The sequence below is a fragment of the Papio anubis genome, chromosome 2 (assembly GCF_008728515.1).
Source record: "Papio anubis isolate 15944 chromosome 2, Panubis1.0, whole genome shotgun sequence".
Taxonomy (NCBI): Eukaryota; Metazoa; Chordata; class Mammalia; order Primates; family Cercopithecidae; genus Papio; species Papio anubis.
In genome coordinates, this window is record NC_044977.1 from 171,808,814 (window position 1) to 171,952,992 (window position 144,179).

A 144,179-nucleotide genomic window follows, 5' to 3' on the forward strand; every position below is an offset into this window, starting at 1 on the left:
AATCCTTAAAAGATTTTAAAGATAATTCCCACCATCAAACATACAAAAGAGGTCCCTGCATCTTTCATCTATTACATCATCTATCTCTACTGATTCCAGTTCAGCAGGGAATAGCTTGTTCAGTAACTATTGTTGGGTCTTTGCACATTCTGCTACAGGTGTTGTCTTGACTTAAGAATGAGTAACTTCTTCTAGTATTATCACACGGGCTGGAGGCAAAACTCTTAAGAAACATGAAGTAGAACTTGGCTTGAAGCCTTTTGAAAATATAATTACTCTCTAAATTTCCAATCTACACAATAGCATTTTACAGTAGCAACATCATTCCAGCACAGTGAGAGAAATGTTAAACTTAGCTTATTGGTAAAAATAGTCTACATAGCTTTAAAAAAATGCATATTTTAAATAAGTTTGAAACATAAGCTAACTTCCCACATTTCTTCCCAGCCTTTGGAATATGGGCAATTTGACACTCAGCCTACAATTAGAAAATATAGAGTGTGCAATCAGAAAAGCTAAAAAAGCTTCTAACTATGAATCAAAGAAATATGCATATTACACTCAATTATTCAGAAGTTAATTATCCAAAACCATCCAATATTAGCCAGAACCATTCAAATCTTCTTCATTTCCCTCATTTTCAGTCACTGCTCAGCAAGCTGTGCACATCTTCCAGGAGTACTTACAAAAATTAAGCTAAGAGACAAGGAGACTCTCTTATTAGCTAATATTTAGGGTCCTAAAACCTAGGTAAAGAAATAACAGCAATGGTTATCAACTGGGGTAATTGAGAGGATGTGATACATCAGAGCACCCTAGGAATTGTCTCTACCAATTTATTTGTTTTGTTCAATTTGTAAATTTGATTATGTGAATCATTTTAATCTTGGCTATACAATTATTCTAAAGCAGATATTAAGTCTTGCTTAAATTTAATCACAATTTTTGGAAATCCTAAATAGGGCAGTGGGGAAGAGGAGAAAATGCTTTCAGTTCAAATGCAAACATTTAACATTTCATTTACATTTTCTCTTCAATATAAAGTGATTAAACTGTATGCTCAATGTATTCACCTGATTTACAAACATTTATGCTGTAGCCAAAAACCCTACGTTACAATCCTGTTTAGTAATGGTCTTGTCCGTGAGCAGCCCACAGACAGATGATTGGCAGGTCTGCTGGGTCTAAAAATAAAACAATGAGAAGAAGAGTTGAGTATCCACAGGGAAGTAGAAAAATAATAAGACTGATTTTCCAGTGAGGGTTATGGAAATCAGTACCTTCAACTTAAAGACACACATTGTGAATGATTTAAGTTTTAATGAGGTGCAAGTTAGATTGTGACTGTGAATTACTTCATAAGACGGAAGTGTAGTTAAAGCTTTAATCACCTTAGTTTATTTCACGGTCAACAATCATTTTACAATGCCACAGTGCATTTAATAGTGGAAATGAAAACAACCCAGAAGAAATACAGTACCAGAGGGATAAGTTCAAACTTAATGACTCACATGAGTGAGCTAAAAGAAAACCAAAATGTCATACTTTGAAAACCAATCAGTGAGTTAGCCCATCAGGCACTCAACATTTCTGGAAACCTACTATGTGGTAAGAATTGAACCAAGATTTTTCTTGTGGAGAATGAAGGGGGAGTTTGAACTGAGGATGGATCTGATTAAATAAATATTTCTAGAAGATCACAGGCCACTTTGCAGTAACATGTAGAATATATTGGAAGAAGGAGATACTAGAGCACAGAAGCCAATTAGGAAGGGATGAGGGCTTGGGCCATGTTATGGGGTTAGAAAGGAATGAGTGGAAGATAGAAATATTTTAAAAGAAGAATCAACAAGATGGACCTCATAAGATTTCATGATGTAAGTTGGCATTATTGATAGAAATAGGAAAGATGGGAAAGGGAATCTCTTGCAGTTGAGCAGGTAAATTTTGTGTTGGTGTGGAATATCTTCAATTTAAGAAGATGGTAGTTCATCTAAATGGTTGCTGGATCAATTTAATTTACCATAAGAACCCAAAGTATATGTGATTTCTTCATAATGTCACCTACTATAATTTTATGCAGTGATGAAGCTGAGTTTGAAAAGATGCAATTTATTAATTATATTTTTACACATTTACCTTCTGTTAATTAATACTAGTCAGATATAATACTTATTGCAGAAAGCTGAGATTTAATTGTATCTTTGAAACCTACTTTCTTATACAATGAATGTTGTCTACATCTTATCAATATATGAACTGTAAACAGATTCAAACTTTGCCTATGTTGAATCTGTTTGTCAGGAGATTGGAGTCTAAAACTATCTTGCACGATATTGAGTTAATCACAGCATGCCACAATCTTTGAAACAGCTCACAGAGGCTAGTGTGTTCAGCGCAACGTGGATCTCTAAATTCTATGCTTTCATGTAAACAAGCTGTAGTCCAGAACCACCAGACCTGCACTTAGCCATCGGGCTCTATTTTAATCTCACTTCTCTTTCAAAATTACTGTCTTCCTGAAATGCCAAACATATCTGTCACAAATTACAGAAGTTCTTTCCAATTCTCCTGATATTACTTTATTTTCATGGTACATGAGATTAAGCAATAGATTACTTTTTGTTTTTTAAGCACAGGACAAGTAGGAAACAAGGAGATAAGGAAATGGTATATTTGATGCTCTATATGTTTAGACTAGTTAACAAAATTGAGATTCAAATATAAAGAACATCTTGGCCTGGTGTGGTGGCTCACGCCTGTAATCCCAGCACTTTGGGAGGCTGAGGCGAGAGGATCACCTGAGGTTATGAGTCCAAGACCCAGCCTGGTCAACATGGTGAAACTCTGTCTCTACTGAAAATACAAAGTTAGCCGGGTGTGGTGGTGCGTGCCTGTAGTTCCAGCTACTCGGGAGGCTGAGGCAGGAGACTCACTTGAACCAAGGAGGTGGAGGTTGCAGTGAGCTGAGATCGCGCCATTGCTCTCTAGCCTGGGCGACAGAGCAAGACTCCGTCTCAAAAAACAAAAAACAAACAAACAAAACATTTCTGTACTAATCATACACAAACCATGAAATCCGGCCAATTTAATTTATAGTAGTGTAATGATGTTTAAAAACCCTTGCTTAATTATTTCACACCCTAAAAGTATTAATCCTATACCAACAAGTAGAGTAGTTCCTTGAATGCTGGGGTTGTATCCTCAGTTTCCACTACAGTATTTGAAGTATAGGAGGTATCCAGTAATAAAAGAAGCAGGGAGGGAAGCGTATTGTGCCTTGGTGACAGTCACAACAAACTGATGAATCTCTAAGATGTTATTAATGAATGGAAAACTGAACTGTAGTTATATCATCACAGGACATGTTCTGGGTATTTTGACTTTTTAAAAAAATTGCAAATAGCTGATTATCTTGCCATTTATTGTTTCTCTTAAAAAAAAGCTTACTTTCTCTTAAAAAAAACCATGTAAAAACAAAACCACAAAGTAATAAAACCACTAAAAATCCAGCAGGCAATTGGTTTGCTTCCAATTATAATGCATCTAGATAGTTGATTACTATGCAGTCATAAAAAATAATGAAAACCACATTATAATTCACATTTAAATTACAGAACATTATGTATAGTGCAATTTTATTTTTATTTTAAAAAAGTTATATTATTTTAAAAATTGTTCCTAAGATAAATATGTATTTTGGTAAAGATACATACCAGAATCCAATCAGTGATTATCTCTGAGCAATGGGATTACAAGTGATTTTTTAAGTTTTGCTTCTCTGTAGGTTATTTTTTTCTATAGTGAACATGTATTATAAGAAAGATAATTATAAGAAAAAATAAAAATAATTAAATTGTTTTAAAATTTATAAACCCCAGAGTCACAGCTGCATAAAAATAAATTTTAATTGCTTTTAAGTTAATATTTACTGCATGTTATTTAGGACTAACAATTTCTTCAGAATCTGATTTTCTTGTTACATCTTTGGAGATAACTGCAAATTAACGAAGAGATGTTATGGTTGAAGCAAGTATGAATGAGAAGAAAGGCATCTACACAGGAGCAGCCAAGGCTGAATTTTGAGAAGGCGAGGTTTAACCAGGTCTGGCCCTCCAGGAAGAGAGAAGGTCAGTCACAATAACCACTACCATTCATTGAATCTTACTGTATCCAAGCATCATGCTAATGCTTTACTTAAAATATCTCTAATCCTCACTACATTCTTGAAAAGTTGGAGTTATTATCTCATGTATCATATAATGAAACAGACTCAGAGAAGGAAATTACTTAAATCGATACAACTATTTAACAAGGCAGCTCCACTAGACTGACGGGACATTAGTGAGACCAAAGCAAGAAGGCAAATTGGTCCAGGTAGAGATGGAAAGACGCTGCTAAGCCCTGAGTTTCACATCAACATTCCTCTTAATCAATGTCTAGTACAACACTACTAGGCCAATGGTTGGTCCTTCAATAACCTCCAACAACAGTTAGGGCCACAGTTACCATCACTGACACAACACATGGAGAGCAAAGGATTTCATATGAAGAAAAGGTGCATTGGGTTTATCCTGATGACACAATGGTGGGAGGGCAACCAGTGAGGGAGAAAGGGGGATGCTTGCAGCTAGCTCAAGGAAGTGTGCAAAATGCACAGCCTATCTAAATTATTTAATACTCACAGTGAAATATGGTAATGAATGGTAATGTGTCCTCCTTGTAACCAACATCTGGCAGGTAGAGGTGAGTGTAGACAATAAAGCCACACCAAATTGTCAGTCATTTCGCTGTTACTCTCTTTGGAATTTATCACTATCTAAACATCTAGCTATCACTATCTAAATATGTGTATATTTTGTTTAAAACTCATCTCTCTCTCTAAAATATAAATTCTATGAGAACAGGGTTTTTTTGTCTATTTTATTCATCGCTATATTCCTAGTACTTAGTTCCTGACACAGATTAGACTGTCAATAATAACTGAATGATTGAATCAACTATATTATGAATATCGAGCTGACTCCTACACAGTCATTAACAAGAAGCCTGTCATACGAAAGACTGGACTGTGTTTGAGAACGGCAGTGGAATATCTGCACAGAAATGGAACCCAGGTGGCCAAAGATGTGAAACTCAGACATCACTGAGATATCTGCCTGCCTGAAGTTGAACAATGGGAGTTCTCTACATCTAGGTTGATCAGTAAAACTATGAGATATATTCAATTCTATAAAAGGCATAGTGAAATTAGAACGAAGACTCAAAATTGAGCTTTGGTAAAATACCTCAGTTAGGCAGGAAGAACTGAAAGACAGATAAGAATTGACCATGAAAAAAAAAGTTTTAAGAAAGTTGTGGTATGTGCACTGCTGTCAGGCTATCCCTGTGATGATTTTAACCATAAATTTTAATGTAAATAACATACATGGCAATTTCAATATAAGATGATCACTTGTTCAACTGATTAGGGTACCAGAAAGCCAAGCTGAATTATGCTGATAGATTCAATCAGAAAAGGAACCAGAATGCAAGTTGAGAGAGATCTAGTCCCCCTGACTGAGGGAGAATGAAGAAATATTCATGTATCTGAGACTACTACTTGAAGGCTAACATAAAGAGCTCAAAAGTGGATATTCAATAACATTTCACATATTTGTACAATCATCTACAGCACAGTGGATGCAAAATTTTTAGAATTTGTTCTGGAGCAAAACTACTGAATATACCCCAAAGGAGTCACAATTTCCTGGAGAGGCAGGGAATCCACTTTGGATTCTTTTAATTCTGTACTTTATCTGCTTACTGTTTGCTGCCTCTTACTATGTCCCTCTTGAGTGCTGTGCTTAGTATAGTAGGGGCAACAAAAAAGAACAGAACACAGTCCCTAACAGCCTTGCCATCTTGTGTTTCAGCAGAGTGAATGGGTAAAAGACAAACTGCAGTGGGTTCAAGGTGAAATATGATGCAAAGAAATGGGCACAGTTAATCTAAGACACCATTTTTCTTTCTCCCTCCTTTCTTTTCTCCTCTTCTCCCTTTGGAGGTAACTCTCTGTTCTAAATGAGTTGAGAGAAGAGAACCAGAAAAAGCTGAAGCTACTCCTTTTTCAAGTTAAAAAAGCAGCCAGCACATAATGACTCAAGGGAAATTACAATAAAACACAAAAAAAACCCACGTTAGTAAAATATTGGTAAAAATGAGAATGAGACAGGTTAGCAATTAGAGACTCTTCCAAATATTAAACACTGGTCAAGGAATTACTAACTTGTGTAACCTGGGCCAATGTCTTAACTCTCTGACCTTCAATTTCCTCATTATAAAAATGTAAGCATTAGGTTAGAACAGTAGTTCTCAAATGTTTATCCATTTAAGAATCAGGGACTTGTTAATAAACTAAATTCCCTAGCCTCAGCCAAGGATTCTGACTTGAAATCTCCTACATGAGACCCAGAAGTCTGCATTTTAAACACACTCCTCATATGGTGTGATGCATAGTCCTTGCTCTGAAGAACACTGAGAGGTCATGCGCTGTGCAAGGCTTGATTACAAAAAGAAAATAGCAGAAATATTAACTACACATCTTGTTAATTTCTTTTCTTCCTCTTTCTATTCATGTATTACCATTGTAATACATTCACAAATAGTTTACAAGAGGAATTATTTTGTAAATAGAAGTATAATTTAATCTGTATGCAATTCCTTCTGCAGTGAAATAAAAGTCATACTTTTATCAGAAAATGAGGCTTAAACCCAACACTGCATCCAAACTAAGAAAAATAATTAACTCGCACTCACAAAGCAAAATGAAGTTTCCAAAAGATTTCATGAGTTACGGTTTATGATGTGGAGAGAAGAGTATGAGGTATCAAATGGAAAATGTTTTCATTCTCCCACTGAAAATATGTTCTAGGAGTCATGGTTATTTCATATGCATGTATTAGGCATTCATGCAGCTCCTGTATGCATCCAGGGACTGGCATGGCAGTTTTCTACAGAGAAGTGGAAGGAGAGCAGGAAGTGAAGCATCCTGGTCCTCAGGAAGCTTGTGACTGCTTCAATGTAGACATATACTCCCATACATGAAAAAAGTGGTACTTGAGTTTGTGCCTTATCCTTTGGGTAACTCCTCTGCCACCTGGCATTTTCGGGCTAATAGTATTTTATTTTGAAAAATACCATAATTTTTTCCCTTAGTGGCAAAGATACACAGCTTGAATGCATGACCATTCAGTGCTAACACTCCTCATACAGTCAGATTATTTGGATCCAAATGAAATTACCATCCTCATTTCCTCAACCATGAATTTTTTGAAATTCAGTTACTTCATGATCCATTTCAAAAAGCTCTCCGGCTATCATTCCCCCTCAGCATTTAATCTGTTTCAAATTTAAGTTTACAAGGAGTTCAAGAGCTTTTGATGGCTCCATATTTATTAAGTGAAGATCAAAGACTCTTTTTGCTTTTTTAAGTTTTTTTTGCATCTGAAAGGGATGACATAACATTTCAGATGATAGTCTTTCTGACCAAGGAATTCAGCATGAAAATGTCTTCCTTTTCAAGCACTTACTTCTCTCTAAGCCTAAACATTCTCTCAATTATAAGCACATTGCCATCGAACATAAAATTTTATTCAGTGTTGGATTTCAAGGACTCCAGGAATTTAGCACACCTGTTTTGTTTTGTTTTGTTTCCTACTGGAAACCACTGTCCCTTTTCTTCCCACAAAGCCCTTTTTCTAGTTAGATTGGCTTCAGTGCTTATAAAGAGGTATAAGTCAAAGGTTATCTTTCTAAACAGATCTTGTAGAGAATATGGCTTTGTTGTGTTGTTTCTAACAAAAAATAATCAATGAATTTAAAAGATGGATCATATATGGAGAAAATATTACAGAAATATATAACAGACAAAAGATTACTGTCCAGAATACATAAGGACCTTCTAAAAACCAGCAAGAAGGAAAGGACAAACAAGAGAAAAGAAAAGAAAGCAAAATATTTGGTCACAGAACAGAAAGCCCAAATGATCAATAAATGTGAAAAGATACTCAAACTCACTCATAATCAGAAAAAAAAGAAAAACCACAAAGTAAGAAAATACGATTTTACGTAGATCATACTGGCAAAGATTATAACGTTTAACAATACTGCATATAGGCTAGGATGTAGAGAAGCAGGACATGAGTAAGTTAGCATTAAACATCTTATAGAACAACTGGCAATACATTTGAAAATACACATATTCTATGACCCATCAGTTCCATTTCTAGGAATATATCCTAGTTCACACTTATCTACAAGGAGATAAAGCATTAGCTGTGATACTAACAACTGCTTGTAATAAACACTAAGAATATCTTAAATGTCCATCAAGTAGATAAGGGAGAAATAAATTGGGGTACTGTTAAATGATGGGAGTCTATGCAGCACTTAAGAGGAGTTATCAAGACCTATATGTATCAACATGGACATAGAAAATGAATAAAAAAGCAAGTTGCAGAACCTTATGTACTATATATACTATTTATGTAGACTTAAAACCATATGAATCAACATTGTATATTGTTAATATATGTATATAGCAAAAGATCATAGAATAAACAGAATTACTGATTACAGGTGCCTCTGTGGAAGGTAGGAGAAATGGGACTGAAAGACGGTCCGGCTGGGTGCAGTGGCTCATGTCTGTAATCATAGCACTTTGGGGAGGTTCAAGACCAGCCTGGGCAACATGGTGAAACCTTATCTCTACAGAAAAATACAAAAATTTGCTGAGCATTGTGGCACGTGCCTGTAGTCCCAGCTGCCTGGGGGGCTGAGGCAGGTGGATGGCTTGAACCCAGGAGGAGGTTGAGGCTGCAGTGAGCCGAGATTGTGCCACTGCTCTCCAGCCTGGGTGACAAACTGAGACCCTGCCTTAAAAAAAAAAAGAAGAAGAAGAAGAGGGTTGATATGGTTAAGCTTTGTTCCCCCACCCAAATCTCATCTTGAATTGTAATCCTCAGGTGTTGAGTGAGAGAACTGGTGGGAGGTGATTGGATCATGGGTGCAGTTTCCCCATGTTGTTCTTGTGATAGTGTGGGAATTCTCACGAGATCTGATGGTTTTATAAATGGTAGTTTCCATTGGGCTTTCTCTTTTTTTTGAGACGGTCTCACTATGTCACCCAGGCTGGAGTGCAGTGGCGCCATTTTGACTCACTGTAACCTCTGCCTCCTGGGTTCGAGATTACTGTACTCAGCCTCTGGAGTACAGGCACACACCACCCTGCCCGGCTAATTTTTGTGATTTTAGTAGAGATGGGGTTGACCAGGCTGGTCTCAAACTCCTGGCCTCAGGTGATCCGCCCGCCTCGGCCTCCCAAAGTGCTGGGATTACAGGCGTGAGCCACCGCGCCCAGCCTCCCTTGGGCTTTTTACACTCTCGACTGCCGCCACGTAAGGTATGCCTGGTTCCCCTTTCGCCATGATTGTAAGTTTCCTGAGGCCTCCCAAGCCATACAGAACTGTGAGTCAATGAAACCTCTTTTCCTTATAAATCACCCAGTCTCAGGTAATATCTTTATAGCAGTGTGAGAACGGACTAATACAAAGTTCCATAGGAGATTTCATCTTTATACGTGCTGTGTTTCGTTTTTCATTAGAAGGTAAAGCAAATAAAACAATGCTAATATATATTACTTGAGTGGACAGTGCACTGGTTTATGTCATATTATTCTTTGTACTTCTTTGAATTTTAGTTATTAAAACTAAAATAAATAATAGCAGGAAATAACTAGGGGAAAAACAAAAATACTAATGACAATTCTTTTAAACTATAAGAGTGTTATGGTGGAGCTAGCCAGCTCTGCAGAGCTAGTTTCACAAAAATGCAGTGGTGATATTTACAAAGCATTCGAGAATTACTCATTGCAAGAATCCAAAGACAACTACAAAGACTGGGAATATTTGCTTCACAGAAAATTGAAAGTTGAGAAAAGGTACAAGTTACAGAAATTAAGACATACAAATTGGTAAGTCTCCTATATTTTGTATTTGATAAGAGTAATGATTACTACAATCTATGTAGCTTATTGATGGAGTCTAAGTTTCTACCAATTCAAAGACAACCTCCCTAATCAACATGTCAAATCATCTTAAGCATTTGTAATATAAAACAATTATGTTAAACTTGACTAAAATATATACAACACAGTACCTTCTTTTAGAGGCAGTCACAAACTCTAACATGTACAGGCAGGTAACTTTCATGAGTAAAGTGATTACAGGTGAAAATGAATGAATCAATGTGTAAATAAATCATTCAACCAATTTAGTCCATCTTGGATTTTATAACCTTGGTAGACAAAGGAATAGAGGAGTATTTCTCTAGGAACACTGGTGTAAGTCTTGGGGTAAATGGTGACTGACACTAGGCTTCAGCACAGGAGCCAGAGACAGGGATGTGAGGTTTATGGTGAACAGGAAGTACAGGTCCTATGCTGGTCCTGTCTTAAAGGGGGCATGGGTATAGTCAGGCTAAGCCAACTGCTTCCATACAGGAATTATAAACCACAGTGTTGTTACATGATCCAATTTTTCACTATTAGCCAAAAAAATCCAGATTTTATGTTAATCTACTAACTTTTAAATGTTAAAAAACCTGGAGATAAGTCAAAATGTGAATTATCATATATTGAAAGAAATATTACACAGCTGTACAAAGAATGAGGAAGCTCTTAAAATACTGAGGTAGCATGATTTCCATGAAATACTAAGTAAAAAAAGGCAAAGTGCAAAACAGTGTCTGAGTATAGAATAGTGTCTACAGTGATGGAAAGGAAAAGAAATGCTTTTTGCTTTTATTTTCAAAATGGGAAAGATGGAAGAATAAATCCAAGCTAATAAATGTGGTTACCCATGAGGGTGGGGTGGATGGAAGAAGGAAACACAGAAGAAAACAGAGTTGGAAACAAAACTTCTGCACTTTGATATACAGTTTTGACTTTGGAATTGTGTGTATGCTTTATATAAGAAAGAAATAAAAAAAGAAAATCACCAAAACAAATGAACCTAAGTACTGAGCAGGGAGTGAGGGTCTGAAGGTCTGCGTACCTGATGCCCAGGAACTCCATGGTAAAGCTCATGGTTGGCATGCCACGCTCAACACTTACACTGTCCCGCTGTCAGCCTTCCCACCCAAGGGAAGGGTCTGGCAAAAAAATACGTCATCAGTGAGAAAACCCAGGCCAGTTCCCTGTTATTATCAGTTTAGTCCTTAATTATAAATATAGTGGATCAAACATTTAAGGAAAACATAAAAGATAACCAAGGTGAACAATGTGATACAATTCAAGAGAAAATAGAAATATTTCAGTAACAAGAGACTTCTAGAGTAGTTCTAATTAGTAATCTCAAGAGATAGAGAAGATAATACAATCATCAAGTGCAAGCTGATGTGAAGAAACAATCATAAAGAGTTGGATATTGGCTGGGCGTGGTGACTCGAGCCTGCAATTCCAGCACTTTGGGAGGCCGAGGTGGGCGGATCACGAGGTCAGGAGATTGAGACCATCCTGGCTAATACGGTGAAACCCCGTCTCTATTAAAAATACAAAAAAAAGAAAAAAAAAATTAGCCAGGCGAGGTGGCGGGTGCTATAGTCCCAGCTGCTCGGGAGGCCGAGGCAGGAGAATGGTGTGAACCCAGGAGGCGGAGCTTGCAGTGAGCCGAGATGGCGCCACTGCACTCCAGGCTGGGAGACACAGCGAGACTCCGTCTCAAAAAAAGAAAAAAAAAAAAAAAGAGTTGGATATTAAATATGACTATCAAAACAAAGAACCCATCCAATAGAAAAAGGTATGAATTGCTTATATACTCAATTTTACATATTGTAAGCATATTAACATATAATACATATACATAGAAAATTTAAATACAAAACAAAAATGGCCAATGAGTATTTAAAAACTGTTTAACCTCACAAGTAAACAGGGAAATATAAGTTAAAACTAGGTACTTTTCACAGTTCAGAATGGCAAAAGTAACATTGCTATTTTGGTAATCTAATGATGTATAAACAAATCACTCAGAAACAATGTCTTAAAAAATCATTTATTCTCTCTCATGGTTTCTGTGCATGCATAAGGAATTTACTAGCGGTTTGGCTGGGCAGTTGTGACTTGGGGTGTCTCATTCCCATTAAGTTAGTTTTTAAAGGCTTGACTGGGGTGGGAGAAACCACTTCCGTGACTGGCAAGTTGGTGCTTGCGAATGGAGGCAGGCCTCGGTTCCGCTCCACAGGATCTTCTGGAGCGTCCTAGTGGCATGGCAGCTAGCTTCTTCTGAGAGACCAGTTCAAGAAAGCCAAGGCTTTTATGTCCTAGCCTCGGAAATACCACATGATTACTCACTATATTCTACTGGACACATGGGCTAGCTCTAATTTAGTATAAAAGGGACAACCCAAAGCGTATGGAAGCTAAGAGGCGGGGATCTCTGGTGGATGGCCAGCACAACTGCAATATTCAGTTTCGGTAAGAATGGAAGGAAATCCGTGTCCTCAACCACTACTGCTGGATGTGTAAATTATCTTTAGAGGGCAATTTGACAGTAGCTAGTCAGATTTAAAATGCACATATCTTTGCAATGTATTTTATGTAAAAGAAATATGTACAAAGATGCTCATTGTAGCAGGGATTTTAATAACCAAAAAAAAAAAAAAAAAAAAAAAAAGGGTGGGGAATCTAGATATCTGTAAATAATAGAATGGATAAATTATGGAATACTGTGAAGCAGTTAAAAATAAATGTAGCAGATCCATGACTGACCAAGGAATGATTTCTAAGACACATTGTTAAAAAACAAGCTGGAAAAGGATATACTTCCATTTACATAAAAAACAAACACATGAACACTGTATGTATATGTTTGTGTGTATACATATATAGACATGAAAATCCACATGTAAAATTTTTGGCAGTTAACTTGCAAAATAATACAGAGCATGGGAAGTGGAGGCAGCACTTTTACTTTATAATATTTTGTTATATCGTTATAAAACAATTTTGTTATTCCCAGAGCAAGTCTTCAGAAAACTAAGGAGAGAGCAAGGTCTCAACTTCTGAGTCTGCTTTCACTGTGGCTTAAGAAATAGGAAAGGGATGTTGGACACACAGCCATCAAAATACTGGCTCCCACTTAATTCTTTAGTTTCATCATCTATAAAATGGTGATAAGATACAGTATCTACTGTACAATGCCATCATGATCAAATGAGACAATGAAAGTCACTGGCACTTATGAAAAACTCAAAAAGTGGTGACTGTTGTTTTAGGTCTATTCTAAATCTCTTATCAGAAATAAAACAGTGTTTTGGTCAATACACAGAGTGTAACTGAATATATGCTAAGAGAAATAAAACCAATCATGACCTGTATTGGTTTCTTCTTCTTCTCCCAAAAGTATTTAAGGAAGGCGTGCTACCTGGATCTGCTATTAGTTTATGAAGAGTGTATCTGCTGGTACTATAAAATCAAAATACAATTTATTGTTGTAGAGGAAAAAAAGTCTTTAGAAAAGCTTAACTATGGTTAGAAAAATCAATTTCAATTATAACACCTTCTCAACTTAAACATTTCTATTAAAGTTTCTATATTTCAATATTAATACCTTCTAATTTCAACTGTAATACCTTCTCAACTTGAACATTTCTATTAAAGTATAACAACACCTATTAAAACAGCGACCCACTTACAGGCCTCTGATTCTATAACCTTGCAACTAGATGTAGAAATGAATCTTGCCTATACCACTGATTCACTGAATTGTCAGGACAGGTCATTTACCTTCTCTGGGCTTGAGTTTTCCTCATTGAAAAGTAAGAAATCTGGGTTAAATTATCTCTAACAACACTTTCTATCCCAAAAGTGTTCTATGACAAAGTGTTCTCTGGCCCTCCTTTAATCAGAAGCACTATTTTCCTTGTAAATCGATCAAAGCATCAGATGTACTTCTTGTTCACCATGAGAATGTGGTTTCCAGCAAAGGACTTTCTTAAAACACTGCAATAACAAGCAGTGTCTGTGGAATTCATCATGATGGGATCTGACCTGAAACCAGGGTATAGATTCTTTTTAATATGCAATGGCAGTGGAAAACTTACTAATCATAAGATCCTAAATAAAATGTACCTTAATATTGGTCACTCACTGAGGGGTTTGTCCTATCTGACATTCTTTGCCGAAGTTACTTTTGCCTTACCAGTTTACTGTCACTCAACTTTTCACATTATCAAGAACTGTGTTGTCCCATACCTTCTATCAAGAACTGTGTTGTCCCATACCTTCTGTACCATTTTCAAACTTTTCTGTATAATAAAATATCTATTAACACATATTGGGTAGGCTCTGGGTTGAAAATCTCATGAAATACATTTAAGAAAAGTGTTTTACATTTAGGTCTTTAATCCATCTTGAGTTAATTTTTGTAGAAGGTATAAGGAAGGGGACCAGTTTCAGTTTTCTGCATATGGCTAGCCAGTTTTCCCAGGACCATTTATGAAATACAGAATCCTTTCCCCATTGTTTTTGTCAGGTTTGTCGCAATGGTTGTAGATGTGTTATTTTTCTGAGGTCTCTGTTCTGTTCCATTGGTCTATTTGTGTTTTAGTACCAGTACTATGCTGTTTTGATTACTCTAGCCTTGTAGTATGGTTTGAAGTCGGGTAACGTGATGCTTCCAGCTTTGTTCTCTTTGCTTAGGTTTGTCATGGCTATATGGGCTCTTTTGTAGTTCCATATGAAATTTAATTTTTTCTAATTCTGTGAAGAATGTTAATGGTAGTTTGATGGGACTAGCATTGAATCTATAAATTACTTTGGGCAGTATGTTCATTTTCATATTAATTCTTCCTATCCATGAGGATGTTAGGTTTTTCCATTTGTTTGTGTCCTCTCTTATTTCCTTGAGCAGTGGTTTGTAGTTCTCCTTGAAGCGATTCTTCACCACCCTTGTTAGCTGTATTCCTAGGTATTTTATTCTCTTTGTAGTAATTACAAATGTGAGTTCATTCATGATCTGGCTCTCTGCTTGTCTTTCGTTGGTGTATAGGAATGCTTGTGATTTTTGCATACTGATTAAACCTAGGCAATACCATTTAGGACACAGGCATGGGCAAAGACTTCATGACGAATATGCCAAAAGCAATTGCAATAAAAGCAAAAATTGACAAATAAGATCTAATTAAAGAGTTTCTGCACAACAAAAGAAATTACCAACAGAGTGAACAGGCAACCTACAGAATGGGAGAAAATTTTTGCAATCTATCCATCTGACAAAGATCTAATATCCAGAATCTACAAGGAACTTAAACAAATTTACAAGAAGAAAACAAACAACCCCATCAAAAAGTGGGCAAAGGATATGGTCAGACACTTCTCAAAAGAAGACATTTATGCGGCCAATAAACATGAAAAAAGGCTCAACATCACTGATCATTTGAGAAATGCAAATCAAAACCACAATGAGATACCACCTCATGCCAGTCAGAATGGTATTATTAAAAAGTCAAGAAACAACAGATGCTGGTGAGGCTGTGGAGAAACAGGAATGCTTTTACACTGTTGGTGCAATGTAAATTAATTCAACCACTGTGGAAGACGGTGTGGCGATTTCTTAAGGATCTAGAACCAGAAATACCATTTGACCCAGCAATCCCATTATTGGGTATATACCCAAAGGAATATATATCAGTCTACTATTAAGGCACATGCGCATATATGTTTACTGAAGCATTATTTATAATAGCAAACACATGGAACCAGCCCAAATGCCCATCAATGACCCACTGGATAAAGAAAATGTGGTACATATGCACCATGGAATACTATGCAGCCATAGAAAGGAATGAAATCATGTCCTTTGCAGACACATGGATGAAGCTGGAAACCATCATCCTTAGCAAACACAGGAACAGAAAACCAAACACTGCATGTTCTCACTCATAAGTGGGAGTTGAACAGTGAGAACACATGGACACAGGGAAGGGACAACACACACCGGGGCCAATTGGGAGGTGGGGTACAAGGGGAGGGAGAGCATTGGGACAAACAGCTAATGCATGCACGGCTTAAAACCTAGATGATGAGTTGATAGGTACAGCAAATCATGATGGCACACATATACCTACGTAACAAACCTATACGTTCTGCACTTGTATCCCAGAACTTAAAGTAAAATGAAAAATATGTACATATATTGAAAAGTATTTAAAAAAAAAAGTGTGCAACTACCTTTTCTCTTCGACAGTTCAACTCTGTAACAACATAAACCATCTGAACTCGAATCATTTTTTCTATTTAAAGCCACAGTAAAAGTTAGAATACATCCAGTCAGTTGAGTTCCTACATTCTATTACCATCTTTATAAAACTGCTTGAACAGTTCTAGGTTTTTTCATGCTGGTTAACAGGATCAGCCCATATGATCATGAAAATACTCACTGTGCCAACAGCAGACACCACAAGACAGGTAAGTGTCAAGTCCTTCCGATCTTAAGTACTTGGCCACTATAGGTTAAAATTTCGAGACTGAGAGTTCCAGAAAACTTTCTTATATTCAAGATATATTAATAATTTCAGATGCATAAACTACTTCTCCTGAAATATAACTTTTTAGCAAAAAAAGATTCTCAGCAGAGTTTTACTGCAATTGTAAAGCAAATATAAGCTGGGAGCAATGGCACATGCCTATAGCCCCAGGTACTTGGAAGGCTGAGGTGACAGAATCGCTTAAGCCCAGGAGTTCCAAGCAGCTTAGGCAACATAGCAAGATCTCATCTCTAAAAAGAAAAAAAGAATAAATATAAGACCTTTGTTTCAGGATCTTATTATGTATTTTACAATACATGTCACGTTCTATTGAGTGGCACAGGGTGAGACTCTGAGTATGTCTTTTTCTTGTATAAATAGTTGAGAACTCACTTTGCAGAACAGCACAAAGGAATCTGGAGGCTTGGGGCTATGTTTTTCACCACTGCTTCTTCCACAGTGCTATCACAATGCTTTGTACATAAATGCTTAATAAATGTTCACTAAACTTAATTTGAGAGGTTATAGAGAACATACACAAAAACTCTTGATACAATATATAGATACTGTAAAATATAGTTACGTATTTTCAAAATCAAGAATATTTTATTCAATGAGGTAGATAAAAATATAACTCAAAGGTAAGGCATTTTCAAAATGTCCACGTATTATGGAATTTAAAATGTATCCTAATTTATGTTGTCAATGTTAAATGTTTTCATAACTCGTATCTATTCAAGTATTTTTCAATGTTTAGAAAAAAGATTTTTGTTAGCCAAAATAAAAACTAAAAAGATGTAAGGCAAAATAATTCATTTTATTTCTTAAATGCCTGCATATTTATAATCATATAAATTTTCATGCATTATATAATGTATGAGATACTGTACTTTCACATTAATTAAAAATTAAAAATATTAGGAGACTAATTCAACCACTTCTGAAGAAATGAATGGCTGATCAGAAAATGTCAAATTACTATCACAAGCCCAAGATTTTATCATAATCATGAATAGCATTTAATCATGAATATCATTATTTAACTTTTAAAACTATACTTACAGTTTTTAGATTAAAATCCCATATTGGGTCAATGAGACTTTACTCCAAATTATAGTCACATATGGAAGAAAGTTTTTAATTCAATATTTTATTATAGTCCACAGTATAAAGATAATTTTCATGAGGGTTACATGATGGATAGCTAGCAAAAGAAATACGCTAGCACAGGGTGGTAACTGCCAACTAAGCATGCACTGAACCAACAGACTACTTTAGTAAGTCCTTGATTATTGCTAGCTTTTCTATAATGTTCAGGATCTCAAAGGTCACTAAATTTTATAATTATCTCCAAACAATTTTCTTCATGGTCATTTAAGCTTTGTCTAAACAGCTGGGTGTGTTGCCAAGCGACATCACCATCTCCTCTGCTTAATTCTGCTTCCAAAATAACTTCAGTGGCACCAGAAAAATCAGCATAGGAGTGAAGATTGTTATCTGTTAGAGGGGAAAAAAATTAACATTTTGCTTTTGGTAATTTAAAGAGCACAGATCATTTTGAAATGCATTTTATATAGGCTGATGTATAAGTTAAAATAAACCCTTAAAAATAAATACAAATTATTCTTTATGGAAGAAATGCATCCTTTGAAACAAAGAAATGATTTTTTTCCTTGCGTTTGTATTTCACAACAGAAAACATCGGCCTTTCTGTTACAATGGGATCACACAGGTTTTATTTAAATTTTTTTTTTTTTTTTTTTTTAACTGAAATAGTATCAATAACTCTTGGGTACAAAAAAGAACTACATCTCAAATAAGTACAAGTGGTCTTCAGAGTGGTAAATATATATTTCATGATTAATTCTCCAGTCAAATGCTTACCGCCTGTCAGTTCTACTCGTGCTGTATCAGATCGCAATTTCCATTCTATTGTTCCAGTTTGAAAAGTTTGACTAGTTGTTCTAATAGAAATGCTATCGATTTTTAGGCCAACCGACCCACACTCAAACTTCCAGGAAATATAAGCAAAAGATGATCCTTCCTTTCGGGCCAAATATACCTATAAGGAGTAGGGATGGGGAGAAAGGAACTGTCAGAAATAATGAAATAATAGAGAAAACAAACTTAGTGAAGAATATTACTGTCACAGGGTAGTATGTACAAGTCGTTATTTAAAAACCAACTTTCCCCTGTTGAAAAGGTTTTTAACTGCTAACATTTTTCTTTTTTTTTGGCAATTTTTCCCGTGGCATCTTTGAATGCAGATGTCCCCAATAAGTGCAATTCTAAAGGACTGCATACTAACCAAATTTTGGTAAATCATATTCTTTTATATTAAGACAACTTTTTAAAATGAGTTTTATGATTAATCCTGCTGAAAATGAAGAATCCTTTTAAATGCAACTACTCCTTAATTTTTATTTCTTTTCTAAGTCTGGATTTTCATATACGCTTTCCTAGCGTGACGTGATATGCTGTAGCCTCTAAATCGAGAAAATACCTCAGCCATTGCTAACTAACGGTTTAAAAGGTGATATCCGTGCTCACTTCTCTAAATGGCATGCTCCCTGTTCCTTCATCAATACCCTTTAGCACATTAAATGTATACTATTGAAGGCATCTAAGCCTACTGGCTGCTTCCAGCTCATTCCCTCTCATACTTCTATCTACACTCCTCAAAACATTGCCATGAAAACTGACATCCATAGCCTTGGTCTTTCACAGGTCACTCTATTCAACCATGCTCAAACTCTTAAGACTCTGACTCTTCAGTTGTTCATCCCTTATATCTGAATTCCCACAAAATTCTATGTATTTGTTTGAAATAATTCCTGGAAAGAAACCCCTTCTTCACTAATAGTGCACTTACTACTACAGTTTGGACTTTACACTCATCTTGCTGCAATGGACTACTGCTGTGCAATTCCAATTGCTCTGATCATATTTTTATTTTCAAGTGTATTATTTTAGACACAGGGTCTCAGTCTGTCACCCAGGCTGGAATGCAGTGGTGCGGTCATAACTCACGGCAGCCTCGAACTCCTGGGTTCAAATGACTCTGTTGTCTCAGCCTCCAACTACCATGCCTGGCTAATTAAAAAAATTTTTTAGAGGCAGGGTCTCACTTGCACGCCTGCCTCAGTCTCCTGAGTTGCTGAGATTACAGGTGTGAGCTACCGTGCCTGGCTCTGATCAGGTTAATGTTTTAAAATCCCACTCTCTTTATGTCATCTGCCTGGTCTGAAAGGTACAGCAAGTACTTGGTTCTTACATTAAGTCTAATCTATTAGCTTTAAAAATCCTCCACAATTAGGCCGGGCATGGTGGCTCATGCCTGTAATCCCAGGACTTTGGGAGGCTGAGGCGGGCGGATCCACGAGGTCAGGAGATCGAGACCATCCTAACACAGTGAAACCCTGTGTCTACTAAAAATACAAACTATTAGCCGGGCATGGTGGCGGGCGCCTGCAGTCCCAGCTACTCGGGAGGCTGAGGCAGAAGAATGGTGTGAACCTGGGAGGCAGAGCTTGCAGTAAGCCGAGATTGCACCACTGCACTCCAGCCTGGGCGACAGAACAAGACTCCATCTCAAAAAAAAAAAGAAAAGAAAAGAAAAGAAAATACTCCACAATTTCATCCCACCTTGAATTGCCAATGCTCCTTTATATTTTTGTATACTATACTCCTTGATACTGCCCATATTCTGACCTACCTTCATCAAATCATAAGCTCTCTGGGGGGCACAGTTTCTGGATTCATAAAAGCATTTAGGGCCAGGTGCGGTCACTCACACCGGTAATCCTGGCACTTTGGGAGGCTGAGGCAGTCAGATCACTTGAGATAAGGAGTTCAAGACCAGCCTGGCCAACGTGGTGGAACCCCGTCTCTATTAAAAATACAAAAATTAGCCAGGCATGTTGGTGCACCCCTGTAATCCCAGCTACTCGGGAGGCTGATACATGAATACTGCTTGAACTAGGGAGGCGGAGGTTGCAGTGAGTGAGATTGTGCCACTGCACTCCAGCCCGAGTGACAGAGCGAGACTCTGTCTAAAAAAAAAAAAAAAAAAAAAAAACATTTAGTAAATATTAAGTATTAAAGATCTGTATACAAATATATATATATATGTGTGTGTATATATATTCATGTTAGACTTGATCTTTTTAGGAACATCTAACTCATACTGTAGCTCAGGGGAAAATAGTTGAAAGTACCATATAAAACACATCTGCCATGGAATATCCTATTACATGTACTATTCTGTATTCTGGTCTTTACCCATCAAGTAAAAACATCAATCACCAATAGTATTCTTGACAACCAACCTACAGCTATTTTTCTTCCAGGTGTGCCCGTTAATCTGAAAAATTTTAGAATCAGTGAGTTAGAGATTATGTAACAACTGAGCAATCACTCTCCAAAGAAAATGATCTGAAACTACTACTTAAACTAGGTATGTATAGCCAACTGTTGTTTGTTGTTGACAAACCTAGACGTGGAACTGTCAATTGCTCCATTTAAGTTTGGACAACGTCACTATAACATCCTCTAGTGTTCATATATGTTCCTACTGCATGCTCCTCCTAAAGCCGTTTGTAAGGAGGACGTGGGACTCAGGACTCCACCGGTGTTCCCTGGGAGTCATTAGTTTCACCCATCCTAAACTATTAGACATCTGAGTTACACACAGGTTAATCGCTCCTTTAAAGGAATGGCTACCAAAGGGGGATATCTGGGAAAGAAGAGCCAAACAGAGAGGTTACTGGAAGAAAAGGTGAATTAAAAGAACTAAAAGACTTGAGGAAAGTAATCTTAAGACATAAAAATTTATATCTCAATATGCATTTCTGTATCTTGTGTATTTTCAGAGCTCACTAGATTCAAATGTCCCTCAAAAGTAAATAGGTTGAATTAGGTTAACTTCAAATCTAGCTTACTCCAATAACTGCCTTAATTATACTGTGTGGGTCTGGGTCAGAACTGTGGTTTTAACTGTAAGAGAAGGTTTATAGTAGCTGTTGAACATGCCTGACAGCATTTATTAAAGACTTAAAATTTTCAGTCCTAAAGGCATCATCAGCTTTTAAGACTAGAAAGTTAAAGAATAAGATAGAGGTCATGATTTAATACTTACATGTTTAAACATTCAAACATACTATGAGCAAAATAAAAAATGTCTCATGTTAAAGAAACAGTATATGGAGATCAAACACCCTATTTATACAGAAAATTCCTATCATCTTTTTTGCACAATATATTCTGTCAAAGACTCATTTTTAGAGGTGGTAGAAAGTTACCAAGAATACGTATACTCAGTTTGGTAAATTAAAATGTGCCAAAACAATGGAATTTATAAAAAACCTCCAAATCTGGTCCTGTCTATGTATAATACCAACACAATCAGTAACTATACCTTTATTTAAAAGGGGGAAAAAAGGCAAACCTTCACTTGTTTAGTGTAGAGAAAAAACATTTTTTTACAACTGCTGATTATTCCTAACATCATGAGTTATTTGATAGACACATTTTTGCCTGTTGGCTTAAAAATTTTTTTTTAAATTTATTGTGTACATTCTATAAGCTCGGTTTTGTAATTTGTAGGTCTCTAAAAGGTGAGTGTTGCTATCCTACTTTAGCAGGAGTGCTAGTAAAGTCAGAAATCATGGAGGTTTTCTCCCGTATTCTATATATACCACCCCAACCCTCCTCCAACCAGTGACCCATCCTTGCTCCTTTTTGATGTCTGTAAGCACATATGGGCATATACAACCTTTGGGTGAGAACAAGACCTGTGTGTCTAGGGTTTAGGCATAAGCCATACTATTCACAATGTATACAAATAGAACTTGTCCTTCGGGTTGTGGCTGTAACCACTATTTTCAGGACTAAACAATTTGCATGTTGGCTTCTTCATGTAATTAATATTCTATAGAAGATCTTTGCTCAAAGATTTTTTGATTACTACATGTCAGGCTGCTATGGCTCCCTAGAGGTTCAGTTTGTACTATATTGTTTGAAGCTCTTCTTTAATACATTCTTAAAATTATTGTTCTACTTAGGCTGCTAAGATTCACTCAAATTAAGTTCACCATACAGCAGGCACCCTGAAGGTCGTCATTCCTACAGATATAGAGCAAAACAGTTGTATTTCAAGGGATCTTAAATTGTTGCTGGTAAACTGGTACTTGCAATGAGTCTTATTTTTGGTTATTCCATTTTATCTTGAAAATCAAACATGAATCCACTCCTAGTTCCCACTGTATTTAAATATTTCTGTGTATACTTCCAATTTATTCCATTTGGAGAATCTGGTTAGAATTTTTAAGATTTCCATGTATACTTCCAATTTACTCCATGTGAAATAGGAAACTTTCATGGTTTCCTGTTACATAATTGCAAGGTAATCAAAGTCCCTGGGACCTGACAATTATTTACCTCTCTAGTCTCATTTCTCACTATTCTCCTTCATACTCTCTACTTTTCACTCTTTCCTGAATACACCAGATGTCTCTCACCTCAGTGCTTTCAAACCCACTATTTCTCAGGTCCCCAACCTCCTCTTCCATATCCTATCCTCATACTAAGAAACTCTCCCTCTTCCTCCTCTCCAAAAGCCAACTCAGATATTACTTCTTCTCAAAGGCCTTCCCTGACTCAGTGTGATACTATGATATGTGTGTGTGTGTATATATATCTCTCCAGATTTTCATTCACGGTTCCTGGCTCATAACTCCCATAGCCTTTGTTATTTCTAAGGCAGGCCATGGAAACTAAAAATATACTCTAATCTCCCCACAACTTTCTGTCTTGGAGCTGACCATAAAGAATTTATCTGACCTACCTTGTCTGATTGTGGGTCATAACACCCCTATTTCAGAAAGTGTCCTGTTCCATACCCTGGAGGTGGAAATGCTGCACAGAGACCAAGAAGAATCTGAACAGATAGGCTTTGCTGGGGTTTGTCAGGCTATTAGTATCAGATCACACCCTTTTTGTCCAAATATATTTCTACACTGTTGTCATGGTTATGAAAATCCAATGAAGTCTCCACAAAAGGCCTATGAGAACAGCGTTTGGAGAACTTCTGGAGAGCTAATCACATGGAGGTTCCTAGAGGGTGGCGCACCTGGGGATGGCAGAGGGGCTCCATGTGCCTTCCTATACCTTGTCCTCTGCATCTCTTCATCTGCATCCTTTGTAATATCCTTTATAATAAACCACTAAATGTGTTTCCCTGAGTTCTGTGAGTCACTCTAGCAAATTAATTGACTCCAAGGAGAGAGTGATAGGAACCTGATTTACAGTCAGTTGGTAAGAAGCACAGGTAAAACAAACTGGAGCTTGTGACTGGCATCTGAAGTGGGGAGGGGACAGTCTTGGGGACTAAGCCCTCAACATTTGGGATCTAATGTTATCTCCATGAAGATTATGTTAGAATTGATTGCATTAGAGGTCACTCAGCTGGTTCTGCTACAGAATTGCTTGCTTGCTTATTTGGGGGAACCCACCCCCCACATATTTGGTCACAGAGGTCTGAGTTGATTGTTGTAGAGAGAACAGAAAAACAAAACAAAAAACGTGTAGAGTGAACAAAAAACAAAACAAAACAAAATACTTGGAGTATGAGGTTTTTTTCACTCAGATTCAGGGTGTTAGTGGCTCTTGTTTCTGTCTTCTTTCTCTCAGTATCATAAACAAACACATACTCTTCTACCATTTACCCCATTAATCTAAACGGTTGGCCCACACATGTCTTTCATTTACCAGCTGATATGCACCTTGAGGCTTGCCTCTTAATTCACCATTACATCTGACTGCCAAGCACAATATTTGACAATGTGCATATTCGCTAAGTGCTGAATGAATTCTTGACATAATGCCATGCACCCGCCCCCTCCATCAAAATGCTAAAATGACTGTAGTGACAAAGAGAGAGATAAAACTGATCAAAACCAAAAAGTATCTAAGACCATCTAAAGGACACTCAACAAAGTGAAGTTTTTACAGTGCTCTACATAGTCCTAGGGGTGATGCAGAATTTATGCCACATGCATTCTTACATTCACCAATCTTTACTAAACACTTACTATGTATCGGGTACTATGCCAGATGTATGAATACTGAGAGTACAAAAGTGAGTAGAAAAAGACAAGGTCTCCCCCTGAGAATTGTTTACAATCTAATGTAAACATTGTTACAGAAAGAGACAAATAATTTATTCTCATACCTATTTGTTGAATACATGCCATGAAAGAGAGGTACATGGTACAAATGAACCTATAAAGAGGGAAATGGATTCAGTTTGCTGGGACCTGAGGGAGTGAGGCTTGGACCAAGTGGCAAAGTTAAGAATACATTAATCAAAAAAGAGAAGTATAGGAGGTTCTGTGAAGAAGGGAGAAGGGGCAATATATCTGCAATGCAGAGAGCAAGGGGTAGCATAGTGCAAGGCAAAGCCAGAGAAGAAGGCAAGGAGCAGATTTGGAAAAGACTTGGAGCTCTGTCTTACTCTAAGAGCACTCAGTTAAGGATTAAGTTTTTGTAAATGTTTCTTTAGCGATAGCATGGATCACAGGTTTGAAAGGATTAGGGCAGATGGAGATTAGCAAGGAAGCTATTAATACTACTTTTATCAAGGTGTTATCACTTGCCTCCCAAAAAGCATACTGGTTTTCTTGATTTAGTTTTTATATTCTTTTCAATTCAGATATTATTGAACAATGTTATTTGCTAAATAGCAAATTTTAATCTTTGTGCTCCTGGGAGGATACCTCTTTGAGAGGTAAAGAATCTGTTCTAAAACTCTGAAAGCAGGCTGCATGTGATCTGTCATGACACCTGGTTGGAGATTACCAAGAAAAAGTGTGGTGAAAAATACATTTACTCTTCAACAGAGCTAGAAAATCCCTAATTGGGGGCGTGCTAGTACAGAACCAGAAATACTGATTTAGATGGAATACCCAAATTATAATGACAATTGTTACTTCCGAGTTATCACTGTCTACAAGTAAAGATTCTAGTATTTTTCTTCATTTGATACTAAATATATGTAGCTAGAAAGAAACTCATTCAACTTAAAAAAAATGGTACCCTTCATAAAAGTATATCAAGGCATAAGCTTTACTTGAATAGGGGTGTGTTTTCTATTTAATGGCCTTTGTCTATCATTTACATTATTTAAATCTTTCTCATACAATAGCCCCTCTGTGGCTAAAATGTTCTATTTGGAGATGCTGAAACATGCCACGTACTCCATGCCTTGTTTTGGTTTCCTTGCCTGATGAACACCTACTCAACCTTCAGGGTCCAGCTCAAATGTCGTCTGCTCAGTGGAGCTTTGCCCAACTCCCACAGCCAGAGCTAATCACTCCCACCTCGCTGTTTCCATAGCAATGTGCTGATATCCTTATTATAGCACTCTGCATCATGGTTAAGATGGTGATTTATGCTTTGGCTTCCCCTTTTAGATCGTGAGGTCAGGAATCATCTTTTTGTCCATGTAGCTGAGAATAATGCCTGGCACAACAGTACAAGTTTGCTGATGAACAAATGAGTGTATAAGACAAAGAAGGAATACTCCATAGAGTAGTTCTGTTTCTTGGCATATCACATCTTCTGTAACATATCACTATTTTCCCCATCATTACTACTTTACTAATTTTGCTGGTTAGGCAGAAACACATGATTTTTCTCCATTTCAGCAAGTATAGTCACTGGATAAATAACACTTTTATTCTATCTTGCTTTCTGTTCAGAGAAATTCTTAGGCTAAGGATAGTCTTCTAGAAGATGTTCATCCTCTCTCATCAACTACACAACTAATTACAGATATCTTGAAATTTTAAATTTTATCTCTATTTTTATGCATTTCTTTAGCTAAAGAAGAAAATTCCAAAATTTAGAATAATTCTATAAGTTATTAATACAAAAATGCCTCAACTTTTTTAGTATTAGACAATGTGATATAAACGGAGTATTTCTATGTTTAAGCAGCAAGGTAAGTTTTTGAACAAAAACTTACGGTTGCAAAAGAGAAAAGCAGAGACCTTATCACTGTATAGACGTCTTTGGTAATTTGACTAATGCCTAGTACAGTGACAGAATATAATAGATGCTCATAAACACTAGCAGCTGTTTATATGTGTCTCAATTTTTAAATCTATCCAATATATTTTACAAGTGAACAACTTCCCACTCAAGTATCTTGGTAAATTAACTTTAAAAGCTTCCTATAAGTTAATTAATTCCTATGAAACTCTATCAATAATAAGATCAGATCTACTGAGGTCATGTGAATAGCTTTAAGTTTATTTTGGTGTATTTCTAAGGAGCAGGCAGTTTTAAAGCAAAGCCTCTTATTTGTTACTGAGAGCATGTGATGATAACATGCAACTTGGTATAAATGCACTGCTATAGTCCTAACCTCTACTTACTTATTTTTTTAAGATACAGAGAAGAAATAACCAATATTGCTGCTCAATCATCCATTCTTTGAAGTGACTGCCTATTAGATGTTTAGCTTTCTGAAATTTTGAACTAAATCTATTATACTCCCTAAATAGCCTGTATTTAATGGGTAATCAATACACATCTGTGAAGGAATTAATTCACTCTCTCTCTATATATATATATATTTATAGTATTGAATAGAATATATATATATAGTATTGAATAGAATATATATATTTTCATGCAAAAATCAGTCACATGACTTCATCATACATTTGATTATTTTTCCCCATGAAAGAATTAAATTCATCCTCTTAGATGAAAACAGATACTTCCTTGATAAAAATGCAAGAATTTCTAGTGGACTTTTGATTACACACTGGGGACACAATTTTCTTTTCCAGGTTAAAGGATTACTAAAAATAAGTATGATATATCAGTTTTCATATTTTGCACAACTGAAAAATGAAGCCAATCTATATTTGCTTAAACAATGACAAAAGTTTTAAACGGTTTTATGTATTAAGTTACCATGTGCCAGTCTGTTTCAACTTTTCTGAATATAGATTCCATTTTCCACACACCATTCTCCCATCCAGAAATGGTTTGATTGTTATTTGAAACTCGAACATAACGATCTTTCACAATATTATAACAAAGGTGGAGCTGTTTAGAAATCTTCTCATTTTCAGAGGGAATAAACGAGGTTTCTTTTCTCTTAAAAAGAAAGCAGAATTAGTTTTTCCACATTATGAAAGATGTAAAAAAGAAAAAAGAGAAATTACTAAGCAGAGTGGTAAGAGAATCCTTCAAAATTGAAAAGAAAAAATTGGTGCCATTGGAAAATTTGGAAATTATTTTATAAATTAAATATAATCAGTATGATGTTATTATAGCTCTAAACATTACTAGAGAGAAAAACAAGAAGTATGAGCTCTGACTTATATTTTTGTGATTTTGCATTCAATGAATTCATTAATTTTTATTCTTTTCTACCACCACCACTATCCCCTACTTGGACTTCTACAACTGTCTCCTGAAGCTGACTCCCAGCTTTCAACTCTTACCTCTCCTATCCATGCTCCACATAGCAATCAAATTGATTTTTGAAAAAATGTAAACTAGGATATGTCATTTTCCTGCTTAACTCACTTCAGTGACTTAAACTCCAAGCTCTTTACCAAGGCTACCAGGGCCTTATGATGGTTCACCCTGTTTGCTTCTCCAACCAGATGTCCTGTTACTCTTCCCTTTCATTTCTACACTCACATCATATTACTTTTCCTTTAGTTCCTCAAAAAGGTCCAGCTCATTTTGCCTCACGGCCTTGAGACATGCTGCTTCTTTCATCTAGAATGCTGTTCTTTCTACTCTCCACATACTTGATTCTTTCTCATCCTCAGTCCTCAACCATTTCTTCAGTGTCCTTTCCTAATTCCCTAAGGTAGGAGAGCAGCTGAGAGGTATAGCATGAAACAGTCTTTTGCATGTGTAAAATTATTACAAAAGCTCACATTTTAACCTTAAAATCCCAGGCAATCTTTGCATTCTAGTCCAAAATAATATTAATATTTTATAATATTAATATTTTATAAATATTAATATTTTTATAAATAATAAAATATTTATAAAATATTTTCTTTTTTTTTTTGAGACGGAGTCTTGCTCTGTCGCCCAGGCTGGAGAGCAGTGGCCAGATCTCAGCACACTGCAAGCTCCGCCTCCCGGGTTTGCGCCATTCTCCTGCCTCAGCCTCCTGAGTAGCTGGGACTACAGGCGCCCGCCACCTCGCCCTGCTAGTTTTTGGTTTTTTTTAGTAGAGACGGGGTTTCACCGTGTTAGCCAGGATGGTCTCGATCTCCTGACCTCGTGATCCGCCCGTCTCGGCCTCCCAAAGTGCTGGGATTACAGGCTTGAGCCACCGCGCCCGGCCAAAATATTTTCATTCTAAGATTAAAATAAAACTTTTCTTTCAGGAAATGATATCACCAATGTTCCTTCTGTTTCCAACTGATTGCAAGATTAATTCCAAAAGTATTTAGGATCAATGTTTCTCTATTTACTTTTAAAACAAACATCTATTTCTAAAGGAAAAAATGATTTCTTTTTAAATCCATGGCCCTAAAATGGTCTCCAGCAATTAAGAAACTTTAAAAAAAAAATTCAAAAGAGAAAACAATGTGGTATGCAACCCAATTCATATTTTTAAAGTTAATCAACTTCCATGCCATGCAAGAGGTAGCACACCCATGCATAAAAAGAAATGAAGACCTAAATAATATCCATGTTTTAAATTGAACACAGCTGTGAATTAAATTAGCTCTTTTTAACTGGCTGTATTTAGATTTATACTTGTAACACACTGCATTGGCAGTGATTTGAATTATTTGTTGAATTTGGATCTTGTAATCCTATGGCTGAACCAACACTTTTAACTGCCTGCTACAGACGATAGGACAAATTAAAAAGCAAACATAAAATTTATTAGGGATAATTCACTCCTTTAAAACATACTCTGTTACTAGAGAAATGAGCTGCAACAATGGCAAATTTAGAAAAAGTAGATAAATAAAACTCTGGAACTGCTTGATATTGATATTGTGATGAGTTATTTTCCTTTCAAGCATTTTTCATTGCAAATTTCCTAAACATTATATTAAATGCTCTCCAGTGACTCAACTTTAGCTCCCTAAAGGCGAAGGAAAGGCTATTATACTGTCCTAATGCCCGTTACAAAGCCTAGCACACTGATTTTTACCTAGTCACTTAACTTTAGGACCTAACTATGGAAATTATATTTCTATTGTTATTTACTTTTGGGAGATTAATCATGTGATATCTTAAAAAATAAGTTTTAATATAACAGTAATTATACCACCAACAATAATTTCTAGCCAATATCAGATATATGCAAGCATATACCAAGAAATAAACACTTTCATCTGCTGAATTCCCCAAATTCTGTATTTTCCCCACTCCATAAAGTTTTCATCTGGAGAGGATAAAAGTGAAACAGCAGTCTTCTAAATGCATTAGAATCTCATTTTAAAAGACCTAAATAAGCACTTCACAAAAGAGAATGAGGACATCCAAAAGTTTAAAGAACAGGTATTCAACATAATTAGTCATCACCAAAATGCAAATTAAAATCACGATGCTACTATATGCCACCAGAACTGCTAAAATGGAAAAGATAGACAATACCAAGTGTACACAAAGATGTCAAAAAATTTCATATACTGCTGTGAGAGTATAAGCTGGCATAACCATTTTGAAAAATTGTTTGGCAATATCTACTAAAGCTGAATATATACTCATACTCTATTACCTAGCAATTCCATTCCTAGGTATACATCCAGCAAAATGCCTAAACATATTCACTGAAAACATGAATATAAATGTTCAGAGCAGCACCATTTATATCAGCCAAAACTAGAAATAACCCAAATAGCCATCAACAGTGAAAAATTACATTCATACAATGAATTATACAGCAATGAGACTAAACATACCATACATATTGCAACATGCAACTCACTGACACAAAGTTGCACAAAATAAGTTATATACAAAACAGTACGTGCTATATGATTCCATTTATATAAAGCACAATAACAGGCAAAATTAATATATGATGTTAGAAGCCAGAATAACGATTACTTTCAAGAGTGTAAGACAGTGTGGAAAGAAACTCACGCTTGTTTCTACGGTTCCAGTGATCTATTTCTTATTCTGGTTGGTGATTATATGGGTGTTAAATTTGTAAACATTCATTAAGCTGTACATTTGTAATTTGTGCATTTTCCTGTATATTCTTCAGTAAAAGTTATACTACACTAAAAATTTACATAAGGTAAAAAAAATTTTAAGTCCCATTTTAAAAATGCTTTGCTAACTCTTACACATGATTATGCTATGTCAATCAATTACTGGTTCTCTTCAAATGTTTGCATTTTAAAATAATTACTCTCAAGTTAACTGAAAGGTCATAGTCAATGCAGTTGGAGCATAGTACAGGAAAAGCATAGTATAGGAAGCAGGAAAGTAAAATGATCATCATGCTAGAATGAATTAAATACCTGTAGACCCATTTCACCTCGGGCTACTCTCCAAGCCACTGACCCAGATATTCTTCCCCCAAGTTCTCCAGGTTTAGGGGTTTTGGGAGATATAAATTCAACAAGCTCCACAATTATCCTCTGGAGAAGTTCTTTCCTTCTGTTTTCTGACAAAAACAGTTGCCTCTGTAATTCATGTTTTTTAAAAAAGTTGTTAAGATTAGGGGAATGTATAGGTCCATCTCTAAGCAAGAATATACTTAAAACACTTGCATTTTAAGAGGTCTTGAAACAAGTATTGAATTTTATTTTCAAACATATATTAATTCAGAAAATAAAAAGGACACTGTGGAAAAGTTAAATAATTTTATAAATTTTACATTGGGAAATCATTTAACACCTATTTCCAACTCTCCATGAGCTCTACTATCCTAGATTTATTTATAATGAAGGTAGCAACTTCTGTTTCTGGATATGATAGACTGGCTTGTGTCAGAATGTCTTGCTGAGAAAAGCTAGAAAAGCTAGTAGAAACACACACACAGAACACTCACATATAAACACCTGTTGAATGCAACAGAAAGCTGCAAAGGCAGCCAGAACTTGAGAAGTTAAGACTCCAAGAGAAGAAAAGAATTCAGGTGAAGGGCACATACTGCACCCTTTTCCCTTCCAGTCATTTGTCAATTATTAAGTGGCATGAGAACAGTCTGAGAAGCCAAGGACAAAATAGTGACTAAAGTGCTGGAAATCAAACCAGAATTTTTAGCAGAATCACAGTGCTGGGGTAAAAATAAACTGAGGGTCAGAGTCTTCTACAGCAAGGGGGTCTAGCAAATACTCCAGGTTTTCAGGTAGAGATCTCTGAAGGGCTACACATTAGGAGTAAGTGCAGATTCAAAATAGACTGAAACCTCACCTGGAATCATAATCACTGATTGGATTAATGTGCTCTGCTCTGTTCTGACTGCCTGCTACAGCAAAATTCATTGCTTATTTTTTACTTTATGAAAAAAACCCACATGTATAGAGTTAAATTTTTCAACACTATCCATGGGGTATAAAATAAAAATTGAACCTTTCATCTTGGAACCCCAGTTCCTCTCCTCGGAAGTAGTCATGGTTAATAATTTCCTGTGCCTTGCTTCAGACATGTCCTCACATGGACGTGTGTGTGTGTGTGTTTGTGCGTGTGTGTGTATGTACACACATACTACATAAATATGAGTCTGTGTCATATCCAAAGCACAGTTACATTGATAAATAAGACAACACACTTTTTGTCAGGTACTACCAACACTGAAATTTTGTTTCATAGAACTTTGAGATGAGACAGTTTAATCCAAAACTCGTAATATTTAAAATGAGTCCTCAAAATTTTCAATGAACAGAAAGACAGAACATATTAAAATATTCTTGCTTATGAAACAATGCTACTACTTTAAGAATTTCAACAGGCTAATAAATGGCTATTCTCGATTACATAAAAAATGTCAACTGTTCTTTCAAAAAAGATAGCCACCACATACCTGCTTATTAAGCCCATTAATAGTTTCTCGAAGTAATGCTTCTTTAACCTTAGTTCTTCTGGCAATCACCTCTTCATGTTTACAGGAATATCGCCAAGTAACATCAACTACCTGAAACAAATAACAGACTACAAATAATTAACAAGATTACAACCATCAACCTTTATTTACTAGATACCTAAAATGTATGTAATTTTTAAATGCTTTTTTTTTTTTTTTTTTTTTTTCTAGAGATGAAGTCTCGCTCTGTTGTCCAGGCTAGAGTGCAGTGGCGTGATCTCAGCTCACTGTAGTCTCACTTCCCAGGGTCAAGTGATTCTCGTATCTCAGCCTCCCGAGTAGCTGGGACTACAGGCATGCACTATCACGCCCAGCTAATTTTTGTATTGTTTTAAGTAGAGACAGGGTTTCACCATGTTGGCCAGGCTGGTCTCAAACTCCTGACCTCAGGTGATCCACCTACCTTGGCCTCCCAAAGTGCTGGGATTATAGGCATGAGCCACCATGCCCAGCCTTAAATGCAATTTTTAGAATACTATCCTTTGTTTAAAATTTAAAAGCCATGGGGCCAGGTGCAGTAATCTCAGCACTTTGGGAGGCTGCAGTGAGCAGATCACTTGAGGTCAGGAGTTTGAGACCAGCCTGGCCAACATGGTGAAAACACATCTCTACTAAAAAAAAATACAAAAAATATTAGCCAAGTATGGTGGCACGTGCTTGTAATCCCAGTTACTCAGGAGGCTGAGGCAGGAGAATCGCTTGAACCTGGGAGGCAGAGGTTGCAGTGAGCCGGGATCATGTAAGTGCACTCCAGTCTGGGCAAAAGGGTAAGACTCTGTCTCGAAAAATTAAAATAAAATAAAATAAAACTTTAAAAGTCTGTAAAATAAACTGAATTCGTCACTTATTCATTCCTAAACAGTTGATAGTTTAACCAGAAATGCTATGATAAAAAAGTGAAAATTTCAAAACATTACCTTTTTAAAATGTATCTGCAAGGCTGATTCCACAAAATTCAATAAATAAAAATTTTATCCATTTTTATTATATTAAATTTATATTATAGAACTGATTTTTAATACAAGTGGAAAGACAATTCAATGGAGAAAAAATAATCTTTTCAGTAAATGGTGCTAGAACAATTCATTATCCATATGTAAAAAAAACCCTTCATACCTTAGATCCTATAAAAAAATTAACTCAAAATGGATCACAGATCTAAGTGTAAAACTAAAAATATAAAACTTCTAAGACATAACATAGGAGAAAATCATTGTGACCAACGGCTAGGCAAAATTTCTTAAATATAACATCAAAAGGCGCAATCCATAAAACAACAAATTAGTAAACTGAACACCAGTTTCTTCTCTTCAAAAGTTATTAAGAGTATGAAAAGACAAACTACAGATAGGGAGAAAAATCTTTGCAAAGCACATATCTGATAATGGACTTATATAAGATTATATAAAGAACTCTCAAAACCCAACAGTAAGAAAAAACAATACCCAATTAAAAAAAAAATAAGGGGACATATGGATGGTAAGCAAACACGTAAAAAGATGCTCAATATTATTCGTCGTTAGGGAAGTACAAATAAAAACCATAATGAAATGCCACTACACACCTATTAAAGGGGATAAAATTAAAAAGTCAGATCATACTAAATGTTAGCAAGGACATGGAGGAACCGGAAACCCTCACATACTGCTGTGGATGGCACAATCACGTTGGAAAACAGTTTAGTGGTTTCTTAAAAAGTTATATGTATATCTACCATATAATGCAGCCATTCTACTCGTAGGCATTAAGCAAAGAGAAAAGGCAGCATATGCCCGTATAAAGACTTGTGTGCCTGACTGTTCATGGCAGCTTAGTTTGAAATTGTGAAAAAAACTGGGAACTACCCAAATAGCCATCAACAGGTTAAATGGTAAACTATGGCACATCCATACAATGAATACTGATTTACAGTGGTGATTTCAGTGTATACAAATAAAACTTATCAAACTGTACAATTTAAATATATGCAGGTTATCGTATGTTAATTTTACATTCATAAAACTGTCAAAAAAGAAAAAACTATATTTTATTTTTGGAAAAAAGTTTTTTTCTTTTATGCCCTACCTCATCTTTTGAAAATGCTATGACGTAGGAAAGCTTCTTGCCCCATCCTATTTCATAAAGAAGTGGCTTGTCACAGACATCTTCACATGCATCACAGTGCAGCCACCGCTGCTGAGAAGGAGAATAGACTTCTGTCCAGACATGGTCTACTCAAGTAAGAGAAAAGAGAACAATGGAAAAAAGACAATGAAATCAGAATGACTTCTAATAACTATACAGAAACTCCTAAGAATCATAAAGTAATGCATAATATTCTGAATTTTAGTTAATAAGTGCATTTTGTGGCACACAGGATTTTAGAATACCTGTATTAATTTCTGTCTCTTTGAAATCTTAAAAATATTTTTCCAATCTCCTTTAATGTGGTCAGTTTTAGGCTTACTGCACGCTTTATCTCTTAAGAAGGTAGACATATTAAACAGCAGCATAAAAAGTATCATTCCGATTTTACCATCATGAAGGAGTTAATGCCACTTTTGAAACTACAGTCTCTCTCTCTGGACTTTAAGACCCAGAACCAGCAGGAAGTCTAATAGAATCTCTGGTCAATATATGCTTTATATTTGATTTTAAGAGAACACTAACTATTAACGGAAGGTTTCATTTAATTCTTTACAAAATGGAAACACAAGGAAAACAACTTTTTAACATGTAGACCACCAAGTCATTTCTAAATAGGGACAACACAAATATCACATGACTTTTATTTTATTATTTCTGTATACTGCAATTTAAGTTTACAGTTTACTAAATCTTTTATAGTAATCCCTATAGCAATGAAGATTTCTATGGCACATTATTAAATGTTTTTATCCATATATAAATAGCATCACTATAAATGCCATGCTAAATTGCTAATAAAAGAAATAATACCTAGTGTTTGATAGATCAATAGGGTGGTTATAGTTTACAATAGTCTACTGCATATTTCATATGAGAGGAGAGAGTAATTCAAATGTTTCCAGCATAAAGACAAATATTTAAGATCACAGATATCCCAATAATACTGATTTGCTCTGTGGAATTTATATAAATGCATTAAATTATTACAAGTATTCCCCAAATATGTATATCCATTATGCATCAATAAAAATAAAATAAAGGGGAAAAAAAGAATATTTATAGTGCAAAGCACCAGGCACAACGCTAGGTGTTTTACAAAACTCTTGTGATCCCTTCAAAAAACCTGGAAGGTTGGTATTATTACTGTTTTACACAAGGCAAATGGAAGGTCAGACTGACAAGGCCAAAAAGTAACAGAGAATGCTGGGCTCAGAATGTAAACCCAAACCTGTAAGCCTGCAAAGCCCTACTACCCTCTGCTCATTCCACATTCTGTACCTGTGTAATCCCAAACATAGCGAGCTTCAAATCCTAAAGCTCGACAGCACAGTGTAAAACAATTGGCCCACTCGCCACACCGTCCACATCTTGTTTCCAAAAGTTTCTCAGGGTTATTATATCTGGTTTAAAAAGAAAAAAAAACTTTGATTATCAAAATCAAGATTTTAAAGATAATTTACATTACCTCTATGCTAAACAGAAACGTTTCTTAATTTTTTTTTGTTTTTTTTGAGATGGAGTCTCACTCTGTCATCCAGGTTGGAGTGTAGTGGCGTGATCTCAGCTCACTGCAACCTCTGCCTCCCGGGTTCAAGTGATTCTCCTGCCTCAGCCTCCACAGTACCTGGGACTATAGGCGCGTGCCACCAGGTCTGGCTAATTTTGTTTGTATTTTTAATAGAGACAGGGTTTCAACGTGTTAGCCAGGATGGTCTCGATCTCCTGACCTCATGATCCACCCCGCCTGCCTCAGTCTCCCAAAGTGCTGAGATTATAGGCGTGAGCCACTGTGCCCAGTCTTTAATTTGTTTTTAAATATTGCTTTAGGAATCTAGGATATACGAGGCACAATGTTAGAATCTTTGGTGAAAAATAAACAGTAGTACTGCTTTCAAGGTGTTTACAATCCTGAGGAAAGGAATGAACACAAATAATTTTAATATATGGCAGAATGTGATCAAACAATACAACAGGTCAGGTTAGTGATCAAAAAATACAACAAGTCAGAAAGTGGCTGGGGAGGAGAGCTTTTATTTGACCTGTGTTTTGAATAACGTAAGATTTGGACAAGCAAACTGGTATAACTAGCTCACTATATTTAAAAGGTAAACAACTTTAACAAATTACTCAACAAAAATTTTAGCTTAAATTCAATTTTATCTAAAATATTATCTTTCTTTCTAATAATCATTTTGATTAAAATTTTACTCTTTTGAAGTATTTAAAGGTGCCTGCTAATTTAGAAGTTGTTTTTTGGGATCTATTTGTAACATTCTTTTCAGAAGTTACTCCAATTATAAAATTACCAGACAATTAGAGAACACTAAATTTTGCATTTTGTGTTGAGATGGGTTTTGAACTGATCGAGCTGACCAGGAAAAGTGCTGCAGCTAAGCAGCGAGGTCAGCGATGTGCTTTGGAAGGAAAGGAAACAGTGGCATAAATGAATGGGCTCTGCGATGACAAGTCTGTTAAGCAAATGCTTAATGAAACATTTCTTAAGCTAAATAAATGAATTCAGAACTTAGGTAATTAAATAACTTTTTTCTTTTTCTTTTTTTTTTTTTTTTTGATGAAGTCTCACTCTTTTGCCCAGACTGGAGCGCAGTGGCACAATCTTGGATCACTGCAACCTCTGCCTCCCAGGTTCAAGCAATCCTCCTGCCTCAGCCTACCCATATAGAGAACAGCTAGAGATTAAAACGAGCACATGATTAGAAACTATGTCCTGAGCTAAAAAAATTAGATATTTTTAAGACGTGGTATGTTTTCTTGACTGATAATACAACCAAACTTTATAAGCATCGCCAATTCAGAAAATCTGAAAACAGGCTTATAAATGAAAGAATGCAAATTTAAAATTTAAAATGTCCTTAGTTTAAAATTAAGAGATATGAGGAGTAGATTAGGTTGGGCAGGGGAAGCACCTAACTAAAACAAACTTCTGCTAATAATACTGATAATAATAATAATGCTGATAATTGTGAGAGTAAATACAATTATGTGTTTAAAATAATCATCCGATGATAATATGGAAGGTTAAAGTATACTTCAGTATTATTATTATCAGTATTGTTAGTTACCAGACAGTTAAAAATTAGGAATCAAAAAAGTAATACAAGATATATAGCACTAAACATGACTATACTCAAGTTATACTTTAGGACAAGAGTCAACTAATTTCCTATATATTTCAGACTTTGTGGGTCATATCATTTCTGTCACCATTATTCAACTCTGCTGTTCCAGCATAAAAACAGACCACAAGTATATGAATCAGCATGGTTATCTTCTAATATAACTTTACTGACAAAAACAGGATGTCGGCTGGATTTAGCCTGCCAGCCAGTTTGCTCACCTGTGTTTCAGAGGAATACGTTTCTGATAATTAAAATAAATATTAAAAAGTTCATTTAGTAAAAACTCTCTTCTAACTATTTAAGAGATTATTCTGACTTTACTGTCCTGGGCACCCACCTTGGGAATCGATTGCTGAACTGGCAGGCATCACAGTAATGATCTTCCACTTTCTTTGCGCCCCACTTCAGCTCATCGTCATTGGGTAGTAATGATCTATCTCTAGACCTAGTCTGTCCACCACATTTGCTGCACAAAATGTTATTCACCCAGTGAAAAAATTCTTCCTTAAACCAGTGCAAAAGCTCCAGCAAAAGAAAATCCTCATCACTTACATTAGTACCTGAGAAATTAAGGGAGAACCAAGTAAGAGCTAAAGCTGGCAAAATTTAAAATATCCACACATATTTATTCTCAAATATGAACCTGAAAAATATGAAAACGTAAGATGATTTTAAAGGTTTTCACTAATAAGAGACAAGAAGAAACTGTCATTTATTATGCACTAGGCTGAAATACAATGACATGTATAACTGCACATTAAAAACAGTAGAACATTTACCATTTTATATCCTCTAACTGACATTATGCATTAGCAAGTGAGCTAAACACAATGACCTCTTAGGGAACTACAGTCAGTTAGGAATTGATCCTGAAGTACAAGGGAGGTAGAAAAATAAATTTGATTTTTAAAAACATTTAAAAATGGGATACATTAAATTTGTTGTCAGGTATATACACAAGTAAACATTAAACAATCACAAAAGGCAGAAATCACAGAATTCCAGACATTTAAAAAATCATCCTAATTATTAGCCTATCTATTAGGGCTTCAACTGTACAATATAATCCATCTATGGATACTCATCCCCAAACACATAAAAATACAACCATATCTCTAGTATATATAACAATCCTAATATTATGACAGATAATATTATACCCACTTTTCCATAAACAGATCTCTCTTGATCATATTCAAGACCATGGTAACTCTGGCAAGAAGGGAAGGAGAGGGAAAATCAATCTTAAAAACATATATGGGGGTTATCATCTCTATCTTTAATGTTTTATGATTAAGATAGAGTGATAAAACATAAATATGAAGGATATATATAGCATAAAAATCTAATAAAGCTTGATGTTGGTCATAGGTGTATGATACATTATACTTTGTTCTTGTATTTAAGTTTGATGTGTTTCAAAATAAAAAACTACAGAAAAAAAAAAAAACTACAGAGAATGTAAAAAGGTCAGAAATATTAATGTTCCTGGAGGGAAAACTCAATATTTCTAAAGTTGTTAACTTTCCACAAATTAATCTATAATTTAATACAATCCCAAATAAAATTATACAATATTTTTTCATAAAATTTGACAAGCTAGCCAGGCATGGTGGCTCAAACCTCTAATCCCAGCACTTTGGAAGGCCAAAACAGGCGGATCATCTGAGATCAGGAGTTCGAGACTAGCCTGGCCAGCAAGGTGAAACTTTTGTCTCTGCTAAAAACTACAAAAATTTTCTGGGTGTGGTGAAGGCGCCTGTAATCCCAGCTACTCGGGAGGCTGAGGCAGGAGAATCACCTGAACCTGGGATGCAGAGGTTGCAGTGAGCCAAGATTGTGCCACTGCACTCCAGCCTGAGTGACAGAGCGAAACTCTGTCTCATTTAAAAAAAAAAAAAAAAAATTGACAAGCTAACTACAAAATCTCATGTGAAAGAGAAAATGCACAAAAAAACCCACACAACTTTGAATAAGAATCATAAGGTAAATCTGCCTACAGTGTATCAAGACATATTATAAAACTCTAATAATTGAAACATTGTGATATTAGTGAGGAATAAACAAACAGATCAATGAAACAAGAGTCCTGAAAGACAGATTTCTAAGCAAATGCACAGTATTTAATAAAGTTAGCATTTTAAAGCAGCTTTAACAGGATGGACTGTTTCAATAAATGATATTTGGACAAAAGCTATCTAAGTATCAGATCCCTACTATAGTTCATTTAAAAAAAAAAAAAAAAAAAAAACTCCTTCTCCAGAATACTATAAAAGTAATAATAGAAGTTTATAGGTGAATGTGTTTATGTTTATGACTTTGGGTTAGGGAAGGTCTTAAGCAAGATACAAACCGTTAAATCAATAATAAAAAAATTTTTTTCTTATGTTAAAAATAAAAACTTTTGAATTTCAAAAGCTATACTAAAGAACCCTGGGAGAAAAAATTATAACATGTCTAACAAAGAAAATATAAATTTCTGGCCGGGCACGGTGGCTTGTGCCTGTAATCCCAGCACTTTGGGAGGCTGAGGCAGGCAGATCACCTGAAGTCAGGAGTTGGAGAACAGCCTGCCCAACGTGGTGAAACCCCACCTCTACTAAAAACACACACACACACACAAAAGCTGGTCGTGGTGGCAGGTGCCTGTACTCCCAGCTACTCAGGAGGCTGAGGCAGGAGAATCACTTGAACCTGGGAGGCAGAGGCTGCAGTGAGCCGAGATCACGCCACTGCACTCCAACCTGGGTGATATCTCAAAAAAAAAAAAGATTTCTAAATACATAAAAAACTTCTATAAATCAGTAAGAACATTAAGAAACCCATTAGAAAAATTCACAAAGTCCATAAAAGAAATTCAATACTTTCATTAAGTGGAAACAAATATTCTTAGACACTTCTAGTATAAATTGGAAGGCGATTTGGCAGGATCCATTATAGTATAAAAGTATTACACGCACTTGACATTTCAGTATCCATCCAAGAGAAACACTTGTGCATGTGTGTCAAAAGATATTTTACAAGACTCTCCACTGTGGTGGCATTTAGAACAGAGAAAATGGAAACAACCTCTATGTCCATCAATAGGGAATTGTATAAATAATAGTATATGTACGATCAAACACTATGGAGTGAAAAGGCTGCCCAATACATATTTGTAAATGAAAAACACCAAGGAGCTGAATAGATGAGATGATAAATTTTACATAAACCCCACACAACTTAAACTATTTTTATAGATAATTATTTACAGGTATAAATATCCAGGACAAGACATGAAAAGGAACAGAACTGAATGGCAGGGAGAGTTTGGAGTTTCCCATATAATATGAAAGCTTTCCAACAGGAAGATATTCATGAATTAGTTACATTAAAAACAAAGTTTTAGAAACAGAGGACTGTCATTCTCCTTCTCGGTCTAGTGCCTACCATGCAGCAGCGAGGGTCATCTTTTTAAAAGTACAGGCCAGATTATATGACTTAAAAAACCCTCCAATGGGTTTCCATCTCATTCAGAATAAAATTCAAAGTCCCAACTCTTGTTCTTTCAGCTGGCCCCCTGTAGTAGGCTAAAAAATGGCCCTCAGAGGATATCCATGTCCTAATCACTGTAGCCTATGAATGTAGTTACCTTATGTGGCAAAAAAAGAGAAAGGTCTTTGCAGATGTTATAAAGTTAAGGATCTTTAGATGGGGAGATTATCCTGGAATATGTGGATAAATCCAATCACAAGTAACCTCATAAGAAGCAAGTAAACGGAGATTTTACACACAGAGAAGGCAATGTGAAGATGGGACAGAGAGAGATTTGAAGATGCTGGCCTTAAGACCGGATTGTTGCAGCCACAAACCAAGGACTGCCAGCAGCAACCAAAAGCTGAAAGAAGCAAAGAACAGATTCTCCCCTCCAAAAGGAGCATGGCTCTGGGGATACTTTGATTTCTCTCTGTGACAATGATTTTGGATTTCTGCCTTCTGGAACTGTAAGAATGCGTTTCTTTTTATTTCACCAAGTTTGTGGTAATTTGTTATAGTAGCCCCAGGAAATGTAAATACCCTCTTACCTCTCTGACCTCAAACCCTATCTCCTCCTGTCTTGTTCACTGGCTATAGCCACCATGCTCTCCCTGCCATCTCTTAAACTTGCCAACCTCACTCCCACCTCAGGAGGCCTTTGCAGTTGCTCATGCCTTCTACCTAAAAGGGAAATCATTGCTTTTTAGAGAAGCCATCCCTGAAAATCTTGTATCAAACAGCATCTTACTAATCATCACTCACTCTCTGTTCTCCCGCTGGTCTTCCTAGCACTTTTCACTAGTGTGTGTGTGTGTGTGTGTGTGTGTGTTGTGTTCCCATAATGGTAGGTACTTAGTTTTGTTCACTGCTATATCTCCAACACTTAGTGTTCTGCTTGCTATACAATAGATGCTTAATAAATACTTGAATGATGAAGGGACTGAACAAACATGCCTCAAAATATTACTTAGAATTGCAATTGTTCACTAGTCATTATCAAGACCAAGAAGGAAAGGATAACAGCGTATTTGTACTTCTGTTACATACTCCAGGTATAAATCAGCACGTTTCCAGCTGAAAGTACGACTATCAAACAGTAACACCCAATTAAGGGTCCATGTTCCTCATTTAAGCAATATCCTTAACTAGGGGCTCAGAGAAATAAAAGTAGATTCCTGTATGATGAAAGCTCAGAAATTTCAGAGATAAGGGAAGCCTGATTTAGATGCTAAATTCTGTGAAGACAATATTGGGTTTACTTCAAAAATTAAGACTTCAAATTTCTAAAGTTACCATCTTCAAAAATACCATATAAATGTAGATTTCTAGTAACTTATCAGTGACAAAATAAAATCAACAAGTTTAGGCCCCAACTCCATTCTCTGAAAACCCCTTCAATGTACAAGAGAATGAGAAAATGGGTAAAAACATCAGTAGAGGTAGCCTCATCCATGTTCTCCATGTCATATCTTCATATGCAATTTAGTAGGCCAAGACACATTTTGTTACCACTTTTCAAAACTAGGTTCCTCCTCCAGAAAGGTGTTTTACCTGTATCTGAAACATGCAATCATGACAAACCTTCAGTCTACCAGGCCAGAGCTATCAAACCATGCTTCTCTATCTCATTTGGCAGTGTCACAAGGTCCCCACTTCTGCATCAAACCAAAACACTTTCCCCAGTCCATAGACCCAGAATATGATTTTGTCTGGAAAGGAAAAAACAGTCCACTGCACTAATGAAAGAAAATCACCAACTTGGCCAGCGGGGGCTTCGTCATCATCAAAGTGCCATTCACTCACTGGGGCAGAGACTGATGGTGGCCATATAATATTCACTTGCCACTTCGTCCTCATTTGTAGAATTTCAATTTTGGAGGGATGACAATGCACCAGCTAAAAAACTACAGATCCCAACTTCCCTTGCGGCTAAATGTGGCTAAATGACTAAACTTCACGTGACTCCAAGAAGACAACTTCAAGAGAAGGAGCTCAAATTAGAGATAAAACCTTTACGCTTTTTCTCCGTTTCTTCTTCCTGATGTTTGGTCTGGAAATGTAATGGCTGGAGCTGCCGCAGCCATTTTGGACTACAAGGTGATGTGAAGGATGGAAAACATGTACATCTGAGCTGAAAGACAGAAGGCACCTAGGTCTTTGATGATAGCTCACCATTAGCACCAGACTACCTCCATAATTTCTTACATGAGAAAATAATATCTAAGCCACCAGTCATTTTACTCATAGCAGAACCTAATCCTAATTGATATACTCATTGTGCCTGCCGTACCACTTATTTCACTGTATGTTTAAGTTTCCTTCACTTGTTACTCTTCCTCTTCCTATATCCTGTTGTGTTTCTAAACTATCGCCATCCAATAGAATTTTCAGCAATAATGGAAATAATTCCTATTCCTACTGTCTAGTAAGGTTGTCATTAACCACTTGAGGTTATTGAGTAGCTGAAATGTGCTGAATGTGACTGAAGAACTTGATTTTTCATCTCAATTTAATTTAAATGTAAATATCCACATGTGGCTAGTGCTACACTGTTTTCTAGAACCTCTGTAATCCTACCTCTCCACCCTGTCCTCTCAATTTTAGCAATCTCATTTACCTGCATGGCTTTACCTATCATCCTAAAGTGTATTTCAAGGCTTGACTTCTTATTGAATTTCCAGGCCTATGTTTTCAGTGACAGTCCAGATAGCAGGCACCTCAACTCGCTCTTCCTTTCCCTTCAAAACCTGTTTCTACTAACTCCTTTAATTTCCTAGTTGCCTAGATTCAAAGTTACCCAGTCATCTTTGACATCTTCCTTATATATACATGATGCCTTATCCTATCGACTGCCAATTACACATATTCTATAACCCCAACAACTTTCACATCCATCTTCTCCCTTGTAATCTCAACCCTTTGTTCACCCTCTTACCCCTCTTATGTAAATTAGATTACTATTGTGTTTTAATTTTTCTCTCTTTGTACTCTTTTGATTTTAATTCATTCCACAAGTTATTACTAATCTTCCTTAAATACAGTCTGATGTCACTCACTCAAAGTGTCAGTAGTCAATCCTGCTGAATTACCTATTCAAGAACACCTGAAATATCATTTTCTGCTTTCTGATGAAAAAGGTTATGTAACATTTCTGCTATATGTTCAATTACAGTCACAATATAACATTAGTCTTTTTGCCAAGACTTGTGTTTCCTTTGAATTTCTTTGGTCTTTACAATTTCAAACCTTATTAGAAATATGCTTTGTTTCATTTTACTGCTAATTCTTTTTGAAAACATTAAAAATGAACTCGGTATACACTGCTCTGTCTGAAATTCAATGTCAACCAAAATACGGTTTCAGCCTACTTGATCTTCCACTGCTTTATATACACCCTACCCTACACACAGTCTAACTGTATTATTCATTGTTCCCAAATAGAGCCTGTCCTTCTCTGCCTCTATGCATGTTGACCACTACACTTGGAAGAAAATCCCCAATCTCTTAGTATGTACTTTGACATATTTTATAAATCCCACTCATCCTTCACGCCCTTAAAAAAAAAAAGCCCAGTCTTGTACTGATTTTCATAATTTTCACTACTAATCTGCTGGTATTTCTTTCCTATTTTAATTAAAATTTTTTAAGTGTGAAAGAATGTATACATAGATCTTAAAAGTCATACTCCAATGTGATGAAGTTATTGATGTTTATCTTCTCCCTATTTTCCAAATTTTCTACAACCCCTGTATTATCTTTATAATTAGAAAGAAAAAATGCTGGAGCAAATGTTAGCAGGGAACATCAGCAGATTTTTATGGGACATGGACTTTAAGTCTTAGCTAATGGACTTGAAGGATTCTTGGTCCACTGATAAGACCATTCCCACTGTGAGGACAGATGGACAAATGCATCAGGATAAACATAACGTTCACCTAACTAATGCTCTTTATTGTAGATTCTTGCTCCTTGAGCAATCTCCTGGTTGTTATTTGCCTAGAGAGAGAAAATATGATGGACACAAACAGGAATATTCTGTCTCTATGCTATTTCTCATTGAAGTTTATTCATTTAGCAACATAATGGTTTTTTTTTATTTTCATTTTTTTTACTTTTTGAGACGGAGTTTCGCTCTTTTGCCCAGGCTGGAGCGCAGTGGCGCAATCTCCACTTACTGCAACCTCCGCCTTCAGGTTTCAAGCAATTCTCCTGCCTCAGACTCCCAAGTAGCTGGGATTACAGGCAACTGCAACTGGCTAATTTTTGTATTTTTAGTAGAGACAGGGTTTCACCATGTTGGCCAGGTTGGTCTACAACATGTTTTAAAAATGATACCTCATACATTACATTTGTTGGACTCTGCTTTACACTCAGTTGATCTGTATATTTGAATTCTCATCTTCTATTCAGCTGCTTCTTAAGGCAAGGCTATATTATTATACTGTCTCTCCCCTGCAGGGCCCAGCCCAACGACTCAAACACAAAACATGTTCAGTAAGTACCTGATAAACAGGCATTTATGTAAGACATCATATAAAGGACCACAGTACTTTGAAGCTGGACAGGGCCTGTATAATCACATATTAAAAAGTATTCTTATTGTACACACAGGAAAAAAACTGTTAATACAAGAAGAGAACAACTGTCTTAAAGTTAGCAGGCCTGTAGCAGAAGTAAATCTAAGGCCCAAGCCAGTCATCAAAAATTTAAAAATGGCATAGCGTAACATTTTTAAAAAGACAAAAATCACCAAAATACAATGGGTAGCAAAATATATAAATGACATATGTGAAAATTGATCAAATGGTTAAAAAAGGAAGAGATACACATAGTTAAGCCTTCAGAGGGATTTCTGGTTTCAGCTTCCAGCTTCTATCAAGCAGAGGTCAATACTTCCACCTTTAAAACAATAAAAAGCTCAACTGAAATCAGTGACTTTTCTTGGACCCATTAGAGAACTGAGGTCACAGAGTGAACTATCACCCCAAAATCCAAAAAGACAGACAAATAAAGAGAATCACAGCCCAAATCTGCTTAAATGGAACAGAAGTCACTAGAGCCATAAACTGGTAAGGATATTTAAATAGCAATTTTGACAAACTGCTGCAAGTTGAGTATGGACTAGCTTGGGAGTAAGAAATTCAGTCTTGGGAGAGGTCCCTACACTTCTGTGCATTTTGCCTGCAGGAAGCCCACCAGGTTTTCACAATGAAGAACCAAGAAAAATCCTTTGTGGCTCTAGAAAAGATGGGATGAGTAAGAATTGTGAGGTATAGCCAGAGTGTTCTTCACAATTAAGGCCTACTCTCTAGGGAAAAAGATTTTACCAGAGTCTTCTCTGAACTGGGGGAAGGACATACATTCCCCCGACTCCAGCCCCTTGTAGCCCTCCTGTCTCACCTATGGGGGTAAAAAGGCTAACAAACACTTGTGAAAGGCACAGGCCCAGAGATATAGGCCCACTAAAATACCGAGATTTAATCAAAAGATTATAGAACCTTCTCCTTGATACCTTACCATCACACCAATAGGGCTCCAGTATAGTAACAATGGATTACAACTAAACAAACACCAAGCAGGATAAATGCAGACCCTAAGGAGGAGCTCTCAGGGAAGCCTAAAGACAATGGGGGAGACAACAAGAACACTGGAGGAATTTGAAGCCCCTGATACCTACAGCTATAGCAAACATGAAAACAACTCTAGTTAGATTAATTCCTAGATTAGCATAAAACCTTACATGAAAGGCCTGTTTACCTCAGTTCCTATTATCCAGTACATCAAGCCCAGCTTGTACATGTATTATTTCATTTATTTCTAAAAATTATCATTCTTATTTCTACATGAAGAAACTGAGTCATAGAGATTAAATTACTTGCTCAGTGACGCACAGGAAGTAGTGGAGCTGAATTTATACAAAGACAGTTGACTCCAAAACCTACTCTTAATAAATAATGTCTCTCTACTAATAAAAGTGAGTCAATGGTCTATTCATATGGATTAATTCTGAATATGGTTTCTGTTAGATTCACATTAAAATTCACTAATTTAAATTCACTAGTGATGCTATCATATATTCTGTGGGCTAAAGTTCTACTTTACCTAAAATATTCATATACCAATGATTAAACTGCAAATACATATTCAGGTTAAAAAAAAAAAGTTGTTAAAAAGAATGTTCAAAAGACTTGAATAAACATTTCTCCAAAGAAGATATTCAAATGACCAATAAGCACATGAAAAAAATGCTCAATATCATGAATTAGGAAAATGCAAATCAAAACTACAGTGACATACCACTTCATCCCCATTAGCATGGCTACTATTGAAAAAATCAGAAAATAGTAAGTGTTGGTAAGAACATGGGAAATTAGAACACTTGTGCACTGTTAGCAATGTAAAATGATACAGTCACTGTGGAAAACAGTATGGTGGTTCCTCAAAAAAATAAAAATAGAATTGCCGTAAGATCCAGCAGTTTCACTTCTGGGTATATACAAAAATTACTGAAACCAGGATTTCAGAGTAAAGTATTTGTACACCCATGTTCATAGCAACATTATTCACAATAGCCAAAATGTTGAAACAACCCAAGTATCCATGAATGAATGAATAAATGGATATGCAAAATGTGATATATACATACAATAGGATATTATTCACCTTAAAAAGGAAGGAAGCTCTCTCCTCCTCAGCGCTGCCTACAGAGGTGGCAGCCATCAGACCCCTTGTGAAGTCCAAGATCATCAAAAAGAGAACCAAGAAGTTCATCTGGCATCAGTCTGATCAATGTGTCAAAATTAAGTGTAACTGGCGGAAACCCAGAGGTATTGACAACAGGGTTCATAGAAGGTTCAAGGGCCAGATCTTGATGCCCAACATTAGTTATGGGAGCAACAAAAAAACAAAGGACATGCTGCCCAGTGGCTTCCAGAAGTTCCTGGTCCACAACGTCAAGGAGCTGTAAGTGCTGCTGATGTGCAACAAATCTTACTGTGCTGAGAATGCTCACAATGTTTCCTCCAAGAACTGCAAAGCCATCATGGAAAGAGCCACCCAGCTAGCCATCAGAGTCACCAACCCCAATGTGAGGCTGCACAGCTAAGAAAATGAGTAGACAGCCCATGTGCATGTTTTGTATTTAAATAAAACTATAAAAACTGCCCAAAAAAAGGAGGAAATTCTGCAATATGTTACAACCTAGATATATTAGTTTGTTCTTATGCTGCTATGAAGAAATACCTGCAACTGGGTAATTTATAAAGAAAAGGTTTAATTGACTCACAGTTCCGCATGGCTGGGGAGGCCTCCTGACACAATCATGGCAGAAGGCACCTTTTCACAGGGCAGCAGGAAAGAGAATGAGTGCAAGCAGGGGAAATGCTAGATGCGTACAAAACCATCAGATCTCACGAGACTCACTTATTATTATGAGAGCAGCATGGGGGAACCACCCCAATGATTCAAGTACCTCCACCTGGTCCCACCCTTGACACATGGGGATTATAAGGATTACAATTCAAGGTGAGATTTGGGTGGGCACACAGAGCCAAACCATATCACTGGATGAACCTTGAGGTTCATTATGCTAAGTGAAATAAACCAGTCACCAAAAGACAAATACTGTATGATTCTACTTATATGAGATAGAATAGTCAAAATCACAGCAACAAAGTAGAATAGTGGTTGCTGGAAGCTGGGGAAGGATTATTATTTAATGAGTATCATTTCGGTTTTACAAGATAAAAAAAGCTATAGATGGTGGTAATAGCTGAACAACAACATTATGACTATATTTAATAACACTGAATTGTACACTTAAAAATGGGTAAGATGGTAAATTTTGTTATATGTATTTTACTTCAATTAAAAAATTGAAAAAAAGGGTGATATGTGCCCACGAGATATATGCAATAAAATTATACTATTATTATACTTCTTAAAAATTCAAATTGAAATAGGTTAAATATTTATAATGTATAACACTGTAAAACAATGTATAAGAGCAAAAGGCACTACAACTGTCCCTTGGTATATGCCGGGGACTGGTTCCAGGACCCCCACCTATACCAGAATCCACACATATTCATGTCTCACAGTCATCCCTGCAGAACCCATGTATATAAAGAGCTGACCCTCCGTATATGGGTTTTGCATCCTGTGAATCCACATTTGGTTTAAAAGAATCCACGTATAAGTGGACCCATGCAGTTCAAACCCGTGTTGTTCAAGGGTCAGTTGTATTTCAGTATTTTCTGTTTATTTAGCAATAATTTACATTTAGCAATAAATGATTATGTAAAGCTACTACCTTTATCCAATTTTCTAACTCTTGATAACTTTTCTTGTGATTTCCTTTTTAGTTCTTGGACTGGAATACAAGCCAACGCTTTCTCCTGAAGAGCAGGATTTTCATAGACCAGCACATGCTGAATGTTGGACTGAAGAACTCCTAGAATGGCTGAATCAGGAGTAACCTAATAGGAAAAAAAATACTGAAATTAACTTTTCACTATATGTTACAAAAATAATATATAATAAAAGAGCACTGTGGTTTTATGATTTTACAGGTAGAAGGGAATGTATGGATTCACTTAAATATAATAATTATACCCACGACCTTCATAACATTAGTATTAGGAGACAGCCACATTTGTGTCAGAGCCTAAGATCTATCTATTTTTTTCCCTTTGTATATACTATTAAGGATATATTTAAACAAGGATATGCAGAATTCTTGAATACAAGCATGGATCAATACAGCGCTCTGATCTAAGGAGCTAATGGCCCCTTCCACTTTAAATCCCTGTAATGTACAGCAGTAGCAAAAGAGGTGTGCTTTTAAAGAATCAGGAATTTTGAGAAATTCCTGAAAGAGAAAAGGCAAATATGAAAGGACTTAAGGAAGAAACCTCCAGAGAGGGTGGTGATGAAAAGTAAAAAAAGTTTCCAAAACAATCCCAAGGGCAGAGAAGCCAGAGGATCTACAGAATAGGAAGTGTCCTCAGAGCAAGCATTAGGGAGAATGCTTGAACTCTGGAGGAACAGCTAATTATTTTGGCTTCTCCCTCCTTATCACCTCATCAACAAAAAGGTCTGCCTCTGAGCAGTGAGCGTGCATGCTTAGAGTCACAAAAGGAAAGGGGAGTAACCAAGCTCAGAACTGCTGTCACTGGCACATCCCATTGTGCGGTATGTACTGCCCTTCTCCACAGCTGTCAGAAGCAAATGCAGTATTCACAGACAAGCTGGCAGGACCTCTCAAACACATACGGATCCACAACAACTGTGGGGGAGATGCATGAGAATCAGTATCAGAAGAACTAATCCTGTAGCAATGACAGAAATACAGAAGAAACTTTAAAAAGTTTCAATAGTATACTATATTCAGAGAAAGACTCAACTATGGATCTTGGAGAGAAAAATTTTATTTATTTATTTATTTATTTATTTACTATTATTTTTTGAGATGGAGTCTCACTCTGTTGCCCAGGCTGGAGTGCAGTGGTGCCATCCTGGCTCGCTGCAACCTCTGCCTCCTGGGTTCAAGTGATTCTCCTGCCTCAGTCTCCCGAGTAGCTGGGAGTACAGGTGCCCGCCACCATGCCCGGCTAATTTTTGTATTTTTAGTAGAGACCAGGTTTCACCATACTGGCCAGGCTGGTCTCGAACTCCTGACCTTGTGATCCGCCTGCCTTGGCCTGCCAAAGTGCTGGGATTACAGGCGTGAGCCACTGCGCCCAGCTGGATATAAAAAATTTAAACATTAAAATAAAAAAGAAGCCAGGCACTTTGGGAGGCCAAGGTGGAAGGATTACTTGAGTTGGGAGTTCTAGGCCAACCTAGGTAAAAAAAAAAAAAAAAAAAATAGGTAGCCAGGTATAGTATTGTGTGCCTGTAGTCCCAGCTACTCAGGAAGCTAAGGTGGGAAGATCGCTTGAGCCCAGGAGGTCAAGGCTGCAGTGAGCTGTGATTGCCCTACTGCACTCCAGCCTGGGCAATGTAGTCTCAAAAATAAATTAATAAGTAATATAAAATAAATTAACAATATAAAATAAAGAAGAAAGCATAGATGTTGTCAAACGGTAGAATAAACACAGCTAAAGAGTGATCAGTTAATTAGTAACCAAAGGCATTTTCTGAGAATGAGGCATAAAAAGAACAAATAGACATTGAGGATAAATCCAAAACTTCTCACATCCAGTTAATGGAAATTCCAGAAAAACAGTAAAAACAATGGAAGAAGGCAACTGCTCAAAAAAATAACAGAAATAAATTTCTTATAGCTGAAGAGCTAGTATGTATGGAAAACAAAACAAAAACAAATGCTAAGTATATAATGGTGACATTTTATGATAGCAAGGCTAAAAACAAAATCCTAAAAGTCTTCAAGTAAGAAGAAACATTACATGTAAAGAAAAAATTATTTGATGTCAGATATTTCATTGGAAACAATGAAGCAAATTTTTTGAAAATGAGGGAAAACGATTAGGAATGCAGAATTCATTCCCAGTCAAACTAATCATGTACAGGGGCAAAAAAAAAAAAATACATTTTCTGATATGTGACAATACAGAAATTATATCACTCTCAAATCCTATCTAAAAGAATTATGAGGAAAGTTATTATAGCCAAAAAAATAAATATAGCCTACATTAATTTTTAAAAATAAATACATACTGGGGAGTAGGATCTAAAATAAAAGGACTGGTACAAGTTTTGATTGGTATAGATAATCACAGTTGGAAAGCAAAATCTCAATTTTTTCATAAGAAAGGTAGCAAGGAAGGGAGCAGAACAGAGGTTCTTGTCTTATGGTAAGATGTTGGTAGAAAAATATAAAATTAAAAATTTGCATTACAGATTTCAGGTCAATAATTAAAAGACTAAAAAGATTATATTTAACTTCCTAACTCTTACAGGAATAAACCTATTATAGAAAAAACCTTGATCTAAACAACACAGGGAGAAAAGAAAAAAAAAGCAAGAATATAGACAACACAAAATAAGATATCAGAAGTAAGTTTAAACATATTAGCAATTAGAATAAATGTGAATGGGTTAAATGTGCATAGTGCAAAGTAGAGACAGGTCGATAACAACAACAAAAAAACATTACCAAATACTTACATGTCAGGCACTGTATTAAGCACTGGAATGGGTGCACAAGACAGACATAATCAATTTAAGGTCTATGGGGAAAAGGTATTAAACAAATAATGACAGACCCACCACAGTAACTGAAAAATATTTGTCTGTGTGTGAATGTGTTAGATACTGGAAAAATAATGGAGACCAAAATAGATATAGTATGGGCATTACCCTCACACAGCAAGTAGTCTGTGGATACAAAAACAAGCAAATACTGATAAATAATGTTCATTTACTCAAATATTTATTTATCCTTTATTTGCTAGGTGCTGGGGATATAATGGTTAAAAATTAATCATGCGGATAAATATTATTAAGCAAATATGTAGCATAAAATGAGACTTTACAACAAGGTCCTTGAACCTGAACTTCCTTGAAGAAATGATATTTGTGGCAGAATAGGAAGGATGAGAAGAAGCTAGCGAAGAGGGAAGGAAAAGACCATTCCTGTCAGAAAACAGCACAAAGGTAGCTGGGGATCGCTTAGCATATTTTGAAGGATCAGAGAGATCAGTGTTTAGTACCAAGAGAAACAAGGGGAAAGCAGTGGAGAGATAAAGATCATTCTGGTCGCTTTTCATTGCAATGGTAAGCCATTACAGAGATGAAAGTAAGAAGAGTAAAACAATCTGATCTGTTTTCAGAATATCACTTGAGCCGCTATGTAGAGAAAGCAGGCATCAGAAGACCCCATGGGGAACTACTGCAGAACTCCAAAAGAGCTGGTGGCTTAAATTAGGGTAGTTTTACAACTGGTAGAAAAAAAAAGTGAATGGACATGAAAAGAACTTAGGAAGTAAAATCAATAAGTTTTGATGACTGTACTATGAAGTCAAGAGTATTTGGAAAAGGAAAAAAACACATTAGAGATGATTCATGGCTTTTTTGTTTGTCTGTCTGTTTTTGGATATGAGCAACTGGGTCAGCACTTGAACCACTTGCAGCAGGAGAAAAACCATGAAATGACCAACTCAGTTAAAGAATATCAATGGGCTCTCTCTCTGGATGACAAGTGTCTGGATAACATGGAGTGAGGCAAGATGGCACCTCCCAAGAACGCTCCAAGGGATGCCTTGGTGATGGCACAGATCCTGAAGGATATGGGAATCACAGACTACAAACCAAAGGTTATAAATCAAATTTTGGAATTTGCTTTCCGAAATGTGACAATTCTGCATGACGCAAAAATTTATTCAAGCCACGCTAAGAAACCTAATGTTGATGCAGATGATAGATACTGCTTAACAGCTCCAAACTATAGGTTGAAGTCCTTAATTAAAAAGGGACCCAACCAAGGGAGACTAGTTTCACGATTAACTGTTGGTGCTGTTAGCAAACCTACCACTCCTATCACAGCGACCCCACAGTGTCTGTCCCAAATAAAGTTTCAACTCCAATGTCAGTGACAAGCCAAAGATTTAACAGTGCAGATTCCACCTTCTCAGTCCACATCTGTCAAAGCAGTTCCCGCAACAACTGCAGTTCAAAATGTTCCAACTAATCCCACAATGATTGGGCCCCAAAATATTCTTATTACCACCAACATGGTTTCGTCATAGAACACAGTCAATGAAGCAAACCCACTGAAGAGAAAAACATGAAGATGATGAATACAATGATACTACGTAAGGAATTATAGTCTAGTCTAGATGCATTTCAAAAGGAAAGCTGGTTTTGAGCCCAATATACTGAACTAGAATATTCTAGATCTTCTCATTTTACCTTAAAAGACTGAAATGTAGCTGCAGCATTTTTCCTATTAGCTAAAACTGTTAGATCGCTTTAGTAAACATACAAATGTGTTTTTCATTGGACTTCAATTACCAACAGTTAAGTACTTGTTTCTTAAGTTTCATTAATGTTGAGTCCTAGTATGGTAATTCTGGTTTTGAGACACTTTTCTGCCTTCTATCACTGACAGCAGCACCTAAGTCTCAGGTTCTACAGCCTGGTCAGCAGATTTATCTTTTACAGCATAATTTCTAATCTACATTTAAATACTACTTTATTTTATAAGGTAAAATAGTCACTTTTATTGTCACTAGCTTTTTCATTTTTACCAAATCTCTCAATTTAGGAAACATTTTTGGAAAGGGTAGATTTAGAGGAGAGATTCTAAATCCATTTTGAATGTATTTGTTTCTTGGCCTTCCTTAATTCCCCAACTGAACTCCCTTTCTAAATCCCATTCATTTTCTGCACCTACCCCATAGGCTTGTTTCTGTCTCTCCATTGTTCTTAAATATAAAAGGCCATACCTGGAATTTAAAAAATATAATTCCTGGTAATACAGCTCACTGTCATTTTCATATTTTTAAAACATTCTCTACATGCCTAATGTTTCGTGATTCATTTTAACCCGATGGTTTGCATTTGCTGTTTTTCACTCTACATCAGAACATTTTACTCCTTAGTTTTTATGCCTGTTGAGCTTTCTGTGCTTTTGACAGGTAGTTTTGGGTCAGTTACGGTTTTAGTCTTACATTCCAAGTTGATAACTCTACCATATTTCACATTTCTAAATTTAACAGAGACGCTGTAGGTTAAAATTTGTTTTGATAAGTAATTACACTGGACCTAGGCAAAACCACTGAAGAACAAGTGTTTTCTTCCTTTTTACCACATACATATATGTTTTGATCACTGCTGCTTGAGTCCTCCTATTGGTATAATTCAGATCATATTTTTAGCTTGTTGCTGAGGATATCACATATAAGATGGGATCAAACCTGAAAGTAAGACACTAATGGTTCTCCATCCTCTAAAAACAAGGAAAACAAACTAGTGTGATGTGACTTGCATTTATGTGCACTCTGCATTGGTTTCCCGATAATACTGTAATATTGCTGAACACTTTCCCTGTTTTCCTCTTACACACATCTTAAAGTCATATTGGGAAAGATGGCAAAGCTTTTGAGAATATAAACAGACCTGTTTTGTTTTTCTTAAGTTCAACATATATTTGCAGAATTTTGTAAAATAAATGTTCATATCATAATTTAGAATTTATAGCCAAGGATTCTCAAAACAGAAGTTTCATCTTAGGATAGTGCTTGATATATCTAAGAAAAAGTCCAGTAACAGAGAAGAAATGTCTCAAATGTCTCATCAGTTTTAGAGTTTTTTGTATTAGGGAAAGGTAATAGAAAAACAGGTAAAATGTATAAAAACAGACCTGATCAACATCATAGGAGATATCTGCTATATAGCATGGGATATCATTACTTGAATGTTCTCAGGGAGGCAGTAAGTCAAAAGGCCTAGGTTCTAGTCCCAGCTTTATCATTTACCAACTGTGTGCCCTTACTTCACCACCTGTTAGCCTTGCTCTAAATAGTAGTAGGAAAAAAAACACCTATCCTGCCTACCTCACAGGGCTGTTGTAAGGGTTTGACTGGTATACATGGAAGTACTTTCAAACTTGTAAAATGCTATATGACTATAAGGAAATATTAATGTATTTGTTCCAAGGTTATTAATAAAATTCGAGCTTAAAAGAAAAAAGACTACCAAATGGTAAAAACGAACAGAAAAAAGTCAAATTTGGCAACATGGAAATCACTGATCGTAGTAAGAATACAGTCTAACAATAGCATTAATAAGGAAAACAATTTGCAAGAGACTGAGTTATACAAGTGATGTGCAACAGTGGGCTGGCTAAGCTGTACCAAAGGAGCTGTACGAGATGGTCCACAGGGATGTGGAAAGTATGAGAATTTCTATTTCTATTTTGTCCGACAAGTAAAACAATTAAGTTATAATAATATTTACTATCTGGATTAACAGTGCCTCCCTCACAGACTGGAGAAGCTACCCTGATGTAAGAGAAAAAATGTCATAAAGTCAAAGGGTTAACAGTGGCACCCGCACTCCTACTTCTGCAGCTGTCATGTGACAAAGTTGTGCAGTTCAAATGTGCTGGATTAAGTGGAATTACGGATTATATCATTTTAACTAAATTAACCCCCAATCTAGCTTAAAAAGATTACAAAGAACTCTAGGCCCCGAGGCTAATACTAATAACAAAAGCACATAAGGAGAAAATGACAGGGCAACCACATCATCTGCTTTTTTAGCATAAGCACTGCAACAGCTACATTTTAGTGCAAAAAAGAAAATCACTAACAATCTAATGAGATCTAACAAAGCCCCTTAAATTCAAAATTATCAAGACTATTTTAAATATGGATTTGTTTACATTCATTAGATAATATAGTATTAATAAATTTTTTGGTGGGGCGTGGTGGCTTATGGCTATAACCCTAGCACTTTGGGCAGCTGAGAGAGGCGGACTGCTTGAGACCAGCAGTTCCAGACCACCCTGAGCAACATGGCAAGACCCCCATCTCTACAAAAAATAAAGAAAAACTAGCTGGGCTTGGGGTACACACCTGTAGTCCCAGCTACTTGGAGGGCTGAGGTGGGAGGATCATTTGAGCCCAGGAGGTCAAAGCTGCAGTGAGCTGTGATCATGCCACTGCGTTCCAGCCTGAGCGACAAAGCAAGACCCTGTCTCAAAATAAATAAATAAATTTTTTTGAATTAAACATATTATTTACTATTTAGATCCTCTTTACATTGTTTTATAATATGTACAGTATATTGCCTTAGTAGTACATGTATATAACATATAAACAAATGAACACAAATGTATTGACAATATGTGCTCAAAAATATTTTACTGATAGGGCATATAATTAAAGTATGGAGACCCACTAGAAAAGTATGTAAGAAATAAAGATGCAATAATGAGTACTGGGAAGAGGAAGTGAGAAAGACAGGGCATGGAGGACCAGGGATATTTCTATGTCACCTTGTTCCTAAGATAGGAGAGCTTAAAGGTAAAGCTCTTAAACATTAACCTGCTTGTTAAAAAATGTAGATTCCAAACTTCACTCTTCTTCCATTTTGATTCAGCCAGCCTGGAATTATGTTCAGAAATTTGCATGTGATGCCAGTGGAACAATCTTAAACGAAAACTGGCCTAAAACAAGGTTTACATACCACTAGGAAGATTCCCCAAGAAAAGAACAGGTACAAGATGGGGCACTGTCCATGTGAGATTCCATGGTGAACAGAGTAGAAGGGATATAGGGAGAGAGGAGCAACTGGCCTTTATTAAGAGCAGACACATTGCCTCCATTACAGAAGAGATTGTGCAACAGCTGACAGAAGAAATGTAGAGCTGGTGATGACAAGTCCAGGGAATTCGTCATGGAAACAAATATGCTCCTTTACTAGGATTAGTATAGAAACAGGAAAAAAAAAAAAAAAGGAATGTCTCCATTTTTATTTGAAAGAATTCATATTAAAATGAAGCACTTATAGTGTCTCATTTTTCTTAAATGCAGACTTTCATTTACCAAGAAGGTAAGAATTCATCCGGAGTATTTTTATTTTCAATTTAATTATTTTCAATCTGAAAACTATCTGATTCACTGTAGTTTTAATGGCACTCAAAATATTTTAAACAATAAAGTTTATTTTCTTGCCTTATTTCTTTACATATTCATTGGCACAACTCTGAAAAAACTAAGTCATAAAAATAGAAGGTTGCTGATTACATGGCGATTACAGCAGCTGGGTAACCACATACTAATGCTACAGAAGGCAGCAGTTAATTGAGAGACTAAAGTTACTTGGAGTACAAATGGAAGTTTGAAATGTGAAATCTGTTGGTTTTAGATCAAAGAGTTTTTATCTTCACTAATCATACTTCCAATTATTTTGATTTCTGATATGAGATATATTTAAGACTCTTCATAAGAAAAAAAGTACAATGTGTATAATTTTATCAAATCATGGGAATTAATCAGTGGAAGTTAGATTAGCAAATTCACTTCTTTAGTTAAAACACACACACACACAAAACAAATCAAGGCTTGAGCCTACTTGTCCTCTCTTTAATTTTATGCAACCCTTTGAGGCCTTAAAATTTAAAACCTGTTTTTAGACATAAAAGTTCTGTTATTTTAAATATGTTTTAATCAACTTGTGACTTAAGTAAACTTATTTAAAGAAAACCTTTTCTATTTATAAAGGTAATACATGTTGCTTCAGAAAATATTGAATAGTATAAATAATATGAAAGCACCCATAATTTCATCACTCAGTGTACATTATAGTTAAGATGTCTGTGTATGGCCTTCCAAACCTTTAAAAAAATGAACATATATATACACATATATATGTGTGTGTGTGTGTGTTTCTAATAAGAAAAATCAAAATATTACACATATACAGACAACATATGCTGTTTAATTTTGGAATTCTTAGTTTACCTTTTCTCCATATAATAATGTTCTTCATGTCAAAACAGACCACATCTTCATTTTTAACAGACCCTAAGTATGCTGATATAAGGATACAATGTAATCCCCCATCAAAGGGCGTGTAGGTATTAGTTAACTTTTAAGAGTGGTAGGTTCGGCCGGGCGCGGTGGCTCAAGCCTGTAATCCCAGCACTTTGGGAGGCCGAGACGGGCGGATCATGAGGTCAGGAGATCAAGACCATCCTGGCTGACACGGTGAAACCCCGTCTCTACTAAAAAATACAAAAAACTAGCCGGGCGAGGTGGCGGGTGCCTGTAGTCCCAGCTACTCGGGAGGCTGAGGCAGGAGGAATGGCGTGAACCGGGGCCCGGGCTTGCAGCGAGCTGAGATCCGACCCTGCACTCCAGCCTGGCTGACAGAAGCGAGACTCCATCTCAAAAAAAAGAGTGGTAGGTTCATGAAAAAGAAAGTGGATGTTTAAATCTTATGTTCAAATAGGTTTCTTCTCTTACAAAGCTCGCACATAGGCCGGGCGCAGTGGCTCACGCCTGTAACCCAGCACTTTGGGAGGCCAAGGCGGCGGATCACCTGAGGTCGGGAGTTCAAGACCAGCCTGACCAACATGGAGAAACCCTGTCTCTACTAAAAATATTGAATTAAGGTATTGAATTAAGGAATTGATAATAGCTGGGCATGGTGGCACATGCCTGTAATCCCAACTACTAGGGAGGCTGAGGCAGGAGAATCACTTGAACCCAGGAGGCGGAGGTTGCTGTGAGCTGAGATTACGCCATTGCACTCCAGCCTGGGCAACAAGAGCGAAACTCTGTCTCAAAAAAAAAAAAAGCTCGCACATAGATCCAGACTAAGACTAGGAGGTTGCCTTATTGTTACTTTATGAGATAAAATTAGTTTTAAAATTAACTAGTTCATTTTATTATTTATCATTATCTGATAATATATGACTTTTATAATTTCAATGAAATAATCACAAATTATGATAATTGGTTTAAACAAACACATACCCACATTATAAATTGGTAGTAATTTCTGGAGCGATAAAGAGTTGACGAAAAGTTCCTACCAATTTCATATACATACTCAAAGTAGTCATGTGCTAAATAAAAGCATACATTTAGATTAGCTGAGTAAAAAGTACTGACTGTATATTTTAAGCATATTATACTTCAGAATCACATCTTTAACCTAGATAAAGTTGTGAAGCTGGAAACAATGCTTCTAACATTCTGAGGTACCATGTCATTGAAAAATTGTCCTTGCTGTTTTGAATCTGCCTTTGGAAGGCAACTGTATAAAAATAAAGGATTATCAGAAAGTTACTTCCATTAGGAACACTAAACACTTAGCATGTACAACCACCAAGTTTGAAAATCAATTAAGTCATTAGGGAAATGCAAATTAAAACCAAAATGAAATACTACTTAACAACCACTAAAATGGGTGTACTAAAAAAGACAGTAACAATGGTTGGTGAGGATACTAAGAAACTGGAAGCCTCACATATTTCTGATGAGAAGGTAAAATGGTACAATTTTGGAAAACAGCTTGGTAATTTCTTAAAAACAAATATAAACTTACCATACAACCCAGTGGTTCCACTCCTAGGAATCTACTCAAGAGAAATAAAAACACATGTCTACACAAAAATTTGTATGTGAATGTTCACAGCAGCATTATTCATAATAGGCAAACATGGGAAACAACCCAAATGTCCATCAACTGATGAATGGAAACAATATGTGGCATATCCTTAAAATGGAATATTATTCAACAATAAAAAGGAACAAAATACTGATATATCCTACGATATGAAGAATTTCAAAAATGTTACACAAAGTAAAAGCCAGAAATAAAAGATTACATACTATATAATTCTATTAACATAAAATGCCCAGAAAAAGTAGCAAGATTAACTTTCTAATAACCACCACCACTATCATCTTTATTCAGCATCAATATATTCCAGTATTTTGTATCTTAAAAGCTTACTAGCAAATGTCAACATCAGTGACTATCATCTTGACTTATACATCAACATTTTACTTGATATAGTTTTAACCAAAAAAACACAAACAAAACAAAACAAAAAAAACAGTTATAAATTCACTAGGATTTATCCAGTTTATACACAGGTCAAATGCTTTAAAAACTATCTCTCTGGCTCCTTGACTTTGGTACATTTTAATTTTCAGTATCTCCACTCAAAATGGGCAAGGTAGAAGAAAACTGCCAAATTCTGTAGTATAGCAACTAATGATAAAAGCATAATTAACAAAACACTTTTAAGAACTACATATATTCAAGTGATCCACAAATAACCAAGAGTTGTCTATGAAAAACAAGATTCATTCTAATTTCTCTCAACTTCTTTAAGAAATACAGAAGATATTTTGTCTGAAAGACTAGAGTAGTAAGAATTGATATATACTAGCCTATTAATAGCATACATCTTTGAGAAAGTTTACTTTCTTCTACACTAGAATGTGTTTTGCCAATAGAATGACATTCTGTTTTTAGTGTAGTGTTTAGAGGCTTTCTGGTGACTGACAGGATTTTAAAGACCTGGAACTATATCTGAATTGTAAGGTTAAGAACTAAAAAAAAAAGGGCTGGGTGAGGCGGCTGTAATCCCAGCACTTTGGGAGGCCAAGGCGGATGGATCACTTGAGGTCAGGAGTTCGAGACCAGCCTGGCACACATGGAGAAACCCCGTCTCTACTAAAAATACAAAAAATTAGCCAGGTGTGGTGGCGGGTGCCTGTAATCCCAGCTACTCGGGAGGCGGAGGCTGGAGAATCTCTTGAACCTGGGACGTGGGGATTGCAGTGAGCCAAGATCGCACCATTGCACTCTAGCCTGGGCAACAAGAGTGAAACTCCATCTCAAAAAGAAAAAAAAAAAAAGCAAAAATTAGCCAGGAGTGATGGTGTGTGCCTGTAGTTCCAGCAACTCAGGAGGCTGAGGCACCAGAATCACTTGAACCTGGGAGGCAGAGGTTGCAGTGAGCCAAGATTGTGCCACTGCACTACAGCCTGGACAGAATGAGACTCTGTCTCCACACACACACACAAAAAAAAAGAGTTTAAAGAAGATTCAGAAAATGTGAATGGCTTTGCTGAGCCAGAACACTAACAAAATACTACTTAGCCCAGGAAAGAGATATTTTGTAAAAAAAAATGTTTGCAAACTTTTTGCGCTATGTGCATTTTAAACTATAATACTGCAATTAAAAAGATAAAGTAGGAAATCTTAAAAGATATATTCTAACACTGTAACTGGAAAACTCCTAAGAAAAGGTGTTAAAAACCAAGAAGGATGTTAAGTGAGCTTCTGTAACTGTACCAACCTTAACTGCAAAACTGATGAAGACCTAAGGTATCCAAAATGGAATGTACATGATCTCAGGGGGCATAAAAATCCATTGAGGTGCTTGTTAGACTTACAGAACTATCACAAGAATTTTTCTGACAGTAAAAACTTAGGAGAAGAATACGTAAGGACCTTGGCCAAAAGGGATTTTTGTAAACAGGATAATTTCCTATCAAATGGAATCATTTTGGCTTATCAAGAATGCCTGTAAGTTTGACTTTAGTTCTTCACAAGTACATATATGGTGTATACCAATAACAAAATTTCACTAATTTGCTAGCATCCACTATCATTAAATTAATGCATTCTTAATTACCTTAAACCTAAAGAAGCTTTTTTATTGAATTAAGGTATTGATAATGGCTGTGTTGTTGGAAATAACCCCACAGTGAATGGCAGCAGGTATAATTTAGATCAGAAAATGCAGTAGAGGAAATTTGACAATTTTTTAAAGAGCTGAAGAAATTTGGATGTTTTAAAGTTATAAGAATCAAGAATAAAATATGGGGCATAAATTGAGGAATAAATCATAACACATTCCAAAGCTTTTGCTATTTCAACATTTTGAAAGAAACAGTTAAAGAAGGTTTAATTCTAACATTACCGTCGAAGCAGATGGTGGATCTGGTGACTGCCCTTGACGGTTCCTTGTGTGCTGGTTTAACCCACTGGGATTTGAAGACAGTGTTGTAGGAAGCTGGGTACTGGCTGCAGGTTGCTGAGATGACTCTACTTTGTGGCTCTTATTTGAGCCATCCAATCTGCTACTTCTCTCTATGGCAATCAGGTCACGAATTTTTTGCAGCTGCTCCACTGAAGCTTTTTTAGGAAAGATGAGATGTGTTTCTCCCTGGAATTTATAAAATTAGAAAAAATGTGAACCTTTGCTTTATGCAGTCATTCTTTTGTGAATACACACATACACACAAAGAGAGAGACGTATAATGAAACCAATAGTATAGAATGCATGTTTCTAAAATCATACTGTTTTCTTACCACTATTGTTATTTTTAAATACAGTCTAAGGTAAATAATGCCTAAACATAAACCAGAAAATTATTAAAAAATTTATCTCCTTTTGGGCATTTAATCTTTAGCCTATTTAATGTGGTTCAAAGGACCTTCAGGAAAAAATATTTGATCTTCTAGAAACAATAAGTCAGACGGCCTCATAACGGTTGCAAAAATGTATATTCCTATCCTCTCTGCAACAGTATATGATACTAGTACTCTCTATGAAATTTCCTATGAAATAATAATGACAGGGCCGGGCGCGGTGGCTCAAGCCTGTAATCCCAGCACTTTGGGAGGCCGAGACAGGCGGATCACGAGGTCGGGAGATCGAGACCATCCTGGCGAACACGGTGAAACCCCGTCTCTACTAAAAAATACAAAAAACTAGCCGGGCGAGGCGGCGGGCGCCTGTAGTCCCAGCTACTCGGGAGGCTGAGGCAGGAGAATGGCGTCAACCCGGGGGGCGGAGCTTGCAGTGAGCCGAGATCCGGCCACTGCACTCCAGCCCGGGCGACAGAGCCAGACTCCGTCTCAAAAAAAAAAAAAAAAAAAAGAAATAATAATGACAGTAGAGATACAGCCACACAAAAGAATCCCGGGTCACATAAAACCAACAAGAAGTTATCTAACAACCTTTGAATCTTGTTAATCCGAGTCTTTAAAGAATAGCTACGTGATTAGAAGTCTGTGTATGGGGTCCACTAATTTTTCCAAGGTAACAAAAAGTACACCCTGATAGTCAATCCAAAAGTATGGATGGTTAACAGTAATATAAAAGTAATCCGAACAAAACAAAAAAAATAAAAACCATGTCTTTGAGTAATGATTCATTTAAAGAATACCTATAAATACGCTGAGAATGCTTTAAAATAAAATGCTACAACAAATTCTATAATATAAAACAGTAAATTACAAAACAAGAAAAAAGGTGAAATGAAATGACAATGTATTCGATCAAATTTCTGGATATTGAGAACAAACAATGTTAAAACAGTAATTTCTCCAACTGCAAATAAGATAAAAAGTTGCAGCTGGGCATGGTGGCTCATGCCTGTAATCCCAGCACTTTGGGAGGCCCAGATGGGTGAATTACCTGAAGTCAGGGGTTCGAGACCAGCCTGGCCAACATGGCAAAAACCCTGTCTCTACCAAAAATACAAAGATGAGCCGGGTGTGGTGGCAGGTGCCTATAATCCCAGCTACTTGGGAGGCTGAGGCAGGAGAATTGCTCAAACCTGGGAGGCAGAGGTTGCAATGAGCTAAGATCACACCACTGCACTCCAGCCTAGGTGACAGAGCGGGCTCAGTCTCAAAAAAAAAAAAAAAAAAAAAAAGTTGCTACAGCATGCAGTACACAGACCTGCAGATCATGAGCATTTAAATTAAACTCCAATATCGACAATATTACTTAATTTCCCTGGTGACGGCAGACCTATAGGAATCAACTGAACAAGACATTACTTAATGGCATGAAAGTCAATTTCATCTGAATCCTTTTTAAAAAGCTGGAATAGACCAGCAAGCTCCATGTATGACTCATAATTGCTATAACAAAGACAACTACAATGTATTAACTTTGTGTGTTCTAGGTACTATGCTAGGCTTTTTTTTCTTTGAGGCAGGGTCTCCCTCTGTCACCTAGGCTGGAGTGCAGTGGACTGATCAAAGCTATAACCTCAAACTCCTGGGCTCAAGCGATCTTCCATCCTCAGCCTCCCAGTAGACAGGACTACAGGTGCATGCCACCACACCTGGATGATTTTTTTATTTTTTGGAGAGACAGGGATCTTACTCTTTTGCCCAGGCTGGTCTCAAACTCCTAACCTCAAATGATCCTCCTACCTCAGCCTCCCAAAGCAAAATGCCAAGCGTTTTAAACACATTATCTCAAGTAATACTAACAACTACCCTGAAAAGTAGGTATTAGATTAATACTCACTTTTTTTTTTTTTTTTTTTTTTTTTTTTTTTTTGAGATAGTTTCGCTCTTATTGCCCAGTCTGGAGTGTAGTGGTGCAATCTTGGCTCACTGCAACCTCCGCCTCCCGGGCTCAAGCGATTCTCCTGCCTCAGCTTTCCGAGTAGCTGGGATTACAGGCATGCGCCACCACGCCTGGCTAATTTTTGTATTTTTTAGTAGAGACAAGGTTTCACCATGTTGGTCAGGCTGGTCTCAAACTCCTGACCTCAGGTGATCTGCCCACCTCAGCCTCCCAAAGTGCTGGAATTACAGGTGTGAGCCACCGCGCCTGGCCAATACTCGCTTATTATATGAAAATACAAAGGCTCGGGGAAGTTAAACAACCTGCTCGAAGCCACAGAATAACTGGCAGAGCAGGGATTCAGACTCCATGACCTTAATTGTTATGCTATAACTGACTCCATCTTCAACTGAACAGAGACCGAAACCCACAAGCTTAAACAAATAGTTGAAGGGAATGAGCAGAGAACATTTGTACAACTGTAACGATTAGATGACTGCCAAAAATTGTAACACAATGCTTTTTCAACATTAGAAAGAATCTTCTTACATCTAGGAGGAGGCCTAGGAAGAGAAACCAGACATCTGGTTTAAAACCAAATATGGAGGCATCTGATCTCATACTGTTACTGGAACAGCACTGAGAAAGGCAAATAATTTCATGGACAAAGAAGGAAAAAGAGCATGACAGGTTATTTAGATGTAGGTCTCCGTCCACAACTCAGAGAGGGCCCCATTAAGACAGAAATGCTGCTCATGCCATGCTCCCTTCCCTTCAATCTCCTTACAACCAGCCCTAAAAGAAGATATAATTATCGTCAAAGGGTCTATATCAAAATATTTAACCAACAGCACTGTTATTTTCATAAATGGACAAAATTATAAGCTTAATGCACTAGATGTAGTAACATTTTAAGAAATCAAAAAGAGGCCAGACGCAGTGGCTCACGCCTGTAATCCCAGCACTTTGGAAGACTGAGGCAGGTGGATCACCTGAGGTCAGGAGTTCTAGACCAGCCTGGCCAACATGGTGAAACCCCGTCTCTACTAAAAGTACAAAAATTAGCCAGGCGTGGTGACAGCTGCCTATAATCCCGGCTACTCAGGGGGCCGAGGCAGGAGAATCACTTGAACCCAGGAGGTGGAAGTTGCAGTGAGTCGAGATAGCGCTATCGCACTCCAGTCTGGGGGACGAGAACGAGACTTTGTCTCAAAAGACAAAACAACAACAAAAAAAGGCTGGACCCAGTGGCTCACGCCTGTAATCCCAGCACTTTGGGAGGCTGAAGCAGGCAAATCACGAGGTCAGGGGTTTGAGACCAGCCTGGTCAACACAGTGAAACCCGTCTCTACTAAAAATACAAAAATTGGCTGGGGGGTGCCTATAATTCCAGTTACTTGGGAGGCTGAGGCAGCAGAATCGCTTGAACCCAGGAGGCGGAGGTTGCAGTGAGCTGAGATCATGCCACTGCACTCCAGCCTGGGTGACAGAACTAGACTCCGTCTCAAAAAAAAGAAAAAAAAAAAAAAAAGGAGAAATCAAAAAGAATTCTAGTATTTAACAAATTTGTTTCTCAAGGAATTTTTGTTGAGACAATTCTTACTACAGCATATTTAGCAAACCTGACCCTGACCACTAAATGCTGAAAATATCATCCAGTCAATAAAACCACCAAACTGCCCTAGCAAATTTCCCATTCTCATCTTCAACAGGTGGAAGAAAGAGGTGCAGGTGGAGGGGGCAGGTATGGCTCCTAGTGGAAAACTACTTCACTGAGATCAACTGTAGGGTCACATATCCATTTGGAACCCAATCTTTTTCATTTCAACATCACTCTCAGAAACTGTCATAAAAAAGAATGCAGCCTCAGAGACAAGTGGGCCTAAAAGTAACCAGAATTTTAACAAAGTTGAAAATTTTGGGACAGGTCTTAGGTTCATACTCCATTTTCAAAAGCCCACCACGCTGGGAAAATCAGATATCCATACGCAAAGGAATGAAACCAGAACCCATCTATATCTTACCATATAAAAAAATCAAATCAAGATGGATTAGAGGCTGGGCACTGTGGCTCACGCCTATAATCCCAGCATTTTGGGAGGCTGAGGCAGGTGGATCGCTTGAGGTAGGGAGTTTGAGACCAGCCTGGCCAACATGGCAAAACCCCGTCTCTACTAAAAATACAAAAATTAGCCGGGCGTGGTGGTAGGCGCCTGTAATCAATCCCAGCTACTCGGGAGGCTGAGGCAAGAGAATCACTTGAACCCCAGAGGCGGTGGTTGCAGTGAGCCAGGATCACACCACTACACTCCAGCCTGGGTGACAGAGCAAGACTCCATCTCAAAAAAAAAAAAAAAAAAAAAAAGATGGGCCAGGCATGGTGGCTCATGCTTGTAATCCAAGAACTTTGGGAGGCCGAGGTGAGTGGATCACCTGAGGTCAGGAGTTCAAGACCAGCCTGGCCAACATGGTGAAACCCTGTCTCTAGCAAAAAAAAAAAAAACTAGCTGGGCGTGGTGGTGGACACCTGTAATCCCAGTTACTCGGGAGACTGAGGCAGGAGAATCGCTTGAACTTGGCAGAGGCTGCAGTGAGTGGTGATTGTGCCACTGCACTCCAGCCAGGGCAACAAGAGGCGAAACTCCATCTAAAAAAAAAAAAAAAAAAAAGATGGATTAGAGACTTAAGTGTAAGACCTTAAACTATAACCTTAAACTATAAGACTACTAGAAGAAAATACTGGGAAAACACTTCAGGAAATTAGTCTGGGCAAAGATTTCATCAGTAAGACTTTTTTTTTTTTTTGAAGCGGAGTCTTGCTCTGTCGCCCAGGTTGGAGCGCAGTGGTGCGATCTTGGCTCACTGCAACCTCCATTCTCCTGCCTCAGCCTCCTGAGTAGCTGGGACTACAGGTGCCTACCACCACGCCCGGCTAATTTTTTGTATTTTTAGTAGAGACGGGGTTTCACCATGTTAGACATGTTCTCAATCTCCTGACCTTGTGATCCGCCCACTTCGGCCTCCCGAAGTGCTGGGATTACAGGCGTGAGCCACCACGCCCGGCCTCATGAGTAAGACTTTAATAGCACAGACAACTAAAGCAAAAATTGACAAAAGGTATCACATCAAATTAAAAAGTTTATGCACAGCAAAGGAAAGAACAAACAATGTGAAGAAACAAACTAGAAAGTGAAAGAAAATATGTGCAAACTAGTCAAATGACAAGGGATTAAGAACCAGGATACAAAAGGAACCGAAACAACTTAATAGCAAAAAACAAATCTCATTTAAAGATGAGCAGAAGAGGCCGGCATAGTGGCTCACGCCTGTAATACCAGCACTTCGTGAGATCGAGGTAGGTGGATCACTTGAGGTCAGAAGTTCGAGACCAGTCTGGCCAACATGGTGAAATCCCATCTCTAAAAAAAATACAAAAGAATTAGTCGGGCAAGGTGGCGTGAACCTGCAGTTCCAGCTACTCAGGAGGCTGAGGCAGGAGAATCACTTGAACTTGAGAGGTAAAGGCTGCAGTAAGCTGAGATTGTGCCACTGCTCTCCAGCCTGGGCAACAAAGTGGGACTCTGTTGCAAAAAATAATAATTAAAAATAAAAATAAAAATGAGCAAAAGATCTGAATAGACATTTCTCAAAGGAAGACATACCATTGGCTAACGGGTATATGAAAAAAATGCTCGACATCACTAATTATCAGAGAAATGAAAATCAAAACCATAACGAGATATTATCTCACTCCAGTTAAAATAGTTATTATCAAAAAGACAGAAAATAAATGTGGGCAAGGATGCAAAGAATCTTTTTTTTTTTTTGAATTTTTTTTTTTATTATACTTTAAGTTCTAGGGTACACGTGCACAACGTGCAGGTTTGTTACATATGTATACATGTGCCATGTTGGTGTGCTGTACCCATTAACTCATCATTTACATTAGGTATATCTCCTAATGCTATCCCTCTCCCCTCCCTCATCCCCACAATAGGACCCGGAGTGTGATGTTCCCCTTCCTGTGTCCAAGTGATCTCATTATTCAATTCCCACCTATGAGTGAGAACATGTGGTATTTGGTTTTCTGTTCTTGCGATAGTTTGCTGAGAATGATGGTTTCCAGCTGCATCCATGTCCCTACAAAGGACACAAACATCCTTTTTTATGGCTGCATAGTATTCCATGGTTTATATGTGCCACATTTTCTTAATCCAGTCTGCCACTAATGGACATTTGGGTTGATTCCAAGTCTTTGCTATTGTGAATAGTGCTGCAATAAACATACGTGTGCATGTGTCTTTATAGCAGCATGACTTATAATCCTTTGGGTATATCCCCAGTAATGGGATGGCTGGGTCACATGGTATTTCTAGTGAATGAACTCCCATTCACAATAGCTTCAAAGAGAATAAAATACCTAGGAATCCAACTTACAAGGGATGTAAAGGACCTCTTCAAGGAGAACTACAAACCACTGCTCAGTGAAATAAAAGACGACACAAACAAATGTAAGAATATACCATGCTCATGGATAGGAAGAATCAATATTGTGAAAATGGCCATACTGCCCAAGGTAATTTATAGATTCAATGCCATCCCCATTAAGCTACCAATGACTTTCTTCACAGAATTGGAAAAAACTGCTTTACAGTTCATATGGAACCAAAAAAGAGCCCGCATTGCCAAGACAATCCTAAGCCAAAAGAAAAAAGCTGGAGGCATCATGCTACCTGACTTCAAACTACATTACAAGGCTACAGTAACCAAAACAGCATGGTACTGGTACCAAAACAGAGATATAGACCAATGGAACAGAACAGAGTCCTCAGAAATAATACTACACATCTACAGCCATCTGATCTTTGACAAACCTGACAAAAACAAGAAATAGGGAAAGGATTCCCTATTTAATAAGTGGTGCTGGGAAAATTGGCTAGCCATAAGTAGAAACCTGAAACTGGATCCTTTCCTTACTCCTTATACGAAAATTAATTCAAGATGGATTAGAGACTTAAATGTTAGACCTAAAACCATAAAAACCCTAGAAGAAAACCTAGGTAATACCATTCAGGACATAGGCATGGGCAAGGACTTCATGTCTAAAACACCAAAAACAACAGCAACAAAACCCAAAATTGACAAATGGGATCTCATTAAACTAAAGAGCTTCTGCACAGCAAAAGAAACTACCATCAGAGTGAACAGGCAACCTACAGAATGGGAGAAAATTTTTGCAATCTACTCATCTGACAAAGGGCTAATATCCAGAACCTATAAAGAACTCAATCAAATGTACAAGAAAAAAAACAACCCCATCAAAAAGTGGGCAAAGGATATGAACAGACATTTCTCAAAAGAAGACATTCATACAGCCAACAGACACATGAAAAAATGCTCATCATCACTCGCCATCAAAGAAATGCAAATCAAAACCACAATGAGATACCATCTCACACCAGTTAGAATGGCAATCATTAAAAAATCAGGAAACAACAGGTGATGGAGAGGATGTGGAGAAATAGGAACACTTTTACACTGTTGGTGGGACTGTAAACTAGTTCAACCATTGTGGAAAACAGTGTGGCGATTTCTCAAGGATCTAGAGCAAATAATCTTTTATACATTTTTAGTGGGAATACAAATTAGTATGTAAACTAAGAAAAAGAGTATGAAGGTTCCTCAAAAAAACTAAAAATAGAACTACCATATGATTCACTAATCCTACTGCTAGGCACATATCCAAAAAAAGTAACCATTTTTTAATGACCTTTAATTTAAAAAAAATTCTTATGCTTAATTTTTAAGCATTTTTAATTTTTTTAATTCTATTTTTTTATTTCAATAGGTTTTTGGGGAAGGGATTGGTGTCTGGTTACATGGATAATTTCTTTAGTGGTGATTTCTGAGGTTTTGATGCACTTATACCCGACTAAATGTATAGTCTTTTATCCCTCGCACCCTTCCTACTCTTCTCCTCTCCAAGTCCCCAAAGTCCACTGTATGGTTCTTAGGCCTCTGTGTCCACATAGCTTAGCTCCCACTTATAAGTGAGAACATATAACGTTTGGTTTTCCATTCCTGAGTTACCTCACTTAGAATAATGGTCTCCAATTCCATTCAGGTTGTTGATGCCATTCAGGTTGCAAATGCCATTATTTCATTCTTTTTTTTATAGCTGAGTAGTATCTACAGTATTCCACTTTTTTGTTTGAGACAGAGTTTTGCTCTTGTCACTCAAGTGGGAGTGCAATGGCACGATCTCAGCTCACTGCAACCTCTGCCTCCCGGGTTCAAGTGATTCTCCCCTCAGCCTCCCAAGTAGCTGGGACTACAAGTGTCCACACCATGCCTAGCAAATTTTTGTATTTTTAGTAGAGATGGGATTTCATCATGTTGGCCAGGGTGGTCTTGAACTCCTGACCTTGAGTGATCCACCCACAACGGCCTCCCAAAGTGCTAGGATTACAGCCATGAGCCACTATGGCCTGGCCTCCACATTTTCTTCATCCACTTGTTGACTGGTGGATTGATTCCATATTTTTGCAATAGCAAATTGTGCTACTATAAACATGTGTGTGCAAGTGTCTTTTTCATATGACTTCTTTTCCTCTGGGTAGATATGCAAGTACAGGAATTGCTGGATCAAATGGCAGATCTACTTTTAGTTCTTTAAGGACTCTCCACGCTGTTTTCCATAGGGGTCATACTAGTTTACATTCCCACCAACAGTGTAAAAGTTTTCATCAACATCTGTTATTTTTTGACTTTTTAATTATGGCCATTCTTGCAGGAGTAAGGTGGTGTCACACCGTGGTTTTGATTTGATTTCCCTGATAAAGATGTTGAACGTTTTTTCATATGTTTATTGGCCATTTGCATATCTTTTGAGAACTGTCTATTCATGTCCTTAGCCAATTTTTTGATGGGATTTTTTTTCTTGCTGATTTGAGTTCCTTCTAGATTCTAGATATTAGTCCTTTGTCAGATGCCTAGTTTGTGAAGATTTTCTCCCATTCTGTGTGTTGTCTGTTAACTCTGCTGATTATTTTAGCTGTGCAGAAGCTTTTTAGTATAAGCTCCATCTATTTATCTTTGTTTTTATTGCATTTGCTTTTGGGTTCTTGGTCATGAAGTCCTCATCTAAGCCAATGTCTAAACAGGTTTTTATGATGTTATCTTCTAGAATTTTTTATGGTTCCAGGTCTTAGATGTAAGTCTTTCATACAGCTCCAGTTGATTTTTGTATAAGGTAAGAGATGAGGATCCAGTTTCAATCTTCTACATGTGGCTTGCCAGTTATCCCCGCACCACTGAATAGATGTCCTTTTCCCACTTTATGTTTTGTTTGCTTTGTTGAAGATCAGTTGGCTGTAAGTGTTTGGCTTTAATTTCTGAGTTATTTATTCTATTATATTAGTCTATGTGCCTATTTTTATGCCAGTACCATGCTGTTTTGTTGACTACAGTCTTGTAGTATAGTTTGAGGTCAAGTAATGTGATTTGTCCAGATTTGTTTTTTGTTTAGTCTTGTTTTGGCTATGTAGGCTGCTTTTAAAAATTTTAGGACTGTTTTTTCTAGTTCTATGGAGAATGATGATGGAATTTTGATGGGAATGGCACTGAATTTGGAGACTGCTTTTGGTAGTATGGTCATTTTCACAGTATTGATTCTACCCTTCCATGAGTATGCGATGTGTTTCCATTTGTTTGTGTTGTCTATGATTTCCTTCAGCAATGTTTTGTAGTTTTCCTTATAGAGGTCTTTCACGTGCTTGGTTAGGTATATGCCTAAGTATTTTATTTTATTTTATTTCAGCTATTATAAAAGGAGTTCTTGATTCTCAGCTTGGCCGCTGTGGTGCACAAATAGTGCTACTGATTTGGGTACATTAATTTTGTATCCTGAGACTTTACTGAATTCATTTATCAGCTCTAGGAGCTTTTTGGATGAGTCTTTAGGGTTTTCCAGGTACACGATCATATCATCAGCAAACAGCAACAGTTTATTCCTGTTTACCAATTTTGATGTTCTTTATTTCTTTCTCTTGTCTGACTGCTCTGGCTAGGACTTCTAGCACTATGTTGAATAGAAATGGTGAAAGTGGGCATCCTTGTCTTATTCTGGTTCTCAGGGGGAATGCTTTCTGCTTTTCCCTATTCAGTATACTGTTGGCTGTGAGTCAGTCATACACAGCTTTGATTACCTTAAAGTATGTCCCTTCTATGTCAATTTTGCAGACCTGTCTAGTGCTGTCAGTGAGTACTGAAGTCTCCACTACTATTGTGTTGTCGTCGATCTCATTTCTTAGGTCTAGTAGCAATTGTTTTATAAATTTGGGAGCTCCAGTGTTAGGTGCATACATATTTAGGACTGTAATATTTTCCTGTTGAACTAGGCCTTTTATCATTATATAATGCCCTTCTTCGTCTTTTCTTAACTGTTGCTTTGGAGTCTGTTTTGTATAAGAATAGCTACTCCTGCTGGCTTTTTGCATGGAATATATTTTTTCACCCCTTTAAGTTTATGTTAGTCTTTATGCATTAAGTGAGTCTCTTGGAGACAGAGAATACTTGGTTGGTAAATTCTTATTCACTCTGCCATTCTGTGGAGCATTTAGGCCACTGACATTCAGTGTTAGTACTGAGATGTGAGGTACTATTCTAGTGATCATGCTAGTTGTGTGAATACTTTGTTTTCTGTTTTTTTTTTTCATCATGTTATTTATTGTTTTATAGGATCTGTGAGATTTATGCTTTAAGGAGGTTATATTTTGGTATTTCAAGGTTTTATTTCAAGATTTAGAGCTCCTTTTTAGCAGTTCTTGTAGTGCTAGCTTGGTAGTGGCAAATTCTCTTGGCATTTGTCTGAAAAAGACTATCTTTCCTTCATTTATGAAGCTTAGTTTTGCTGGATGCAAAATTCTTGGCTAACAATTATTTTATTTAAAGAAGCTAAAGATAGGACCCCAATCCCTTCTAGCTTATAGGGTTTCTACTGAGAAATGTGCTGTTAATCTGATAGGTTTTCCTTTATAGGTTATCTGATGCTTTTGCCTAAGGGCTTGTAAGATTATTTCCTTTGTCTTGACTTTAGATGACCTGAGGACTATGTGCCTAGGTGATGATCTTTTTGAGATGAATTTCCCAGGTGTTCTTTGAGCTTCTTGTATTTGGATACGTAGATCTCTAGCAAGGCCAGAGAAGTTTTCCTCAACTATTCCCTCAAATATGTTTTCCAAATGTTTAGATGTATTTTCTTCCTCTAGAACACTAATTATTCTTGGGTTTGGTCGTTTAACATAATCCCAAACTTCCTTGGGGCTTTGATCATGTTTTAAATTCTTTTTTGTCTTTGTTGGATTGGGTTAATACAAAAGCCTTATCTTTGAGCTCTGAAGTTCTCTTCTTCTACTTGTTCAATTCCATTGTTGAAACTTTCCAACGTATTTTGTATTTCTCTAGGTGTGTTCTTCACTTCCAGAAGCTGTAATTGTTTTTTATTTATACTATTTATTTCTCTGGAGATTTTTTTTTCATCCATATCCTGTATCACTCTTTAAATTTCTTTCGGTTGGTATTAATCTTTCTCTGGTGTCTCCTTGAGTAACCTAATAATTGACCCTCTGAATTCTTTTTCTGGCAATTCAGAGATTTCTTCTTGGTTTGGATCCATTGCTACTATGCTAGTGTGATCTTCTGGGGATGTTAAAGAACCCTGTTTTGTCATATTACCAGAATTGTTTTTCTGGTTCCTTCTCATTTAGGTATAGACTATGTCAGACGAAAGATCTGGGGCTCAAGGGCTGCTGTTCAGATTCTTTTGCCCCACAGGGTGGTCCCTTGATGTGGTGCTCTTCCCTTCCTCTAGGAATGGGGCTTCCTCAGAGCTGGACTGCAGTGATTGTTATTGCTCCTCTGGGTCTAGCGACCCAGTACAGCTACTGGGCTCTGAACTGGTATTAGAGAGTGTCTGCAAAGAGTCCTATGATGTGATCTGTCTTCAAGTCTCAGTCATAGACATCAGTTCCTACTCTGATGTAGGTGGCAGGCGAGTGAAGTGGACTCTGTGTGGGACCTTGGTTGTAGTTTTGTTTAGCGTGTTGGTTTTCTCGAATTCCAGGTGTGCTGGCAGTAAAGCTGTCATGTGGTCAGACTCAGGACCTCTGGTTAGCCAGGATGTTACAGGTGGTGGAATCAGCTGTTGTTTTTTCCTTTCTTGGTAAGGAAGTGATGCTCAGCCAGGAGGTGATGCTTTCAAGACAGCATCAGCTACGGTAGTATCAAGAGGATATAAGCTTGCCCTAGGGTTGCCTGGATAAGCATTTGGGTTTCTCAGGCGGTGGGCAGGGCCATAGAGTTCCCAAGAGATTATGTCTTTTCTCTTCAGTTACTAGGATGGGTTGAGAAAGACCATCAGATGAAGGCAGGGTTAGGCGTGTCTGAGATCAGACTCTCTTTGGGTTGGGCTTGTTGTGGCCGCTGTGGGGGATGGGGGTGTGGTTCTCAGGCCAATGGAGTTATGTTCCCAGGGAGATTATGGCTGTCTCTGCTGCGTCATACAGGTTACCAGGGAAGTGAGGGAAAGCCAGCAATAACAGGCCTTACCGCGCTCCCACGCAGCCAGAAGGGCCAGTCTCACTCCCACCATGAGCCACCCATAGCACCATGTTTATATCCAGGCAGTGTGCGCAGCGCTGAGATTTTGCCCCAGGCTACAAGTCTCCCCACTGAGAAAGCAATCAGGGCTTTCAGGCTTCACCCCTCTCCGTCTGCCTTGGCTTCTGTGCTTGTATCTGCATTTCCTCTTTGACGCCTCCCCTATATTCCCCAGTCCAGGAAAATTCGTGTTCAGCTGCAAGTTTCATTCTCCCTGTGGTCTTTCCCCAATTCCACTGGCAGCCCTCCCCAAGGACCCCTGTGAGATAAAGTCAGAAATGGCCTCCTTAGTGGCCAGGAGTGTCTGCAGGCTCTTCTCGCCACTTGTTCTACTTTTGTATTTTCCTCAGCTCTCTAAATTCATTTCAGCTCTAGGTAAAGTTAAACCCTTCTCCCATGATCTGGATTTTCAGGTTCCCCAGTGGACTTTCCCCCTCTCACACTTCAGGCACTCACAGATTTTCCTCTGTCTCATGGAATTTGCAGCAGCAAACTACTTTTTTCAAAGGATCTGTGAATTCTTTTGGTTTTCCTGGAATGTTCCTGTGGTAATTCTCAGAGCAAAAGTTCACGATGTGAGTTTCCAGGCACTGTTCTGTCAGTCCAATTGGAAGCTGCAAGTTAGTCCTGTCTCCTATCCACCAGTTTCCAAAATCAGCATATTGAGGAGATATCTACATTCCTACGTTTACTGCAGCACTATTCACAGTAGCCAAGATATGGAATTAACCTAATTGTCCATCAACAGATAAATGGATAAAGAATATGTGGTATATATACACAACGGAATATTATTCCACCATAAAAAAGAACAAAATCCTGTCATTTTCATCAACATGGATGGAAATGGATGGACCTTATGTTAAGTAAGCCAGATTCAGAAAGACAAATACCACATGTTCTCACTCATATGTGGGAGCTAAAACAATTGATCCCATAGAAGAAAAGAGTGATTGTAAAAATATATTACAAAATTAAATACAAATTTAAAAAAATAAAGAAGAGTGGAATGGCAGTTACCAGAGGCTTGGAGGGATAGAAGGGACTGGACAATAGAAAGAGATTGGTTAATGGGTACAAAATTATAGTTAAATAGGAGGAATAATTTCTCATGTTCTACAGCACAATCGGGTGACTATGGTTAAGAACAATTCATTGTATATTTCAAAATAGCTAGAAGACAGAATTTTGAATATTTCTAACACAAAGAGATGATAAATGCTTCAGATCATGGATATTCCACTTACTCAGATTTGATCATTACACATTTGTATGCTTGCATCAAAATATCACCTGCACCCCATAATGTACAACTATTATGTATCCATATAATTATTCTTTAAAAAGCCCACCAAATTTCTTTTTGGTGGTAGAGTTCAGTTTCAGCACTATTAGTTCTTCCTAAACTTAGCCACGCTGATAAAACATTTACTTCAGACAAGTCCTGAGGTGCGATGTCTAAAGCCAAACAGAAACTTTAAGTATAAATTAGTCATATCAAAACCTGTTAATCTTTTCTGAAATTGTGACTCCATTTGCATCAAATACTACTACAAGTCTCAGTGTGGCCTGTTATTTGGCACTGGAGTGACCAACACTGGTTTGCCTGAGACTGAGGGGTTTTCTGGGATGTGGGACTTTCACTGCTAAAACCAGGACAGCACTGAGCAAACTGGAATGGCTGGCTATCCTACTCAGCACTCAAATATTTGCTGAATGAAAAACAAATCTAATTCTATTAAATATGTGACACTTCAACATGAGAAATGGGTAGAGCCTTCAGTTGTCATTTACTCAATTTTCCCAACCAATTTGAATCTTGAAAACTGGCACTTCCTTGAACAAGGAATTTTAAATTCTTTATGTTAAGATGCCTGTGTATCATCTACAATCAGATGACACCATAATTTATATCCCCAGCCTAGTCTCTCCTTTGGGGTTGTAAACTCATATATCCAACTGCTTGACATCTCTACTTGAATATTTGACAGCAAATTAGTCACAATTGTCCAAAGACAGGTGGTGGTTTCTCCCTTAAAACCTGCTACCTTCCAAGGCTTCTCTATCTCAAATAATGATACTCCCATCCAATTAGCTGCTTAAACCAAAACATAGATAAGTCTCTGATTCCTTCCTTTCCCTTATATCTTACATCTAAATCACCAGCAAGTCCTGTTGATTCTGCCACAAAAAGAAATCCTGGATCCATCTACTTCTCTCCATCTCCACCATCAGTACTTAATTCAACAAATCTTTATTGAATGCCTAACATTTCTAAGGTAACAGCATTATTCCAGGAGCTAGCAACACAAGGAACAGAAATGACAAAAAGCCCTGCCTTCATGGACCTTACACAAACCACTACCATTTCTTATTTAGACTAACATAATAAGCTTTCTAACTGGTCTCCCTGCTTCATCCCTTGTCCCCATCCTACCACCTCCAAGATTCTCTTTACAGCAAGCTGGAATAATCTTCAAAAATATTTTTCCCTACTTAAAACTTTCCAGACTGGGCACGGTGGCTGACGCCTGTAATCCCAGCACTTTGGGAGGCCAAGGCGGGCAGATCACCTGAGGTCAGGAGTTCGAGACCAACCTGACCAACATGGAGAAACCCCATCTCTACTAAAAATACAAAATTAGCCAGGCCTGGTGGCATATGCCTATAATCCCAGCTACTTGGGAGGCTGAGGCAGGAGAATCGCTTGAACGCAAGAGGCGGAGGTTATGGTGAGCCAAGATTGCATCATTGCACTCCAGCCTGGGCAACAAGAGCGAAACTCCATCTCAAAAAAAAAAATTCCCAATGGCTTCTCATCTCACTTAGAATAAAGTCTAAGTCTTTTGCCACAGTCCTCAAGACCCCACGTGTCCTGGTCTCTGCCTCCCTATGCAGCTTATTTCTGTTTCATGGTTACTCCTGCAGGAAATCCTTTACACACATTAATCCTTCTGTCTGAAATACTCTTACTTGAGAGTTTCAGGTACCTGAGATCTTTCAAGTCACAGCTCAAATGTCATCTCCTCAGAGAGGCCTTCCCTGACCACTACCTGCCATGCAAAGTACTTTTTATTCTATTACCTGGTCTTATTTTCTTCTTTGCACTCATCTTGTTTTCACATCTACTGGCTGTTTAAACTATTAGAAATGTAAGCTCCACGTGAGATGGGACTATATCTACTACTTTGTTCACTACTGTTACTTCAGGGACTGAAATGGAACCTGGGGAGGGAAGCAGAGAGGCACGAAGGAAATTTAATCATACATAGCAGCTCAGCATCTCTCTTTAACAATTTCTACGATTGCCTATTCTAACTACTACTGACTACTGAGTCTCTGTAACCTGTTCAAATTCTTTCAACACTCTACAAAGGAGAACTAGTTAAGGATATAAACATAAAGAAAATTCAGAATCTTAATAACTACTTTCAATGTGTCATAAAATTAAACTACACCACAAGATTCCAAAAGGTAACACCAAAATATTCGTTTGAAGTAAACAAAAAAACATACTGAGACTCCTCTCCTGTCACAGAAGAAACCCCTTCTGTGTGGTAACTGAACTCAGTTTTTCTGTTTACTTCAGACTCTTTTCATTTCCTACTAGAGACAGGTAGCTAGATCTATTAGTATTCACGTGTGCTCACAAATCAGGTTTTTGCTAAAAGCCTAAAGTGAACCACATTTGGTCCTGGGGTTGCATGTTTGACCCTCCCTTATTCTCAAGAATTAAGACTCGTAAGAATTTCTCTGTGGAGCGTTGTTATACTTTACTGAAATTTTAAACTATACTTGCTGTGATTTTTAAATGTCCAATCAGTGAAGAAACAACTATTTCTACTGATTCCCAAAATGATAAATTAAAAAACATTATCTTATTCAAACAATTATTCACCAACATGATAACGACTGCTTTGTGCGTGAAGAGGGGAGAGGAAATCCTCGAACATACTTACCTCTTCAAAGCCCATTTCAAATAAACATTCAACAGCTCCTCTGACAGGCAAGAGTCTAGTAGAAAAAGCTGTGTTTCCAATCCGGATAGATCTATATTTTTCATCATTAGGGTTTCTGACAAAAAACAAAAGTTTGATTATATATGGTAATTTATATTTTTCATAGTGTTTTTGTATTTCTTTTAACATTTTATACTGGCTACATTCCTACATGGTAGCATAGGCTTGAACTTCAAATAAATAGGAAGCAGTCTGGAAAAGTAGTTCAATTTTGTGACTCTTACTTCAGTACACATCTAGCACCACCTCACTGTTTAATTTCACACCTCATAATATTAATGCTGCCACAAAGAAAATCCATGTGACATATTAATTCTGTGCTGTTAAGTCTAGACACCTTAATGAGTCTTTTAGGCTGTTTAAAAAAAAATCCATGTAATCTCTGAACAGGGGCAAAAAATTTTATCTGTTTTGTTCTGATGAATCTTCATCATATAGAATGGTGCCTGGCACATAGATGGTGGTTAACAAATATTCGTGAAATGAATGAAAGAAACTAAAAAGTTATATAAAAACAGATCACGGCTGGGTGCAGTGGCTCATACCTGTAATTCCATCACTTTGGGAGGCTGAGGCTGGTGGATCACGAGGTCAAGAGACTGAGACCATCCAGGCCAACATGGTGAAACCCTGTCTCTACTAAAAATACAAAAATTAGCTGGGCGTGGTGGTGCACACCTCTAGTCCCAGCTACTTGGTAGGAGGTAGGAGAGTCGCTTGAACCTGGGAGGCGGAGGTTGCAGTGAGCTGAGATTGTGCCATTGCACTCCAGCCTGGGCGACAGAGCAAGACTCCGTCTCCAAAAAAACAAAACAAAACAAAACAAAAAACAAAACAGGTCATAGTTCTTCAAAGACTTTACTTTCGACAAACGTGACCTAGGTATACCTTTATAGTCACTTGATTTTTCTTTCTTCCCTAAATCAGTGATTGCTCTTACTGTAAGTGAAAACAGTAAGTTACATTCTGTGCTGTTAAGTTTAAGGTACATTTTTTTTTTGAGGTGGGGAGTCTCCCTTCAGTTTAAAATACATTCTTTTTTTTTTGAGAGGGGGTCTCGCTCTGTTGCCCAAGCTAGAGTGCAGTGGTGTAACCTTGGCTCACTACAGCCTCTGCCTCCTGGGTACAAGCAATTCTCCCACCTGAGCCTCCCAAGTAGCTGGGATTACAGGGGCGCGCCACCGCTCCTGGCTAAGTTTTGCATTTTTTAAGTAGAGACGGGGCTTTACCATGTCAGCCAGGCTGGTCTCGAACTCCTAACCTCAGGTGATCCACCTGCCTCGGCCTCCCAAAGTGCTGGGGATTACAGGCGTGAGCCACCGCACCTGGCCCAAGACACATTCTCAACAGAGTACAGCAATAAAAGGGAGATATAAATTTCTTTTACCATAATTAAGATTTTGAATAGCATACTTGAGACAAGAAACCAGCACATGAAAAGTTTTGGTTTGAGATTTTTAATTACTTTGATAAATCAGAAGAATTGTTTGAAAAACACATTAAAAGAACATAAGGTTAAGATAAAGACAGTATTATATACAAAAGACTCTCAGAACATAGTTTAGGATGATAACTTTCATATCTGACACCAACTGCCTTAAAGTGATAGGACTTCTTTAAGTACTATGTTAAGGAGGATTCTGAGGCAGTGTCTGGGATCCACAGGAAGATGTACTTCCATAAGAAGCCATCAGCCTGGGGTATGGTATGGTGAGTAGGCAAATGCTAGCAAATCACTTATCAACTTTGTCCTATCTACACATGTTCCATAGGTATTCTGACATAAAAACAAAACCAAAAAGCAAATATTTTAATTTTATAAGTTTTAACAAATTTTGCATTTGTTTTTCACCAGTCAACTACCTATTGCCAAATGTCATAAATACTCAATGAATGTTTTTAAACTTTTCCCTAATTTCAAAAATCACGTAAGTTTATTACAGAATATTCAGAGACAAAAGCTCTAAATAGTGCTATTCAAAATGTCCACAGATTGGTGCTAATCTACAAATTATTTGCTACCCATATGCAAGAAGTACAGAAATCTTTTGTTTGTTTACAAGGGCATAAAAATGAAGCAAGAAGTACAGAAATGGAATGTTTGGTATATAGCAATTTGATACTGCCATGAAATTTTCAGTGTATTTTACAAAAGTTATTGGTCCATAAGGGATTGGAAATTAAAACAAAAACATTGTTCTTTACTGTATGTAATTTGAGAATCACGGATGGTTGTTAAATACAAAGAAAACTTTATTCTCAACTCTTTATTCTGTGTATTAGATTAGGGTTTCTCAGTCTCAGCACCATTAACACGTGGGACCTTTTCTTAGTGGAGTTTCCTTGAGCACTGCAGAACATTCAGCATTCCTGGCTTCCATGCTACACTGTGTTACAAGTGAGCCTCTCTTTCTTATCACTTAAGAAAACTGAACTATAAAATAATTCTACATTTATCAAAGCTAGTTTTAGATAAATGAGGCATCTTTTCCTGACACTCAATGTATTTCACAGGGTGATAAACATGTCAGTACCACCAGGATGATATAACCTACTGGTTCAAAACTGCTTGAGCTATTTTAATCTATTCTTTTCCTTACAGCTTTCAGATCTCTACATGCTCGGTCTTTCTCTGGGCGAATTTTCTAGTTTCTTCCTTCTTTCACAATTGTTTAAAAATTCTTATAAAATACACATCAGTTCTCATATAGTTTGGTTTGTTTTGTTTTTAAAAAACAAAGTCTTGCTCTGTCACTCCAGCTGGAGTGCAATGGCACTATCAAAGCTCATTGCTGCTTAGAACTCCTGGGCTCAGCAATCCTCCTGCCTCAGTCTCTGAAGCAGCTAGGACTACAGGCAAGCCACCACACCAGGCTATTTTTTTTTTTCATGAAGAGATGGGGTCTCACTGTGTTGACCCGGATGCAATCCTTCCACCTGGCGTGTCCTAAAGCCCTGGTATTACAGGCGGGAGCCACTTCGACTGGCCTTTGTTATTTTGATATATGTTGCTTCCATTTAACTATTGATATACAATATAGATTTTCCTCCTTAGTTTCTAGTGAGATTTATTTATTTATTTTTTGAGAAAGGATCTCACTTTGCCACCCAGGCTAGAATGCAGTGGCATAATCATGGGCTCAAGGCATCCTCCCACCTCTGCCCACCAAATAGCTGGGACTACAGGTGTCTGCCACCACGCTTGACTTATTTATTTATGTATTTATTTTTAATTTAATTTTTTTGGGGGGGGACGGAGTCTCGCTCTGTCGCGCAGGTTGGAGTGCAGTGGCCGGATCTCAGTTCACTGCAAGCTCCGCCTCCCGGGTTTACGCCATTCTCCTGCCTCAGCCTCCCGAGTAGCTGAGGCTACAGGCACCCGCCACCACGCCCGGCTAGTTTTTTGTATTTTTTTTGTAGAGACGGGGTTTCGCCATGTTGCCCAGGCTGGTCTCTAACTCCTAAGCTCAAGTAATCCGCCCACCTTGGCCTCCCACAGTGCTGGGGTTACAGGAGTGAGCCACCGTGCCCAGTGAGCAATTTTATTTTTATATCATCTGTGGACCTCACATTAATCTATTTTTCTCAGTAAAAGAATACTGCAAACAGGGTCCAGCAATGACAGTCACATCCAGTTCCTCAAATTCTTTTTTCTTATTAAATATGTTGAGTAAACTGACCATGGTTTTGTGCATAGATTGATACCAAAGGCCTGACCCTGAAGCCCTCAAAGACTTAGAGGGCTGTAGGGACTTTAGACTTCAAACCCATCATATCCTCTTTCCTATCCCTGGAAAAGCAACGCACAAAGACTTTCTTAAACTCTTCTCAGCATTATTCCAGCGTGTCCACTATCCTTTGAGCTCACTGCCACACCCCTCATCTTTCAGAATCTTGAACCCGGGAGGCGGAGGTTGCAGTGAGTCAAGATTGCGCCGCTGTACTCCAGCCTCATCAACAAGAGCAAACTCCGTCTCCAAAAAAAAATCAGAAACAAGCCATTAGTAAACATTCCTAATGAAGATTATGATGTTAAATGTCATTATTTGCATGCAAAGGTTTCCTCCTCAAGCTAAACCTCAACACTTTCGGTTTCACTAGATTTAAAGCAGAAGTGAGTCTTCATTACAAGGGCACCTCTTTTCTCTGACTAGTGGGGTTTAAATAGCTTGGTGGCTTTCCAGGCGGTAAGTCCCAGCTAATGGGCTCTGGAGAACCCAGCCTATCAGTTCATTTATGGAGTCCCTTGGCATCCTTGTACTGTGAAGAGCTGTAAGGCCTCAAAGGGTGAAAAAGGTGAGTTGAGAAGGTGTCACAGAGCACGAAGGTGGTCCCCACACAGGTCACAATTATGTAGCTGTGAACAGGCTACGTGTTGCGTCCTTCATAGCATCTGCCACAAAATAAGGGCTCAACATATTTTCCCTTCAATTTACTTTAAACATCATTACCATTGCCTAAATGAAATATTACTGACATGGATTTTAAAAACTGCACATGTAACTAATGTCTAAAATTGGGTCACATGAAACATAACCTTGAAACTGAGAAGAATTTCCTCTTAGACTTCATGATAATTTACCAACCACTTAATGCACCAGGGGCTGAGGGGAGCAGAGAACCTAATTAATTAATCATGGTGACCTGATAAATGAGGTAACATCACTAAAGCAAGTGGCGCTCCTTTAACCTCAGTTCCGTTTCCCTCCCCCAACACCATGTCTCTCCGTTAAGACACATCATTTGATCTGCAGAGTTGAGGTGGGTACTCATTCAAAATGAATAATCAAACTTGCCTCCCAATTCCCGAAATCTACAAGGTCCCCTAGACCTCTAGAAGTGCAATTCTGCTGACAGGAAAATGAAGCAAATTACTCTCATCCAAGGCGATTACCTCCACGAATTCTTAGAATTTATATAGTAGAGTCCAGGTATTAATATAAAAACTGTAATTTCAAAATACTATAATGTTTCAATCAACAAAAGTGGGCAGAAGAAAACATTAAAAATTTAAAAACCCACCACTTCAGAAGCATTATGCTTTAGTACTCGGATAGTCTCAACATGAGAAGAAAACATTACTTTGTCAGTGACTAACTTCTGATAAGTATGTGGAAATGTAAGCCACTCCGCTCGAAAAAATGCACGCAGGGGGAATGACACGCGCGGTGCGGTTACGGTTGTGTCCTGATATCTGAGGTCGTTAAACGACGAGAAGAGCGGCAGTGTCCGCAGCACGCCTTCCTACCTCTCCTGCGCCCGGCCCCGCTTCCGGGACTCCAGTCCAACCGCAGCACCCTGACTGCAGGTGCCAAGTCACAACTACAAAGAAACTTCCTCTTCTCGAGCGGGGGTGGGACTTGGCCGGGTCCCGAGGCCCCTGGCTGGCGGGCTCGGACGTTAGGAGCAGAACCAGCTCCAGGTCCCGGTCTGTCCGGGCGTCGCTGCCCTCCGAAGCTCAGGCCGGACGCCCCCAGTCCCTGGCCGAGCAAGGCGCCGCGGCCCGCCCACCCACCCCGGTACCCGCCGTTCGACCCCGTTGCCCTGCACCTGAGGATGTTGTCAGCATAGGTGAGCAGCAGCTTGGAGGCCTCCAGAAAGGTCTCCGGGGTGTTCTGGCAGAGCTCGGCCACGGCCGGGGACGCCGAGCCTGAGGAGCTGCCCAGCGCCGCCGCCGCCATGCTTGAGCGCCAGCGGCCGCCGCCGCCCCTCGCGCTCCGTGTCCCACACTGAGCAAGCGCTTCAGCGCGCAGCGGCTACCGCAGCCACCGGGAGGGGCGGGGTCGGGGCCTGGGGCGGGGTCGGGGGCCTGGGGCGGGAGCAGGGCAGCTCGGCGGGGAGCTACTGCTGCCCCTTCGGGAGGGGTGAGGGGCTGTTCGGAGCAACGTTGGGGAGGCCTCGGCCGGCTGGGGCGAGGTGCTTCGACCCAGGGTTGGGGCCTGGTCGTACAGGTTGGGGAGGGGTTCCGCAGGGAGGGCGGGGCCTGGGCGCCGGGGCTGAGGGGCGTGGGGCTGGAGGAGGGGGTTGTCGAGTCCTTAGGACGGATGAGCTCGGCTGGAGGGGAGGTCGGCTTTAGTCTAGAGGTACCGGGAGAATGGTGCTGGCACGTGCCTCTCAGAAACCCGGATCCCTCTGCGCCCCGGGGCCAGCCTAATCGATCCAGCTATTAAGGTGGAGAAACCGCATGTACCTCTCTCCTTTCCCCACAAATAAAACGACCTTAGCGCCTTCACTTCGCAGATTGTCAGGACGTTCTACATAGATGTGGATGAAAGACCCCAGAAGGAAGGAGCAACAAACGTCAAAAACAAAACCATGGCTATAAACTCTGCTGGGTTTGTTACGTGGATTCTTTTCAGAATTTGGCGAATGACTGAAAATCTAAGTCCCAGCTCAACTAGTATATGATTCCTCTGTAAGGAAGTGTATTTTTAAACCATAGGTTGCAACGTAATAATGGGTTGTGGATTCGGTTTACTGCGTGGTGACCAGCGTAAAACACATGCATAATAATTACGCAATATTATAGAATGTCGGGGGCGGGAAGGGAAGAAAATAAAAATTTGCATCCCACACAGTAAGGGTAAGTATTATTTTGTGACTTGTTTTTTAGGTATATCATGTGATCAAGGTCTTTTATTCCACTTAGAAGATGCATCCCTAACTACTTTAATCCAGTCTCTGCCCCACCATGTCCTTGAAAGTGTACTTTACCACTGGCTTCCTTCTTTGCAGAAATTCCTTTTCAACCTCACCAAGTATTTGTCTTGACTTTATTTCTTAAGATAAGTGATTTGCCTGAATAACTTCTTTTACATTTCTTGATGTTTCATCTGTTTGCTTTTAAGACTTGAAATTTTCTTCCAGAATCTCCGAGCAAGACCCTAAGCTATGCCAATCCACTTCAATGACTATTCGTCTCCCAGATATACGTACGCTTTTAATAAATATGTAGATCTTTGGACCAGCTTCCAAGTATGGTGTGTTCAACAGATAGTAGTATGTTGCTAGCTTCTGTAACTAAAATTTTCAGTGGCTTAACACAAGAGTAATTTCTTTCTGGCTCATATAACAGTTTAATAATGCAGGTGTCATAATGTCAGTGGACCCAGTCTCCTTCCATCCCTTAGAACAGGGGTCAAGAAACATTTTTCTGTAAAGGGCCACATAGTAAGTGTTTTAGGCTTTGTGAGCCATAAGGTCTGTCTCAACTATTTAACTCTGCCTCTACAGTTGTAGCTCCACAGACAATACTTGAAAATAAATGGACATGGTTATGTTCTAGTGAAATTTTATTTACAAATCCAGGCAGCCTGCTTGGACAAAAAAAAAAAAAAAAAAGTCACACCTACTTTTAACCACATAAGCCCAGAAATGACATACAGCATTTTCTCTACCATATCATTGCTAAGAATGAGGCCTCATCAAGATAAAAGAGGGTATTTCAGTAAGGCCAGATTTACAAAAAATAAAAATAAAAATAAAACATAAAAAGATAAAAGGGGAGAGTCTGGGAAATGTAGTCTCCTATAACTACACAATGGATTGGGGGCTTGGGTCTGGGGATATAGCTATCACAAACTTTATTCCTCTTCATTTGGGTTTCTTTTTTCCATTGATACATTTATTTATACTTTACTAATTATATGAGAATAATATATATTATACAGTATTTGTGACTTTTTAAAATGCAACAGAACTTTTTTTATATTTTTCCAAATAAAAATTTAGGGGCTGGACATGGTGGCTCATGCCTATAATCCCAATACTTTGGGAGGCTGAGGTAGGTGAATCGCTTGAGCCCAGGAGTTCGAGACCACCCTGGGCAACATGGCAAGACCCCATCTCTACCAAAAAAAAAAAAAAATAGGAAGATTGTCTATATACAAAACACCAAAGTGGAAATGCTCTGGTATTGAAGCAGAGGTGTCAAGTAAAGGGCAGAAAGCTGCTAGCTCAGGCTTCCCTCTGACAGATAGAATGGTCATAGGGTACTTTTGTGGGGGAACAAAATGACTTGTTTTTCTCTTCATAATAGTTTGTTTCCTCAACTAAAACGCCATCTCATTGTAAGTTATCATTAGTTTTGTCTTCCCTGTTTGATTAAAAGTCTCTTGTGCCACCTGTCTCAGACTGCTTTGCACACAGCAGATTCTGAATAAAGAGTTGTTGGTTAAGCACTTAATGTAGTCACACAATAGTGAATCCCTATACAAATTCCTGAAAGACTTCAACCCCTCTCCTTGCTAATGGTTTTTATGGAGGTTAACTTTTTAATATCAGCAAATAAATCCTGGGAAAAATTTAGAGCGTTCTTTTTTCTGTTTTATTAAAGAATAGCGTTAGCCAGGCGCGGTAGTGCACGCCTGGAGTCCCAGCTACTTGGGAGGCTGAGAGGCAGGGAGGGAGAGGCCCGCAGCCGAAGCCCCTCCCAGAGGAGGGAAGACTCCCTAAGAAGAGAGAGTGGGACCGGGAAGCATGTAGGCTAAAGGGGTGCCCACAATAAGTGTGGACCCATTTGTCATTTTCCATTTGACCATGACAGTAGAGAGGCAGGGGAATCGCTTGAACCCAGGAGGCAGAGGTTGCAGTGAGCTGAGATCGCCCCACTGCACTCCAGCCTACGCGACAGAGCAGGACTCTCTCTCAAAAAGAAGAAGAAGAAGAAAAAAAAAAAAGAACAATGCCATGATATGTCAACTCTAAAAATGATGTTTTTAATAAAGGTGAAATCCTGGAAAAAATATCTTTATTTTGGGACAAATATAAATAAAATAAAATAAAATAAAAGAACAAGAATTTCAATGCTGATTTAGTACTAGACCATTCTTTGGTTGTTTGAAACAATGATGGGTATAAAAGGTAGGGTAACTTACTCAGCTTTTCTAAAGGAAACGGAAGAATTAGAATATCTCCAACTTGCCGGGCGCGGTGGCTCAAGCCTGTAATCCCAGCACTTTGGGAGGCCGAGACGGGTGGATCACGAGGTCAGGAGATCAAGACCATCCTGGCGAACACGGTGAAACCCCGTCTCTACTAAAAAATACAAAAAAACTAGCCGGGCGAGATGGCGGGCGCCTGTAGTCCCAGCTACTCGGGAGGCTGAGGCAGGAGAATGGCGTGAACCCGGGAGGTGGAGCTTGCAGTGAGCTGAGATCCGGCCACTGCACTCCAGCCTGGGCGGCAGAGTGAGACTCCGTCTCAAAAAAAAAAAAAAAAAAAGAATATCTCCAACTTGACTGAAGTGGAGGAAGCAGCCAGGAAAAGGAGAGACAAAGTCCCTTATTATAATGGATTCCCTTAATAGCTTTATAAATGGCGGTATTCAAAAGAGATTATAGTTACTCAAGAACTTTAACGGAAGTGTTACTAAAGAGTTATTTGGAAGGACTTAAATTTCAGATGATTTTTTAAAAATGGTGATTTCTATGATTTTATGGACTGTACATTTTTATCACAATATTAATGCTATGGCATTGGTTTTCGCAAAAGTCATTTGGTGAGATATGCACAAAAAGTGCATGTGTACTCTCAAATATAAGGATTTGATTTATTCATTCCATAATTCACTTACTCATCATATATTTATGAAGTGACTACTAGTTGCTCAGCACTGTGAAGGAGACAAATATGGTCCCTACTTTCATAGAAGTCATAGGTTTAGAGCAGTGGTTGGACAACAGCAGCATCAGCAGGAAACTTGTCAGGAAAACAAATTCTGAAGCTCCATCTTTAAAGGTGGGGCCCAGCAATCTGTGTGGTAACAAGCCCTTCAGGTGATTTTGATACACAGGAAACTTTGAGAACTACTAGTGTAGAGGGAGGGAGATTTCATTGCGGGCTGCAGTTTCAGTGAGGGGGGACAATTTGAACAGAAGCCTTAAATTGAGAGGTTGAGAAGGTGAGAAAGGAGAGGACTTGCTAGCTGTGAGAGACTCCCCACCCTCCTTAAATCATGTACAGTATCCTAGTAATGTTTCCTTCTCAACATCTCCTACATCTCTCCTCGCCATTGCCCTCAGAGCCTCATCGTGTTGCATCCATTCTTTCTTCCCTGTGTCCATTTCCACATCCTTCCAATCCACCCTGCTCATTTGTGCAACATGATCTTTCTAAAGCAGCCATCTGATCATGTTGTTCTCCTGGTAAAAAGTTTTCTATGGCTCCCTCTACCCACATTCTAAAGTCAAATGGTGTCAGGAACCAGGCTGGTAACTTAAATATTTTAAGTGGCTTTGTTCAAGACAAAGAGGAGTAAGAGAGACTCCGGTGAAGGGAATGAGAGAGTTTACTATGTCCTTTCTAGAGGAGTTTAGAATCAATCAAAGAATGTTGCACTCCAAATTATGCTAGCAGAGGCTAGCATATGCTCTCTGAACTACAGGATTAAATCCAAAGTCCTCAGTATGATACCCCAGGCTTTTGTGACCTGGGCCTGCCTTACTCTCATGCTTTTACTGTTGCTTTGTCCCACACTTCAAATTTGACATGGGCCACATACTTAGCTGTTTGTGGAAGATACCATGACACTTCATTTCTCCAGGCCTTTGTTCTACTCTTCCTGCCAGGATGCCCTTTCCCACCCAATTTACTAGACAAATATTCATTTCCAAGATGCAGTTCAAGGATCATTTCTCTGAAGCCTTTTCTGATTTTGCAAGGTAGCACAGACCTCATTGTCCCTTTTGTGTTATAATAGTTCTGCTACAGCACCTGTTTCAATAGTTTGCACTTACTTGTTTCTAATGGGTTGACCATGAACTTTATTAGACCATGAACTTCTTGAAAGCAAGAGCCATACCTCTACTCATTTTTGCATTCAAACTTCAAGCATCGATAGGAAGAAAATGAATGGTTGTTGACAATACCAAAAGTACAGAGATGAGAAAAGTTAGGGTCAATCAAGACATGTATAGTATGAAAATCAGTTTGCTGGGTGGAAAGCTCAATAGAGAATGGGAGCCATAACTGGAAAGATAGTTTTGAATCAGCTTACAAAGAATTTAAGGCAGACCTAAAAAGTCTTAATAGGAGGGTAGGATAAGCAGAGCCCATTTGAAGATTTTGGTGCAAGAAGACACCATGGGATTGTAGCAGGAAATACGGTACCAAATACGTAAAGCTATAAAATATCATAAAATTTCCCACCCTTTTCCAGATCAAAGGTGATGAGGTAGATACAAAAATGATGGTCTTTTTACTTTTTTGAAAGATTTTAATTTGTCACCTCTTAGCCAAGATGATTTGTGATATTACAAAAGAAATAGCACATTAAAATTGTATGTTTCATATGAGTTCAGCTTCAGAAAAAATATTGCAGGTATTTTCTCACTATTATTTTAAAGACAGCAATGAAAAGAGATCAAGTTTAGGTACTTACTCATCAAGTGTTAGTTTTTTTATAACACATGTGTTTAATTCTTCTTAAAGTAACTCTATTTGTCACTGAATGAGGATCATACTAGAGGTGACTGGTTAGGCCTGGGACGAAGGTCAAACTGGACTTTGCTGAATTATTTTAAACAAAATAGATTTCCAAACTCATTTAAATCCAGGACCAACCTGGAAAAGCTAAGCTTGACTCACATTCTTCTGTAGGGGTAGGAAAGAATGCAGAGGACTCTACTTGGAAACAGTGGCTTCAAGAGGCGTTGCCCAGAAAGAAACATAAATATGACTAGAAGGTCCAGATGAAGATTCTATGGTCAACCATTTTTCTAAAGATGAGCAGGGACTAAACTCACGCCTGGGATAGCATGTGAAAAACAGATGTTCAATGAATACCATCTTGTCGACTTCTTGCTTTTTTTACGTTTTCATGTTGTATTTTCCCTTTATCGATTTGCAATCCGCTCTGAACAAACAGTTAATGAATTTTTCAGACACTTAGAAACAAATGTCTCCAGTGTTACAATGGGTGTGATATTTTTAAGTATTGTCTCGAATCCGGTGATAATTTTTTTTTTAAGTGAAAGAAGTTTATTAGGAAAGTAAAGGAACAAAGAATGACTACTCCATAAGCAGAGCAGCCTGGTGACAACTTTTAAAAAGTAAAAACTTTACTACAAAAACATTTGTTTATTGTAGAAAAGCTTTATTAAATAAAGCTAAGCAAAAATGAGGGAAAGATCACAATCATTATACATCTTGCAGCTCTTTAAAGAATTATTTTTGAAAAAACGGATATATACTGTTTTGTAACTATGTCTCCTAACAAATAGTCTCAACATCTCATTAATAAATATTCACCCATAGAGTTATTTTAAACGGCTGCATGGCATTTGGATGTACCACAAGATACACAACAAATTTCCTGATGTTGGCCATTTTGGTTAGTTCTACTTTACTCACAATTACTAATAACGTTCCGAGCTATAGCAATAACTTTGTGACTGCAGTCATTTCCTTAATTCTTTCTTACAGTTCCAGTAGAATACGATGGTGTCCCTTCTCCGACAAAAAGGAATATTTGGGCATTATCACTGGCAAAGAAAAATGCCTTTTTGATGGGTGAAAATGCTATCTCATCGCGTTATTTGCAGGTCCTTAATTATCGGCGAGTCACTGAGGTTCCGAGAGAAGAGTCTCTGCTAAGGCAAACAGCGACCCAGCCGCCTCCGAAGGTCTGACCTCCGCCAAGGTGACGCGGCGTAAAGTCAACAGGCGGAAGGGGAGTCGAACGGGATGCGTGCGCGGGAGCGCGCATGAGTGTACGTGCGCGTGCGCGTGCGCTCGAGCGCGTCATCGCCTAGGACGGTGGTGAGTGTGTCTGGAGCTGTAAACGTGTTACAGGTATCGCTCGCTACCCTCCTCCTTCGACCCTCCTTTCCTCCTTTACAGTCAAATCAAGTCGGGGTTGAATTTCGAGAGGGAAGTCCGAGGACTTAGGGCCTGATTTCTTTTTCTGTCGCCATGCTTCTTCAGTTGTGTACATGTGTGGTGGTGACTGAGAGGCAGTACAGGGAGTGACTACGCCCTGTTACTCCCGCCCCTGGCCTTTGTAGTACCCTTGAAGTGATCCACCAGTCCTAACCCCTCCTTCCACAGATGATTCAATTGGAGAAGTTTAGAGGGGTGGAAAGACTCGCCCCCTTCCCCCAGTCGCAAGCTTGGACACAGAGTCTGTTGCCAACCCACGTATCCAGACGCTCAGTCTAGGGCTCTTGGCCCTGGGTGGCGTTTTGAAAAGGCTCGTTATCCTTAGTTATTGAAGATTGATAAAGCCCACTTACTTAAGATAATATGCCCTGAAATGTGTTTTCTGTGCCACTGACACCAGAAATGCTATTTAGAAGAAGTTATCAGTAATCCTGACAAAGGATGCTTCCTGCAACTCATATCAGGCTGGAGGTGCCTTTATATTTTTCATTGAATTACTGTTTTGGTGAATCGAATGAATCATCAATTCATTTATTTGTCTTCAAATCTCTGAGGGCACTTACAGTCTAGAAAAGGAGATAAGGTTAAACAGGTAGTTTGATGTTAAGGTATAAATTGAAATTATGTAACATTTTCGCTGTGTTCGTTAGCAGCTCATATCAAGCACCCAAAGGAACACCTTGGATGTCTTTCCTTAGGCCCTTAAGCTATATAAAAGAATACCTCCTAGGTGTGTTGTGGTCTTTTACAGGAATGTGTTTCTGATCATCTGAATCTCAATCATGTCCAATTGCCTGCAAAATTTCCTGAAAATTACAAGCACTCGTCTTCTGTGTTCAAGATTATGCCAACAGGTAACAAGAAGTAAAGGGAAGTTTTTCGGAACTGAGCCAATATCCAGATTGCATAGGCGAGTTGTCATTACCGGTATTGGCTTAGTGACTCCTCTTGGTGTTGGAACTCACTTGGTTTGGGATCGTCTTATCGCAGGAAAGAGTGGAATTGTTTCACTGGTTGGTGAAGAGTATAAGAGTATCCCTTGCCGTGTGGCTGCTTATGTGCCAAGAGGCAGTGATGAAGGTCAGTTCAATGAACAAAACTTTGTGTCCAAATCAGATCTCAAGTCCATGTCTTCTCCCACCATCATGGCCATTGGGGCTGCAGAATTAGCCTTGAAGGATTCTGGCTGGCATCCTCAGTCAGAAGCTGATCAAGTGGCTACTGGTGTTGCAATTGGCATGGGAATGATTCCTCTTGAAGTTGTTTCTGAAACTGCTTTGAATTTTCAGACAAAAGGTTACAATAGAGTTAGCCCATTTTTTGTCCCTAAGATTCTGATCAATATGGCAGCAGGCCAGGTCAGCATTCGATATAAACTCAAGGGCCCAAATCATGCGGTATCCACAGCTTGTACCACAGGAGCTCATGCTGTGGGAGACTCTTTTAGATTTATAGCCCGTGGTGATGCTGATGTGATGGTGGCTGGAGGTACAGATTCTTGTATTAGCCCTTTATCTCTTGCTGGGTTTTCCAGAGCCCGGGCTCTGAGCACAAACTCAGATCCCAAGTTGGCCTGTCGACCATTTCATCCAAAGAGAGATGGTTTTGTAATGGGAGAAGGTGCAGCTGTGCTGGTGCTGGAAGAATATGAACATGCTGTTCAAAGAAGAGCCCGGATCTATGCAGAAGTTTTGGGCTATGGACTCTCAGGTGATGCTGGTCACATAACTGCCCCTGATCCTGAAGGAGAAGGTGCCGTAAGGTAAAAATGGGTTTTTTCCTTCAAAATATTTCTCCAAATAAGACACTTTAATGGGAGTCCCAAATTACGGAAAATTGTAGTGTCTGGCCTTGGTGTACTGAATCTCTATTGTTTTAATTTTTAGACTAAACAAGATTATTTAATTCTTTGCTTAAGATATTTGAAGTATTTCAAAGCATTTGAACATCCTTACAAAATTGCATTTGAGTTAAAACCAGTGGAGTTGCGAAAAAGACCGTGTGTGCCTTTGCCAACTTTTCACGCCTCCATTTGTGCTTAAGCATCAGTGTGCTCCCTCACAAAGTCCTCTTCTTTGACCCTTCATCAGACTTGGAAAGTAAAGTCAACCCTTCTAGATGTGTCTGGTCTTTGCTCCATTTCAGCAGGATTCTGTTCTTTTCACCAGAATTCTGTTCTTTTCAAATCAGCACTTCTCAAACTATAATCACCTAGGGATCTTATGTAAAATGCTAATTCTGATTCTGTAGGTCTAGGGTGGTGCTTGAGATTCTGTTTTGTTTTGTTTTTTTAAAGACAGGGTCTCTCTTTATTGCTTATGCTAGTCTTCTCTCACTGCAGTCTCTAACTCCTGGGCTCAAGCAATCCTATCACCTCAGCTTCCTGAGTAGCTGGGACTACAGGAATGCACCACTGAGACCAGTTTTTTTTTTTTTGGTAGAGATGGGGTTTCACTTTATTTCCCAGACTGGGAGATTCTGTAGTTCTAACAGGTGATGGTGATACTGCTGGTTTAAGGACTACATTTAAGTTAACTGTTATAGATTAGTGCTTTTAAAATGAAAATAAAAAAGTCCCTGATAATGTGTTAATAGATAGCTAATAGCTATTAGATCATACTATGTTTTACTTAGTTAAATTAGCCAGAGTTAGCAACCTTTTCTGTAATGGGAAAAATATAGTAAATATTTTTGGCTTTGTGGGCCATGGAGTCTGTCGCAACTAATCCATCTGCCATTGTCATGTGAAGGCAGCCTTAGACAGTATGTAAATGAGTGGGCATGAATGTGTTCCAGTGAAAACTATTTACAAAAATAGGCATCTAGCCAGGGCCATAGTTTACCTACCCCTAAATTATATGTTTGAATTTTTATTTTGTTTTTGTTTGATTGTTTTTCTTTTTTCTTTTTTTTTTTTTTTTAATAGAGTTGGAGTCTTGCTATGTTGCCAGAGCCAGAGCTGGTCTCAAACTCCTGGCCTCAAGCAGTCCTGCCTTGGCCTCCCAAAGTGCTGGGATTACAGGCGTGAGCTACCATGCCTGGCCTACTTTTGAATTTTAGTGAGTAGTTGCTGGTGCTAAAAATGTCAAGCATAGTAACAAAATAGATGAAGAAATGGTGATGTTCACAGGAAACCTTTCAGCGTACTTCAAATTATACCCTGAGCTGGCTGTTAAGAAATATATATACACACAAACACACATACGTACGTGTATATTTCTCTTAGGAACTAAAGGAAGATGACATCCAAAACGTTTTCAGAGGTTCTTTCAGATATATTTTTTTACTCTTAAGTTTGTTTGGCTTAGATTGCCTTTGTAATTTTTTGTTTAGAATTCTTATGGCCTAAATAAAGAGGATTTTGAAAGGTTATTTGAAACAATGGAACAGTAGATTATTGGGAAGTATGCCAAGTTTTAAATTTAAATGTGAAAAACATCATAATTACAATTCTCATAAAAAATTGCCACACTCCAAAAATCCCTGGAAGAAAAATTATTCTAGTCTTGAGTCAAGATGATATTTTTTCCCCAAGGAAAAATGCCAATGCAAATAAATGAAATTATATTTTATTTGAGATTATACAATCTTGCATTAGCCTGTGTGTTTAACTCTTGGTGATGAACCAGTCCAAGGTAGTGAGTGTGACTCATTATTCCCGTAGAGATGACATCCTAACTCACATGGTAATCCAAGATAGCATTCCATTACTAGAATAAGGGATTCTTTTCATCCAGTGTACTTGGATACCTACATTTGTTTCACATAAGCCATACAGATGAAGAGACTTTTGTTAAAATTAAACTTGGTCCTGATGTCTTTTCTTGTTTTATTAGGTGTATGGCTGCTGCTTTAAAAGATGCAGGTGTACAGCCTGAAGAGATATCCTATATAAATGCACATGCTACTTCCACACCATTGGGAGATGCTGCTGAAAACAAGGCAATCAAACATCTCTTCAAAGACCATGCATATGCCCTTGCAGTTTCCTCAACTAAGGGAGCAACAGGACATCTGCTGGGAGCTGCAGGGGCGGCCGAGGCAGCTTTTACCACATTAGCTTGTTATTATCAAAAACTACCACCTACTTTAAACCTGGATTGTACAGAACCAGAATTTGATCTCAACTATGTTCCACTAAAGGCACAGGAATGGAAAACTGAGAAAAGATTTATTGGCCTCACCAATTCCTTTGGTTTTGGTGGTACTAATGCAACACTTTGTATTGCTGGAATGTAGAACAAATCATTTGTAATTAAATATGGATTTTTAAATGTTATATGTGAAGAAATTATATATTTATACATTGATACCCAGATATCCTTTATGTTAGGGTTTCTCAACCTTGGCACTATTAATATTTGGGTAAGATGATTCTTCGTTGGGAAAAGGGGGATTGTACTGTACATTGTTGGGTGTTTAACGCCATCCTGATCTCTTAATCTATTCCAATAGCACTCTCTTCCCCAGTTGTGACAACCAAAAGTGTTTCCAGATATTGCCAAATGTTTTCTGGGGGACAAAATAACCGCCATACCCCACCGCCTATGAGAACCATGGATCTATATTTTCCTAATACTTTAGGTCAAACAATTTTCTATAACATTTGAGCTGCTCCTGTCCCTTTCAACTCCTCTTTGCTAGGCAGGGTTGCTATACTGTAGAACTCCAGGCATACCATTTCCATACAATACATAGGAAGGAATATAACAAAGTTTGCATCAGCATTCTTTGAGTAAAACTGTCAGCCAGTAATGATCTATTTACTCCTTAAACACCTAGCCCTCTTTTCTTCATATTATTCATACTGTAATTCAGTATAATGAAATTTCTCTAAACTCCCAAGCCATCAGTTCTCTGAAAGAAGAAACTGAAATTGATTTGACATTTCTTATTCTTTTTGTCTTTATGTTGGCACCTAGTGATTAACGGAGATAAAAAATCTTTGGGACGTGGAGCAGAAATTGTTCGAGACTCGGGCCACGTCCCCTTGGCTCTCCTCTAACTTTTTTGAAGCTTTGTTAGTTTCCTATGTTTCCCCAACATCCTACTACATGTGTTGGTGGTCCCCCTACCTCTCTGCCTTGTTTTCTCTAAAGCCAAGGGATCTTGTTCATCCCCAGCAGCCTGGAAGTGTTGGTAGGGGGAAGGGAACATATTCCCCAGAGGCAATACTCAACCAGTGAGGGATGAGGACAGTTGGTGGCTAAGTGCCTCAGCCTCCTTTCAGAAGGGTATCTGTGGTTCTCCACAGTTCTTCCCAGGGTTCCCAGTGAAACAGAGCTTTAGTTACCCACAATATTAGCCAGCTCTAACACTCGTTAACTTGCTTTTATTTTCCCTTTCCCATCCTCCCTGATTTTTAATCTTGTTCCCACGAATCACCTCCCAAACAAACCGCTTTTTCTCAGGTTCTGCTTTCTGGGCAACTCAAACTAAGGACATTTATGTTGTAGTGGGGGTTAATATATCAGTGGTATAGAGTGAATAGGGGATAAACAGGATGTGTGTATTTCTGCTGAAATGAATAGAGTTTCCCACATTGCAATAGACTGGACACATTGCCTACCCACTGACTTTGACTGTAGTACTTTATCTCCGTTATGCCAAAGGCTCCAGCTGTGTGTTCATAGAACTATAATCGGTTTTAATTTTCATGAGCACACATTTATTCATTCAACTGAAGTCTGTTGGGTGCTAACATAGACCTGACTTTGTACTGGTCACCAGTGATGAAGAGAGTATGTCAGAGAAGGTTTCCTAAAGGAAACTGAGGCTGTAAGGGTGAAGAGGTCTTAGCCAGGTTGAGGGAGAAGATAGAGAAGGAAGCGTGTTCCAGTCAGAGAATTCAATGTGGGAAGGTTTAGAAGTCACAACATTTGTACTAAACATAGGTATGTATACCCTGAGATGGATTAGGAAATAATGGCAGAAAATCTGGAAAGGCAGGTCACAAATAACTACAAGTTTTGTTCAAGGCAGTGAGGGTAATAGGAAGCCATTTAAGGTTTGGGATGGTGTGATGGCTTTGTAATGTGTCGGTTTGGCTAGGCTGACCTACATTTCACAGCATTCCTTTTATTGTATGTTCTTGGTTAGGGTGGGCCGTAAGAAATTCTTGTGGGAGATTTGGAGGATGGAAGTGAAGCAGCAGCTATTTTGTAGCTCATGCATGTTACTTATCTGTTAGCTCATGTTGGTGTGAGACTGGCTGAGCCTTCAACTGCTTCACCTTTCCCTGGATCCTCTGTCAGTTTCCCTGACTCCTGGACCAGGTGTGTGTTTAGTTCCATGATAATGAAGGACCTGACCTTCTGCCTCATACCACCAAAGTCAGAGGCCATGAGAACTGACAGATTTCTTTCTGTCACTTTGTGGATTCCATCTTGTTACTGGAATTTACATCCATCTTCCCTTCCCAACTGCCTGCCCTGTGGACTTCAAACTCCATCATCGGAAGATAACAGGTGAACATAACTGCATTACAGAAACTTTAACCTGTTCTCACAATTGTGTGGTTACACAAACTGTCAAATTCCTGTAACAGATATCTATATCTGTCTTAGTGGTTCTATTTCTCTGAGTCAACACTGACTGATACATGTGAAGAAGAAGGGGTTATTGGGGCTGACATAATCATATTTTCTTTTAGAAACATCAGCCTGGCTGCAGAGTGAAGAACAGCGGGGAAGGAAGCTTTATTCCCATAAGGGAATACAGTCAGACGGTGTTGCAAAATGTAGGTAAGAAAAGATGGTGGCCTGGATGAAGAAGAATATTTTGGCCCAAGTTTCTTCCAAAATTGAAAATCATGTGTTTTTAAAAAATCAACTTTACCAGGGCATAATTTATATATAAAATACATTTGTATGCATTTTAAGTATATAGGTCAATTAATTTTGATAGAAGTATGCACACACATGGAACCACCACCTCAGTCAAAGAACATTTCTGATACCCCAAAATTCTTTTTGCCCCTTTGCAGTCAGTGCCCCCAGCTCCAGAAAATCACTGAAGAACTTTCTGTTACTATAGGTAAGATGTACTTTTCTAGAATTTTAAATAAGCGGAGTCATACAGAATATAACCTTTCGTGCCTGCCTTCTTATAATATTTTTGAGGTTTATCCATGTTATTGTGTCAGTAATTCATTTCTCTTTTATTGCTGAATTTTAAAAATTCTTTTTTTTTTTTTTTTTTTTTTGAGATGAAGTTTCGCTCTGTTGCCCAGGCTGGAGTGCAGTGGCGCAATCTCAGCGCACTGCAACCTCTGTCTCCCGGGTTCAAGCAGTTCTCTTGCCTGAGCCTCCTGAGTAGCTGGGATTACAGGCACCTGCCACCACGCCCGGATAGTTTTTGTATGTTTAGTAGAAACGGGATTTCACCAATTTGACCAGGCTGGTTGCAAACTCCTGACTTCAGGTGATCCACCTGCCTCAGCCTCCCAAAGTGCTGGGATTACAGATGTGAGCCACCACGCCTGGCCCTAAAAATTCTTTAATCAGTATAGATACCCTTGACTTTTACTCTTTCCTTAATCCCTACTTAGCTTATTTTTTTTAACTTTTTACCGTCACTGTTTTTTTTAAAAAAGAATATGTATTGCCTTTTGAACAGAAAAAAGACAGGATTTTTAAAAAATTATAGAACCAAGATAGTTTCTAAAGCAAAGAATTCTTCTGCCCCAAATCACAAATGTACAAGGGTTTAACAAAGGACCTACACACACACGTGCACACACACTTTTATAAATATTATTTGGATTACCAGAAATACTGCTAGAAATTTTAGAATTTCCTGTGATTTAGTGCCATGAGTATATGATGAGTTTTGGATCCAAATATCCTAACCTTATCCCCAGGGTCTTTATATTTATGGAAGAAATAAAACTTCAGATAAAAATAATAATAGTTGATTCATATGTTTGTTCAGGTCTTCAGAAGCAGACATCAAAACAGAAATTTCTGTGCAAGAAACTTGTTGTGAAGGATAGAGGGTGAGAGCAGGAGAAGGCAGAGAGATCTCTCCTTCCCACAACTAGGAAGGAGAGGGGCACAGGAATGAAAGGATTGGGTAGGAAGGGTGTCAATCTGAAGTGCCATTCTAATAAAGTTTTGGCCAGGCCGATGGGCAGTTTGCAGTCAAAATCTCTTGTTAAAGGAGTTCCACATCTCTCCAGAATGGTCCTGCGTTAGGACTCATACCACGCGTGGTCATTGGCTGTGAGCTGCCCAGGCACAGCAGGAGATCTGAACTGTCCATTTTTCATGGCCATTATAATCTACCCCTTGCACCACAGAGATCTGTTTCTCCAAGCAGGTTCATGGGACAGCTCCTTTATGGTTCCTGTGGGCCTCTCTTTCTGAGGAAAAATGTAGATGAGGGTGGTTAGTAGGATAAATAATAGCCTCTGAGGCTGCAGTTGGTCTCAGGTCCACAAATGCTCCTCTCTCTAACCCACTATTCATTCTAAATTCCCCTTGCCCTCAGCTATCGTTTCTTTAGGCCTTGGTGGCTGGGTAGTATAACCCAAACCTTCAGTCCTCAGGAATGTAAGCCCTTGGCAATCATACCATTCCCTTTTCAGACAGTGGCAGCTGCGTGTATCATAGGGCACTGGGATCAGAAGGCAAGGAAATGCCAAGATACCCACGTAGATCATCTAGCTTCCACATATATTCTCCCTGTCCTAATTGTGTGAACACAACACTACCTTCTCTAGCGGATTAGGGTCAACTATCACAGTTAGTATGTTGACTTCATGGTTCCTGGGCACAAGAACTCCAAAGTGTCCTAGTGGCATCTACATCTTGTTGTTCAGGGTGATACTTGCGTCTCCTGGCAAGAGTGCATATCCTTTGGAGACCAGGACTTCTCACTTAAATTATTTAGTTAGCTTAAATAAAATCTTATCTAGTCGCAGTAATACATCTCTGCAATGCCAAGAATTGCAAAATAGGAAGTATGAAGTTCCTTATTGTGATTGAATCACTGGAAATGACAGTAAGTGGGGCCATTCATGTTTTCCAACTCCCTTTGTTTCTAAACCTACATGTTCTTCTTATTGCAGACTTAGCCCCATATAAAAGTTTTTGGTGTAAGCATGTGCTGCATCTTGAGGATGGCACCACATCCAGTCAGAGTTATCACTGAGTTGGTGATTCAGGTGTGCATTTAGAAGCCAGTTCTAGCTTCTATGAGGCTGGCTTCTTCTGGATGACGTAATATGTGATACAAACTATGGAACCGTGGTCATAGGGCCATCTTACTTGCTGTGCAATAGGTCCCCCTGCTCAGGTGCTATGTCATAAGGGATTCCATGCCTGTGGATTATTTATTCCATAAGCTTGCAGATAGTGGTGCTGGCTCAGGCTCTGTGGGTAAGAAAGGCAAACCCACATCTGAAATAGGTATCTATCTATACCTATGAAGATGAACCACAGGTACTTCCTTTTGAGGTAGGTTGGACACTCAGAGGCAGCAGTAGTGAGATATCTTGGTAAGTGGAAGTCCATATTGTTGAGCCCACAGGTAGTCTTCATTTCTGCCACTGTAGCCTCTTGATTCATATGCCTTTCATGTAAGTTATATGGCGGCCAATGACAAAGGCTGGCTACTGTCAGTTGGCAAAGTCATTTTGTCTACTTGGCTATTTAGTCCCTCTACTATGATAGATACTTTCTGGTAGGTATAATTGTGTGACGCAGAAGTCTTTATCCTTCATTAAGTGTCTATATGTCCATCCACCTGCCTCTACTCAAGATATTGTTCTGCTCTTTCAGTCCTTTTCCTTCTAGACCCCTGACTGAAGGCTAGGCCTGTGGACACTTCCCAGGAATTTTTATATATGCTTACTTCTTGGGCCACTTCTACTGTATGAAGTGAGTGATCAGATGAAGCTCTGCCTATTGAGAAGATTTTTCCTTCCCAACACCTTTCAAGGCTACCCCTTGAATGTGGCTGTGATGCAGCTGCCATTCATTTTCTACTTGAACTACTACAAGACATCTTTAGGAGGTAGAATCAACAGGATTTGGTAATTGATACCTTCACCTTCCCCACCTAATTCCTTGCTTCTTAATCTTCCCTATTCTCCATCCCCACCTAGATAAATTCCACCAGAGGAGGGATTTTTGCTACTTCTTTCACTGCTATAGTTCCTGTGTCTAGAACAGTACCTGGCACAAACTTGGTCTCAACAAACATTGATGAGTGAACAATGAATGAATCTCAGTACGTTGCTCCACCAACCACCTAGAGCTCAGATCACAAGACTAGTAAGAATCATTCTTGATTTCTCCCTTTTTATCTTTCCCTTTCCTAATCCTTCAACAAGTCTAGCCAATTATATTTTCAAAATATGCCCTGAGTAGTCACTGTTCTCCATTTCTACCACTGTTATCCTTTCTTCCCTGAACTGCAAGCACCAACTTTTTGGTCTTCCTGCTTCCACTCTCCATTGCTTTCTAAGTATTATTCATTCTTCTAATAGCTGACAAATTGATCTTTTACAATATAAATCAGATCATGTTATTTCCCTACTGAAAATCTTCTGATGGATTCCCATTTGACTTAGGTCAAATTCAAACATCTTACCAAGGTCTATGAGACCTCACAGGACCTCCCTCTCTAATCTCACCTCATACTGCTCGTCTTCAAGCTGTGCTGGCGTATCAGCATGTGTATCCTCAAAAACATCAAGCTTATTTCTGCTCTTGTATGGAACACATTTTTATTTATGTGAAAATTATCTTCCTCTTTCTATTTGAGTTTCAGTACAAATATCTCTTCTTGAGAGAAGGCCTTCTGTAGCCACCAATTCTAAAGTAACCCCTTTTGTTCCTTCTCAATCCTTCTCCATCCACATCCCAGTGGTTTTATTGAACATCTCTTTGCTTTTCCAGAGTAGTGCAATGGGAGAAATGGGAGACTGGGCTTGATAAGCCTGGATCTAAATCACTGTCACTGAGCTTAATTTTTTCATGAAAGTAGATTCAATCTGTAAAATGGAGTCAAACCTGTTTAACAATGGTTTTCAGACTCAAATCCAGTTGCACAATATACTAAATATAATCTTCACATCTCTTTCACTATTAGAAATTATCTTAAGGAAAAAAAATATATCTTTAGGACTTTTTTCTTCTCTCTAGTAGTATGTAAGCTTCATGGCAGAGAGATCTTATCAACCTTGTGAACAAGAATAGTATTCCCAGAACTCAGCAAAGTATGTGGCACACATGTGTACACATATATACGTACACACACAAGCACATATACCAACAAAAACAAAAATTTTTGTTCCAACGGTAACTGAAAATATCTATGTTATAGGAAAGACAACAAAGAGGAGAATTTCTTCCATGGTTTTAGAAAAGTAAGAGAGCTGTTGTTACTGTCAAGAGTGAGTGCAAGGAATGGATCTTGCAGCCATAATTAGTGGAGGCACTAATGCTCATTCTCTGTCTAGTTACTTGAGACTCATGTTTGATCTTTGGTACCAAAGAAGAAAGGATGATGGTTATGTTGGCGATTTCTTTAGAATTGCTTAGCACAAGCAACATATCTTGAATTCTAAGAGACTAAATATGTTATCTTGAACAAAAATGCCTCTAGCTTAGGAATCAGCTATTTTTTTTTTTTTTTTTTTTCTGTAAAGGGCCAGATGGTAAATATTTTTGGCTATGTGAGCCATATGGTCTCATTTGCAGCTTCTCAACTCTGCCCTTATAGTGCAAAAGCAGCGATAGGAAAAAAATACAAAAACAAATGGGTATGGCAGGTTTTGGCCTTCAAGAAGCCAGATTTGCCCAATGGGCTGTGGTTTTTGACTCTTGCGCTAACTCTGCAAGGAAGTACATTCTCTGAAATGTTTAGCCGGCTAATTTTTCTATGTCAGTGGAGTATCCAGAAATTTTGCAGTATAAGATTAGACAGCTGGATTTTGGTACTGTAATAATCATAACAACTATAACAACACCACCACCACCACCATAAATAGCTAGTGTTTATGTGCCAGGCATTATTTCAAGTGCCTTTCTTAATAACCCATTTAATTATCACAACAGCTTTGTAATTTAAGTAATATTGTTGTCCCCATTTTATGGATAAGAAATCTGAAGTGTAGTGAGATTAAAAAGCTGGTCCAGTCACACAGCCAAAGACTGGCAAAGTAGAGACTGAAAACTGTCATCTGACTCCAAAGAGCAGGTTTTTAACCCCATGAATATGCTACCTTCCCACAGAGCAAGCATTGAAATCTTATAGCGAGGGGCAGAGCTAACTCTTTGGGACCCTGTACTGAGTTGGGAAAAGGAACGATTCAGATTTTGATTGACCACCTCATCTTATTTCTTTGGAAAAGAAGAAAGATGTGATCTGTTTTGTTATCGCAGTTACTGACAAATAATTTAAGTGGATAAAGTCTGATAACCAAATCCCAACCTAAAAATTAAAATGATCCCTCTCTAGGTATAAATATTCTATTCTTTTCAGGTTAATGGTTTGTGAATCTTTATTTATAATTTTTAAAATATTTTATCACAGTACTTTAAGGGAAGGACTCTTTACAGGTAAAAACACCAGTGGTATATTTTTATGCATATAAAAATATCATAGGTATTTAATATATGTATTATTTATACCATAGGTAAAAGCACAGATAGTACATAGTATGTGCTCATATATGCTCATTTTTAAAATGTGAAATAGTGCAGAAGCTATATCAGTCCTTTCTCCACATCCCTGACCGCTTGTCAGTAACACTGTACAACCTCACAGTGAACTAAAATATGTGTTGCCATTTTGATCTAGTCTAACGTCAGCAAACAGCATATAAGAACTTTCTTTATCCTTTCACTGCTTAATTCTACAATGGCCAAGCTCTGTTAAAGGTATTCTGGTAGTGAATAACCTACCAGAAGATCTGTTTGCTTTTCCAGAGTGGTGTGATGGGAGAAATGGGAGAGTTGGGCTTAATAAGCCTGGATCTAAATCACTATCACTGAGCCTAACTTTTCTCATGAAGATAGAGTCAATCTGTTAAATGGAGTCAATATATTACCTGTTTAACAATGGTCTTGAGACTCAAATCCAGTAGTTCAATATACTAAATATAATACTGTATACAAAGAGTGGATGTTATATTTAAAGAGTAGTGTGTTTTTTTTCATATTGATGAATTATCCAGGAGCTTCATTGCTAAGTACAGAAAAATGCATTGGTATTTTATCATTTGTATATATCTATATCAATTTATTATTACTACTACTACTATTATTATTGTGTTATCCTTGTTACCTATTTTTTCCTTTTTTTGAGATGGAGTCTTGCTCTGTCACCCAGGCTGGAGTGCAATGGCTCAATCTAGGCTCACTGCAGCCTCTACCTCCTGGGTTCAAGTGATTCTCCTGCCTCAGCCTCCCAAGTAACTGAGACTACAGGCGTGTGCCACCATATCAGGCTAATTTTTGTATTTTTAGTAGAGACGGTGTTTCACCATGTTGGCCAGGCTGGTCTCAAACCCCTGACCTTATGATCCACCTGCCTCGGCCTCCCAAAGTGCTAGGATTATAGACGTGAGCCACCGTGCGTAGTGTGACCTATTATTAAATGGAGAAAAGCTTTGTCCGGGCAAAAAGAACCATATCCAGACTTTAGGAATGTTCCCAAAAGTAAGCAGTCTAAGGCATTGATATATTAAAAGAAGCTTATGAAATTCCTTCTGTAGAGATGAAAGGTTAGAAAGCTGCCTTTCTTGTCTAGCTTATGCCCACCCTTTTTAGCAGTAGGGGTGGATTAGATGACCTCTCAAGGTTCTTTCTAGCTATGGTTTTGTTTTTTGATGTCTACTTAAAGATTATGCTAATATTGCTGATGTGAAATCCTTTGTACACAAGGATGGTTGAAAACACTGGCTCGTGATCTGAATCTTTGCCTGCCTGGTTAAAACTGTATACTTGAAATTAACAGGGCTCAAATGCTCATGTTTTATACAAGCCATTGGGTTTTTTTTTTCTTCTCAAGAAGATTTTTTCTTGGTTGTCTTCTGTTCTAAAGCAAGAGGGAGAAGGTTGATAAAAATGCATTCAGTTATAGAAGGAATTAGATTATTTTAATAACTAAGCTCAGTTATATTGTGGTTCAGAAAAATGAATGAATAATAATGTAGAGTGCAAAGATCCAGGAAGTAATCCCCTAGACAAGACATTGCTGGAGCAGCATATTAACTAGAAAAGAGCCATTGTTAGAGGAGAGCAGAGAGAGAATTCTCCAAATCCATAAATGTCTTGTATTTAACAAGTAACTTGTATAATACTTAAGGAGAATAGGCTTTGGAGCTAGCCTGCCTGGGTTCAGCTACTGGCTCTGCCCCTTATGCATTCTGTGACCTTGGGAATTTATTTAACCTCTTTGTACCTTGTGTTTCTCGTCTGTAAGTGGGGATAATAATAGTACTGTATTAGTCAGGGTTCTCTAGAGGGACAGACTAATAACATATATATATATATATATGTAGCATTAAGAGGAGTTTATTAAGTATTTATTAAGTTTATTATTATTAAGTATTAACTCACATGATCACAAAGTCCCACAATAGGCTGTCTGCAGGCTGAGAAGCAAGGAGAGCCAGCCTGAGTTCCAAAACTGAAGAACTTGGAGTCCGATGTTCGAGAGCAGGAAGCATCCAGGTTCGGAGAAAGATGTAGGCTGGGAGGCTAGGCCAGTTTCTCTTTTCACATTTTTCTTCCTGCTTATGTTCTAGCTGTGCTGGCAGCTGATTAGATTATGCCCACCCAGGTTAAGGGTGGGTCTGCCTTTCCCAGCCCACTGACTTAAATGTTAATCTCCTTTGGCAACACCCTCACAGACACGCCCAGGATCAATATTTTGTATCCTTCAATCCAATCAAGTTCACATTCATTTACACAAGAACCTATTTCTTAGGGTTGTGGTGAAGATTGAGTGAGTGAATACATGTAAAGCGATTAGCACAGTGCCTGGAATATAGTGTGCTTGATAATAGTGATTAATTCAAGATATTAAGTATTATTGTGTTTTATTGTGTTTGACTTTTGTCTTTGTTTCTTCATTTTTTATTATGGAAAGTTGCCAACACATCCAAAAACAGAGAAGTGCTGTATAATAACCCCCGATGTACTCATCAGCAGTCATGGGCAATCACGGGCAATCATGTTTTACCTAAATGCCTACTCCTACGTGATTATTTTGAGATAGATCTCGTACATCATATTATTTCATTTATAAATATTTCAATGTGTATCTCTAAAACAGAGGTAGCAAACTATAGCCCAATGTCTGTTTTATAAGTAAAGTTTTCTTATAATTTAGTGAAGGGTTGCAGAATAAGCAACTGTGGCATAAACATTATTTTGAACTGAAAGCATTTGAGAATAAGCTTTTTTTTTTTCCCCCCCTGAACTCCCTTGCCTGGCTAAAAAGCCTCTCAAATGAGCTCAATCAATGTTCATAAATTCCTTTTCCAGAAGTTTGCAACCAGGGAATATTGACTCTTAACACTAGGTTGAGAAGCTGGCACCACACCTAACAAACTGTCAAGAAACTATCCTGTCTTCCATATAAAAGCCCATTTATCTTTCCTAAAAGTAATTTATTTTTCCATGAATACTTCCCTCCACTTTTCCCCATTAGGACAGTATATAAGCCACAAATTCTAATGGCCACCTCAAGTCACATTTTCCTATGAACTCCCATTTACATATGTGAGTAAAAGTCTATCTTCTCTCTTGCAAATCTGTCATTTGTCACTTTATTAATAATTCACAGGCCTCTAATCAGTAAAACTAAGAGGAAGTTTTTCCTCTCTGTCAACAGCTATGCTCATTCATTTACTTACTGTGTGTAGCTGCTTTCGTGCCATAATGGTGGAGCTGAGTAGTTGCGACAGATACCGTGTGGTCACCAAGCCTAAAATATTCACCATCTGGCCTTTTATAGAAAATGTTTGACAATTTTTACCTAAAAGACAGACAGACTCTCTTTCTCCTTTAAAAACATAACCATAGTCACTTTTACACCTAAAAACATTAATAACAATGTGCTGATATAATCAAATACCCAAATGGTGTTCAAATTTTCTCAAATGTCTTATACATTAAAAAAATGATTTATTAAAAATTGGGATCCAGGCTGGGAGCCGTGGCTCATGCCTGTAATCTCAACACTTCAGAAGGCCAAGGTGGGATGATTGCTTGAGGACAGGAGTTCAAGACCAGCCTGGGCAACACAGCACTCTGTCTCTACAAAAACTTAAAAAAAGAAAAGCCAGGTGTGGTGGCTCATGCCTGTAGTCCTAACTGCTTGGGAAACTGAGGTGGGAGGATCACTTGATTCCAGGAGTTCGAGGCTGCATTAAGCTATGATCATGCCACTGCACTCCAGACAATGACAGAGCAAGATTCTGTCTCTAAAACAACAACAACAAACAAACAAACAAAAAACCAGAAAATTGAGATCCAAAAGAGGTCAATACATTTGGAAGATGTAGTTCTGAAATAATTTGAAATAGAAGAGAATCAGTCCTCTTTCCCCTTACAATTAATCTGTTAAAGAAACAGGTCATGGCTGGCTGTGGTGGCTCATGCCTGTAATCCCAGCACTTTGGGAGGCTAAGGCGGGCGGATCATGAGGTCAGGAGATCGAGACCATCCTGGCTAACACGGTGAAACCCCGTCTCCACTAAAAAAATACCAAAAATTAGCTGGGCGTGGTGGCAGGCGCCTGTAGTCCCAGCTACTTGGGAGGCTGAGGCAGGAGAATGGTGTGAACCCAGGTGGCAGAGGTTGCAGTGAGCAGAGATCACGCCACTGCACTCCAGCCTGGGCAACAGAGCAAGACTCTGTCTCATAAACAACAAAACAACATCAACAAAACAAACAACAACAAAAACCCAGGTCATTTGTCCTCTAGAGTTTTCCGTGCTTATATTTTACTGGCTGTAAGTCAGTGGTATCCTCCATCCCTTGTATTTCCTATAAATTGGTGGTTGGAATTGGAGACTTTACTTGATTGAAGTTTACAGAAACACATACCATTCAAGGGTAATGTGTACTTCCATCAGGCAGCAAATAATGTCTATCTGTGATGTTAGCAGACAGGCAGAGTTTTGACAAGTTCTGAATAAAAATCAGCAATGGAGGTGGTGCCCTGTTGGGGTCCGCGTGTTTCCTAAACAAAGGAATGAACACACAAGACAACACAAGACAAGAAAAACATGGCGGCCGCGCCGAATGGCGCGCTCCGCTTTATTTTATACAGTCGTTTGTGGAATGTTGCCAAGTCACAAGACACATTGTTGTTTTTCTGACCTTTCCCTGACTTTCTGGATTTTCAAGATGTTTACATATAAACAGGCCCCCAACGCCCTGCTTCGTTTTCAAGAGCAGGACTTATTGGGAACGCCCTGCTTCGTTTGCGAGAGCAGGACTTATGGGGAACACCCTGTTTGTGAGCACGTAGTCCTCTACATTTCCCCTTTCCTTATTTACAAGTTTGAATTTCTTTTAAAACCATCATTACATGTTGGGCTCGCTGGGATTCGGTGTTTGCCCTTTGGCACCGTCTCCAGCAGACTGTGAAAAATGACAAAGGCAAGAACAACAATCAATACATTACTAGAAACAGAGGTCAGCAAAGTTTTTACAGGACTCATAGGGTTCAAAGACGTCAAACTTTGTGCAATACCAGTCATCAAATCTGCACCAGTCAGCAACGGTAACTGATTGCGAAATGTTTCAGAAATGTTCTGTGTTAATTCTTGTATTTCTAGGGAAAGATTATTATGACCAATTAAAAGTCTCTTTATCTCAGTCCAATTATGTACAGTGCTGTTAAAAGGAACAGGAGTAATACAAAATTGGGTAGTGTTCCAATCACATTTCAACAAAGCTCGGGTATTCAACACTGTTAGCTGATCTCCCAACCAAGAAACCACTTGTTCCAGATTATCTACTCGTTCAGTCAAATGAGCATCTATGTCTCGTTGCTGCTGCCACAACAAATGTGATTGTTCATGCCATTGTTGCACAAATTCTGCATTTTGTATATTCTGGTGTAGAGCTAATTCAGCAACAGCGGCGGTGGAAGCAATTGCTACAAGTCCTATCATTGCGGTCACGATCCTCCAACTGCGGTGGACAAGATCTTGCATAACCTTGTAAATTTGAGTAACCCCAGCAGATTCACTCCAAGTATGTGTTAAGTTTACAGGTAGCCAGGTTTCTTTTCTGGCTCTTAGTATATATAAATCGGAATGAGACTCATTCCAATTATTATTCCACCAAGTAGTATTTATACAACTTAAGAATGTACAATTGTTTGTACAGTTAACTACCCCTGTATTATTATCCCATTTAAAAATTCCTGTCAACAACAAGTAAGGCTTTCTTACACATGCAATAACATATCTAGAACTATTTCGATGCAAAGATATATGGAAAGGGTTAGCAATATTAGTAAGATTTAAGGACATGTTTCCCGTGAAAGTGAACATTGGTTTACCAGCAGCTAGCAACTTCCAAATATGACCTTGCATTTGTGAGGTATTAGCCAAATGTGGCAAGGGGGTGATAGACCACCATCATGCCAAATAATAGTTTCATTGCCATCTGCAGAAATGCTGTGATTACCTTATGCCAACGCAGGTTGACATGGCTGAATTTAGTCTGAAAATCTCCATGTACACTCCAATCTGTAACAAAGTATTTACGACTTTTCCCTTTTACTTCTAACAACAATCGTGGCCCACTACTTCTACATCTAGTCCACTCTAGTTGGGAAACACCTCCGGACACATCAGGGATAGGGCATAAAGATAATGTACTTGGCAGAGTTTCATTAAGTATTGCAGTATGATTATACTTGAAACTTTGAGCCACAACAATCATAGTAAAGGCAGAGATATGACTATGGTTATAGCGAACAGCCCAAGCCTCATGAGAAAGATGCAGACAATGCAGACTACCCCCAAGACATATAGGTAACCCTTCAACCCCAAATTGATATGAACTATTTACTGTGCCAGTGTCTAATTCAGGATCCTGGTTTAAAAAAGGCGATGGCATCCAAGCAGTATCATTAGTAAATACTGGGACTTCTCTGTCTCCCCAGGCCACACCTTGATATAAGGGTGGAAAAGGAATATAAGCCCAGTATGTAAATTCTCCAGCTGTTACCTGACAATTTACTACGGCCAGCATAGCCAGGAATCAAGTCAGTGGGGTTTTGGGCTGCCCAGCTTGTTGAACAACCCCTTTAGCTTCTTAACTGTTTCAGTTGTCCCCATGTCGGGGGCTCCGCACGAGTTCCGAAGGTGAATGTTCTCTGAGCGCTCAGATTTAGCTCCTGGAATTCCTTCAGGAACTCTTTGGATCGGCTCCTCTTCGCTATGGCACTGTTTCAACCGTCGAGATGGAAACCACTCGTTTCCGGCACCTGTACGGACAAGAGCATAGCCTCGGCCCCATTGTAAAACTTTTCCTTTTAAATATTTCCCTTGTAATGAAGGATAATACACCCACAGATTACTGTTTTGTGGCTTTTCTAAAGGCTGTTGAAAATGTTTCACCGCTGCAGACTGCTGTAATTGGCGCCAATGGTTGAGAAAATTTAAAGTAAAAAGGGCTTTCAGAATTTGATGTTTTGGGGAATCTCGCCCATCTCCCCCTTTTTGCTTTAAAAGTTGTAATTTTAAGGTAGCATTGGCTCTTTCAATAATTGCTTGACCTTGACTGTTAAATGGAATACCAGTGGAATGATGAATATGGTATAAAGAGAGGAAGGCAGCCAATTTGCGAGAGCAATAAGCAGGGGCATTATCAGTTTTTAATTCAGCAGGGACTCCCATAACTTCAAAGCAAGTAAGTAAATGAGTAATAACAGAGTCAGCCTTTTCAGAGGGTAATGGTGTAGCCCACTGGAAATGTGACCACGTATCAATAGTATGATGAACATATTTTAAACGACCAAAGGAAGGAACATAAGTTACATCCATTTGCCAAATGTGATTTTGTTGAATGCCTCGAGGATTAATACCTGGACTTAAAAAAGGTGCAATAATAGGAGCACAAGGTGGGCAGGCTCTGACAAAAGCTTGGGCTTGTCGGCGTGTTAATAGAAAATCGCCGTTGTAATCCTAAACTATTAGTATGATGTAGTTGGTGCTCATCCTGAGCCCGTTGGACACTGCCAATAAGTAAAGAATCAATCTGACTATTGCCAAAAGATAAAGGTCCTGGCAAAGCTGAATGAGAACGAATATGAGTGATAAAAAGGGGGGCAATGCGGGTAGTAAGAGTTACAAATAATAAAGAAAATAATTTTTGTAAAGGAGTTTGAGAAAATAATGGTAAAGAAGTCTGAGAAATATATTTAGTTATATATACAGCATATTGGGAATCACTAACTATATTACAAAGGGTTTGAGGCCAGTCTTGTAGAACCATAAGAATGGCAAAAAGTTCTCCTTGTTGTACTGATTCAAATGGATAGTGAGAAATTTTTGAATTGTCTTAAGTCCAGTATCCAGCCTTTCCATTGCTTGAAGCATCAGTAAAAAAGGTGGGACCTTTAACTGAAGTGTAAGAGATAGGATTATATGGCAGTAAAGAATATTGTTGCAGAAAAGCAAACAATTTATTACTAGGATAATGCTGAGAAAAGAACCAGTATACTCAGCGCAAGCCACTTGCCAACCCTCATGAGTTTCCAGCAGAGATTCAATGTATTGATTAGATAACCGGGTAATAATTTTTACAGGGTCAGCACCAAGCAACTGACGAGCTCGATGTCGTCCTTTAATAATTAATTCAGCCAATTTATCAATATATGGGTGAATTTTCTTAATGGCTTTATTAGCCAAAAACAGCCACTCCAGAATATTATTATCTTGGTGTAAAACGGCCCTTGGCGAATGGGGAGTATGAAAAAGACACAACGAAAGTGGAAGATTGGGTACAATATAATCAAGGTGAGCCTCATTAATTCTATTTTCTACAAATGACAATTCTTCTTCTGCTACAGGGGATAAAGTCCCCATAGGTTGAATACAAGTATTTACAGCTCTAAGATCAGTTAATAAGTGCCATTTTCCCTTTTTTTTTTTTTTTGACAAGACAAACACAGGGGAATTCCATGCAGAAGTACTTGGTTCAATATGCCCCTCGGCCAATTGTTCCTTAACTAAATTCTTTAAAGCCTAAAGTCTTTCTTTAGATAATGGCCACTGTTCCACCCAAACAGGAGTTGTAGTTTTTTACTTCAATTGTAAAGCTTGAGGCTTGTGGACAGTGGCTAAGAGTTTAAAGGATTGTAGCCCATTTTGAACATCATATTTTTGGCAGCTGAAGAAATATGAGGAATGCTTAAAAAGGCACCAAATTGTTGTAAAAGATCACGGCCCCAAAGGTTAATATTAATGGGAACAATATAAAAGAACACTTTTCCTTGTTGTCCTTCAGGTCCTACACAGCTCAGGGGCTCGACAGTTTGGTAGACTATAGAAGCAGTACCTAGGCCGGATAGAGTAACCGATACTCGTTTCTTTTTCCAATGATCAGGCTATTGAGCCAAACATTATTATATACATTTGCTCCTGGGTTGACTAAGCCCTCAAAAAGTATCCCATTAATTTGCAATGAACATAAAGATTTTTGATCAGAAACTAAAGTTTCCCAGAAAACAGTTTTCCCAGTACTATCGAAACCTCCTTGAGGAGACACATCTCCAGATAAGAAAGGAAAAAAAGGCAATAAAAGCAATTATGCAATACATTCCCCTGCCTCTAGGCGCATAAGTTGTGAGACTTGTACCATAATAAGGATTTCATCAGTAAAATCAGGATCAATAACTCCTGGGACCACCATTAACCCCCGCATAGCGTTGCTGCTTTAACCTAGTAAAAGTCCTACATGTCCCTTTGGCAAAGGACCACACACTCCGGTAGCCAACTTATATATTCCTCTATTAGGAGATAAAGTATAAGGTTGGACAATAGCTAGGTCAGCAGCGGCACTCTGCTTAGTGGCAGCATAAAGCTGAGAAACTGGGGTAGGGTAAGATGTCTTTAAGGAGGACTTGAGGTCATTCCTTGATGTTGTAAGCCATTGCTCACTGAGTACTGGGGTAGGCCTGATTGTAGTTGTTGGGGCCCCAAGCCTGCGGGCCCCGGCTTTTGTTTCCCGAGAGGGGTGACAGTACATTCCCACTTGTATCAGTTTTTGAACGGCATTCATTGGTCCAATGTCGACCCTTGCCACATTGTTTACACATATTAGATGGTAACCTTTTTTCTTTTAGAGCAGAAGAGCCTAATTTTTTTCCGGCATTCCTTTTTAAAATGACCGGGTTTCCCACATTGATAGCATATGCCTTGTTTAGAATTGCCTTTTAAAGCCTTAGAAAGTGCCCCAGCAAACAATTGAGCATTGTAAATAGCTCCTCCAACACCTGCACAAGCCCGAATGTATTTAGCTAAATTAGCTCCACTAGCTTTTAGAGGACGCAGCAATTTTTGGCACTCAGGATTAGCACTCGCAAAAGCCAGAGTATCCAAAAGAATTTTAGCAGCAGGGCCTGAACCTACAGTCTTTAATACAGATACGGCTCAGTGGCTCCTTGTAGGATCTTTACAAAAGATAAAGAAGTTTTACCCACTATTCCAACCTTAGTCCACGCTTTTATAAACAAGGCTTTAATCTGAGTGAGAGCAATATCATCTAGGCCTGCCTGAGCATTAAGAGTGGCGTATTGTCCTGAACCCGTAAGCTGCTCTTCAGTAGGTCCTGGGGGATTTCGCGTAGCATTTTTTCTAGCTTGTACTCTTGCTTTTTCCCACCACCAACTTTTTAATTGAAGCCATTGCAAACGATCAAGGACAGCCTGTCCCAACGTTTCCCAGTCAATAGGAATCATCATATGTTCTGAAGAGAAGGAATCGAGAAGGCCAAGGACAAACGGTGATTGAGGTCCATAATTAGAAATTGCAGCTTTCATTTCTTTCAAAAATTTAAACTGTAGGGCTGTAAAAGTCACATTCTGGCCACCGTTTGGGAACTGAGCATTGAGGCTGAAAGCAGCCCGTGTTATTGGGAATAAATCTAATTCCTCGAAATCACCCTTTTCCTTTTATTCCTTCTTTTCTCCTACAGGAGGAAGAGGCACAGAGAAAACCTGACCTGACATAGGCAAAGAGGTTGGAGGTGGAGGCAAAGGGAAATCCTTTTAGCAGAAGGGAAGGTAACAGGGAAGGCTCATGGCGGAGAGATAGGAGAAACAGAAGCAGCGGTATCTTGCAATTTTAACAACTGTTGTAACATCTCTAAAATGTGCTGCAAATCAGAATTTCCTTCAGATGAAGGAGGCATTAGCTCTTTTTCCAATTCCTTGTCCTCAACAACCGGGGCATAAACATGTTCCTCTCTAAGATCATTCCTCTCTAAAGCTTTAGATGCCTCACCTCCTGTGGCAGTATCGCCATGCTCCGAGAGTCAGTTTCAAGTAACTCTAATGCCTGAGTAATGGAACTACACACAAAGTCCACAAAGTCAGAGGCATCATTTGTCCTCGCTGATGAGCTCGACGCAGGACTTTAACCACTTGTAACCATTCCTTTCGATTTAACTGCACTTTGGTTTGATATTGAAACCAATAACAATGTTGTTCAACATGGGCAAACAATCACTTCAAAGTCTTATGTTCCTTAACTAACTTCTACCCCTATAGACATCAACAGTCCCTGGAGCAACCGCAAATATTCAGAGGCCAGAGAGGTGGAATTCCCCATAATTTTCCCGTGGGTCCCCCTTTCTTTATTTACCTGCCCGGGGTGTTCCCCCTCCGGTTCCTTGCTCTCGTGGAGCCACGGACCCTGCTCGCTGCGCCAGATGTTGGGGTCCGCGTGTTTCCTAAACAAAGGAATGAACACACAAGACAACACAAGACAAGACAAACATGGCGGCCACGCCGAATGGCGCGCTCCGCTTTATTTTATACAGTCGTTTGTGGAATGTTGCCACGTCACAAGACACATTGTTGTTTTTCTGACCTTTCCCTGACTTTCTGGATTTTCAAGATGTTTACATATAAACAGGCCCCCAACGCCCTGCTTCGTTTGCAAGAGCAGGACTTATTGGGAACGCCCTGCTTCGTTTGCAAGAGCAGGACTTGTCGGGAACGCCCTGCTTCGTTTGCGAGAGCAGGACTTATGGGGAACACCCTGTTTGTGAGCACGTAGTCCTCTACAGTGCCCTTTTGAACAAGAGAAAGATCTGCCTACTAAAATATTGTAAAATTATTCGAATGTACCTTTATTTATCATGGCAGCTGTAAACAGGTGGAGATTAGCAGTCCTTCACAGGGGACAAACCTCTGAATTGTGCCCATTCTAATGACCTTTAAAATATATCTGGGTCCAGGCACGGTGGCCAACACCTGTAATCCCAGCACTTTGGGAGGCCAAGGTGGGTAGATCACAAGGTCAGGAGTTCGAGAGCAGCCTGGCCAATATGATGAAACCCTGTCCCTAGTACAAATACAAAAATTAGCTGGGCGTGGTGGTGGGTGCCTGTAGTCCCAGCTACTCAGGAGGCTGAGGCAGGAAAATTGCTTGAACCCACGAGGCGGAGGTTGCAGTGAACCTAGACTGTGCCACTGCACTCTAGCCTGGGCAACAGGGCGAGACTCTATCTTAAAATAAAACAAAATAAAAATAAAAATGAAACGTATCTGGAATCCATCCACTTCTTTTACTTCCCATGTTCCTGCTGTCCTGGTCTGTGCCAGTGTCATCTCCTGTCTGCATCACTGCTGTTGCCTTTTAACAGGTCTCCATGCTTCTGTACTGGCTTGCTATAACCTATTCTCAACCCAGCAACCAGACTACCTCTTTTAAAATCCAAGTCATGGATGGTCGTGGTGGCTCATGCCTGTAAACCCAGCACTTTGGGAGGCTGAGGCAAGGTCAGGAGTTCCAAGACCAACCTGGCCAAGATGATGAAACCCCATCTCTACTAAAAATACAAAAAATTAGCCAGGCATGGTGGCGGGCACCTGTAATCTCAGCTACTCGGGAGGCTAAGGGAGAGAACTGCTTGAACCCAGGAGGTGGAGGTTGCAGTGAGCGGACATCGCGCCACTGCACTCTAGCCTGGGTGGCAGAGCGAGACTCCATCTAAATAAAGAAATAAATAAATAAATCCAAGTCATGTCCCATAACTACTTGGCTTAAAACATTCCTATTGTCCCTGTATCATTTGAATAAGTACAAAAGTCCATATCATAGCTCATAAACCCTAAATAATCTGTGCTCATTCCTGCTCCAGACTTGTTCATCTAATCGTAGACCCTTAGATGCACCCATCATAAAGACCCCATTAGGGCCTTTGCACCTGTTCTTCCCTTTCCCTTCTGTGGTCTTCTCCCAGACATCTACATGACTTATTCCCTTACCTCCTTCAAGTCCTTGCTCAAATGTCTTCTAAAACATTCCTAGTCTGGGGGCCGGGCGTTGTGGCTCACTCCTGTAATCCTTGGAGGCTGAGGCGGGCAGATTGTCAGAGCTCAGGAGTTTGCGACCAGCCTGGGCAACACAGTGAAACCCCATCTCTACTAAAATACAAAATATTAGCTGGGTGTGGCAGCATGCGCCTGTAGTCCCAGCTACTCAGGAGGCTGAGGCAGGAGATTTGCTTGAACCCAGGAGGTAGAGGTTGCAGTGAGCCTAGATCGCTCCATTGCACTCCAGCCTGGGCGACAGAGCGAGACTCTGTCTCAAAACAAAAACAAAAACAAAATTCCTAGTCTGATTCTTCTAGTAAATATTGCATTTGGCGCCCTGCCTCCACGCTGCTGATTACTCTTAACGCACTCACTTTTTAATTTTCTAAGGCATTAGTCATCTTCTACCACCACACCTTTTAATTTACTTATTATGTCCACTGTTTATTTTTTATTTGTTCCTGCCTGAAGGTCAATTTCCTAATGGTGGGATTCTTTGTTTTGTTCAATAAATTATCCTATCCCATGTGCCTAAATCAATGTTTGGCACACAGGAGGTGCCTAAAACATGGTTGTTGAATGAGTGACTGAATTGCTATCGCTTATACCTACGAAGAGAAAACAAATGTATTTTATGAGCTAAAGGACCTCTGATCATCCCCTTCCAAATACTGTGTATCTTTCTTCCTCCTAGGCAATCAGTCTGTGCCTGGTGCTATGTGAACTAGTTTCCAAGTATCATCTCATTTAATCCTTCAAACAACCCTAAGAAAACAGGAAATTATTATTCCCATTTCCAGATGATGTAACTCAGGTCTAGGAAAGTTTAGCTCCTGCTCAAGCTCACATAGCTGGAAAGATGCAGAGCCAGGACTGGAACTCAAATATATCTACCTTAAACCACAAATGTAATACTTCCCCAGTGGATGGCTTCGCTCTAAGCTTCGCTACTTATGACAATTTCTCTATTCACTTATTCAACAAATATTTGTTGAGTGTTGACTACATGCCAGGTCCTTAGGATATAATCAGTGAACAAAACAAAAATTTTTGCCCTCACTGAGCTTTTATTATAACTCTTTTAAGATATATGATTCAGGGCTAATATAGAAGGGGGCCGGTCATTCTCCTAGAGGGAATGATTTTAGGGTCATAGGGTGAGCTCACATGATAAAAAATTGCTCCCCTTCACCACAACTTGTCATAGTATTCTATCTGAAGTACCTGAATTAATAATACCTTTGGTGAGACTTCAAAGTTGCATTAAAGTGCATTTTTTTCTGTTTAGGTTCATCCCTACTTTATAGATGAGAAAACCATCTGTAATCACCCAGGATGATTTTGAGACATTCTCAAAGTCAGTTAGTAAATGGCAGAGCTACAATTTCTGACTCCAAATTTTGTATTCGTTATACCATAGCGAACATCAGAAAAGAACACGATGAACTAAGTGGGATGAGGGAGTGTTCTAGGCAGCCATATCTATAAGAGGAAAATTAGACAGGAAGATAAAGGGAGCCTGGAAACCCCAGTTGACCCATTGATTTTCCCAGAGCTGGGCAATGGGAACATCTTGGTAGGACAAGAGGAACAAGGGAAGGTCAGTACTTTTGAAGGCCAGTAGACCAGTTAGAAGAAATAGGAAAGGGGTGAAGTTGAGAGACCAGCTGGGTGGACTTTGCTTGTAAACACCAGGATACTTTACTTCAAACTGATTTTCAGAGGGCACAGCCTCAAAGGGATGAGAGAAGGGTATAGAGAAAGTCACCTTGATCTGGTCCATGTCCCTCTACATTTCCTGGCATGGGACAGCTGGACCCAGCAGAACTCAAGTTATTGTAGGTAACTTTACTGTAATTTAGACCAGAATATCTAAAGCATGAGAACTCCATTAGTTTACATTCTAGTTTTTGGGTGTGTACAGGAGAAAGAGTGAGACAGAAAGAGACAAGGCTTTGGGTTAAAAAAAAATTTCTTTAATTTCTGACTCTGTGACTTAGTACCCAAATTATTTAAGTTATCTGAATACCATTTTTCTTATCTGTAAGAAAGAGTTAACAATTCTTACCTTGTAAGTATTTATTCATTCACTCATTAAGCATTTATTGGCATCTTTTATATACAAAGAACTGTACATAATAGGTATTGTAATAAGAATATATATATATATAAAAATATATATGTATGGCCTGATAATGGTTGTTTAATAAGTAGCAGCTATTATTATTGTTATTATTATTATTACCAGCGTGCATAAGTAATCAATAATAAGTATGTTGGAATGGTAGTAGTACCAATATCACATCAGTTAGCCTTCCAACCATGATTCAAGAGTATTCCTGTGGAACTTTATCTGCCAGGGGGAAAGATTATTTTCCTCTCTAACTGAAAGCAGCACCTCTTTCTGCAATGCTTGTGTGACTTCAAACAACCGTGGTCAACTGCATCCCAGAAGAAAATTAAGCTGGTTGCCCTGAAAATCATTCCATTCCATGACGGTGGATATGGATTTGCTAATAATTTTCACCTGATAAGGAGGCAGTCAGTAGAAAATTAGAAATTTTAATGAAGATTCTTATTAGCTGCTCCTCACAAATATTGGGACTATAATCAATTCAAGATTCTTGGCAAAGCAATTCTCATTTCAATTCTCACAAGTAATTATTATTTAGTGTTTATATCCCTTTGTATTTTTAAAAATGTTTTCAATTACTTTTTCCATTACTCTTTGGGGAAAAAACCCCCGCAAACCATAAAACAAGACCCTTTGAGGTGTCTTAGCATGTTAATCTCCATTTCACAGATGGGGGAATATGGGACAGTTCTTAAGCAAACAACAATATATCCTGTTATGCTAACAAAAATAGTGCAAAGTTCTCTCCTAATGGGTGGCTACAACCAGCACCTACTATTAAACAAGAAACATATTTAAACACACACACACACATGAAAAGATACTCTTGGATCAGTGCTTGTAATGCTCAGTGAGGAAAAAAAGGCTCTCTGCATGACTTCTCACCAGAAAATTTGTGTATTCATCGAACTTGTAATGAAGATGGTGATTTCATCCCTTCTCTGCTAGATTTCTGCCTTTAGAATCCCCATTTTCCTCCTTGCCTCCTTCTACTCTTCTAATTCAGTTTATCCATCAACTTTTGCTGTGTAACAACCTCACAATTTCAGTTGCATACAACCGTATTTGTTTCTGGCCCTTGCACCTATAAGTTGGCAGGGCTGATTCTGCTCCACGCTGAAAAGATAGTATCTACATGGGGTCTGTTTTTCTACTAAGTGCAGTAGTATAAGTTTTATGCATAAGCACATTTTACGCCTTTTTTGATCACACATCCCATTGGCCAAAGCAAGGCACATGACCCCTCTCAAAGTTGAGGGGCAGGCAAGCTTATTCCACCAACCGTAAGGCCATAGAAAAGGTTTTGGATGTATTTTTGGTGGGTGCTGAAGGACAATACAATTCCACAGACACAGGCAGCATCTTCCTCTTTTCCTCTTGCCTCATCCTTTCTCTGACTTTCCCTTTAGAGTGTAACAGCATGTGCAAAACAGGGTCACAGTAAGATATAGTCCCAGCAAGACCATGATCCCCAAGGAAGTGCCATGTTGAAATGTGATACCTAGAGAGGCTACCCAGAAATTTCTCATGGGTAGTAGATTTATAACTGAAATACTTTATTTTTTTACCTCTATATTTAAACAATCTGCAATGTGACTTTAAAGATCCCCTTGTCAAGAGGTAGAGTCCATTTCCCTACCTCTTGAGTCTGCACTGACTGGTGACTGACTTGCTTTGGCTAATAGTATGCAGTGGATGTGATGGTGTGTCAATTCTGTGCCTAGTCATCAAGGGGACTTGTGTGCTTTTGTTCTCTCTTTGCTACTACCATGCAAATAAGCCTGATCTAGTTGACTGAAAGGTGAGAAGACCATATGGAGCAGAGCTGAGACCTCCTAGCTGTCCTTGCTGGAGCCATTACTGATCACCCAGTCCGTAGCCAACCTACCAGCTAACTGCTTACAGGAGTGTGCTCAGATCGACAACCTGCCTGACTGACCTATAGATATATGAGACATAATACATGTTGGTTTTTTGTTTTCCTTTTTTGTCACTTGGACCACAGGAATTTTTTTTTCCTTTAAATTTCAACTTTTATTTTAGATACAGGGTTATACATGCAGGTTTGTTACATGGGTAAATTGTGTGATGCTGAAGTGTGGGGTACTGATCTTTTCATCGAGGTAGTGAGTACAGTACCGAATAGGTAGCTTTTCCTACTCATGCCCCCCTCTTTTCCTCCTCCCTCTAGTAGTTCACAGTGTCTCTTGTTCCTGTGTTTCTGTCCATGTGTGTTCAATGTTTAGCTCCCACTTGAAAGTGAGAACATGTGGGATTTGATTTTCTGTTCCTGTGTTAATTCACTTAGGATTGTAGCCTCCAGCTGTATCCATGTTGCTGCAGAGGACTTGATTTCATTCTTTTTTTTATGGTGATGTGGGATTCCATTGTGTATATGTACCATATTTCCTTCATCCAATCCACCACTGATGGGCACCTAGGTTGATTCCATGTCTTTACCATTGTAAATAGCGCTGCAGTGAACATATGAGTGTATGTGTCTTTTTCTTTCCCCCAAGGTCTTGCTCTGTCACCCAGGCTGGAGTGCAATGGTGCAATCTTGGCTCACTGCAACCTCCACCTCCTGGGTTCAAGGGTTCAAGGTTTCAAGCAATTCTCTTTCTTCAGTCTCCCAAGTAGCATGAGGTAGTAATGTGATCTTGGCTCACTGCAACCTCCACCTCCCAGACTCAAGCAATTCTCCTACCTCAGCCTCCTGAGTAGCTGGGATTATAGGTGCTACATCAGCACTGCCCAGCTAATTTTTATATTTTTGGTAGAGATGGAGTTTCACCACGTTGGCAGGCTGGTCTCAAACTCCTGACCTCAAGTGATCTGCCTGCCTCAGCCTCCCAAAGTTTTGGGGTTACAGGCATAAGCCATCTAGCCTTGCCCAATTTTTGGCATTTTTAGTAGAGATGGGGTTTCACCAGGTTGGCCAGGCTGGTCTCAGACTCCTGGCCTTAAGTGATCTGCCTGCCTTGGCCTCCCAAAGTTCTGGGATTACAGGCATTTGAGCCACTGCACCCAGCCAAATGCACAGGCCTTTTTGGTAGAATGATTTATTCTCCTTTGAGTATATACCCAGTAATGGGATTGTTGGCCATATTGCCCAAAGCAGTTTATAGATTCAATGCTATTCTTGTCAAACTACCAATGTCATTCTTCACAGAATTAGAAAAAAAAAAAAGATTTCTAAAATTTGTATGGAATCAAAAAGAACCTGAAAAGCCAAACCAATCCTAAGCAAAAAGAACAAAGCCAGAAGCATCACGCAATTCAACTTCAAACTATACTATAAGGCCACAGTAACCAAACAGCATGGTACTGGTGGAAAAATAGGTGCAAAAGCCAATGGAACAGAATACAAAACTCAGAAATAAAGCAACACACCCACAACTATCTGATCTTTGACAAGGCTGACAAAAACAAGCAATGGGGAAAGGACCTCATAGTCAATAAAAGGTGCTGGGATAACTGGCTAGCCATAGGCAGAAGAATGAAACTGGACCCTTACCTTTTACCAAATACAAAAATTAATTCAAAATAGATTAAAGATGTAAATGTAAAACTCAAACTATAAAAATACTGGAAGAAAACCTAGGAAATGCCTTTCTTGACATCAGCGTTGGCAAAAAAATTTTGGCTACGTCCCAAAAGCAACTGCAACAAAAACAAAAATTGACAAGTGGAACCTAATTAAACTAAAAAGCTTCTGCACAGCAAAAGAAACTATCAACAGAGTAAACAGACAACCTACAATATGGGAGAAAACATTCACAATCTATGCATCTGGCTAAGGTCTAATATCCAGAATCTGTGAAGAACTTAAACAAATCAACAAGCAAAAATTAACCCTTTTAAAGAATGGGCAAAGGGACATGAACAGACACTTCTCAAAAGAAGACATACAAGCAGCCAAAAACATGAAAAAATTCTTGTCATCACTAATCATCAGAGAAATGCAAGTCAAAACCACACTGAGATACTCACATCAGTCAGAATGGCTATTACTAAAAAGTCAAAAACAACAGATGCTGGTGAGGCTGCAGAGAAAAAGTAATGCTTATGCACTGTTGGTGGGAACGTAAATTAGTTCAGCCACTGTGGAAAGCAATTCGTTTTGTTTTTAAGAGAAATGGGGTCTTCCTCTGCCACCCAGGCAGGAGTACAGTGGCACGATCATAGGTCATGGCAGACTTAAACTCCTGGGCTCAAGGGATTCTCCTGTCTCAGCCATCGGAGTAACTAGGATTATAGGTGTGCACCAACCAACTGGCATGTTGTTTTAAACCACTAAAGTTTAGGTGGTTTTTTAGCCAGATATACTAACAAAAATGATATGGAGAGGAGACAGGGAAATACTGGGTAGAAGAGGGTGGTTCCCTGGCAAAGGCCCCACCCTCAAGCCTGGATAACTGTGGCTCTAAGTGAGAACAGGCATTCCTGTTTTCATGCCCCCAAAGTTGCCTTTTGGCCTGCCATGCCCCCATCCTGTACCCATATAAAACCCTTAACTCCAGGCTCCAGGAGCAGACAAGGAGGTGAGGGGATGAATAGATGAATGGCAGAATGGTGAGGCAGAATGGTGAGGCAGAGAAGGAGAGAAAAGAAGGAATGTTGGGAGGAATTTGGCTGGGGATGGTCAGAGAATAGGCCACTGGATGGCCAAACTCCAGGGGAAGATTATCTTCCCACTTCATCCCCTGTCCAGTTCCCCATCGATCCTGCTGAGAGCCACCTCCACCACTCAATAAAATCTCCGTATTTATCCTTCAAGTCTTTGTGTGACCTGATTCTTCTGGGATGCTGCACAAGAGCTCATGATACAGAAAACTGTCATACTGGACCCTTCCCTTTACAAAAAGGCAGAGGGTCCAATGAGTTGGTTAACCCTTAGGCCATCCAGAGACAGTAAGGCTAAAAGGGTGCACTGTAACACGTGCCCACTTGGGCTTTGGGAGTACCAGACACCTACCCCTATAAGCTGCTGTGGGGCCAGAGCCCCAAAGCACTTGCCCTGCTTCTTGCACCTGCCCATCTGCATGCTCTCCCTTCTGTAAGGGGTTTGAGCTTGTGGTGGCCGAACAGAGAGTCACATCCCTGTCGCATGTCCTGTGAGGGGTGGGGGGCAGGGAACTCTCTCCCTTCAAAAACAGCCTGGAACTTCCCACTTTTGGCTGCCTAGAACCATAGTATCGTCTTCCCAGATCTTGCATACTGTTGGGGCAGGCTAGAGGTAATGAAAAGATGCCTCCAACACGCCTCCCCAAACCTGCGTCTCCACTTTTCACATCTCCTGACTTTTCTGCAGTTAAGCATTTATAGTGGGTAGGCATTTCTTTAGGAAGATTATGTGATTCTAATTGATTTTGGAGCATGTGATTACTGACACAATAGAAAGGAAAGCAAAGCACAGTGTTTTCTGTGCAAGCTGTCAGATGCATTCCAATTTCTGTAACAATGGTAATTAATCTTAGCTGGGTAGAAAATTCATTTTCTTTGAGGAATCAGTGAACTATAGAGAAATTAGTCAGTAACCATTCTTTGGGATTTTAGTTGCTGTGTAGGAGGCACAATAATTTTACACCGACAGCTAATATATCGAGAAACCAACCCAAAATGGAGAAAGTGATTTGGTATTATTGTGTATTTCTGGAAATGTGTGATAATGGGGCTGAAATCAAACAAAACAGTAAGCAGCCTGATATCAAAGCTTTACTTTTTTCTCCTCTATTTTGTCAGCACTAAAATGCAATATAAAAACAGAAATGTAAAGAGATGAGTGTGGTGTTCAAACTTTTTACAATTATCAAACATATTTAAGAGCAAGACCTTTGGGGTTTGAGGAAAACATTATTTAATGGAAGTGTCAGGAGTATGACCCATATTTCAGTTACTCTGTAATTCACCTGTACATTTTCTGTGGTTTAGTGTTCTGTTATCAGTATTTTTGTCTGCTCATAACTGAACTCAAGTAGATTACTTTCACATTTGTGGGTGTGTGTCACTAGTTTTATGTTTTCTAGTTTTATGATGCACTATTGTAATTGAACCCTGGTACTGGTTTTAGTTAGTCTATCAAAGCAACGGGGAATGTATGGCAAGTCAAATCTGTATAAAATAAGGATATAACAGAATGTTTCATACTGTTTTTATACAGACTGATGAAGCTATTCATCTACTTTGAAAAAGTTTCTCAGTTCTGGTGGTAGATTTGCACCATTCCATTCACACTTTGCCTCACGTCCCTGCCAAGGGGCAGAGATATTATTCCTCTTTGTGATATCACGGTCCAGCATATGTAAGCACATTTTGCGGTCATATCAGTCGTTTTTGGGTGACAAGGGTATCAGTTTCCAGCAAGCTTCTTTGTGGGGGCAGAGAGAACACGAGGGATCCAGGCTTTCTTTCCCTACTGAACCTTGCTTGTAAGTTTCCCCAATACAAAGCCTTTGCCTTCCACTATTTCATGTGATGATTTGTAATTCTTTCTGAACCCTGGAGCTTAACAGGGAGTTGATCACAAAGGGACTCACCCTGCATGACAATTCACTTTCTTATGACCCATTAAGGGAAGAAAATTAATATTGCTAGCAAGAATGTCAATGCGGCAATTTTTGTCTATTTTATTTATTGCTTTATCTCGAGCACCTAGAACAGTACCTGACATAGTAGTAGAAGCCAATAAATGTCTGTTCAAGAAGTGAAAAGAAATTAGTAGGGGACAGAGACCAAGATATTTAGGTGACTTCTCACACCAGCTAAAGAAACCCTGAGTAGCTTCCTTTTCTTTAGTTTCCCTGGCAGAAGACTACTGCCTTGATAGAAAAGGTTCCTTATCAGTTCTAAAGATAAAATGTGCTTTTTGCTTTCCGTCATCTTCCATTTATCTAAATCCCTTCCTCTATTCCAATCTATCCATTAGGGTTCAGATCAAGTTCCAAAGCCAACATAAGGTCTTTTATAATTACCCTTCTCTCATGATCTCCTTATCCAAACACTCGGAATCCCTTATGATTACTCTCTTACTAGAACACATGTGGCCAGGTATGTCTGTGGAGTCATACAAAGCTTGATATTCCTGTCATGCAAATGGGCGGAGATGTTCAGTGAAAAATTCTATATATGTAGCAGAGTTCATGAGGGAGAACTGAGCTGGAGATACAAATGTGGAAGCCATTAATATATGGGTAGTTATGAAAGTCACAGAGGATGAGATTACTCAGGGAGAAAGTCTAGAATGAGATGAGTCAAGAGTAAAGCAGCACTTTTCAAAGCTGAGTGTGTAGATAGATCACCTGGGTATCTTGTTAAATTGCAGATTTTGATCCAGAAGTTCTAGAGTGAGGCCTAGGATTCTGAATTTGTTTCATGCTCACAGATGGTGAAGCTACTTTTGCTTATTTACAGTCCACACTTGGAAAACCAAGGAGGTAGATGATTGAAACTTGAGTAACAACGCCATTTAAATAATAGGCAAAAGTAAAAAAGCTACAAAGAGAGTGTTAAAAAGTGGCAGAGATGGAAGAAGTCAAGAGAGATATTGGCGTCATAGAGTCAATGGTGGGAAGATTTTCAAGACAGAGGATGTGCCCAACTCTGTCAGATACTGCTGAGAAACAGAAAGTTAAAGATAGAACAGGCTCTTTTGGATTTTTCAAAAGGAAGTATCTGATTATTTTAGGGCAGTTTTAATGGAGTAAGGAGGATAGATTGCTTCAGTGAAAAATGCAGAGAAAGCAAGCAGTAGCAATAACTGGATGTGGATAACTTTCAAGCAAGAGAAATTTGAGCGTGTTTATACGCTGAAGAGAAAGAGAAAGCAGAGAAGAAAAGAAAAGGTGAATATGCAAGGGGTGAAGTAGTTGATGGAGCAATTTTGAAGAAAATGGGAGGTGACTGGAATGAGACTCAGACAATAGGCAAAAAGGATGGGTGAAGAGTATGTAAGTTTGAAGGTTGAATTAGGAAACAGAATTTTAGCGAAATGGAATTCTTATTTGAGGTTTCCATTTCTCTGTGAAGAAAGATTAGGGTTGCTCATGGAAAAATGATTTTTTAAAAAAGGTTGTATACAAAGGTAGTGGCTTTAAGGAACACGGTGAAGATGTAAGTAGCTATTAAAAACAGGAAAGGGAATTGATCAGGGACAGGATTTCCGACTCACACTGAGTTTCCACTTGAGGTTTAAAGCCTCGAATTTGTGATGGTACCAGTGCTCGTGGTTATGTTAATTTCTCCGAGAGAGCTCAATAAACTGAGTGTAAGTGCTGAGTAGGAATTCATAGTTGTGTTTTCACAGGGTAGGCATAGTAGTACACAAGAAGTGTCTGAGATTCTTGGCACACAGTCTTGGGTGTACCCATATTCACTTGTAATAGTGGAACTTGCCATTTAAATCCCCAGGATGGAATTCTTACTCCACTTATTGTACCAGTAAGTGGCGTTTTGGATGTAGGGGATCACTCTGGTTCCTAGCCCAAAAAGATATTAGGGACCTGCCATCAAAAATTACAAACCAAGATGTTGTATTTTCCAGATTATTACCATTCAGTATGGCAGCCACTAGCTAGCCACATGTGGATACAGATAATTTGAGCATTGGAAATGTGGGTAGTCTGAATGGAGAAGAGCTATAAGTTAGTATGAAATACGTGTAGGCTTTCAAGGCTTAGTACTAATGCAAGTAAGTTAAGTATCTCACTAATAACTTAAAAATAATGATTACATGTTGAAATGGTAAGATTTGGGGTACATTTAGATTAAATAAAATACATTGTAAATTTTTTTTCACTTTATTTTGCTTTCTGAAATGTGGCTACTGGAGAATTTAAAATTACATAAAGGCTTATATGATATTTCGATATTGCTGTTTCACATTCTTCTCTTCTTTGGGTCAATTAATTTTTACTCTCAATTACTCTTTACTTCTCTTTGTTATGTTAATCATTGTTTCAATGGCATAGCTAATCCAAATCTTTTCTTTCTCTCTCAATTCAGATTATAGCTGAATTCACCATCTACTTTTTATTTGCTACCTTTTGGAGGAGCAATTGAAGCAATTTGGAGCAGCAATCCTAGGAGCATCCTTGCATTAACTGGTGCATATTTGTCAGAAGTCATCTGAATTGGCAACCTGCCAGTTATGCAAAAGCTAAAAACCTGACCCAAACAATGAAACTAGTTTTTTTTTTTTTCCCTGTGTGCTGAGCTGATTCACTTTGATTGAAAATGGATTTCTCCTAACATTCATATAGTAAGCCAAAAGCAGGATTCTGACTGGTCCTGCTTAGGTCACATGTACATTCCTGAATACTACTGGGGTCAGTAGTATGTGGCACTTGACTGACTCAGTTTGGGTCATCTGCCAACCCGGTGGCTAGTGGAAAGTTTGTTACCAAAAAGAACAGAGGAACGTGTGTATACTGAGCAGATGAAAATAGTGGTCACTGCAGGCTACTCTAACCAGCATGAAGTCTTCAAACCTGAACCTTTTAGTTCAGGGGAAGATTGAGCTCTCTCTCTCTCTCTCTCTCTCTCTCTCTCTCTCTCTCCCTCTCTCTCTCCCTCTCCCTCCCTCTCCCTCTCCCTCTCCCTCTCCCTCTCCCTCTCTCTCTCTCTTTCTCTCTCTCCTTCTCATTTGGTTTGGATGTCTGAGTTCAAGTAGTTTGGGATCACCCACACAAATATGTGCATCTGAGAGGAACAAATCATCCCGAATTGTAGACTAGACAACCGGAAAATAAACCACTTACGCCTTTCCTGAATCATTTGCTGTACTTACAGTCTATTCTATAGTATTTACATGACTTCACTTGGTAAAGGCATAGCTGTAAATGCTGAGTAATTATATTGCTACTGTAGGTGACTAAGCCATTACCCACAGTAAGTTAGCTATGACAGGTTAGTGTACAATCTGTCATAGAAAAAGACCCTTCGCAGTTATCCTGTAATTAGTACATATTTGCTATAACTATTCCAGAAAAATGTCTCCTGGCCATCTTTAAGGAGAATAAAATCTCTATTATTCAAAATCATGCTGTAAGCATCAGAAAACTTAATTCTTGGAGTTGGTCAAATGAAGTTCTGGGAGTTCACTTTGAAAGGAAGATAATCTAGAGATATGTAAAATTTAATAATTATTCAACAGGAGATTTTGCTTTTCATTTATGGTTTTGCTTTTATGGTATGCTTTTCTTTACCTGTTGATTTTGGGATTTGAGGAAATAATCCATCAACAATTGTTGAAAAAATGTGAGAATATCTTTCACTTCAATTTGTAGATAAATTAATTTTCATAGCCATTTACTGTCCTCGATGTTTTTCCCATTCATTACACCAATGCTATGAGGAAGGACTTGATAGAGAATGAAGAATCAGAGATACAGCTACACTTGACAAGATATTTGGTGAATGGTGACTAAACAGTAAAGAATTTCACATAAAAAGAAGACTGGGCTGAGCACAGTGGCTTATGCCTGTAATCCCAGCATTTTAGGAGGCTGAGGCAGGAGGATCGCTTGAGCTCAGGAGTTCAGGACCCACTTGAACAGCATAGTGAGACCTCAACCCTACAAAAAAATTTAAAAATTAGCTGGGTGTGATGGTGCATGCCTGTAGTCCCAGCTACTCAGGAGGCTGAGGCGGGAAGATTTCTTGAGCCCAGGAGGTCAAGGCTGCAGTGAGCCATGATCATGCCACTGCATTCCAGCCTGGGTGACAGAGCAAGACTCTTGTCTGAAAAAAAAAAAAAGGGTGGGGTGGGGGGGCGGACAAGAAAAAGACTGGAGGCAAGTTGTTCCTGGTTAGTTCAAGAAGCTATATTTGTGTCTCTAATTTTTTTGATCTTTCCTTCAAGGCTGCAAGATGGTTGCAGCAGCTCCATATATCACATCTTCACATTACAGAATCAAAAGCAAGAAGGGAGGAGGAAACTTCTCTCTTTCTTTCTTTGTGCCTCCCTTCCTCTTTTTCTCTCTCTCACTTCCTCCCTCTTCTTCTTTCTCTCCCATTTCTGTCTCTCTCTCCCCTCCTTCTTTCTTCCTCTCTGCTTGTATCTCTCTTTCCCCCTTCTCCATCTGTCTTTCTCTCTCACATTCCTTCTTTCTCCCCTCTCCTTTAATCAGGAGAAACATCTTTCTGAGAAACCATTCTTCAAAGATTTTTCCCATATAGTTCATCAGCCAGAATTACTTACATTTTTATTCCTAGTTGCAGGAAAGGCTGTGAAAGTAAATGTCTGACATTTTTAATGTCTATCGTTGGAGGCAGATCTTGCTGTAAAAGACAACAGTATTGGGAAGTGAATGTGGAGTTGATAGTAAACAGTGTCTACTATATCTCTGCACTCACTGTTTAGCTCTTTTAATTTTATTTCATCAGACTTATTTTTATTGCTCAGAAACAGAAATAGAATTAGAATTTATTCATTTAGTTTAGAAGCTATTTATTGAAAGCCTGCTCTTCACCAGACATTGTAACAGGCGTTTTGGGGCTATCAGTATTAATAGATGCTGTTCTTGCTTTCAAAGAACATATAATCAGTGAAGAAATGTGGGACCTGAATGAAAATGTCTCTTTAAATGTAAATTGACATATAAGTGTGATTGTGCTAAAAAATGAACTACTGAAGTTTAGAGTAAAGAAACAAATATCACCTCTAGCTTGTGTTTGGTATTTAAGAACTAAGATGATTCAGTATTTTACTAGGAAGTCTGGGGGCAATATGTTGCTTGGTAATGATACAAAGCTCCTGCACTGTACATAAACATACAGATAGCTGGAATGCTCATAGTTGGTAGGAAGTAGAAGACAATGAATTGAAAATGTGGTGGCTAACCTTGTGTGCAGTCATACTAAGCCAAGATCAGCATATTAGACTTTTTGGACAATAAACCATCCTTGAGAACTTTAAGTAGTCTTGAGAAAAAGTCACCTTGAGACACTAGGCAATTTTGGATCACGTGCTAGGCTTGCTGGTTAATATATGATTATTGTTTTTGTTCTTTTTCTTTAATACATGTTCCTTTTGGTATCCCATAACCAGGATGCTTGCAGTTGGGGCACAATCAAAGTGGGCAGTTGGACTGTCCACAGTTTTTGCAGCAAGTTTTCAAGCCACTTGAAGGATGGGTCCAGAACACCTATGTGATCATTTCAAATCATTGAAGTCTAACATGAGAGTCTCATAGATGGAATCAATCTTCTCTATGAAATCTGGCTTTGACTGATATTTTTAGAGGAAAACATTCTTTATATCATTTCACACTTAATTATTCTTCAAAATACAAAGTTTTTGGCTCTTTGAGAGTAGACTCTTTGTCACATACAATAACAAACAAAATAAAACAAAACTCCCACAGTCCTTGATACAGTGCATTGTATATAGCAGAAGTTTAATAAATCTTTTATTAAATGAGTGCTTATTTTTTAAAGACTTCTAGCAAATTATTAAAAATAGTCTCAAATTTGAACATTTTCCTAACTGGGCATTAAGGTCCTCAGAACTAATAAACATTGCATTTGTAATATAAACATATTAAGTAGTGAAACAGATGTGCTTTAAAACAATTTAAAATATTTATTGTGAAATAATTAAGACATACAAACGAAATAAAGCATAGCATAACAAAAACTTTTGTGCTTTTCACCCAGTTTAATGAAAAATAAAATTTGTTCTGAAATAAATACTTACTCTCTATTTTATAGATAAAAACTAGGACTCCCCATCTAAATTTTGACAATAAATTAGGAATTAAATTAAGAGAAGAAGCCTATTTTTTCTACATTTAATCTTAATGGTGGGTTGTTTGCTTATTCTTTTTGAGTACTTTATTCCTTCTATAAAAATAATACTTGTACATTACAAAAAATTAAATAACGCAGAGAAAGAAACTAGCATCTGAAAATCTGCAGTTCAGAGAAAATTGTGGATCACATGGTTCAGATATTTCTTATGTGTCAATATATGTGGAAATACTTGTATGTATGCATTTTACATGAATGGGTTCATAACATCAATTCTATTCTGTAAGGCTTTTCTTTTTTTACCCTACAATATGTGGTGGACATCTTTGCATTAAAAAAGAATCTACAACAATTTTAATGGTTGCCAAATTTTTCATTTTCTTATATCATGATGCGCTTAAAGAGGCCCCTATTCATGGATATTTAGGTGTCCAATTTTTCCATATTGTAATCATTATATTGATGAATATCCCTGTGTATAGTTGTGCTTTTCATCTTGTTAAAATATTTCCTTGAGTAAATTCTTAAAAACTGACATGCTAGATTGCACCGGTAGCTGTGATCAGCCTTCTTCCACCGTGAGCAGGAGTGTATGCACCACTCCCAGGCTCAAATGACTTGCTTTGGCCAATGAAATCTTAGAAATGTGACTCAAGCAGAGGTTTGAAAAGTGATTTTGCAATTAGCCTTCTGACATTGCCATGTGAAGGACATTCCTAGCTAGCCTTCTAGTTCCAGAACAACAGAAGCATGATTTCCCCAGCTAAGCTGATGCAAGAAAGTTCTGACTAAATCAGAGCCACCTGCTCAACTCACAGCCACTTAATCACAGAACTATGGAGCTAACCCACAGGCAGGTTAAGACTAAATACTCGTTTTTGTATGTCATTGAGGATTTGTGGTTGTTTGTTACACAGTATTAATGTAGGAATAGGCAACTGATATAGTGGAATTTAACCATTTTTTAAATTGGCACTTGTATTAGTTTGTAGTTTTTAAAGCCTTGGTATATTTTTCTGGATATTATTTGAAGTAGCAAATGCAGTCGTGCTGAAGTGATAATACACGTTAAAACTGGATAAAAGAACAAACAAACAAGCAAAAACCTCTTTAGTAGTTTATTTCTTTTCCTTTTCTCCTCTCCCTTCCTTACTTTCTTTCTTCTCTTCGTCCCTTCCTTTCCTTCCCTTCCCTTCCTCCTTCCCTACCTCCCTTTTTCCCTCTCTCCTCCTTGATAGTTTCTAAACCTGATTTCTAACTTCGCTTTTTGCATTTATCTTGGCTTTAAATATATATATGAAAATATTTTTAATAGTGAAAAAGAAGAGAAGTAATTAATTATCCATTTACAGAAAGAAAATGGGAAAGTTAAATTACTAAAACCAAGGGCAAATTACCAAATTAGAGGGCCAAATTGATTTGTAAAGTTTACTTGAAAGATGTTAATTTTCTTGCATTTTTTATCAGCTTCTTTAATCTTCCAAATGCTGTGTGATTTAAGTTGCTGACCACGATGAGCATTATTCTCAATAAATTTAGGGTCATGGCTCAGGATTTTATTTTTAATAATTGCTAAAACTCTTATTTGCCAATACCAAGGTTCTTTATTGGTTCTGGCCTCACTTTTCTAGCTCTACAACTATTGATCCATATTAATATTTCTGCTGAATGTATTCTATGAATAGAAGTTTTTGTCCATTCTCACTTTAGACTTTAAAATGAGATAGTTCCTACAAGTTAAGCAGGATTGAATTTCATTGCATATTCAATCCAATTATCTTAGAAATCCAGAGATAATCCTCAAACCTCATTTAAATGATTAGTATCCCTGTTTTCTATAACAAGCCTTCCACTCAGAATTGTAATAAAGGAACAAGATGGACATTTTAATGTTTTGCCTCCTTTCTCCTTCTTGAAGTCATCACTTTTTTACTCTTGGAATTTATCGGTCCTGCTTCCTGACCTCTTTACCTTCCCTATCCAATCTGACCCTCATGATCCATCCCTTCAGCCATATTTCTCACACCACCAGGTTCCTTCATCTGTTTATCCTTCTACTGCACCTACCATGACAGCCCCGAACCCAGAGTAACCCAACTCTTCATAGGAGGATCTCATCGAAGGGCACATCTACCCGTCTCTTCAGGCCTTGGCTTTACTCTTATGCCCAGTACTATTGACAGATGACCGGTTTTGAAGAGAAAAATAGCAATCATCAGAGCAGATATCTCTCAACACTTTTTGTTTGTAATCTTCATGGCTGCAGACTTTCTTCCTCTCATCCAACTTCTATAATGCCATTGGTTATTTTTCTAAAACATGATCACACTGATTAAAAATACTCAATGGAACTCTTCTGCCTATAAATTCTAAGCATGGCATCCACGGCTTTCACAATCTAGTGACCGTCTATCGTGTAGTTTTATTTTCTGCCTCTCAGCCAAGGGGTAGTGAAAGGTAATTGCAAACTAGAAGGAACCGAAGGGGCAATCAGAGTAAAGCTGGCTGTCAGTAAAAGTCAGGTGAATGTGACAATTTGTGAGATTCCAGGCCGGTGCCATGTTCTAGGGTGCTCCACTCTGGAGGAATAAAGAACAGTTTGAAAGTGTAAGGAAGTATCTTGGGCTTGGCTTCCCTTAAAGCAGAGCTTGAGATATAAACTTGTGTGAAATCTGTTTATTTGGAAATATAATCCCAGGAAGCAGGGGTGGAGGATGGAGGAGTGCAACAGGGAACGAGGAAAGCCAGTACAAGGAGTCATTATTGGGTTGGCCCAATGCTATAAGTGTCTAGTTTTGGATCCAGGAGAACTTTGTGAGGAGTCTTATAAAATAAACTGTTTGCTTGGGAAGTGCAAGAAAAGAGATTTTGCTCATTGACTTCTGTCCCCCATGGTCAAGGATGGTCTCACTAATGTTGACCCCTCTGTATACCTGGGCTAAGAATGCATGAATTCCATTTAAATCGGAAAAGAAGAAGCCAAATGATCTTTCTTCACTGACAATATAATTCTATCCAGAGAAAACCCCAAAGATTCTGCCAAAAGTCTACAGAACTCATAAACAATGTTAGTAAGTTTTCAGGATACAAAATCAATGTATAAAAATCAGTAGCATTTCTATATACCAACAATGTTCAGGTTGAGAGTCAAATCAAGAACATAATCTGATTTACAATAACCACAAAGAAAATGAAATACCCAGGAATACAGCTAACTAGGGAGGCAAAAGATCTCTACAAGAGAACTACAAAACACTTCTGAAATAAATCAGAGACAACACAAATAAATGGGAAAATATCTCATGCTTGTGGATTGGAAGTCATTTTTTTTTTTTTTTTTGAGACGGAGTCTTGCCCTGTCACCCAGGCTAGAGTGCAGTGGCACAATCTCGGCTCACTGCAACCTCCACTTCCCTGGTTCAAGCAATTCCCCTGCCTCAGCTTCCCGAGTAGGTGGGATTACAGGCACGTGCCACCATGCCCGGCTAATTTTTTTGTATTTTTAGTAGACATGGGGTTTCACCATGTTGGCCAGACTGCTCTCTAACTCCTGACCTTAGGCAATCCACCTGCCTCGGCCTCCCAAAGTGCTGAGATTACAGGCATGAGCCACTGTGCCCAACCCTGCAAGTCAATATTGTTAAAATGGCCATAGTGCCCAAAGCAATTTGAAGATTTCTCAAATAACTTAAAACAGCTACCAGATTCAACATTATTCCTATCAAAGTACCAATGTAGTTCTTCACAAAACTAGAAAAAACAATTCTAAAATTCATATGGAACCAAAAAAGAGCCTGAATAGCCAGAGCAATTCTAAGCAAAAAGACCAAAGCTAGAGACATCACACTACCCAACTTGAAAGTATACTATAAGGCTACAGTAACCAAAATGGCATGGTACTGATACAAAAACGGACACTTAGGCCAATGGAACAGGACGGAAAAGTCAGAAATAAAACTGTGCACTTACAACTATCTGATCTTTAACAAGGCTGACAAAAATAAGCAATGTGGAAAGAACTCACTATTCAATAAATGGTGCTTGGATAATTGGCTAGCTATATGCAGAAGAATGAAACTGGACCCTTACCTTTCACAGTATACAAAAACTAACTCAAGATGAATTAAGAATTTACATGTAAGTCCTCAAGCTACAAAGAAGAAAACCTAGGAAATACCCTTCTTGACATCAGCCTTGGCAAGAATTTTTGGCTAAGTCCCCAAAAGCAATTGAAACAAAAAGTAAAAATTGACACATGGGACCCAATTAGACTGAAGAGCTCTGCACAGCAAAAGAAAGTATCAACAGAGTGAACAGAATGAAAGAAAATATTTGCAAACTATACATCTGACAAAGGTCTAATAATCAGAATCTATAAGGAATTTAAACAAATCAGCAAGCAAAAAACAAGCAACCTTGTTAAAAAATGGGCAAAGGAGATGAACAGATACTTCTCAAAGAAGACATAGAAGTGGCCAACAAACATTAAAAAAATGCTCATCTTAACGAATCATCAGAAAAATGCAAATCAAAACCACAAGATACCATCTCATACCAGTCAGAATGGCTATGATTAAAAAGTAAAAAAATAGCAGATTCTGGTGAGACTGCAGAGAAAAGGGAACACTTTTACACTGTTGGTAGAATGTGAATTAGTTCAGCCACTGTGGAAAGCAGTTTAGAGATTTCTCAAAGGACTTAAAATGGGGCTATCATTTGACCCAGCAATCCTTTTACTGGTTATGTTCCTGAAGTAATATACATAATTATAGCAAAAAGACACATACACTCATTATGTTTATCACTATACTATTCACAATAGCAAAGACATGGAATCAACCTAGGTGCCCATCAATGGTGAATTGAATAAAGAAGATGTGGTACATATACACCATGAAATACTATTCAGCCATAACAAAGAATGAAATCACGTCTTTTGGAGCAATATGGAAGGAGCTGGAGGCCATAATCCTAAGTGAATTAATGCAGGGAAATACTGCATGTTCTCACTTTTAAGTGGCAGCTAAACATTGAGCACACATGGACATAAACATGAGAATAATAGACACTGTGTACTACTAGAGGAAGGAGGAAGGAAGGGGGTCGTAGGTTGAAAAACTACCTATGGGGCATGATGCTAACTATCTGGGTGCAATATACCCATGTAACAAATCTGCACATGTACCCCCTGTATCTAAAAAAAAGTCGAAATTAAAAAAAAAAAAAAAAAGAATGTGTGAATTCCAAGTGATTTGGAAGACATCTTGGGCTAGCCTCAAATGAATCTCTTGGCAGAAAGCAAAAGGTATGCAGTCTAGCTTAAGGCAAGATAAAATCCATTTGCCCTGGCACAAGAAAGATCAAAGACTGCATAAAACTGCAGCAATGGCTAGAGTAAGAGATGGAGCCAAGAACATTTTGAAATGTGTACAGGATGGATCTGATTCAGGAGGTGACATACTAAGTCAGAATCATTGAGGAATATGCACCTGAGACAATGAGAAGTTAAGCAGGACACAGCCAAGGCCTCTTCTGAAAACCTTGCTGTGACTCCCTGTTTCTCTCATCTTAATAACCAAAGTGTTTCCTTCCCTGACTATTTCATTTCCTGCTCTCTACCGACACACACATTCCCACCACACTGTGGCTCTCCTGCCTTAGGAAATTCGCACAGGCTCTTCCCGGAGCAGGCAGGCTCTGCCTGGATCAGTCCTTATCTTTTTTTTTTTTTTTTTGTGGGGGGACAGAGTCTTGCTCTGTCACCCAGGGTGGAGTGCAATGGTGCAGTCTTGGCTCACTGCAACCTCTGACTCCTGGGTTCAAGAGATTCACCTGCCTCAGACCCCTGAGTAGTTGAGATTACAGGCATGCACCACCACACCTGGCCAATTTTGTATTTTTAGTAGAGAGGGGGTTTCACCATGTCGGCCAGGCTCGTCTTGAACTCCTGGTCTCAGGTAATCTGCCCACCTTGGCTTCCCAAAGTGTTGGGATCACAGATGTGAACCACTGTGCCCGGCCTGGAGCAATCCTTATCTAATGATGAGTGGTTTTCCTGGAGGTCTAACTCTTCCTTCCTTAGTGTCTTTGATCCATGCCACTCTCCCAGAGGCTTACATGATGACCTCATTAAAAATGCCACCCTGTTAGATTCCTAAAGCTTTTCTTTCTCCCACAGCACTCCACCACCTTCCAATGGACTATAAAATCGAAGGGCTCACAGTTATTCCCTTTTGTGCTTTTTAGGGCCCATACTATCTGTAGTCTAGTAAGTAGGAATACCAGCTGTCTGCTTTTAACTGGAGCAGGTTCAGAGATGGGGTAGAATTATAACCATGACCTTTTTTATATTGAAATTTAAGACTGAGCAGTGGTGAAGACCAAGTAGTTTGTCATCCTAACATATTTTCATATGATGAACCACAGCTGAGCGGTTTGGAAATGAAGGCAAAATTTGTTCCAGATAGGAAACTAACCATGATGATTAGTTGATATTTATATAATATATAAATACATTATATTTTATATTTATATAATATATAAATACATTATATTTTATATTTACATAATATATAAATACATTATATTTTATATTTACATAATATATAAATACATTATATTTTATATTTATATAATATATAAATACATTATATTTTATATTTATATAATATATAAATATATTTTTATATATTTTTAATATATAAAAAATAAATATATTTATATATTATATAAATATAAAATATAATATATTTATATATATTTATTATATATAAATACATTATATTTATATATCATATAAATACATTATATTTATATATCATATAAATACATTATATTTTATATTTATATATCATATGAATACATTATATTTTATATTTATACAATATATGAATACATTATATTTTATATTTATATTAATATAGAATAATGCTATATTTTATACGACGCACAATATATGAATACGTTATATTTTATGTTTATACAATATATGAATAATGCTTATATTTTATGTTTATATACAATATATGAATACGTTATATTTATGTTTATACAATATATGAATGCTTATATTTATGTTTATACAATATATGAATAACATGCTATATTTATGTTTAGTACAATATATGAATATCGCTATATTTTATGTTTATACAATATATGAATAATGCTATATCTTTTATGTCACACAATATATTAAATGCTATATTTTATGTTTATACAATATATGAATACGTTATATTTTATGTTTATACAATATATGAATACGTTATATTTTATGTTTATACAATATATGAATACGTTATATTTTATGTTTATACAATATATGAATACGTTATATTTTATGTTTATACAATATATGAATAATGCTATATTTTATGTTTATACAATATATGAATACTTATATTTTATATGTTTATACAATATATGCTATATTTTTATGTTTATACAATATGAATAATGCTATATTTTATGTTTATACAATATATGAATACGTTATATTTTATGTTTATACAATATATGAATACGTTATATTTTATGTTTACACAATATATGAATACGTTATATTTTATGTTTACACAATATATGAATACGTTATATTTTATGTTTATATAATATTTTAACTTACTGTATATTATCTAAGCAGTAGAACAATTACTTGTGATAGGTAGAGATTAAAATTTCCACTTTAGAAAGAAATGTTTATTGATATATTTGTAGTTTTGAAAAACAAACTGAGCTAAATTCAGGTAACATAAAAAAGCCATTTAAAGTGTACAATTCAGTGGCATGTAGTATACTCACAAATATTTGCAACTATAGCTTTTATCTAGTCCCAAAAGATTTTTAGCACTCCAAAGGGAAACCCTGTACTCATTAAGCAGTCACTTGCCATTACGCTTGTCCCAAAGCCCCTGGAAACCACTAATCTGCTTTATGTCTTTATGGATTTACCTATTCCTGATGTCATATACATGAAATCATATGATAGGTACATTTTTGTGTCTGGTCTTTCATTTAGCATACTGTTTCCAAGGTTCATCCAAGTTGTAGCATGTATCAGTATCTCATTCCTACTTATGATTGAATAATTTTCTATGGTATGATCTACCACATTTTCCTTATCCACTCATCATTTGAAAGACATTTGGGTTGTTTCTACTTTTTGGCTATTATGAATAGTGCTACTATGATCATTTGCGTACAAGTTTTTGTTTGAATGCCTCTTTCAATTCTTTTGAGTATATATCTAGGAGTGGAATGTATATTTATGTTTACTCACTTTATTCTGGAAGCATATTTCCTGTAAGAGACAAACACTTATTGAGGTGGTATTACATATTTTAGGTAAATTGGATATTAAATAGCCTTAAGAAAAGGAAAAATGTAGATAAGAAGAGAATATTGAGATGAAAAAGTGAAAATTTCAAATGAAAATATGTAAGCCATACATTCTACATGCTTGCTACAATTAGATTAAGAATTTGATTTGCAGGCACCTGGTAGATGTTGAAGGCTTTTCTAAGTAAGAAACGAAATCCAGAAGTAAAATGCTTATGCCAGACATGAAACCTAAAGACAGGTTCGACTACATAAAAATGAAGAGTTTCTGTACACTAAAAGGAAAAAAAGCTAGAAGATAACTACGAAACTGGAAGGAACTAGTTGCAATATTGGTAACAAAAGGTCCACACACTATGTAAAGGGTACTGATAAATCACTTAAAAATATAATGGAATATATTACATTAAGGTGCAAGTAGACTTTTTTTCTTTTTAAAGGCTTTCTTGAGGGGGGAATCTAATAGGTTGGATAAAAATTTAAAAGGATAGATAACATTTAGTCTTGCTAGGGATGTAGGGAAAAGGTCAATGTAAATCAATGTCATTAAAAGAAAATGTGGTACGTAGACATCATGAAATAATATGCAGCCATAAAAAGAATGAGATCATGTCTTCTGCAGGAACATGGATGGAGCTGGGAGCTATTATCCTTAGCAAACTAACACAGGAACAGAAAACCAGATACCACGTGTGCTCACTTTTAAGTGAGAGCTAAATAATGAGAATTTATGAACACAAAGAGAGAAACAACAGATATTGGGGTCTACTTGAGGGTGGAGGGTGGGAGGAGGAAGAGGAGCAGAAAATATAAATATTGGGTACTGGGCTTAATACCTGGGTGATGAAATAATCTGTACAACAAACCCTTATGACATGAATTTATCTATACAACTCATACTCCCAAATCTAAAATAAAAAATTTTTAAAACGAGAGTATATTGGTAAACCTTTCTTGGGGATTGCTATGGTTTGAATGTTTGACTCCTCCAAAGCTCATGTCAAAACTGAAACCCCATTGTAACAGTATTAGGAAGTGGGGCCTGTAAGAGGTGACTGGGTCATGAGGGCTCTGTTCTAATGAATGAACTAATACATTCATGGATTAATGGATTAACAGGTTATCATAGGAATGGGCTTATAAGAATGAGTCTGCTATAAAAGTTAGTTTGGTTCTCAGTGTACCCGTCATGCCCTGTGATGCCTTCTGCCATGTTATGACACAGCATGAGGCCCTCACCAGAAGCTGACAAGATATGACTCCTGATCGTAGACTTCCCCGCCTCCAGAACTGTAAGAAATAAATCTCTTTTCTTTATAAGTTACTTAGCCTTAGGTAGTCTATTATAGTGACAGAAAATGGATGAAGACACAGGGAAAACTGATAGCATGGTATTAGTGGAAGAACAGACATACAAGATAGGCATAGATCAATGGAACAGAATAAGGATCCCAGAAACAGACCCACATAGATCTTTGACAAAGGAGCAAAGGTAATTCAATAGGGGAATAATAACCTTTTCAACAAATGGTACTGGAACCATTGTAAATCCACATGAAAAAAAAAAAAAAAAAAAAAAAGAACCTAAACACAGACCTTACACCTTTCACAAATATTAACCAAGTGTAGTGTAACCCAACAGTGGGGGTGACAGGGGAGTGGGGGGAAACTCTGAAAACACTAGGGATAAAAAAAAAATCCAAAAATCAACCAGTGATAAAAGCACAGACTATCTACCAAAGAAAGAAAAACAGAATGATATCAGACTTTTCATCAGCAACACTTGATGCATAAAACAAATATGGAATATAGTCTGAATCAATGGGAAAGTTCTCTGGACAGAAAGAAAATGATACCAATAGAACTTGTATATATGGCATCGAGCTATGAAATATTGCATTGTGTGGCTTCTAAGCCTACACTTAAAGCCAAAGAGAAAACTAGAATTTATCTTAAGTCTGGGGATGGGTGTACAAGAACATTTTAAGAAAGAGAAGTGAAACCGGGGCATGCTCTGGGCAAAATGACTAGTGCATTCAGTCCTGGCTAAGCTTAATTAAGTAATGTGAGTTTGGATACTTATAATTTTCTCAGCTGGATATTTATTCTCGTTACACCAATTGTGGCAAAGTAGTTATCAAACATACTCATTGAATCTCTATGCCATACTTTACTTTCTGTAGAGCCTCTGGCAGCTGACAGAGTTTACTTTACAGAAAACCCCCAGTCAGTGTGATAGTTCAGAGCATGACAGCTCCTTCTGCCATAAGACATGATTTGAACAGAAAGCTTTTGCTCAAAAACAATGTAGTGTAGCCTAGTCAGTTAATCAAAAAGTATAATGCTAGGAGCGGCAATTTCATCATGTGGAAAACTTTTGATGCATTATCTCATCTACTCACCAAATGCAGTCTTCCAGTGAAAATCACCCCATATACTACCAGATGGAATTTTATGCAAGCACATGTAGAAGTGTGCCAGGATAGTAAAAGGAGAAATTTCAAAGCACAGCTGCCAGCTCTGCCTAACATAGGACTGGAAGAACCAAATTTATAAGCGGGTGCTTGCCAGACAGCAGACCTCTCAGTTAAGCCAATTATGTAAATGGGCC

The 144,179-nt window shown here is 38.2% G+C and overlaps 3 protein-coding genes and 2 pseudogenes across 7 annotated transcripts; 3 read left to right on the forward strand and 2 right to left on the reverse strand.

Annotated features, from left to right (window-relative positions):
- Window positions 1–17,677: 17,677 nt before the first annotated feature.
- On the reverse strand, window positions 17,678–85,720 carry NGLY1 (N-glycanase 1). Of its 3 annotated transcripts, XM_003895184.5 has the most exons (12): window positions 85,486–85,720; window positions 79,876–79,990; window positions 62,867–63,112; window positions 49,760–49,925; window positions 38,270–38,492; window positions 36,071–36,192; window positions 34,730–34,875; window positions 32,606–32,716; window positions 31,098–31,262; window positions 27,550–27,735; window positions 18,451–18,628; window positions 17,678–18,063 (listed from the first exon to the last, which is right to left on the reverse strand). In XM_003895184.5, the coding sequence occupies exons 1-12, from the start codon at window positions 85,614–85,616 to the stop codon at window positions 17,888–17,890; spliced, it is 1,965 nt and encodes a 654-aa protein (XP_003895233.4). In that variant the 5' UTR covers window positions 85,617–85,720; the 3' UTR covers window positions 17,678–17,887. The 3 variants fall into 3 exon arrangements, with proteins under 3 accessions (XP_003895233.4, XP_021790610.1, XP_021790611.1); XM_021934918.2 differs by lacking the exon at window positions 31,098–31,262; XM_021934919.2 differs by lacking the exon at window positions 18,451–18,628 and having other exon boundaries at window positions 17,998–18,063.
- Window positions 45,936–48,681, forward strand: LOC108584718 (annotated as a pseudogene).
- On the forward strand, window positions 53,625–54,228 carry LOC110742372 (annotated as a pseudogene).
- On the forward strand, window positions 85,133–97,093 carry OXSM (3-oxoacyl-ACP synthase, mitochondrial). Of its 3 annotated transcripts, none has more exons than XM_017955969.3 (5): window positions 85,133–85,506; window positions 86,176–86,518; window positions 92,478–92,727; window positions 93,566–94,576; window positions 96,651–97,093. In XM_017955969.3, exons 4-5 carry the CDS (start codon window positions 93,597–93,599, stop codon window positions 97,051–97,053), a joined length of 1,383 nt encoding a protein of 460 aa, XP_017811458.1. In that variant the 5' UTR covers window positions 85,133–85,506; window positions 86,176–86,518; window positions 92,478–92,727; window positions 93,566–93,596; the 3' UTR covers window positions 97,054–97,093. The 3 variants fall into 3 exon arrangements, with proteins under 3 accessions (XP_017811458.1, XP_031519638.1, XP_003895234.1); XM_031663778.1 differs by having other exon boundaries at window positions 86,176–86,350; XM_003895185.5 differs by lacking the exon at window positions 86,176–86,518.
- Window positions 97,094–110,271: 13,178 nt separating this feature from the next.
- On the reverse strand, window positions 110,272–116,808 carry LOC116273843 (endogenous retrovirus group K member 7 Env polyprotein-like). Its single transcript, XM_031663779.1, has 2 exons — window positions 116,666–116,808; window positions 110,272–112,284 (listed from the first exon to the last, which is right to left on the reverse strand). Exon 2 carries the CDS (start codon window positions 111,383–111,385, stop codon window positions 110,336–110,338), a length of 1,050 nt encoding a protein of 349 aa, XP_031519639.1. The 5' UTR covers window positions 111,386–112,284; window positions 116,666–116,808; the 3' UTR covers window positions 110,272–110,335.
- Between the last annotated feature and the right edge of the window lie 27,371 nt (window positions 116,809–144,179).

What these genes read in the sequence shown, in the direction of transcription:
- NGLY1 (XM_003895184.5), bottom strand. Translation starts at nt 85,616, where the DNA reads ATGGCGGCGGCGGCGCTGGGCAGCTCCTCAGGCTCGGCGTCCCCGGCC. An exon ending in TAGCATTTTCAAAAGATGAG is followed by an intron (nt 32,717 to 34,729) that starts GTAGGGCATAAA and finishes TATTTGTTTCAG; the next exon opens with GTAGTTGATGTTACTTGGCG. An exon ending in TTAATGGGCTTAATAAGCAG is followed by an intron (nt 31,263 to 32,605) that starts GTATGTGGTGGC and finishes CATGAATTACAG; the next exon opens with AGGCAACTGTTTTTGTCAGA.
- OXSM (XM_017955969.3), top strand. Translation starts at nt 93,597, where the DNA reads ATGTCCAATTGCCTGCAAAATTTCCTGAAAATTACAAGCACTCGTCTT. An exon ending in GAAGGAGAAGGTGCCGTAAG is followed by an intron (nt 94,577 to 96,650) that starts GTAAAAATGGGT and finishes TTGTTTTATTAG; the next exon opens with GTGTATGGCTGCTGCTTTAA.
- LOC116273843 (XM_031663779.1), bottom strand. Translation starts at nt 111,385, where the DNA reads ATGCAAGGTCATATTTGGAAGTTGCTAGCTGCTGGTAAACCAATGTTC.